This window comes from Ylistrum balloti, unplaced genomic scaffold (genome assembly GCF_031769215.1).
Source record: "Ylistrum balloti isolate Yb309-2 unplaced genomic scaffold, AGI_CSIRO_Ybal_v1 Utg370638, whole genome shotgun sequence".
Taxonomy (NCBI): domain Eukaryota; kingdom Metazoa; phylum Mollusca; class Bivalvia; order Pectinida; family Pectinidae; genus Ylistrum; species Ylistrum balloti.
In genome coordinates, this window is record NW_026782389.1 from 136,642 (window position 1) to 280,820 (window position 144,179).

At 35.8% G+C, this 144,179-nt stretch overlaps 3 protein-coding genes across 4 annotated transcripts; all 3 read right to left on the bottom strand.

Annotated features, from left to right (window-relative positions):
* Positions 1 to 21,767: 21,767 nt before the first annotated feature.
* On the bottom strand, positions 21,768 to 88,679 carry LOC132557186 (uncharacterized). The gene is made up of 20 exons (XM_060221683.1): positions 88,161 to 88,679; positions 60,565 to 60,755; positions 50,421 to 50,640; positions 49,931 to 50,186; positions 47,781 to 47,804; positions 44,354 to 44,590; positions 44,018 to 44,092; positions 43,493 to 43,688; positions 42,637 to 42,770; positions 41,915 to 42,081; positions 32,242 to 34,759; positions 32,013 to 32,033; positions 30,907 to 30,980; positions 30,374 to 30,460; positions 29,408 to 29,634; positions 28,904 to 29,043; positions 27,656 to 27,853; positions 26,111 to 26,164; positions 24,833 to 24,844; positions 21,768 to 22,265 (listed from the first exon to the last, which is right to left on the bottom strand). Exons 1-20 carry the CDS (start codon positions 88,677 to 88,679, stop codon positions 22,078 to 22,080), a joined length of 5,538 nt encoding a protein of 1,845 aa, XP_060077666.1. The 3' UTR covers positions 21,768 to 22,077.
* A 5,809-nt stretch (positions 88,680 to 94,488) lies between these two features.
* Positions 94,489 to 112,754, bottom strand: LOC132557177 (uncharacterized). 2 transcript variants are annotated; one of them, XM_060221673.1, is made up of 3 exons: positions 112,176 to 112,754; positions 96,363 to 96,509; positions 94,489 to 95,814 (listed from the first exon to the last, which is right to left on the bottom strand). In XM_060221673.1, exons 1-3 carry the CDS (start codon positions 112,387 to 112,389, stop codon positions 95,669 to 95,671), a joined length of 507 nt encoding a protein of 168 aa, XP_060077656.1. In that variant the 5' UTR covers positions 112,390 to 112,754; the 3' UTR covers positions 94,489 to 95,668. The 2 variants fall into 2 exon arrangements, with proteins under 2 accessions (XP_060077656.1, XP_060077655.1); XM_060221672.1 differs by lacking the exon at positions 112,176 to 112,754 and adding an exon at positions 100,842 to 101,455.
* A 22,413-nt stretch (positions 112,755 to 135,167) lies between these two features.
* LOC132557185 (uncharacterized) lies at positions 135,168 to 142,762 on the bottom strand. The gene is made up of 6 exons (XM_060221682.1): positions 142,582 to 142,762; positions 140,296 to 140,454; positions 139,677 to 139,849; positions 137,956 to 138,118; positions 136,477 to 136,494; positions 135,168 to 136,168 (listed from the first exon to the last, which is right to left on the bottom strand). The coding sequence occupies exons 1-6, from the start codon at positions 142,760 to 142,762 to the stop codon at positions 135,168 to 135,170; spliced, it is 1,695 nt and encodes a 564-aa protein (XP_060077665.1).
* Positions 142,763 to 144,179: the final 1,417 nt, after the last annotated feature.

Sequence of the window (144,179 nt, forward strand, 5' to 3'; positions counted from 1 at the left end):
CGAAAATATTAGGCCGACAACATGTTGAAACGGACATGGATAAATAAGTTATCTTTATTTATTTTTTTTTTTTCGAATTCGGCTTAACAGAAAAAAATAAAATCCAAGACTTTCTTATGGAAATCGGGCAAATTATGTTCTGAAACAAAATATATAATATCTATTTTTCCTACGATACTACAAAATTCTGAAGCGTATACTAAGTCAAAAACTGAGAATATATAGTAGGTAGTAGATATGACTAAGTAATGGTGTTTATATATGTAATAATGAAAATTGTACAGGGTTAATTGAATGGTTAACAATGTATTGGATTAAAACATTATGTATATCATATTTTCTCCATCACCAGTGATGAGAATCGCTTAAGACTTTTTAGGGGGATGTCTCCATAATGATATAGCTGATGGTGAATTATTTAACTACGTATACAAAACTACCTCTCAATTATAGCTCTATTTAAAATAGAAATATCTCATTCAACTCTGGATTTGTTTATTCAAGATTCAGTTGTAATTAACTTTCATTGTGGATAAGTGTAAAATTAATTAGGCATGCTATTATTACGGCAATATATCACGTGTTGAGTGTTGTAATGTGGCGTGTTTAGTCCATGTAAAATGTTTTAGGTTGTGTACTGATAAAAAAACAGTGACCTTTATCGGTAAACAATTGTTCACGGTTATTTCAGTATCATCATGCATATACAGGCATCTAAACTGTAACATTCCAGGTATAGTACCTACAATCTCTACACCCTGAAACATTGACGAGGACAGTAAAATACAGAGCATAATTTCAAGGTTATTGATTGATCGAAGTTTTCAAAATCTTGGTTTTTATTTTGTGTTTAACTATACAATATCAATGATATTTTAAAAAATAACAGGCTAGAAAATATACGAGAAATTATTTCAGCTACACATCATATGTTTATAGCAAATATATAGATCCTGCAATGTAATTATGTTTGAACTGCACAACTTTTAGCAAGCTTTGTAAACCATATCACAATACGAAGACTGAAAGCTAGAATCGATTGAGTCACTAATTGTTAAAATCAATTCTAGCATAGGTAGTCTCCAGATAAGAACATGCAAACGTCAGTCATTAATCATTTGTAATTGAAGTATTATTGAAGTCTATGTTTCATTGAAAAAGCATCAGATGTTTTACATGTCCGGATAGGTCGGTATACACCATCTCGTTCTGTACTTTTGGTTTAGTGAGGACCACATTTCCACTTCCCAAGGTGTTATGGCCAACTTACTCTTATTCACGTGAAGTGGCCTTTCTGCACTAGGGAACCTGAAGTTGGTTTCCTGTTACTAGTTCCGTTTAACCTTAGTGGGAACCAGATTCTAGTTCCGTTTAACCTTAGTGGGAACCAGATTCTAGTTCCGTTTTACCTTAGTGGTAACCAGATTCTAGTTCCGTTTAACCTTAGTGGGAACCAGATTCTAGTTCCGTTTAACCTAAGTGGGAACCAGATTCTAGTTCCGTTTGAGAACCAGATTCTTGCTCCGTTTAACCTTACTGAGAACCAGATCCTAGTTCCGTTTGAGAACCAGATTCTTGCTCCGTTTAACCTTAGTGGGAACCAGATTCTAGTTCCGTTTAACCTTAGTGGGAACCAGATCCTAGTTCCGTTTGAGAACCAGATCCTAGTTCCGTTTGAGAACCAGATTCTTGCTCCGTTTAACCTTAGTGGGAACCAGATTCTTGCTCCGTTTAACCTTAGTGAGAACCAGATCCTAGTTCCGTTTGAGAACCAGATTCTTGCTCCGTTTAACCTTACTGAGAACCAGATCCTAGTTCCGTTTGAGAACCAGATTCTTGCTCCGTTTAACCTTACCGAGAACCAAAGTCAAGTTCCGTTTAACCTCGCTGAGAACCAGATCCTAGTTCCGTTTAACCTTACTGAGAACCAGATCCTAGTTCCGTTTGAGAACCAGATTCTAGCTCCGTTTAACCTTAGTGGGAACCAGATTCTAGTTCCGTTTAACCTTAGTGGGAACCAGATTCTAGTTCCGTTTAACCTTAGGGGGAACCATATTCTAGTTCCGTTTGAGAAACAGATTCTTGCTCCGTTTAACCTTGCTGAGAACCAGATCCTAGTTCCGTTTAACCTTAGTGGGAACCAAATTCTAGTTCCGTTTAACCTTAGTGGGAACCAGATTCTAGTTCTGTTTAACCTTAGTGGGAACCAGATCCTAGTTCCGTTTAACCTTAGTGGGAACCAAATTCTAGTTCCGTTTAACCTTAGTGGGAACCAGATTCTAGTTCTGTTTAACCTTAGTGGGAACCATATCCTAGTTCCGTTTAACCTTAGTGGGAACCAGATTCTAGTTCCGTTTAACCTTAGTGGGAACCAGATTCTAGTTTTGTTTATGGTTAAACGGAACTGGAGTTTGAGTGGGAGTTTCCTAGAAGACACATCTCCTTTCAAAAGCAATGGTAGTCTTCTATCTGAAAGGTTGATTCCTGAACCGAATTGAATTGATATCATTGGACCTTTCGTTGTGCCATCATATATGTTTTACTTAAACGGAATTTAGGATCTGATTCCCATTTCCGTTTTTCCTAAACGTTCCATGTACTATCCATCGTTACCATCGACTAGTGAATATATAGGATATATAGGAGACAATACTCCAACAGCTCCATTTATAACTACAGCGGTGAACGATGAACAACAAATCACACATTAAATGTGATCAGTAAAGTAGCTGAGACTGGGCTATTTTGTGAGTTCCGCGTAATTAATTAACTTAAAATATGTAAAGATTAAATCCTTTACCACGACATGTACTGTACTAAACATATGTGATACCATTTAAGCGTTCCAATGATACAATTTATTTTTCTGTTTATAGTTTTGACCAATCAGAAAGGCGCATTCAATTAGTTGCCTTTGTATTCTGTTCGGGAGGAAATGAATTGAACATCGAAAATGCTCCAATTTTGCTGCACCTTTGTAATATACACTACAAGTGGTTATCTTGTTACACATCTGATATGAATTTTCTCAACAATTTGTGTGAAATCATGGAGCAAAACGTTAGATTATCGTTCAGAAATCAATAAAGCTACATCGATTGTAGCTAATCACAGATACAACACCATGTTAAAGACGGCGATAGTGATTTCCACTCAATTTTCAAAACTTAGAAAATAACGAATAGAACATTTAATAGATCCCAGATGAAATGGGAATCATTAAACCTCTTTACAGACAAGATATCAGCCGTATTGCCTTTCCAAATCATAACAAATAAGTAATTGAATATACATACCCAGGTATAGTTGCGTACTTGTCGTTAAGTCTATAATGTATACTGATTGTACCTATGTTCAAGGCTTCCCTTACCTTTGGGTTTCTACTAAGAAGGCTTGTGTGGGGTATTAAGACTGACAAATCGCATTAGAAGTTATTATCACAAAAGGTAATACCTGTGTTTCACAGGTTGTTGTTCTTTATATCTGGTCAATCTACTGTGTATCTACATCCATATCAGAAGTGATTCATTGTAACTGACGTCATTTTAACTTCTAGTACTCAAGTAAAAATTTAGCAGAGTTGTGAATCTTTCTTAATTTGCTGTAAATTATCACGGTGTTTAGACTTCGGCTCTATCTAACATTACGTAAAGGTACACCACTATAGCTGATCCCTCTGTTTATTTCGGTAGTACCTATTGTCTGAACAAGTGTTTCTATTTAAACCTACACATATAGCCTTTTATCTCGAGATATATCATTGTACTTAATTCATTTCTGTCTACATACTATACTAAAACCTACCCTACCCCATCTGTTTGTTATATTTGACACAACTTTAGTCTGTTCTCTATCCAGCAGTTTCGAATTTCATTTAAGCTACGCAATCTTGTGTAGCTCTTCACTGTATGTATCTGTAATACTTGAGAAAACTTTGTGTACACGAAACAAGAAAGTATTGGTCTGGAAATTTGTCTCATTTTGCATTTTATTTTTTTAATTTTAGTTTTCTTATCCCTATATGCAGTGTAAAGTAAATTGATGTAGCATTTTTTTGGATAAAATACCCTTGTGACTATACTTTTGCTGTATCGGATATTAATAACATGTGTTTACTTTAAACACGATTCCTGTTAGCACATACACTTTACAAATACAATAAGTTTACAATTTTGTTAAATCTACATACTTGAAACTCTTAACGGTTGTTTGCATTCCTGTGCAGTTTCAATAAAACGGGTTTTTGTTGTGCATGCATTAAGTCAACAGAGGTAATGCTCCCGAAGTGGAACTGTCTATTTATTACATTAATCAGACATTAACTTCGTTTACCTTGTAATCCTTTACACTAAGGACCTGTCACGTTTACATAAGAGTCGTCACATATAGTTAAATATAGATTTCTCTTCGATATAAAATACTTAAAGCAAAAATAATATGATATCAGTTTTACCGAGACAGATCCATAATGAGAGTTTTTATATACAAATGTATAGTGATTATCGTTGAATGGTATATTAATATATTAATGACCATTACGGAAGTCATTTTTAGTGTTGTTTAGGTAAGATAACTCTACTATATGGCAAAATGTTTCGAATATCAAAAATAGCCGATGATTAGAGACAATCAAGTTTAAAGTATGTAAAGTACTTAAGTTACCACAGAAAATAATAGGTGATACCTCGCCATATCAGTCGTGTTTAAACGGTCTTTGTTACGGTGGGTTCACAATAAGGATATAATCCAACACTGTTATACTGGCAGTTTGAAGTTTGGTATCAAGTTATATGTAAAAGAAGTATTCAATCTCCGATATCATTATACCATTAACTATATATACAGTCCACTATCATCGTACATGTGTTCTAATTACATATGCCTTTAACTCGTATAGATACACAAGTATGGGTACAGGTGACTTGTGGTCAATACTGAATTATTGATTTAAAATGTATGAATTACAGATATATCGATTTATTGGTGAACATTTATCCTTTAGTGATCCTTGTAGATTTGTTAATCCCTGGAAAATCAGGCCTATGTGAGGGAAGGTAGGACACAGACAGAGGGGGCATAGAGTCTACAATACAGGACAGTAGTGGAGATAGGGTAAGGCATGAGTGAAGATAAACTCGAAGGTAAACGTGTGGAGGTCAGCTGGTGCAGACAGTGGCCAGTCAGATGGAGAGAGTATACGTATGAAGGTCAGCTGGTACAGACAGTGGTCAGTCAGATGGAGAGAGATAGGAAGAGTATACGTGTGGAGGTCAGCTGGTGCAGACAGTGGTCAGTCAGATGGAGAGAGAGATGGGGTGGGTATACGTGTGGAGGTCAGCTGGTGCAGAGAGTGGTCAGTCAGATGGAGAGAGAGATGGGGAGGGTACACGCGTGGAGGTCAGCTGGTGCATACAATGGTCAGTCAGATGGCGAGAGAGGTGGGAAGGGTATATATGTGGAGATCAGCTGGTGCAGACAGTGGTCAGTCAGAGAGAGAGAGAGAGATGGGGAGGGTATACGTGTGGAGGTCAGCTGGTACATACAGTGGTCAGTCAGATGGAGAGAGAGATGGGGAGGGTATAGTGTGGAGGTCAGCTGGTGCAGACAGTGGTCAGTCAGATGGAGAGAGATGGGGAGGGTATACGTGTGGAGGTCAGCTGGTGCAGACAGTGGTCAGTCAGATGGAGAGAGAGATGGGGAGGGTATAGTGTGGAGGTCAGCTGGTGCAGACAGTGGTCCGTCAGGTGGAGAGAGAGAGAGATGGGGATGGTGTACGTGTGGAGGTCTTCTGATGCAGACAGTGGTCAGTCAGATTGAGAGAGAGAGATGGGGATGGTGTACGTGTGGAGGTCATCTGATGCAGACAGTGGTCAGTCAGATGGAGAGAGAGAGATGGGGAGGGTATACGTGTGGAGAGATATTTGTGAAGTAGTGAGACATGAGTGAATTGTAGGTAGAACATGATTGGAAGAAAATGGATAGTCAACATGGTGAGAGATCATGGGAATTTAAAAGTCACTTTCGCTCAAGCACTTTGTCAAAATACGATAAATTATTGAGGATATGCTGACAGGAAATCAATGTTCAAATAGTTGCTTTCACGATGCATGAGGTTAATTCTTACTTAATGTTTTACAATGCGTTTTAACACACAAATTATCACCACAGCTTAATGTTGTACATTGACGTCATCTTGTCTTGTACCAGACAGAGTTCAAACACTCCAGGTCAAAGATTGATTGAGTTACATAACAAACCGTCCTTAAATCCCATCACAAATACATCGCTGATAGTCGGGGATTAAACTCCAATAAAGGAGTGGTATTTAAGCGATCAGCCATTTGTTCGGAGTTTTCTTATACCCATTTATGATCTAAAAGTTTTACCATTGCACAGATCCGTAGACAATGAAAATAGCTTGTTTGTATCAACACAGCGGAAGTAAATATGAGACCAGCAATAACAATACATACAGGATATGAAAATATATGTTGTACATTGTACCAACATTTTATATCTCGTCACAAACATCTCGTGCTTATCAATTTGTAGTTTTGATTGATTTAATAAGCTATCTTTATATGCTTCGGTATACTCTACACTGTCACTGTTATTTATAACAGAATAATTAATTTTAAAATCTTTTAACTGGGGCGTGAACATCATGCGTGTTTGGTATGTAACAAATGTACTGATGTAGTTATTCAGTATTTACAGGCTCACTTGTGTCATGAATACCCTTAATAAGTAGAAAATCAATCTGCTACCTTTTGTAACGTTGATCAAGATTTTGTAGAAGATTACTTGTGTTAACATGAATACAACTATTTTTTGCTTTGTAGTTCGGCCAGACGCTAATGCATGCTCTATGTTGTCAACACCTGTATGTCTGTTAGACCGCCAGACAGATATCAACACATCTGGTCGTCAATGATACGTCACCCCTGCCCCTACGTTTATCACAAACGTCTCAATGTTCACTGCTCATTCATTCACAAAGTTGGCAAACACGAACACATTGTCATACAAAGATCATGATGCGTTTCTCATGTGGAAACATTTCACATGGTACTTGGTCTGTTTTCCAGCCATGTATTATATATATCGTTCTCTATAATTATATCGAGTAAGTGATGTGAATATCTTCTATGTTCCACTTAACCATGCTGTTAAAAACATCACGAAAATACCAACATGGCAACATAATCATAATTCAAACACAAATTCCATAAAACTAGGGCAAAATATGAACAGGTCAGGTGTTCCGGAAGAGTAAGCGTCTTCTGCTTCATCGACGACACCCGCCATGTGGACCTTGATCAAAATAAGTAAGTAATGTCACGTTCTCAAATGAGAACAAGGTATACAACAACGGAACCATAGACAAACTAACGAGTATCTAATACGTTCAGCTTCATGTCACACAAAGAAATAGAATATTTCTCAATGCAATCACTATGGCGACCACAAAACTTTCCCGTAACTTTTATCAACCTAGATCGTAAAACGTGAGGGTATTGAGGAGACAATCTCGTGATCAAGATAAACCAGGAGTATAACAACGTGAAGGTGAGGGTATTGAGGAGACAACCTTAATGTTGCTTAAAAGCCAGGCACATGTAAAATGGCGAGTCCTAATTGAATTCTAACCGATAAACACATTTGAAAGCTTATTAATGCTCCGTTTATCTACCATTAATCATAGTCGGTAAAAAGGTGACTAACACATGAGTATATAATAAGGAATGACGGTGGTGGTGATACAGTGCAATCATTTCTTTTTAATAAAACAGATCGTCCTTGATAAATCTGAACTATTCACGTTAATTCAATCACGTTAGTCTGTACATTTTCATTGGTGATTTATATAACTTATGATTACAGTTATTGTAGGTCACAGTATTCTCTGGTTGATTGGTAATAGCACAATGATATGTCTGATTACACGGGTAACGAGATCGTTTTAGGAACTTTTAAACATTTGTGTCTGTGGTATATTTTTGTGTATTTGTCATTGTGTGATGATGAAGTGATTTATGTTGTGTGTAATACTATGCTATATTTATTTTTTATGTATTTGTCATTGTGTGATGATGAAGTGATTTATGTTGTGTGTAATACTATGCTATATTTTGACATTTAATCTTGTCAGAGGGACGGTTATAATAATTGATTTCTGTGTGTTTGGCATTATGTAACAGTTGTGTGTGTTGATGACGCCATGGTTTACTATTAACTTTAATTTATCCTTGTGTACTGTCAATGGTATATTTCTATCCTTGTGTACTGTCAATGGTATATTTCAATCTTTGTGTACTGTCAATGGTATATTTCAATCTTTGTGTACTGTCAATGATATATTTCAATCTTTGTGTACTGTCAATGGTATATTTCAATCTTTGTGTACTGTCAATGATATATTTCAATCTTTGTGTACTGTCAATGGTATAATTCTATCCTTGTGTACTGTCAGTGGTATAATTCTATCTTTGTGTACTGTCAATGGTATATTTCTATCCTTGTGTACTGTCAATGGTATATTTCAATCTTTGTGTACTGTCAATGGTATATTTCTATCCTTGTGTACTGTCAATGGTATATTTCTATCCTTGTGTACTGTCAATGGTATATTTCTATCCTTGTGTACTGTCAATGGTATATTTCAATCTTTGTGTACTGTCAATGATATAATTCTATCTTTGTGTACTGTCAATGGTATATTTCAATCTTTGTGTACTGTCAATGATATATTTCAATCTTTGTGTACTGTCAATGATATAATTCTATCTTTGTGTACTGTCAATGATATATTTCAATCTTTGTGTACTGTCAATGGTATAATTCTATCTTTGTGTACTGTCAATGGTATAATTCTATCCTTGTGTACTGTCAATGATATAATTATATCCTTGTGTACTGTCAATGGTATAATTATATCTATGTGTACTGTCAATGGTATAATTCTATCCTTGTGTACTGTCAATGATATATTTCTATCCTTGTGTACTGTCAATGGTATATTTCAATCTTTGTGTACTGTCAATGGTATATTTCAATCTTTGTGTACTGTCAATGGTATATTTCAATCTTTGTGTACTGTCAATGATATAATTCTATCTTTGTGTACTGTCAATGATATATTTCAATCTTTGTGTACTGTCAATGATATAATTCTATCTTTGTGTACTGTCAATGATATATTTCAATCTTTGTGTACTGTCAATGGTATAATTCTATCCTTGTGTACTGTCAATGGTATAATTATGTCCTTGTGTACTGTCAATGGTATAATTCTATCTTTGTGTACTGTCAATGGTATAATTCTATCCTTGTGTACTGTCAATGGTATAATTATATCCTTGTGTACTGTCAATGGTATAATTCTATCTTTGTGTACTGTCAATGGTATAATTCTATATCTGTGTATTGTCAATGGTATAATTCTATCTTTGTGTACTGTCAATGATATAATTCTATCTTTGTGTACTGTCAATGATATAATTCTATCTTTGTGTACCGTCAATGGTATAATTCTATCCTTGTGTACTGTCAATGGTATAATTCTATCCTTGTGTACTGTCAATGGTATAATTCTATCCTTGTGTACTGTCAATGATATAATTCTATCCTTGTGTACTGTCAATGGTATAATTCTATCCTTGTGTACTGTCAATGGTATAATTCTATCCTTGTGTACTGTCAATGGTATAATTCTATCCTTGTGTACTGTCAATGATATAATTCTATCCTTGTGTACTGTCAATGATATAATTCTATCCTTGTGTACTGTCAATGGTATAATTCTATCCTTGTGTACTGTCAATGGTATAATTCTATCCTTGTGTACTGTCAATGATATAATTCTATCTTTCTGTACTGTCTATCCTTTTGGTTTATGCTTCGTTGTGTATTTTATTCCTTGGTGTATACGCTGTATTTTTGGATCAATTCGTCTTCTCGTATTAAAATTATCTCGTACTTTTTGACGCTGTGGTATGTTTTGCCGTTTTGTCGTTTCGTCCTTCTAGGACACGTCAGTGATGCTACATCATACCACTGTTTCGTCCTTCTAGGACATATCAGTGATACTACATCATACCACCGTTCGTCCTTCTAGGACACATCAGTGATGTTACATCAAACAGTCGTTTCATCCTTCTATGACTCCTCAGTGATGCTACATCATACCACCCTGTCGTCCTTCTAGGACACGTCAGTGATACTGCATCATGCCACCGTTTCGTCCTTCTAGGACATATCAGTGATGCTACATCATGCCACCGGTCGTCCTTCTAGGACACATCAGTGATGCTACATCATACCACCGTTTTGTCCTTCTATGACTCGCCAGTGATGCTACATCATACCACCGTTCATCCTTCTAGGACACATCAGTAATGCTACATCATACCACCGTTCGTCCTTCTAGAACGCATCAGTGATGCAACATCATACCACCCTTTCGTCCTTCTAGGACACGTCAGTGATGCTACACCATACCACCGTTTCGTCCTTCTAGGACATATCAGTGATGCTACATCATACCACCGTTTTGTCCTTCTATGACTCGTCAGTGATGCTACATCATATATTTGTTTCGTCCTTATAGTACTCGATTTACACAAACAGTTGTATGTCGCACAGTTATTAAAAGTATGTTGTAACTGGTTTAATGTAGATAGAGTAAAATGTATGTTTTAACTAAAATTGGTTACATCAAGCATATAATATATCATATAATGTATATACATTAATCCGACGAGTTCTGTCAACATGTCAAAAGTACCTTTATTACTATACAGGGAAAAGATAGCACAGTATGAGATAAAAAATACAGGGAAAAGATAGCACAGCATTAGATAGAGAATACAGGGAAAAATAGCATTGTATAGAAAATACATTGAAAAGTAACACAACAATTGACCACGTGCTATATTTCATCCTGTATTCTGAAATAAACTGATCAGTGATTAAGACAAAGAAATACGATATTTAAGATAATACATACCATTTTGAATAAGAAGCAGTTATCTTTGTTGAGGACGTAGGGACGAAATGCTTTAGAATACCGTAGTCGTGTAAACACTTAGTGTCGAAGTGTCGGCGGTTCTTTTGACTATGTCACTACGGTATATACAATATACATGTACTGACATCTAGGGGTTCAATACACACTAGGATATAAACGACGTATCGTCAGTTTCAATGCCAATTAATATTCAGAAGGTTTGTACATGGGGCCAGCCAAGGGAGTACTGTTGTAAATTATGTTAAGCTTATATCAGTATACCTAGTAGTAGGCGGATATCGTGTTACTTTAACATGTATATAGTAAACGGGTTTAATACCATGGTATTTTGTCTATTCAATATTATTGAGAAATACTGATTTCTTACATTACTTGGAGTATACGGTCATATGACTTAGGCGATACTCGGTTCCTCACTTGGCCAATATTCATACAAGAAAGATGATATCTGGTATAGTCATTTCAATAACTCTTAAGAATCAATCTCTAATTTTCAGAAAACAACAATTCATATTTTATAACCAATTTATATATACGAATGTAATTATAAATACTTGCGTATTCAAGTTTCTCCAAAACCCAAAACCCTTTATCGACGTCATATAGAAATTCTAGGCCAGATCAATTATCTTGAATAAATGGGTAATATTTATGAGGGATTTTATTTAATTTCTAAGTCATTAAAGTGTATTTAAAAGTGCTAGGAAATTGATATCGTTTAAAGAGCCTTTGCAAATTTGAAGAGTTATTCAAACTCATAGAATATAGTGTTTTATTATTATTTACACCATAACATGTGTCATAAAGGTGTCAGGTGATCTTCAGTTTGGAGAAATAATCATATGATTAATTTAGACAGGTTTTAATACCTGTATTTCAGATTAGATATACTGGAAGGACATCCCGATCTTGGCGATCTCCAGTGGCCACGGAGATATAAAATATCTGCTAGGTCTAGCTTATAATTTGATTTCTTATTACCCTGAAAAATACTTGGCGCAGAAAATATTATTGATATTCAATAATTACAGAAATTAAATCTTAATTGCATAAGATGGAGCGTTACTGTATATAGGAAACCCAAAAGATCACATTGTACTAGAATTAAAGAAAAACACAGATCACCCCGGGATACATATTGGTGTATGAAATCATTGTCAGCATACCGCGTGAGGTACTCTATGTAAATGAATGATCTGTATTAATGGTGTATCGGCATATGTACAATATGTGGGGTTAGAACAAGACTTCTGTTATCAGAGTTATCGTCACATAGACAGCAAGTGATAACGTCGTCACGGTTCACTGAATCTCCAAACTTTAAAAAGACAATATTTATTATGCTAATATTGCTGTGGTAAAAATCTTTTGCATAGATAGAGTATGTACAAAAAGCCACGAGTTTATTTATCTGATAAATATTTACTTTAATCTGTTTTGAATCTACTCCTAGGGATTCTTTGTTGGGGTGGTGTGTCCCGTACAGTCAACCGGACTACGAACACAATGCTTTTGTGTGTAACAAATAATATGTTCCTTATCACACGGACCAGGTTATATCTGAAAAGTCCCATATCAACCAGACTGTACCATTGTATGTTCTCTGATACTATTATGCGACTTTTCATGCAGTTTAATTAAATGTTTTTACTCAAACTTGTTCAGTTTGTTCATTTCACGACCTGAAATGACACTGATATCGAAAGGTGAGGATTTATAGACATTTTCACAAGTTGGACGGAGTATGTTATAAATTATAACTCAGTCGGTATTTTTCAACACGTTAAATGTTTAAATCTACCCAGATTTGTTATTCTCAGGAAGCATTAATTCAAGAAGAGATTAAAACTACAATACACTAATTATTTTTTGTAAATTACCGATCATATTGTCTTAATCTTTTCTCAATATCAGCATTTGAGGCTTTATAAACAAAAAGATATTTAATGATAAAAAGAACATTCACTCCTATGTGTGTAAGGTACCGGAGTCTCAACACTCGAGAGTAGATTGTTAGCGAACATTATAGCTTTTGTAGTTACCAAGTGACGGTTCGGGTTCTTCTACAGTTATCTTCAATATTCCGCAGACACAATGCATCTACAAATTTTAGCCCTTGCATCCTAACTAGATAGTTGAATGGTTTGCTCCGCTGATAAACTTTCAGTCCCCGAGATGTTCTTGACGCACTTTATAAATCATTAAATGTCTTATATCTACCAAATTCATTTAATTCATAGTTTGAGCGACTGCCCAATATTTGATCGTTTATTCAGGTTGACGTGATGGACCTGTCTCCCCTAGAAAGTGACGACACTCTATCTATTACTGAAATGCTATCGACAATATGCTATTAATTCGTTGTGTATCGTTCATTCCTTATAAGGGAATATGACGCAACTTTGAGTCAGTAAGTATAACGTTCTACCAGGTACCAAAGACGTAGCCTTACCTTGTTGATGAAAATGTGACAACGTCCCCGAATCTCTGACGGAAAACAGTCCCATTATTGTCCTATCATACACGTCCCTGTTATATATGTGGGTTTAAGTGTTAGAATTTCTCCTTTACATGACAAGTTGAAGCTTAAACTGTTGACCCTCTATCCATTGTTCCACTCGTTCAACAATGACGTTTTCAATCTCAATAGGTAGTTTATAATCGTATTTAATATTATTAGCTACGGTAGTATACGTTCATTGTGAAAGGAAAATACTATTCAGATCTGATAATGAGCTTTTCGCGAGTGTGTGTGTGGGCTTTGTCTAGTCTGCTGGCCTCATTCAATGTCTCCATATTTTGTCTGGAAGTTTAAATAAACCAGGTTTTATCGATATAAAGATATTCTTGTTTTGATGTCATTTCACGCTTGTTACATTAGGATAAACGTTAGTCACCTATTTCTCTGTATACTGCTGATAACACTGCTGTGTTTTGTATTAATATAAAACATGTATTTATACAACTAATCAAAAGCTATCAGATTTGTATTGTTAAATATATCACTGTTCAGTTATATACATCTCGCAGTTTTATCAGTTTATTATCTAGGACACAATTGTGATGTTAACACGACTTAAGAACAATTGATATACTTTTGTGATCATTCACGGGACGATAAGACATCACCCATTCGATGTACTCATCTTTGGACTTAAAAATGATACCATTGTCAGAATATACATACCACATGCAATTTTGCTGTATTCGGCAGTGACGAAAAACAGATGTATTTTAGCACGTGCGTTTATTCGACAGAATTACTTTCTAAAATTCTGCAAACGCAGTGTGGAAAGTAGCTGAGACTTGGATATGTTGTGGATCTTAGGGACATATATTGTGTTGATTCGAGAACTGGACTTGTATCTAAAAAGCGTTTTTGTCTAAGATATCGTTTCAATACAGTATGTTGTATTACAAGTCATGGATTTTAAGTAAAACTTACCTAGTACCTTTACACATGTTTAGGCTGATTTAGATTCTCCTCCAATGAACATGACCGCGATTTTATGAACTTTATTAACTAAATATGTAACATCGCTTATTTCAAGTTATTTTTTTAATTTTCAACGTAATTTATAATGAAATTCAGAAAGTAATTCTGTCAAATGTAACCAGAGGTCTATCCTATATTTTTAGCTAACCTGGCCCAAAGGCCAAGTGACGTTATGCCATACCGCGGCGTCCGTCGTCCGTCCGTCCGTCCTGCGTTTGCGAACAAAAAATAACCTTGACCCATATTCAAGGTCACAGAGGTCAAATGTGTTAAAACCTTTAAACGACTTCTTCAGAAATACCGGAAGGCCTATAATGATTATATTTGGCTATAAGGTTCCTTTGATAAAGCCCAACAAAGTTTGCGAATAGAAATGACCTTGTCCAATATTCACGGTCACAGAGGTCAAATATGTTAAAACCTTTAACAACTTCTTCCAAAATACCGGAAGGCCTAGAATCATTATATATGGCTATAAGGTTCCTTCGATTACGCCCAACAAAGTTTGCGAAAAAAATTATCATGACCCATATTCAAGGTCGCAGAAGTCAAATGTGTTAAAAACCTTTAAACGACTTCTCTCCAAATACCGGAAGGCCTAGAATCATTATATTAGACTACTATGTTCCTCTTATGGTGTGCTACAAAGTTTGCTTAAAGAAATTACCTTGAAAAATCTTCAAGGTCACAGGGGTTGATGTGTTAAAACCTTTCAACGACTTCTTCCAAAATACTGGAAGGCCTAGAATAATTATATATGGCTGGAAGGTTCCTTTGATGAAGCCCAACAAAATTGCGAAAAGAAATGACCTTGACCCATATTCAAGGTCGCAGAAGTCAAATGTGGTAAAACCTTTAAACGACTTCTCCCCAAATACCGGAAGACCTAGAATCATTATATTAGACTACTATGTTCCTCTTATGGTGTTCTACAAAGTTTGCTTTAAAAAATGACCTTGACCAATCTTCAAGGTCACAGGGGTCAAATGTGTTAAAACGTTTAAACAATTTCTTCTGAAATATCAAAAAAGCCTAGAATCATTATATTTGGCCAGTATGTTCCTTTTATAAAGTCCAAGAATGTTTGCAAAAAGAATGACCTTGACCCATACGCAAGGTCACAGGGGTCAAATGTGTTAAACTTGGAACATATGCACAGATATAGTACTGCTGGTCATAAAGATCCAGTTGAGCAATACAGGCCCTCTTGGCCTCTTGTTTACATTTGATATAATTTCTTTCTATTCTAACCCCCTCCCCCAAAATAAATGAACAAATAGAGATAACAATCATGCAATAGTTTAAATAATTAGTGTGGTATTTATTTATATAGTTTAAATATCTAGTAGAGTATCTGTTTATATATGTATGTTTTATTGATTTTGTTGTATTCAATGTTCGTGTTTGGTAGTACGGGCTCATACAATAACACATAACTGATAAAAAGAATGTATTTTGTTTACCTTAAGTACAGAAACAACTTTGATCAAGTCTAAATACTTTCTGTACTGAAAGTACTGTTTTCTAGTATTTAACTAAAAATAGCATAGCATGCATTGTCATTTTGTCTTACCTGTAGTATTGATATTTGTGTGTTTTTGTGTGACCTGTAGTATTGATATTTGTGGGTTTTGCGTGACCTGTAGTATTGATATTTGTGGGTTTTGTGTGACCTGACCTGTAGTATTGATATTTGTGGGTTTTGTGTGACCTGACCTGTAGTATTGATATTTGTGGGTTTTGTGTGACCTGACCTGTAGTATTGATATTTGTGGGTTTTGTGTGACCTATAGTACTGATATTTGTGGGTTTTGTGTGACCTGTAGTATTGATATTTGTGGGTTTTGTGTGACCTGTAGAATTGATATTTGTGGGTTTTGTGTATTTGTGGGATTTGTGTGACCTGATCTGTAGTATGGATATTTGTGAGTTTTGTTGTGACCTGAAGTATTGATATTTGTGGGTTTTGTGTGACCTGTAGTATTGATATTTGTGGGTTTTGTGTGACCTGTAGTATTAATATTTGTGTGACCTGTAGTATTGATATTTGTGGGTTTTGTGTGACCTGTAGTATTGATATTTGTGGTTTTGTGTGACCTGACCTGTAGTATTGATATTTGTGGTTTTGTGACCTGAAGTATTGATATTTGTGGGTTTTGTGTGACCTGTAGTATTGATATTTGTGGGTTTTGTGTGACCTGTAGTATTAATTTTTGTGTGACCTGTAGTATTGATATTTGTGGGTTTTGTGTGACCTGTAGTATTGATATTTGTGGTTTTGTGTGACCTGACCTGTAGTATTGATATTTGTGGTTTTGTGTGACCTGTAGTATTGATATTTGTGGTTTTGTGTGACCTGTAGTATTGATATTTGTGGGTTTTGTGTGACCTGTAGTATTGATATTTGTGGTTTTGTGTGACCTGTAGTATTGATATTTGTGGGTTTTGTGTGACCTGTAGTATTGATATTTGTGGGTTTTGTGTGACCTGACCTGTAGTATTGATATTTGTGGGTTTTGTGTGACCTGTAGTATTGATATTTGTGGGTTTTGTGTGACCTGTAGTATTGATATTTGTGGGTTTTGTGTGACCTGTAGTATTGATATTTGTGGGTTTTGTGTGACCTGTAGTATTGATATTTGTGGGTTTTGTGTGACCTGACCTGTAGTATTGATATTTGTGGGTTTTGTGTGACCTGTAGTATTGATATTTGTGGGTTTTGTGTGACCTGTAGTATTGATATTTGTGGTTTTGTGTGGTTTTGTGTGACCTGACCTGTAGTATTGATATTTGTGGTTTTGTGTGACCTGTAGTATTGATATTTGTGGGTTTTGTGTGACCTGACCTGTAGTATTGATATTTGTGGGTTTTGTGTGACCTGTAGTATTGATATTTGTGGGTTTTGTGTGACCTGACCTGTAGTATTGATATTTGTGGGTTTTGTGTGACCTGTAGTATTGATATTTGTGGGTTTTGTGTGACCTGTAGTATTGATATTTGTGGGTTTTGTGTGACCTGTAGAATAGATATTTGATGGTTTTGTGTGAGCTGAAGTATTGATATTTGTGGGTTTTGTTTGTGTAGTATTGATATTTGTGGGTTTTGTTGTGACCTGACCTGAAGTATTGATATTTGTGGGTTTTGTGTGACCTGTAGTATTGATATTTGTGGGTTTTGTGTGACCTGTAGTATTAATATTTGTGTGACCTGTAGTAGTATTTGTGGGTTTTGTGTGATATTTGATATTTGTGGTTTGTGTGTGACCTGTAGTATTGATATTTGTGGGTTTTGTGTGACCTGTAGTATTGATATTTGTGGGTTTTGTGTGACCTGTAGTATTAATTTTTGTGTGATAGTATTGATATTTGTGGGTTTTGTGTGACCTGTAGTATTGATATTTGTGGTTTTGTGTGACCTGACCTGTAGTATTGATATTTGTGGTTTTGTGACCTGAAGTATTGATATTTGTGGGTTTTGTGTGACCTGTAGTATTGATATTTGTGGGTTTTGTGTGACCTGTAGTATTAATTTTTGTGTGACCTGTAGTATTGATATTTGTGGGTTTTGTGTGACCTGTAGTATTGATATTTGTGGTTTTGTGTGACCTGACCTGTAGTATTGATATTTGTGGTTTTGTGTGACCTGTAGTATTGATATTTGTGGGTTTTGTGTGACCTGTAGTATTAATATTTGTGTGACCTGTAGTATTGATATTTGTGGGTTTTGTGTGACCTGTAGTATTGATATTTGTGGTTTTGTGTGACCTGACCTGTAGTATTGATATTTGTGGTTTTGTGTGACCTGTAGTATTGATATTTGTGGGTTTTGTGTGACCTGTAGTATTGATATTTGTGGGTTTTGTGTGACCTGTAGTATTGATATTTGTGGGTTTTGTGTGACCTGTAGTATTGATATTTGTGGGTTTTGTGTGACCTGTAGTATTGATATTTGTGGGTTTTGTGTGACCTGTAGTATTGATATTTGTGGGTTTTGTGTGACCTGACCTGTAGTATTGATATTTGTGGGTTTTGTGTGACCTGTAGTATTGATATTTGTGGTTTTGTGTGACCTGTAGTATTGATATTTGTGGGTTTTGTGTGACCTGTAGTATTGATACTTATGGTTTTAAGATGTTAAAGCTGGAAAGATGAAGTAGTTTCATTTGGCCAAGTAAAGGACATGTGTAACCAGCACAACTGTATTAAAATTCTATCATGAAGATGGTGAAATTATATTAAGAAGTTATAATGAAGGTCATACAAGTCTGAAATATTGACATAAATGTATAACAGTGAAAAATAGTAACGATTTTAGTCATTTTAGAGCTATTTATCCAAATGTATGGAGGTCTGCAGAAAATAAGAATATTCCAGCTAAATTTACAATAAGGTCCTAGTTACTGATAACTCTGCCTTAAAAATAACCCGGCATTCAAATTGTCAGACTTTTATCGGTCAAGTGGTGTTTAATAAGAATCAACATTAATGGACAGTACAGATGCAAGTCAAGCCTATAAACTTAAATCAGGTTTTTATCGCTGATTTCCTGTGGACTTATCGCATGTCGTTACAAACAATGAAATTCATGATACATATTTTTTTGCTACATTCATGGAACAGTAGTCTGTATTTTAAGCACAATTAAACACTTGCATTAGCGGGTGGTCTTGTTGTCAACAATGTTGACCTTGTGAGACTTTAATGAACAGACTAAAAGTTAATGCAGAATAATACGAGGACAAAAAGAGGACAACAAATTATAGCCATTTTGAATGACCCCCAACAAGGTTTTGAAATGAAATAATATCAAGCGCTTGGAAGGGGTATATAAGTAAATGTCAGTTAATTTCCTTCCTCCATCGGGACAGAAGTACAGTATATGATATGGAATTCTATCTAACATCAACCTAAAGGTAAAACACACAACAAAACACCTGCTTTAATGATATTTTTATTCATACTAACCCAGTAACACATGTACTGTCTACCGTTGTATTAATTCAGTATTATGCATACAGAAGTGAAAATATTTATCACAGATATTTGATAAAATATATTAAAAACGTCATTTTTATATCACAATTGTTCTTATCACATGAAAAATAATTTAACTTAAAAAATAATTACCATCAACAATTTTCAAAATCTAAAGTAAGTATGTGTCATCCACTGTATAATTATGTTTGAAATCTGCCAAGGTGAAGATATTTTATAATATAGAGTTTTCTCCCTTGATATTAGTTCCTGTTTGTTTTAAAGGTACGATCAGCTGACGAACCAGTGCTAACATATCAAACAGTATTACAATTGTCTTGAATAATATGTTGGTATAAGTAAATTGATAACTTTCACTACATACTTTTGCACAAGACTTCCATCAATAAATGATGGTGATTTACTCTCACCTAACATTCATGTGCCTTGAATATGAAGATACATTACCAGCTACCTCGAGTGGTTATTGATTATTTTTAGATCCTTAATCATTACATCTTTCAAAAAAGAAATGAGGTTTATAAAAGAGATTTAGGGGACTCCGTACAAATCGAACTCTCCACCAGTCTGGCAGTATGATTATATACAAAAGCGATCATGAGCAATTTTAAACGACGGGAGCTGTGGCAATTACAAACACAAAACTTTTACATACAAAGCATGAGGACTCCATTATAATGCATATGTTTAATCTTCTACCATTAATAAAATTTGTTCCCTCATTAAAGTGACTCGGGAAAGTAAATAGGCTGTCGCTTGTAAAAGGAGAAGATTTATTTCATAACAAATGTTAGTGACAATACAAGGTTTTAAAACTGTTAGGATCTCCAGGTATTAGAACATATGTTGTCAAAATAACTAACACAATTTTCTTAGCACTAACTCTCCAATTGATTATTGATTAAAACCAACGATTATGTGTATTTTGTCATCATCTATGTATAAATACATTTAGATTAAGTTTCTTTATTAAAAAATTTTGGTCCATATGAGGCAACAATGGATACATTAACACATAAACACTGAGTAGCCGAATAAACAGGTTTATGAGTGTAATTATTAAAATATTTTTCAAAAGCACTTGCACATTCTTTATTCTAAAATCGACAATATTACTTCTACTGGTTAATTTGTATATCACTTAAGATACATGCTAATGCACCTATTGGTAGTTTAATGTATAAATGATAGTACCAAGCTCCGACAATAAAATACAGTATTTTAAATTATACAGACTAACGCATCAAGATAATGACATAACTCAATTACTTCACAGGACCAAAGTAGAAATGTAAACCCAAGTAAGACAGTAGTTCAATTTGTGAGACAGAATTCTTATAATAAATTGTCCATGTCCTTAATTTTTTACAATTCCACATGTAATGAAAAAGATAACATTTCAAACATATTTTTCATGCAAGTTTTGCAGAGATGATCAGATCACTTTTGGTAAGAGATATATGTTGAACTAATATGGCACCAAAAACCAGGTATACAACAGCATGGGTATGTTCACAACCATCCTCACCATAAAACTTTCATAAAATGTTCAGAACCTGATCATCCAAAACCCCTTCAATTTCACAAAACATTCACACAAACAGGAACATTGGCGAACATTAACATTTATAGTTGAAAACTGATTTCTAGAATTCAGAAAGGTTATATTGATATAATGAATATATTACAGGACCACTTTCATAAATATTAGATTATATATAAGATTTCCTCAACTCACAAACATGTGCTTTCATCTTAATCTCCCTAATAGCTTTTAAAAAGAAAATAGGTAATAATTGTGTTTTAAATTTTTTTTAAATCAATTAACATGGATAACATAACCTTGGTCATTACAATCAGCACTGGTGATGTTGTTTTACTGCTTAAAAAGTATTTTAAATAAGCCGACACACAGCTTACTTATAACGGTTCAATGTAAAGGAATGGTGCCTTTTACAAAGAAATCTATAAGATATTTAAATATCAACAACTATATCAATACCCTTACAAATAAGTAACATGGATATTGGTGAAGTGGACGGACAAATTCATGTTGCAGTTTCAAATATTTCAAATCAATTTATATAAGCATCACACATAACAAAATAGTTCAAATGAAATACGAAAACTTTTACAATAAATAAAAATCAAACATGGTCAAATCAATAAAAACAATAGGATATCAGTCAGGTCTTTTCCAGAAGAAAACTTGTGGAAATACTGATTTTCAAAATATACAAAACATCCATTAAATTCACATAAACAATCATAAAGTGATCATATTGTGACAATATATATGAGTACATATTGTGTACATCTTATCACATTTCCTAGTACATAATGTAAAGGATGGTCAATGAGTCAGTGTCCAAGGTCAAATTATATTTCCTGTCCGTATTGGAATGTTTCCGAAAGGTACACACTCTTCCTTTCTTGTTTTGGCTTACATAAATAATCACTTTTCCTGTAGTCCCCAATTTATCAGTTTGTCCATACAAATGGATCTCCTTAATAGTTCCAGTTTGAATAAATTATAATATGTCTAACTATGGCGTTGGTCATGAAGACACTGGACCCAACAAACGTTCATCATCCATTGTTACATTTCCACTACTACGTGCCGCTATAGAATAAGCCTTCTTCATTCTATGTTCCTCTTTTAATGCCTCACAGTATACTTCTGGTTCCACGAACACAAGTCCCGCCCGAGGTCTTAGAGAACCATCAAACTTCGGTGTCCAGTTGGCTAAAACAAAAAACAGAATAATGAAGTACATCTGTCAACTTTTGAAGCTCCAACTTGGCAAGTATAACCACAATAACATGATATAACAACAACTTGTGTATTATTTTGTTCTTTGCTAATTTGTCTGTTTTAGTATTTACTTTAAAACAAATATATTGAAATGACTAGATTTCCACACCGTTATGAACATTTCACAATATAAAACTAACAGTTATAAAACCAGGGTGTCTCATATCAATGCATCAATTATTGCAACTATGACAAAAATATGGCCTCATTTCTTGCTTGTGATGTTGTTACCTCTAATTTGATAACATTGCTCAGTAAACTAAGTTCCTATGATCAACCTGTGAGAGATGTGTGTGTTCACAGTTAAACATCATCATAATAATGAAATTGTTAGCAAAGGGATAAGGTTAAGACAGGGGGAAGCAAGATATTAATAATCATAAAAAAACTAAAAACAAATGCAAAAATATTCTGCAAAACAATGCAATTAATGGAACAGGTTTATATATATGCAAATTGACAATACAAAACAGAGTTTACATAATTATATATCTGATTACTGCAGTTATGATTTGATGATATGATAATGAAATGAAGTTGCCTCCCCTTATTTCAAATATCAAGTCTTATTTATGAAGGGAGATAACCTCTGTTTTTGTGCAGAAGCTCGCCATGCAATGCATCTACAATACCAATACTCAACATGAAATTAAAAAATAGCATCAAGTATTTTCTATAAAACAATAAAAACAATTATAAAATTCATTATGATAATAAACGCCAATATCAAACATATCACAATAGGAAACTAAAAGCGATGCTGAACACATCGCATTAACCTGGTAAAAGAAATAGATAGCCATATAACAAATACACATATATATTGTGAGAACATTCAAATATCAGGACAATAAGTGGTCACACAAACGGTTTGATTTCCCCCTTTTGTTCGTGTGCATGTAATTAAAGGTATTTCCCAGTATACATTGTCAGAGAAGTCACAATATTCACTTTTATTTTCTATGTTACAGAATTTAATTTGATAAAATGAAATGACAGCATTTGAAATAATAAAATAACAATTTTAAAGCTAAAACACTTCACTGGAAAACATCATTTGTAATACTTACATTGAAATATACCCCCAAAAGGTTAACATTTTATGAAATATCCAAGTGAAAACCATGCAATTTTGTTCCGAATGTTTATGAAAATTTAAGACATGGCCAATGATATTATATATGTATCATGTATATCTTCATTTAAAGTTTCAAAAGGGTCAATACACACAGTACAAAATTGTCAGTCATTTCGGAACCTCATCAAAATTGTCAGTCATTTTGGAACCTCATCAAAAATTGTCAAAATTGTCATTTTGGAACATCAAAATTGTCAGTCAATTCAGAATGTCATCAAAATTTGTCAGAACCTCATCAAAAATTCGGAACGTCATCAGAAACGAACCTCATCAAAATTGTCAGTCATTTCGGAACCTCATCAAAATTGTCAGTCATTTCGGAACCTCATCAAAATTGTCAGTCATTTCGGAACCTCATCAAAATGTCATCAGTGAATATACATACCATCAATATGTTAATTAGTGGAAATACTGACTACATGCTAATAGGTACCATATTGTTACACCGTTTGCTTATCCACGTATTATCTGATAGAAATATCAAGTATGTTATTGCATGATATATGTATCAATTACGGTCAAAATGACAAGCTTTTAATTCATTCATTATACTTTGTGAATAATAACACATTAATGATATGTAATCATACATTTGCTGGAAATAAAGCATCATACAAATAGCAGATTTTACATATTCAATTATTGCATCAAAATCAAGCAAGCATGCACCAAATAATGTACTAATTACTGGGTTCATACAACATTTTGTTAACTTTTAATGAAGTATAGTCCTACAATTAGAATTATCTCTTTTTTTATCAATAGTAATTCTTTCACCACACTGTTTCAGGATGATAAATGTTAGTGCATTTCTAACTTGAGGATACCAGCAGTTATATTAAAACAACAAACAATAAATAGGTTTTTACTCAGTATTGGTCCTATTGGTGACCAGACAAATAATTTGAGCATACAAGAGATATTTTACAAATCTAAAGTAGTAAATTGTTCACAACATTGAAGATAAGTAAAGGCATTACTGCTGTTTTCCAAGACAAGGAAGTAAAACCAAAATCCGACCTCAAAACCATGGCATTGAAGTACAAAGGAGCGTTTCCAAATCGAGTTTAGATGCTATTTTACAATTACGATAAAGATTTAACAATGAACATGATATCAAAGATGTGATAAAATTAATCCATTACTCGTATGTAATGTCTCATATAACTGTAGATAATAATATCTGAGTAAAACCAGCATTAACATTTAACCTATCTTCATCAGTAATTAATAGGGTGTTAATCACTGGAGAATCACATGATTAATTTGTTAACAAGCTGGGTAACCTAACTGTTTTGTTATGGTTAGTTGTCTACACATGCAGGATATCAGCGCGTAACCAGTTCACCATTCTACATACCTTCACTATGATCTACAAAGACAAAGATGATACAGAGGATCATAATTGGGCAGGAATACAGATTGGTCAAAGTCGACCAAGAATATAGAGTTATTGGACAAGAAAAGATGCAACTGGACAGTACTGCAGCTGAAAGCACTGTAGGTAGTACAGAATATGAAATTTCTACAATGAAAAGGGAGAATGAATGTTATAAATATTCAATAAAATTGTCCATAACTTTCTCAGAACAAATATATTTTGAAATTAATATGCAATCATAAATTAATATTTCCTCATTACCGATATTCTGTGAATCTAACTAAGATTTGATATCCTCTGCATTTGCTAAACATTACATATGGATGTTTAGTATGCTTTTTCAATTAATATTCCTAAGGATATAAGTTTAAATAGGTCATGATTACTAAAATTGTTTAGTGATGTTTATACTTCCATTGCAGTGTACACTATCAGATACAATAGGCTTGTGGAATATTAATTTCTAGTAAGCAGACATAAATATATCTGGTTAGAGCATTGCAGTATATGATGTCTAACAAGCAAGATTTCAATAGTAGAATTTGCTTCAAGATAAATTAAACTCTAAAAATTTTGCACTGGTATCCAAGCTTGAAAATAAAGAATGAAGTTGAATTGCATGAAAAGTCACCCTCCACACGAATTTTATCTCGGTCAGAAGCAATTTTCGTAATTTAATCATATTGAAAACCTTAGTAAAACACTTTATTGAGGTAAGACAGGATAGTAATTTGATATCGGTTCGGGGACGGTTTGCTTTACACCTGTAAATCAAACAAGAGCATATGTGATATCTCGTTCTCATTAACGGTCTCAAAAACTATATTTTTAACTCAGTTAATCGAACTCAGGACAATACGTTTCGACAAAGGTAACATTGCAGAGTGATTTATCAAGAGTCTCCATCCAAGAGCTATAGAACAACATTAGAAAGTAGTTGTCTGCACACTCAACAATTAACAGTCTCTTTACTCATCACATTGGTTTTCATATCAAACCATCATTGTCTTCGTATGTTTCTAACACATTTAGAATTCTCAACAAATGACAGTGCATTACTTTCTTCTCAAATATCAAAATATCTATTTAAAAAATTTTTAGAAGTTACTTTTGAAATCGACAGTAATCAATTATTGAAGGTGCAGACTCTAAAAACATTGGAAGCCAGTTTATGGGTGTAGAGCAAGTATCATAAACAAGAGACAAGAGCAGCGCCCGAATGTCATGCTGATTGAAGGAGGTGTCCCTCCTGTCTACCTTGCTCCAACAAGCCGTTATGCATGAGCCCTTTTCTGGCCTTCACCTTGTTACCTGTTGACGTAAGTGCATAAACATGTGATCCATGCATTGATAGTGTGTGACTGTTATATATATATATCAAGTGTGTATATTAAATCTCATTTTAACAGTATCTCACTGATTAGTGGATTGTATTTCCAAAAATCTCTGACTTCCAATTAATATTAAAGTATATATATGTATTGTTTGAATATTGTAAAAACAAATGACAAAGTTACGTAAACATAAACATCTGTATTTTGATCATTCTTCTTCATGTCATTCATGCTCTACAAAAAAAAATTCAAATTTACAATCTCAAAAATGGTAATTAGGATTCTAGGATCTAGACTGTATGATGCACAGGATAGCAATATTCCGTATCCTGTTAAGAAGACTTAATATCTGTTAATTTGATACATATCTTTGCCGAAATAAAGCTTGATATAGCATATCGTAATGAAAATATATGTTGATTGATAAATATTCATAACCGATCACCGATTTTGTATTCTTCAGATTCTTGATTTATAGTCTTTTGTCAAAAATGAGCACTTTTTAAAATGATTTAATCAATAGAATGAACGTACACGGAAGTAAACCAGAAAACATTTTGTTTAACTTTATAATGGCACCCAAAATCAGAATATATGAAGAATACAAATCTATTTAGCAGTGGACAGTCTGTTTCAAAGACTACATAATCGCAATAGCATAAACTATCTGTTGTCCTGCCATACCTATGTATCCTGAAACAATGATCTTACATGCACACACATCAACTTTAACATGCCCTCAATATGGCTGGTGTCATTGACAAAACAGAAAACGTGTACCTTTTGGAACACCTGATCTTATTCTCCTTTCAATTTTTCCTGTCCTGTTCTAAATACTTATTTTGTTCAACTCTTGCCTTCATTTCACCAATTCTGCATTTGTATTATGGTTTTGACGATACTTTGGTTTTTTTTTTCATTTTTGTGTATTATTTTGTTTTTTTCCATATTTTTTCCAAGGAAAAAACTCTAATTCTTAAACACATTTCTAATTGGTGTTAAATTTTCATTTGGTTTAGTTTCCAAGACTTATTTTTCTTCAAAATGAAATTTGTGCCTGCATACATTAAGGCTGTTTCATGATCCCATGCACTGTCTTTTCATTTCAACAAATTTTATTGACAAAAAATGTAATACAAATTTAGTTAATAGGGAGAGCCTATATAAGCTCTGTCTGGAGGTGACGTAAGTGAAATAGATCATATATACACTGTATGTCTAACCTGATAGAAAAAAAAAACATTTTTATTTCCTTTCAGCTGAAACATATATTTGAACTATAGTAACTAATTTCCTTTAATCAAAATAGTAGTCAAGACATCAGTATATAATTATTGTCATTACCCCAAATCAACTTCAGAATACATCTAAGTGTTTCATCCTACTTCTCTACCATTTTAACTGTAATATTTGAAACAGACACATCCAATAATTCATGCTGTTAATAAGCAGCTAAATGCATGCATACCGAATGGATAATCTGGATCTTTCTTTACCCTCCGCATGCCGTACTCTGTCATCTGGACGGTGATCTCTCGATCCATACCGTACTGGGCTTGAGACATACCCCCACTGGTCATCGTTATCTGGGACTTGGGTCGTGGTGTTGATGTATATGCGATCCGCGGCGTAGATGACTTAAAAGAGTGGGCTTTGCTATTTTTAACTAAAAGAAAATATGATAATAATTAAAAGTGTGAAAAATTGTTCACAATGCCAAAATCCTGCCCAAATCATCATATCTTCATCTGAAAATCCCAATCACATCAACACATCTACATAAGGAACTCCTGATCTTATTAGCAACATACATGATGTAGATATATCAGTCACATCACCTATCAACATGAAACAGACCTTCTCACACTATACCTCTATCAGAGAGAGAATTATCGTCAAATTTCGACATCTATGTATGAAATTCCTGGCCACGTCACCAAATTTACACTTGAAAATCCTGCTCATATCACCACATCTATATCAGATAATCCTGGTCACACCATCATATCCATATCAGAATTCCACCATTACTATATAAGAAATTCCAAGCCATGTCATCATATCTATATCAGAAATCCGTGGTCACATCACCATTACTATATAAGAAATTCCTAGCCATGTTATCATATCTACATCAGACATTCCTGGTCACATCACCATATTTACATCATAGAACACCAAAATATCAACACAATCATAATCAAAACTCCAAGTCAATAACACTAGGGCAAAACATGAACAAAAGAAAGATTTACACGGTGACTCCGGAAAAAGCACAAGGCGCATAAGACCAGGTGTTCCAGAAGTGTAAGTGTCTGCTTCATCAACGACACCCGTCATATAAACCTTGATCCATCTAAGTAAGGGTACGTTCTCAAATGTTTCCACGAAATGATCATAATCATGAAAAATAACATTATCTACACAATCCTACTAAATTATTCCATCAACCATCTTCAGTCATTGATTGACAAATTATTCGGCATGTGCTAAATAGGTTATCAATTTGGTCCCTTCTTGATGATGAAACTAATTGCTATCTCTTGTCAAAGAACTCATCACCATCAAACTTAACCAAAAAGATAACATTTATTTACGTGAGACTTTTACTAACCATCGTTTTATCTTACAATAGTGTTCGAAATGATAATGTCCAAAATTATCCTAGAATTTACTGCAAACAATACAAAGCAGATCGTTAAAACATAGAACTTACTGTCCGAGTAGTTCTGATCAGGTCCGTAGACCTTTAGAAGTTTCCGCCTCAGCTCCTCGTTCTTCTTTTTATGCCATTCCTTATATTTCTCCCTTCTTTCCTTCTCAGCACTTTCAGCCTGGGACTGGGCTTCATCACTCCTACAGGTAAACAGAAAAGGTATATACAACATATATGTAGCTGACTACTGAAATCTGATTTGATGTAGTCGATCTGGAGTTGCAAAAACCCAATTATTTATTTGAAACATATCACAGTATGCTTTCAATACTTTCTACTTTAGAAAGGGTATTTTAAAGATTATGTATGAGTGGTAAGAAATTTCAACATTTAGAGATCCTTTTTTCTCTTGTGGTAAAAATCTGCCATATTTATCATTTACAGTGATGACTGCCAGGTCAGTTAAAAATGGATACATGAAAAATAAAGCCAGATGTGACCTGTGTTAAACTGATAAAACATATTGATGGTGTATCATTGTTAGAGTATTGCGAGAATACATACAGGGACTCCTGGAGGAGCCACTGGCGTTCCTTCTTAGTTGAATTGCCAGACTTGAGACGTTCCGTAACGTCTCGGCGGAAATCGTTCTGGAGCTGGTCATTCACTTTCTTAGCTTCAGTGAGACTGTCTGAAGTCTTGCTGTGTACAGACTTTAACGACTCGTCTGTTTTCTTTGCCGCCTCCTTCATTCTGTCTTCTATTGATTCTCGTTCAGCCATTTCAAAGTCCTAAATCAAACCCATTTTTCCTTATCAAAATATTACACTCTTTTGTGACGTAATCACGATGTTTACGTTTGAAATTTGCATTGTAATAATGTTAAGAATAATTTTCTTTTCAAGCAAAGAAAGCAAAAAATGGCAAAATAGCATTAGTAAAATCTTGATGGATACACATGATCTCTCACTCAGTCTCTTTGTTGGTATTTTCTCAGAACCATGGAACGTTTAGAAATTTAATCATCAACACCAAGATTTGTACATGGACATGTTGGCTAAAATGTTAGTAATGCTGGTAATGCATGTGAATTGTGCAGTATACAAAAAGCTTCTCATGCTACAATTTACATCTTGTCATTAGATTGATATCAATGACTTAAAACATCTAGTGTCTGTTTCTTTACTTTCAAGTATTGTTCAGTACAATTTCAGATCAAACATTTCAGTGGGATCAAGTTATACGCATGTGTAAAAATATTGAATCTGCATATGACAGCAACTTTGAAGGGAAATATTTCTTAATTATAAAATGAATTTTTCTTAAAATACTTCCAGAACTGACAGAAAAAACACTTCCAGAGTTATTGTTTTAAATATTACTTTGCCAATTCTTGCACAATTACCGTGTCCTTTTTCGTGTGTATATCAAAAGATATTAAGATCAGTAGAAGGTGATATCATGGTCATCTGATAGGTTATAAAGACATGTAGACGTACAGGAGTCGACGCCAATAAAAACGATTATTACCTGTTTAAATCTTAATTCAGCATATCTGTTGTCCACATGACTACGTTTGGCAGAGTTTGCCGATTTCTCCGATCTAGATGGTTGTGTCTTGATAGTAGAAAAAATACAATTTTGATCAAAACTATCACTTATCAAGGTAGTGATAAAACATGTCCCTGCATCAAATTATCAGTATGAAGATTAGCATAATCATGTCCAATGTATCAACTGTTTATAGATACAACACTTACAACACGTGATACATTATTGTGATATGCAGAAGTGGTGGATCCAAGATTTTTGAAGAGGTTAGGAGGCAATGTTACACATCCTCTCTATCATTCTTTAAGCCTGGTAGAAAACATTTCTTATGGCAATTTAATTCAATGGTCGAATATCTCCCTTAATCCACCACTGTCAAACGTGAACTGATATGGACAAGATATATCAACAACTGCTGTGAAATTTCTGTGATACTTATAACAAGTGACGATCTACTGTGAATGTTATAGCAATAGTGATGTGCAGAAATACGGATACAAAAAGTTACCTACCCTGACTGTGTTGGTTGCAGATCGTAGTCCGGTCCTATCATCTTCGTAGAAATGTGAAACAAACTGGAGTTGATCTGTTAATGATGTCAAAACAAGAATTCTTCATATTACGGGGAGGTTAATGGAAGGTTTACATGTTACTGACAGAATTCCAAGGGGAGACAGTAGGTAGATATGGAAGTAAGCAAAATGTTCAGGTAACAGGTTTTACCTGGGTGTTAAACGCCATAACATCAATGTACTTACTGTTTCCTATATGATGTGTCAGTATTACTGATTATACAATAGTCATAATATTATACAACATCATTACAATATAAAAAGCTAGAATTTTACATGCACATGCAGAGAGAACTAAGCCAGAAGCTAATCAAGCAGAAGTGTACATGAACAGATGAGCAGATGTAAATACAAGTTTATTTGTAAATTTAAGGATAGAATTGATAAGATTGGTATCATATATATCACTACATGTTGGTAATGTGAACACACACACACAAATACGGTACTCAAGTGACATTTTTTAAAAAATATTTCCATGTTACGATGTAAAGGTGATCGGTGTTCTTTGACAAGACAGTGCAATGTCACAAGATATTATCTTAACCATACATATCAACAGGTGTGCATTTTCATCTCCATCCCTTAAACAGTCATTTAATATTCTGTTTTGCAACAAGCAAAAGGGGGCCGAATATTGAATTTGTTGTAGTTTTGGTGCATAAAGAAAGTTCTTAATTTCCACACATAAAAATATGTTCATGAAGTATTTTAGCGTAGGTGGATGAATTCAGTATTCAGAATGAGTTGTATATTAGTGGTATACACGAAGTTCATTTAACGTAAGTCATTTAAAGTGTAACAATGTGGTATTTGTATCAAGTTTAAAAGGAGAAACTGCATTTTTCTTGTGCTTTATGTCACTAAACTTGTATTTTCAAGCATAGAAATAATGTAAATAGACTTCTAAACGAAAATAAAAGGAAGACTGAAAATTCTAATAGTAATGCATTGATACAGCGACACTTATATGGAGAGGTAAAAAACAACAAGAGGTCAAACTCTAGTGAGCACTTCCAAATCATACTACACTCAGGTATAAATACCCTCTCTATCCTCAAAGTTATCTGAAAAAATGAGAAGCATGTAAAATATTACAAGCCAGTGACAGCTGCAACAGACCTATCCATTAACACATCATCTAGCACCCTATATTCAATATAGCAATCTAGGTAACTTCAGGGATTTCACAAATGTGCTTTTGAAAACCCTTCTTTACAAGCTGAAACAGAAAGGAACAATGGCGATCATGATTAATAACTACACATGACTTACCTCGGAGGTAACCTTCCCAATCCTCGAGAACCTGTGAATCTAGCGTGCTGTCGGCATCATGTGGAGCGTTGTTTCTATATACATCCATCAGCTTGCTGAAAAGGACTACGTCGTGCATGGGACCTGTGTAGATCTGGGCACGCTTGAGTTGATGAAGCTGTCTAACCATGCGTCGCTCACTCTGATATCGACGCACACTCTCCTGTATTGAGTTAACGCACCGTCCTCCACCACGACGGGTACGTAAGATAGAGTGTTCAAGGTCATTAATTTCGTCTGAACGATCCATCTCTACAAGTCTTCCGTTCAACTGACTATCACGTTCACGGGCTAATCTCTTTTTGTCTCTGATTTGTTTGTGAACACTGACAGGTTTAGACAGCCTATCAGGATCATAAACACCGGTCACTTGGCGATTTCTTAGTCTGCGTGTTTTATTTTGTAATCTATTCTGTGCACGTTGTTTGCGAGATTTTGGTTGAGCATCAACATAATCTCTTTCATCAATATCTTCACCTGAGGAGAGGTCTGGTGAGTCACTTCTATCAAATGTTCTTTGGCGTGAGGTTTTCCGGGAACTCGTCAATAATCCCTGACTGATTCTACCATCCGTTGGAACCTTAGAAGGTGACTGTAACACACGCTGTCTGCTTTGTGGTTTCTCTTCACGACCTGTCTCCGACTCTGCTCGTGATAAACTTCTCCTTGCAGCTGCCGCTCTAAGAGCTTCTGCTTCTGATTCCGGTGAATCTTTTGGGACTTCAAATTCTCCTTCAGACTCTAAGTCTCTAGAAGCAGTCCTGACACGAGATTTAGGTTGTCGATCTGTAGATGATTCCCTACTAACCACCTGGTCACCTGATAACTCAGTCTGACTCCCACTTTGCCGTGTGTGCTGTTTCTTTGTCTGTATTCCTGTGTCAGTGGTCTTTGGTTTTTCCTTTTCTTCTCTCCGATCTGTTTGAATTCCAACTTCTTCTTTTTGAACCTCTGCAATCTCCTTCTTATTCTTGCCTGCAGATAGGGCTGCTGCTAATCCTACTCCAGCTGCACCTGCTGCTGGAGCGTGTGAATTATCCTGTGCCTCAATTCCAGTTTTAGCACCTTGCTGAGGAGTTGCAACTCTCAACCCTTTCTTATTTGCAACTTCCTTTTTCTTCCTTTCCTCTTCTTTCAGTTTTTCAGCGGCTTTTTTCTTTCTCTCCTCTTCTTTCAACCTTTCTGATTCTTTTTTCTTTCTCTCCTCTTCTTTCAACCTTTCTGATTCTTTTTTCTTTTTCTCCTCTTCTTTCAACCTTTCTGATTCTTTTTTCTTTCTCTCCTCTTCTTTCAATTTTTCTGATTCTTTTTTCTTTCTCTCCTCTTCTTTCAACCTTTCTGATTCTTTTTTCTTCTTTTCGTCTTCTTTGCTTTTTTCTTGTTTTGACCTTTTCTTCTTTTCTTCTTCTGCTAGCAATGCTGCTGCAGCTAATGCAGCAGTGTCTTTCTTTTCAACTCCTTCTTCTCCCTCTTCTTCTTCCTCTTCTTCCTCAACGGTGTCTGTTCTTCTCTTCTTACGATGAACTCTTCCTCCTGCTGTTTGAATAGGCTTCCCCTTGGATTGTTCAGTGTTGTCCTTTCCTTCCTCCTTTGTCCCGTCCTCTTCTGAAGACTCTTGTTCTGAATCTGCTTCTACACCACTGTCACCACGACTGTCTTTCTTGCTTGTTTCTTTGCTTCCTCTTCGTTTTACCTTCACAGCAGTTGCAGCTGCTGCTGCTGCTGCAATACGTGCAGCCTCGTCGTCCTGCTCAGATGATGTTTTGCTCTTTTCCCCTTCTTCTTCTTTGTGGTCTCCCTTTCCTTCTTTTTCTTCCTCTTCTCCCTCAGTTTCCTCCTCCTTTTCTTCTTTTCCTTTTCTTTTAGCACCAACACCAGACTTGCCCAGTGGTACAGTTTTATCTACAATATCCTTCTCCTCGTCCTCCTCCTCTGGTTGGCTTGTTTTTCTGTCTTTTTCTGAATCCTTCTCTTCCTCGGTTTTTCCTTTTGTTTTCTTCTTTTTGTCTGTTTCTTTATCTTTACCCTTTTTGTCTTTGGCTTTGAGACCTACACCAGCAGCTACTAATGGTTTCACTCCCGGATCTTTTGCATCTTCTTCATCCTCATCTTCCTCTCCATCTGATTTCTGTTCACCTTTTTCCTTCTTTTCTGTTTCTTTGTCTTTCTTTTCTGTTTCTTTGTCTTTTCCGCCCTTGTCTTTATCACCTTTTCCTCCTTTTTTTCCTTTGGAAGGGGAAGTAACTGGAGTCAAAATTACATCTCCCTTTTTGTCGTGCTCAGCTTGTTCCTCCTTTTCTCTCTCTTCTGGTGTACTCTCAAGTGTGAGCACACTACGGCGTGATTTAGCGGACTTCGACTCCCGTTTCCCAGATTTGTCGAAATCCGTGGAAGAGTTCCCACCTTTGCCCTTGATATAGTCAGCTGTCTCTTGATTTCCCTTCACTACAGCTGCATCGTAAGGTGTGTATGTCTTGTCCTGTAACATACAAAGGGAATTACGTATATGACAAAGGTGAGATAAAGTAAATGATATCCGTAAGTTGTAAAATTATCTAATGAGTCATGAAATATCCAAGATAAAAAGAGTATCCATTCATTTATAAACTAAACATTTTTTTATAAAATAATGATCTAGATTAGATAGATACTTGAGTAAAAGCTTTGTATAACATAAATGTTAGTGAGTATTGATTTTGGTTGAAGCCTAAGACATAATTTCAAATGTAAAAAATTCTGTGGTTATCACAACAGAAGTGAACACAATTTTTATATGAAGTCTGATTCATTGCATTTGATTTCGTAGTTTTACCTTTTGCAACAAAATGGCAATAGTTTTTACGTAACAAACATGTTACATAGTGGTTTTCATAAAAATGGACGACAAACATTTTCATTTACATCTTTACAGTGCTATAAAAAGATTCTTGTTTTTAAAGAAGACAATGCTTTAATAAACTATTCCAGCTGACAATTACAGTCACCTCCTCTGGTGGCTATTAAAGTTTGTAGTCTGATCACACCATTTAGTGTTAAACGCATGGTAACACCAACATGATTCAGTACCTAGGAGGCAACCTGTAAGACATTATCAGGAAGGCAGAAATATTCAAATACCAAGAAAATGAAGACACCTGAGAAAGAATTATTGTGGTACTCAAGACACATGCATCTGAAACACATATACAAAAGTATTCTAAAGTCAAGGATCATTAAAACACATTTCTCCTTCGGGAAAGGAACTTGATACCATAACAATCTGATTATGTGAGAAAGACTGGTTGCCAAACAAATCAAACTGGAGTAACCATGTCAAACCTTGGCCTAGTATTACCTGTTACACTGACACCTTAATTCATTGATTTCCCTGAGTAGAGATTCTGTCAGATAAGAAACAGAGATATTTTATCAGGTATGCTTATTGATCAACCTGTAGGGGGTTAGTTTTAATCAATAACACCAACAGACAAAACTATTACACATATAGATATTGAATGTTCACTTCAGTAAGTCCATATATGCAAGCAACATGATTTACTGTGATTGATTGCAACATATACTCTAAGTTCTGTGTCTGATTCCTACATATACATTTTTAGTTTTCTTTTTTTTTCCTTAATCAAATAAGTTTGGTCTTGACAAACACACCAGGAGCAGGTATATGAACACACCTACATACTGTAGCAAAAATCTCATAAATCACACATGTTATATATATGTTAACACTGTAATTATTGATCACTATTTAATTAAGCATGAACAAATAGCATGACTATTGTTTATAAATACATTCCTGGTGTGGGCTTTCTCTCACTGGGGTGCTAGGTTCCTATATAACAGCTTAGCGTAAATACATCAAAACATTTATCACCAACAATTAAAGTACATTTCTCTCATTATAGTAATATATAGAATGGTACCAGTATAAGGAAAAAGTCATTTTAAAACAAGACTGTTTCAATGGCTACCTATAGTTCATAGTCTCTGATGATATAAAGATATTGGTATATTTAGTTAACTCTACAATAATCACATATTCATCGTTGTTAATCTGAACAATTAAGCAATATTAGTTATGTCTAAATACAATTACTGTGTAATAGTAAATCCTATTTCACAAATATTACCTGTTATCACTATTTACATATCTCTATGAATCCTGAAGCAGGTGCACTAGAGCAAATTCTCATTGCCTTATCCAGGCAAAATGCTAAAGACCTAACATTTTAAAAGCTTGTACAAAGAGGCTTTTCTTCCTTGGTCAACATTGAAGGTGGATATGTGACCAACCATTCTGACTACTAGTAAATGAATACAGGATTTACAATTAAATTGAAGATAAATTGAACTCTACTTTGAGTAATACATGTTCTTATTACCTTTCAATTATAGCAATACATTGAATGCTTTGTAATCACCTATACACAACCAAATGTGCTTAGCGTATACCCACAAGTAATCTCAAATTTTTAATACCAAATTTAATCTTTTTACTAAATCAAATATACAGTATCAAAGATTAATGACAGAATGCATTAGTAGTTCACTGAAGGAATATTTATTTGACTTTTTAATCGAACCTGATTGAGAAGGGAGACATTTTACTCAGGGTACAGTGACAGTTATATTGATGGCTTTCCCAAATGAAATAAAAGAGTAAAATAAAACACACAAGAAGACAATAAAAATCTACTTAAAGGCTGTCAATACTACATGCAATTTCCTTTAACTTAAATCCTAATAGAAAAAAATATTATGTTTCTCCTTCCTCCACCCCGCCCCATCCCTAACAACAACACTGACTCCTAACCCCGTCCCCCTTTATTTCACTTTTGTTAAACATCTAACCTGTCTATCTTTTTCCTTACCTGAAATAGCTTGTTTTATATAACATTATATCACATAAATCCTGAAACTTTGGAGTAAAACGTCGCAATCTAAATATATATATCTAAATATGGAAAATACAGCAGAACCTGAACGATGGTGAAACATGAATGTTTTAGATATGTGAAGTTAGGTAAAACTGTACCACCGCACCAATACTACAAAATATATGTATCAATATTATATACACTAATCGGGACTCTGGACTCTCATGTACATTCCACATTTGGTATCAAATATTGGTATACGGGGCATTATCTTTCAGTAAGAATAGTTAGTACAGAACTGTATGGCACAAAACCATTCAACTGTATTTTTACTTTCTTTTACAGTTTATAATAAGGTGACAAAGTTATAGTCTTTGCTTTACTGTATAATTTAATAATGTGACATCATAGACCCAAAATCAAGTATATCTAGTGACTTTATGCCACAATATCAATGGACTACTAAGGAAGAAACACTATAAACATGTCCCAAAATACTGATGATATTTTTTTCACCTGGACCCATTCAGAAGAGAAACTTATCTTTGAAATGACAGAGTGTATTACCCAACTCACATGACCAACGTCACCACAGAAATCAGTAAAACAGATAATTTTTACACACTATTACGTTTCTGAACATCATTATAGGCACTGATTATTTTCTGTACTTAATCCATCCTCTTTGTTCCACATCTTCCCCTGCCCAATTTATTGTTACAGTAAGACTATAAACGTGCCTTTGAAATACACAATAACAACCAAACTTAAGAGCTTACTGATTCATTATCTTTTAGTTAGAAACACAAGAGTTACTATAAAAACAAAAAGATTATCAGGTAACTTCATCACATGTGCTGTATCACTGACTACAACAATGATGTAGAGTTATTGCAATACCAATACATACCTGTTGTATGGTCTACTGTATGTAACACCTATATCATTGTCACCTGGACACATATACTCACACTGACACCACACAAGTCTGTTAGATACTCTTCAAATCTTAAAGGTAAATATGGCCGTATTCAAAATCCACTATCCAAACATATTATTTACTTGAGGACACCCAAACTCCTCGATCCACGAAGTATCCACATTAGTCTGTGTATTGGGAGAATTTTATACGAGTGCCATCGGAAGCCTGTTATTGTCAAACCTACTTCCTATTGAGCTCTATAATACACAATATCTGCCTCACACAAATGGTGTATATGATATAGAATTGGTCGACTGACTGTGAGGAACAACTATACTTAAACATATAAAAGACAGTGTTTACTAATCCTGGTCCTCAGAAATGAATTTACAAATATAAATTAGATTTCTTTTCTTGAACCTTCAGGTGAGCTGTTGTGAGAAATCCTTTGGTATGTATTGTAGTAACACCATGAAAGGACTAGCTCATGGCAGCATTCCTATTTCATGGCTGTCATCTGTGCATGAATTCTGTCTCAACAACATATCAGTTTGGAGCTGTTGACAGATTTTAATTTTTGAATATGATGAGAGAAGATTGGAGATACATGTTGGCCTATCAGAGTGAATGGTTCTGTCATGGATCAAGACATTAGATCAACCAGAACACAGACATTGGGACCTAAATAACATACATAATACATATCTCTAGTCGATCAATTACATCTAAAGTAGAGAATTAGACACAACATATTTTTAAATGTACAGTTAAACAACATGAATACCACCCTCAATGAATATGCTTACAAACGAGATAATTAACCAATCAATTTGAGCTGGCGTCGTTATGTGTACTTTAATCAGTTTGGTTCACTTTAAACAGTATCTATATCCTCATTTATTCTCGTTTCATGTTTTGATAATATCACCTTCCTTACCAAGTTTGTTCTTTCCTAACATGTTTACCTATGGCAGTCCTGGATTTATAACCTTTGGATGAGTTTAGAATCACAAAACAGTGTACTATGTTGTCTGTAAGTCCAATGTCAGGTTGACAGAACTAGAGACACATTGGAACTACATAGGTTTAGGCTAAACACAAACCACTGTTTAAAACAATCAGGCGTGACAGAAACAATACCCAGATAGAAACACAACAGACATTTGATAACAACCCTAAATGACCATAATATAAATCCATAATATATCTTCTATACTTGATCTTGCTTTTTGGAGAACATTGTTTTAAAATGAATGTTTTGAAAACCCTTGTTGACCCGTAAATGCTATACAAAAGGCTACACTAACAGATTCTATGTAAATGTGAGTGGTGTTATTGACAGCCATTAGTATGTAGTAGTCTGTCTGGAGGTATGTTCAATACTCACTATAGTAAAACCATATACTGGTCTGAATCCCCTAAACTCAATCAACCACTACAACATTCATGGCTTTTTAGACTGCCTCAATAACTTACCAAATTCTGCTCCAATTTGGCAGGTATAGTACTCCAATCTTCACTATCTTGTGTTACCTCATAACCTTTGGAATGGATTAGATTTAACACCTGGGAATTTTCCAAGTGATAATCCATTGTAATAATTTCTATATTTTAACACTGCGCTGGTATAAGTACATGTAACAATGCACTGTGCATGCATGAGACAAAAAAAACCATCATTTTAGCCAGTCCAGTGTAACCAAAGGAAATTTATAGCAGGTATACCACAACCAGAAAACAACCTTTCTGATTTACAAATAGACAGTTGTCCACCTGGACAAACAATACATTCATATCATATAATAGTTCATTTATAAATATTGTATAAAATACAATTAAATGTAAAATTTCAATATCTATATCGAATATCAATTTGAAGATCAAAAGAAAACATCAAAATAAACCGTGATTTACAGTAGACATTATAAAACCAATACATGGACATCAAAAAAGAAATATCATCCACTTGAAATTGAAGTCACACAAAGAACATCTTTTTTGTGATCTATATTAAGAAATTTATCAATGATATTTCTATTATGGTCACAACAACACAGGTCTATTGTTCAGGGTATTTTTACACATAAAACTACAAAGTATACCTGTTATAACTTTACACAAAGGGATGAAATGTAGTAGATTTACACTCAAAGGTGCTTTGTATATCTCTATTTACAATGTGTTTAAACATGATGTCTTAAGTCCTAACATTGAAATCAGATATCATTCAAATATCTTAAGAATTCTAGCAATTAAAACAAGAGGTACATAGGGCCTGTATTGCTCACCTGGTTTAGTTTGCTAAAATTTATTTGTTTTAATTAAAAGTGTTTAAAGCACTTGTTTCTATTTCCCTGTAAAAGGCTTGACCCTCCACCAAAAGGGGGTTAGATGCAGCTGTTTGTAAATAACAAAGTTCTCTTCAACAAATATGTCTTCAGTTCCAAAATAATAAAGATTTTAAAGAATATACACTGTGTCAACTATTTGGCCTTGGCCCTCTGGTCCCAATGGACTGAAATCCACTGTTCATACAAAATGTATTCCTTTTTCCCAAAGCAATTAATAGATTTTCCATATCGGGCCCCGTCCATCTAGCCCCAGTCGAGGGAAGACCCACCATTTACACAAATTGGTTAATCTTTCCCCAAGGGTGCTTCAGATCAAATTTTATTAATCTGCTGAGTTGTTCAAGAACAGTTGCAATATATAGTAAAAGGTGACAGACGACAAGCACCGGATGCTCGACGGACACTGGACAGATATCAGATGCAGTATCCCTACAGCTCACTTGGCCCTTTGGGCCAGCTGAGCTAAAATATGGTTAAAATGATATACCAATTAACATTCAATATTTGTTTAAATACTTTTATAATTTGGTGGCTGTAGATTAACAAAGAAAATAAATGCAATGAAGAAGATTTCAAAGAATGAAAATCAATATATAACAATCATTTGGTACCCACGAAAGATTTTATCTTTTTCCTTTTTTTTTAAAAAGGAGAAACAAGAGCATTTTCAGATTTACACATAAGTTATTTTGATATTAGAAAACTCTAACAACAACTGGTAGGTGTTTTTATGTTGAAGTGTAAAAGATTGAATTGGTTTAATATGGCCAATTAAGTTATGGTGCATTCTCAAAGAATGATATAGAGAACAAAATATGATATCTAGTATCACAAGTTCAACCAAATAAACTCAAACCAATACTTCGGGTCATTACAGTGTGAACAGTACAATATTCTGAAGGACTTCAATACATTACAAAGAACAAAAACACCACTAGAAATACCATTGTAACTGATCAATACCATACTCTTGATATGTCACTTCATTAGAAATTGCTGAAATGATCTCTAACCTTCACCTCGAAGACAAAGTGGTCACCTTTACCTGCTAGTTAATTCACAATGAGATTTTCGGGAGAGCCTTGTGCTTTACATTGCAGTAAACAATGTACTTTTAGCTAGAAGAAAGTTTCTATTTGGTTCAGTGACTGAAATGTATTAAGTCATCTCTGAAATCAATATGATAGGAATTAATTTATCTACAGCAAATCACTTTCGATCTGACTGATTGAAATGTGAGTCTTACAATTTTTTATGTGCTGATGGCAATTTTGGAAACAAAATAATTTTGAGAAGGAATTTACTTCCTTGCACAAAGTCTGAACAACTAAACTCCACTGATTTGTTCCTGTAAAATACCTAGTAAAGATATAACAAACACAATTATGTACTACATTAGTCAAGGAGGGACAGTTTGTCTCTTAAAGCCCTAACTGTTTACCCATGAACCAGCCTTTATGTATGTAAGAGCAAAAAGACCTAATTACCTTGTGGATCATTGTGGCATTTTTGTCAGCACCATTATCAATTAGGAGTTTACAGAGAGGCAGGTTGTTGACTATGGCAGCTATATGTAGACAGGTGCGACCTCCCTTGTTTGGTAAATTCACAGCATTAGGGTCATTCTTCCACTTCAAAAGATACTTCACTACATCTGTCAAGCAAATTATAGTTAGAGATAAAAAATTGATTTTTCTTACATTTTGCTCCCCTCCAAAACTCAAGTTTATTTACTTTCTTAATACATGTATCCTTACATACAGAGCTATCTCAAAATGTCAGTAGAGGGGTTTCTAAACTTCATGTTCATTAGCTCACTACAAACTGAGCTATCTGGATAAAACCTTATAACATATAACATTTAATGCAGACTCTCTATAAAAACTCTGCTAAAGAAAAATTTGAATCATATCTCAATATCCTGAATGTTCCTTTTCATATTAAGTTTAATGAAAAAGAATGTCTAACTCTTGTACAAAATGTATAACATTTGTGGAATTTCACATCAGATTCATCAAATTTATGTTTTAAATCAATAACATGATACTTTTTTTAATGATTTCTCTTGTCTTGTAGATGATAAAATCAGTTTAAATTTAGACCAACCACAAATTAACATTATCAGTAATATCTAGAAATTCTAAAAGAATTCAGGAATTAATTAACCCTGTCATATATTCTCATTTTCTCCAGAGTGATTGCTACTCACCACAGAATCCCCCCTGAGCAGCCTCGTGGATGGGGCAGTCCTCACGGATGCTTGGTGACCACAGATGGGCATTATGTTTATCCAGCATCTTGACCGTATCCACACAGCCCTTAATGGCAGCACAGTGGGTAGGCCTGAATGTAAACCAGATCACATATAAGGCATTATAAATATTAAGAAAATTATTATTTACCAAGAGTCCAGAAAAAATTAAAATACCATTTATTACAGACTATACTGCCAATACTCATTGACATGTAAACTGAAATGTGAGTAAATTATGAAGAGATACAGGAGTTAACTCCCTTGAACAAAAAAATCATAGTCTGTATTAAAAGTTGTCTCCCTTATATAGATTTGGGAGAATCCATGTCCATATTACATTGTATTTGGACCAAGAAACAGATGGATTGACAATATCCATTTAGATTTTCTGTCCTCTCATGATCACAGATAGCAAAGGAATATTTATTCTAAGTATTGATGACCAATTAACAGATCTAATATATACAACTTCTAACACAAAGGGTCCATTGATGCATGAGTATAAACATCAATAATATCACTCAAAAATGTCATGAAAAAACAGACTGTAATACTTTTCATCAGAACTAAATAATTCTTTACTATGATTCAGTAAGTTCTATGATAAACAGAACCTTATCTTGTTCCAATTAGATATCTAAATTTGTCTGATATTCATGAAAATTATTTTGACATTACAAAAGAATCCTAAGCAATGTGATTCAATAGATATATTGTGTCCAAACTTCTTATCTCTATATTATGAATAAAGCTCCCAAAAATAGGTCACACCAATACTCAAGAAGGCTGAAGCCTTGTAGTGGTCACTTACGTCCTTCCACGGTTGTCCTGGTGGTTGGGATTGGAACCAAATTTGAGGAGGGCCTTGGTGCAGTCCTTGTTGCCAAGGGTGATAGCGTAGAACAGTGCTGTACAATTGTTTTTGTCTGCCAGATCAACATCGGCTCCAAGATTTTTTAGAGTCTCTATACACTTGACATGACCTCGTGATGCTGCACAATGCAGAGCTGAGGACACAATGAGACAAACTTTAAAACAATAGTTTCAGAAAACAAATCATTATGTCGCTGCCACCATTTGATATCAACTTTATAAAGGCTGTTACTGCTATCAAAAACTCTCTATCTCATTCTATCACAAATGTATGAGATTCTGCATTAGATATAATCAATTTCTCCTTTTTTCCAAAATGCGTGTTGACCAACAAGTTTTAGCACGATCAATATTTTTCTGATCACTAAACTGAGAATTTTTGGTAACATTATTTTTTTGTATCTAAAATAATTTCCATTCTGATGTTTAATTCCTTTTTGATATTCATGTCAAAACATTTTACCTGAGAGTCCATCTTTGTCTATAGCATTGACATCTGCTCCAGCCTTCACCAATAACTTACAAGACTCCGAATTTCCTACAATAAACAAACGGTCAAATTTACAGACATGGAGAAGATAGAAATGATACTAACACTGTTATTTACACTAATTGTTTACATTTATAATCCATTGAAAGTCACCTAAAATATCCATTGTACACATGTCAATATAAAAAAATCAAATACATGTTATTATACAAAATACATTTCCTTAATATTGTAGCATCATTTTGGTAAACTTACAACAATTTTAAACAAAGTGGCATTTAATAAAAACTAATTATGATGATTGTATACCAGCACTTGCTGCCCAAAGTAAAGGTTGGCGACCATCTTTGTCTAGGACGTCCATTGGCACTCCATTTTCGATGAGTTTCCTAAGGACTTTTTCACCTATCTTAGGATCAGTGTGACCATTCTCTTTCCCATTCATCTGGGCAGCATAGTGTATAGGGAATGCCTCATGACTGTCTGCCCTTGACACGTCTGCTCCATTCTCCAGTAAAATCTCCAGGACCTCCAGGTGACCACACACTGTAAAACACAAATTATCTCCCCTTATTTCTAACCTCTGTATATCATATTAGCAAGGATTATACTGCCATAACTTCAGGTTTTTTGGAAGTTTTCAATCATCAAACTTATGTTATGAACTAATGGGATGCGTTCTATATATATAATATTGTATCTACATATATAAGCTCTCTTTCTATACACAATTTTTCATATTTTGGAACATTATCTTCAGGTTTGTAATGTCAACAGAACAGATGTTCTTATACTACAATCAGTAGAAGATCAGAGTGTGACATTTCCATGACTACACCGTCACCTTCATCAGACAAATGATTTTCTTTTCTACCAATTTATTCATAAAGAACTATATCTTATAAAATTAAGACACTAATACACAGATTTCTTCCCACAATGAAATGGTGTTAATCTCTACGGTTCCTCTGGCAATGGATAATTACCTTCAATTGATAATCTTTTAACTTTGTGCCACTTTGTTAAATTGATACTACATATGTACTTGTGTTTACACTTCAGAAATATATAAATTGTAGAATATTTACTGATTAATTTCACATTTCCTTCTCTGTGATTTTACATAGGTTAAGGTTCTCAAAACAAAATTTATGATAAATATGATTTTATATACAAAACAAATTATTTGTAGATATATCTAAGGAAAGAAAATGCAAAAATGTCTTATTGAAAGTTGCATATGAATTGTAAGTCAGTTTGTATACCAGAAAATGCAGTTTGTTTTGAATCATGTAAGGTAAACAGTTTATTATATATTGTTCATAATTTTTTTAAACATTTAATGATTTAAAAACCATTCCTATTTGATTGTCTGGTTTACAAACTACCTTCCAATTCCAGAACAAAAAGGTCTATGTTAATACAGGTCACTTAATAGTCACAGCTCTACTACATCATCGACTATTCGTTGACTGGTCCACCTATACTTCTATGGTTTGTCATCACTTTGGAGTCCCTAACTACAGCTAAAGTTAAATCCATGAAAAACACTTACACCCGAACTGTTGATTGAAACCAGTTTTGTTTTCACTGTCATTTCCCCCTAAACGTATCCTTAATTCACTTTCTATATATTTGGGTTTTTCTTTTTTTTTTTTGTCATGATCAAAATCAATCTGAAATTTGTTTATTCATTTGAAATTTATGAAACAAACCAAAAATCACATATTTAAATACTAGATCTATAAAGGAAACGTTAAAGCAATGTCCAATATACATTTGATATATTTATACAAAACTTCAGCATATTATTGTCTCAACAATTACACTTAGCTGTCTGTATTCTGAAGACACTCTCACTACATATACTATATCTCCCCAGCCTAATTCAAATTATACATATTTCTAACATGATCTTAACAATATAAGTTGATGGAATTTTATTTTAATGAAGTATATTAAAAAAAGTAATTCTCATTAATATCTAACAATGCATACATTTGATTTTAATGATAAAGCATTTGAAAATCCTCTGGATGCAGTACAGTTTTTGATAGAAAGAAACCATGTTATCCTTGCGATAGTTATAAAAGATCTGATATTGCAGCTTTCAGGTCTAAAGAATAACATTTTTATACATCTCATCATGTTAAATCTGCACATCTAAAGGACCTAAGTGACAACTTATCAACTGATTACAAGCAAGCTAATTGTAAAGAAATCACAATAGATGTGTGGGTAAAAATAGACACACAATAAAATCCAAACTAACTTTCAAAAAAGAAGAAAATGTGTAAAAAAAAACCAATAAATTAAACGAACACAGACATTACAGAAAATGTGGAATTACAATACATCATTCCGAAGATCTTTTTAATGCTTTCTAGAGAACAAAATAATCCAGATCTAATAAGTGAAATAAATTGAGGTGAATACTGAACCATGGACAACAATTACAAACAAGCTAATGACAACAGGCAAGTTGGATCTAACAACAGGTACAATGGAGTGAATTCTTCAGCACTGAAAGTTATAAATATTACCTGTGATCTTCAAATATAATCAAAATGTTTGGTCAAAACTTTCAGGTATATGTTTAAGAATTACAATTCATTTAAGAGGTGATAATAATACAATATCATTAAAAGTTGATAAAACAAGCTACTGACTATTTATCAATATTATTCTTCAACGTAAGATTCTTTAAAAGAAGAAGTGGGAAGATTGTAAGCTGACACTTGTAACCCTGAAAGTATGTCAAGGTCATTTAATTTGATTTTAACAAACATGACCATCTCTTCACACAAATAAGAATCTGTGTGTTTATTTCTTCATTAAGCAAGTAACAAGATGGTTTGCATAGCCTCAGATCTTAATACTTAATAAATTTTATTGAAGACAGTTTGTACATGATAGAGTTGTAGCATCCATTGTCTGTACATGTCTGTACTGAGACGTTTGATCATTGTAAATTATTCAGTGTCCTACTTGTTAAATATATCATAAAATATGATTCTACAAGATAACCCGACAGCTTTATTTTTCTCTTGCGAAAATAGCCTGTATTAATAAAAACTCTTTATATATACAGGTTCTATGCAGTGAGAGATCAATATATTGATTATTTACTATGTAGCTAGAGATTTCATACGAAATATTATCAGCTGATCTGTACAGCCTAAAATCACAACTGTAGAAGAAATAGAAATTTTCTGTTTGTAGGGTAATACAAGTAACTGAAGTTAGAAAGGTAAATATTTACAGAGTTCAAAGTGTCAATGATACTAAAGTTAATTGTGTGTACACAATATATACAATATGTACGTCAGATATACATCAATTAAAACATGTTAGTCTGGAAATGTGTGAAAAACTTCAATGTCTTAATGACACTAGTTTCTGTTTTATTGCAGGAAAACTCCTGTTTATATGTATTTCAGAAAGCAGAATTCAGACAATGAGATCTCACAGAATATGAAATGGATATATGACAAGTGTTGGTCAAGCATCAGCTAAGATATCAGTATAAATATTTTTAAGATTAATATAACTTTATTTTCAATCCCTAAATAATTTTGATATTTGAATAGATAAAAGGTGCATCTAAGCAATGTCACTACGGAATGGTACACATATGGTAACAAAGTCCTGGAGCACACACCACAGACTAAAAAAAATGCTATATATATATATAGAGATGAGATGCTGTTGTTGCAGGAGAGTGGTCTGCCCTTACCTTTGCGTCCTGTCATGTGATGCCCTTTGAGTGATGATTGAGGATATAAATAGATCAGTACAACACCAATAGGATGGGAGAATAAAATCACACAAATCTTCATATGATGTCATAAAATACTTAAAATTAACATACATTTTTCACATAATGTTTAATTATAGATCAAAAAATATTCAGCAATGAAAACTTACAGGAAGATTTCACACCTCAGCTGTTAGTCAAAGAAATTAGGCTATGAATTTGATGTGATAGATATAAAAATTGACAACTGACTCTTAACTGACGCCATTGTTTTTTTGTCTTTATATTTCCTGCAGTCAGATATTTTAAAGTTTTTATAAATTGCATTCATTTATTTTCATCTTTGGATTTCAATATTTCAAAACAAATAATTACCAGATGAAAGTTCAAAGTTAAAAGTGTGTCAAACTAGTAGACAATATGCATGTAGACAGGCTTTAAAAGCAGACATTAAAAAAAGATGATGTTAATTACAATTACTTGTAAACTTTCTAACACTCAGGTGAATACGATAACCATTTAAAAATATTGGAAAGTGCAAAACTTCCATCAGTTTTTAATCAGAAGTGTCAATTTGAGACACTGTTTCACATTTGTTTATTGGTGTCTTCAACAATGTTTCTCATTTACAAATGAAAAACCAAATAATAATGATGACATGACACAGGTTTTTCTAGACAAGTATCATATGACGTCATACAGTGAAATCAAATTAATCAAAAAATTACCAATAGCAATGTTTTTTCTTTGGGAAAAATAGTACTGGGTTGTTAAATTCTGGGAATTGATAACTTTACTACAAAATAATGTTACATTTTCATATACAGCTTTAAGCAAATAATGATAATAAAAATTTGAAATTTAAAATAAGAAAATTTGAAAACAAATGAAAATATTAAGATTTCAAATATATGAGAGTTATTCAAGAAAGTTTTAAAAAGTTCATAATTTTCCTATATTACTGTCAATCTTCAAAACAATGAAATTACTGGCAGAATAGAAACCAGAACATAAAGAATACACTGGTCACAAACAAAGATTGAAACAAGCTAGGATAAAAAAAATCTTTGTACACTAGCAAACTAGCAAAATCACTTTATCAAAATTAATTAAGCAAAACAAAATACAAAGATCACTGGGTATTGATTTCATCTCTAGTAAAAGTTTGAACAATTGCATTTTCTATCATACATAAAATTACTGAAATTTCTTACTGAATTCTAAAGGATATTTAAGGGAGGTAACCCACTGTTGAGGGAGTCAGATTTTATCTACAGCTAGAATTACTATTTTACATATGTTTTTGTAAATAAAACCATTGATGAAACCGCACGGTCAAAACAAAAGTTGTTTGCATAGGTAGAAGACATAGCAACAGTACGAATGAGAACACAATATGAGACTGTTATACTTGTCTGACTCAGTTCTTAGATCACAAAGCATTACTTATATTACCTACATCTGTACAGCTATCAACAAATATCAGCTTTCCATAGCATACATTATACCACCCCTGGAATTTTAAAGATTTGGATGTGGGCCTAGGGTTGGGTACTACTGATCATGGATACACAGTAAACAACCTTATGTTTGTAACGGGTGTCAAATGTATAGGTACTGAAGCCAAAATATCTCAGTGATGAGTTTTCAGGATTTTCTAGATGTTTTTCTTTTTAATTTAAAATTCAATGTACTACATAAAGTACCCTAGAAATTTCTGTTTCAAATCTGTCTTTGATTTATATCTCTTATTAGCATGCAGTGAACTTAACATCAGAATTATTACTACCTGTTAAAACCTGTTGGATGATAATGCAGAATGGTAATTAAATCAGCTGATTTTCTTCAGCCTCTGACACACCACTTACAACATAAAAAACCTAATAACATAATTTTATTTCAACAATGCTTTAAATGTGTATAAAACCAATATATATGTGGTTTGAAAAGTATAAACTGTGTAAAGGCTTTTTAAAATTTTAAATATAGATAAGATCATGCAATACCTGATGTGCTGACCAGGATAGCTTACAAGTCAAGATCCTAGCATGACAAAATGTTACAGGTTAATAAGCACCTAACATCCAATACAGTAAACCACTGTTTTAGTAAGAGAGAAAGATAGTCACCTGTTGCCCAGTGTGCCACAGTATGGTGTTCATTGTCTAGACAGTTAATGTCAGCATCCTTCTTCAGTAGGAGTCGCAGGAGGGGGGCATTGCCTCCTATCACAGCCATATGGAGGGGTGTGAACCCCTGCTCATCCTTAGAGTTCAGGAGATCACTGTCTTTGTGTAAAATCATCTCTGCGCATTGCGTTTCTAAGTTGTCAGCGCAGTAATGCAGTGCTGACTTCCCAGTCTTGTCTGCATCACTTGCTGAGGCCTATGGAAAATTTCATTTAACAATTATGAACTATAATTTCATAGATGTCTACAGGAATAAAGTCATATTTTCATGATAATCAGATTAAAATTAATGACACCACTTTTTGTCTTTTATGTGAATTGTATAATTATCATAAATCAAAGCTAGTCTATAGAAAGTCAGAGGTTATTCCTAGAGTTTTTCCCATATTTCTAGAATCTGAGAATATATTCTGTCCTCTTATCAACTTACCCCTTTATCCAGGAGCTCTTTAAGTTGTTCTGGGTTGCCATTCTGACAGGCGATGATGACTGGTGTCATGCCATCGTCTGCCGCCTGATCCATCACGTCCTCTGGGATACCGTTGTAAGTCTCTACCAGTTTATGAAAGTACCTGGGATCTTTGTTACCACACACACGATGAAAAACGGTCTTTCCTTGATAGTCTGCTACATCTATCTCTGGTTTATATCTGGAACAGAGAAGTCATCATTGTCATAGAATGCAGTCACACAACTTATAACAAATCACAATATCATACAGTAAAATATCAGTAGAGTAGTCATATTGATGAAAACAAACATGAAATCATAATTACTGAGATGAATTGTTTTCCTAAATCTTATTCTGTATAAATTGTTTCCACTAAATGTTGCTACTGGATTTTAATTTTGATGGCTTTTCCTAAAATTTGTATCGTGAACATCCAGTTTTGTGATTAAATACAGCCCAATAGATCTACTTACCAAGTATACTAATTTAAACCTATCATTATTAACATGTGATTTGTGGTTTCAGATCACCTCTGAAATCAATGACAATAAATCTCCCACCAAAAGTAAATGATTTCACAGTATCTTTGTCATAAGATTTCATGATGAATATTGAACTAAAAAATTTTAATGGGAAAAGAATTACTTTATACCATATTTCAATTTCTGTTCTTTCATGGGGAAGCAATGCAATTGCAAGATAATAATAATAATCAGGTTCTGACACGAAATGACAAAACTTACATTGGTAAAATGAACAGGTGTCATATATATGGAAATTCATTCAGTGTGTGACCTTATTGCTGAATACTGCTAATATTAATCATGTCCATCCCTATATCTTTAGGATATTTGATCTCTACATATTGCTGAGAATATTTTCATCATATTTGACCCCAGAAATGACCATAAAGTAGGTCAAGGTTAATATGTGAGATAAGATAACACCCAAACCCTGGTGCTCACTGGTCAAATGTTATGTCCACATGAATCTTCTGCAACTTGAGAATATTATTTCTTTAAATTTCAAACTAATATTTAACCTTATACAGCACTTAATTAAGATCAGCTCTGACCTGAACACAATAATCTAGAAAAGGTTTCCATGATCAGGTTGTACCTGATATCTATACACCAGCACCCCACACCAGATGTCTCTATGCTAACTTTCCTTCCCTGATAATTAGTTTTCTGAATGTTGTTCAAGACAAACCCCTTTATTAATGGCTAAATGACAATCATTCTTGTCCATACCCCATACCACTTCTTGTCAGCTAAAATAGAACACATTTTTGTTGGTATCATTATATTTATATAAAAATCTTTTAATTATATACATTATTTTGAGGTGAAGATTTTTACAGTTATTCTTTTGTTTCATGTGACTGTAACAGATATATACTACTGGCATTTTTTAAGAGAACTGATATACTAAACATATAAGTACACAATAGTTATCCATTCAATTCTTCACATTCACTCCTAGTCTTGTATACCATGTTTTATAACAGTTAGAACTGAACACCAGATATATCATTAGTATGATTGATAACTCAAGCCTCACTACCAGAAGTAAATCTTTTTAAATCCTCTCAAACAATACAACATAAATAACTGATTAATTCTCTCTATCCAATCAAAACACACTGTTTTACGATTCAAAATTACACGTGAATATTTTCAGTTCACTGCATCAAATGTTTCCAATACACCCCATGAAGTACCTTCACGCAAATAAAAGTTTATGCAGAATGGAAATCCATACAAAAATTAAAGTACAACTTTCATGTAAACTTGAAACCTCAATAAAAACAACCATTACACTTTATTTGTTACGATCTCCATTGGAGTACAGGAAAACAATTAAATGAGCGTTAAGGTGGAGAACCTGACCTGACCAATCACATCCATCAATGAAAACAGGAGAACAATGATTGAAATACGGTACGTTCTGCTGCTCAAGTCAGTGAAGCCAATAATACAAGGAAGGATTTTTATGGTTAATTTCACATCATATCAATGATGTGAAGGAAGCAAAGTTTATTATTCATTTAATTGGATGTCAGAATACTGCAAGTGACGTCAATATCACTACACGATTATTGATCAAAAGTAATTGTTGACCAAAGACAGCTCGTATGGGGCCAAATTTCCACCTGTATCCTAATACAGTATACATGTATATACTAAGTACACACCTGTATCCTAATACAGTATACATGTATATACTAAGTACACACCTGTATCCTAATACAGTAAACATGTATATACTAAGTACACACCTGTATCCTAATACAGTATACATGTATATACTAAGTACACACCTGTATCCTAATACAGTAAACATGTATATACTAAGTACATACCTGTATCCTAATACAGTATACATGTATATACTAAGTACACACCTGTATCCTCACATAGTATACATGTAAATACCTAGTGCACACCTGTATATCAATACAGACAGTATGTATACCTAGTGTACATCTGTATATCAATACAGACAAACTGTGTACCTAGTACACACCTGTGTATCAATACAGACAGTCGCTGTACCTAGTACACACCTGTATATCTATACAGACAGTCACTGTATCCAGTACACACCTGTGTATCAATACAGTCTCTGTACCTAGTACACACCTGTATCCTTAAACAGTTCAAAGGATCTGTTTTGTCATAAACTGAAGTATAAATCTTATTCAGATGCTGTAAGAGTTAATATTAAATGTTAACACAGTGTTGATTTCCAAAGCTGAGTATCTAGAGTCAACATAATTTCAAACATGACACAAGGATATCCTTTCCATTTCAGAATGTAAAAAAACTGATTCAAACATACAATGCTAAAGTTATATAAGTTTAAATGATTATTCACAATGACTGCTACTACCGCCCCAGTATAACCTTATAACCCTATAAATTCTTACACATTCAATTCATTGTTACAATGTGAATGTTTGTGTGTTTAAAAAATCATTTCAATATGTTAATTACAAAATCATTGAGATATTCTTTCGAAGAAACTGTTGGTCAATTATCACATCTATATTGTTTTGATATGTTTGTTTACTAAGTAATCATGCATTTGGTGTGTTATCTGGAACAAGGTATTGTGGTCAGATTAAAATTACAAAGCAGATATATATTTTAATCCCAGAAATAAATTTTGCAATCAGGTTGATTATAATACCCCATGTACCAGTATATAGATATATTAAACCCATTGACATTTTACCATGCTTGATCTAATAAACATGGCATCATAGACAATGAGTCTCCATTCTAAGCTTGGGAAAGAAACCAAGAGACACCTTCTACACAAGAAAGCATCATTTTCCACACAATGGTAATACATTGTACATGTGATGAAATTAATTTGTCAAAATAGATATGTGAAGATTTTGGTGTTTATTTTTGAAGTTTGTAAGGGATCATTCAAATTTAAGAATGATCTCCTCCTAACATCTAAAGAAATAGCATTACCAAATTTTTAGTCAAAATCAACCATGGCCAATTCTTCAGCCATATTTTTTTTCAGATCATTTTTAAAAAATGTATCCGCACACCAATAGACAAAGAGGAACCTACATATGAAATATGATTAAGATACATTCTGTATTTTCCAAAAATAGTAGCTACATACCATCAAAATCTAAGATGGCTTGCTGTGCACCAGTTTGCTTTTTTGGTCACTCCTTAAATTAAACACACAGCTAAGGCCAATTAAGGTGGATACACAGATGAAGCTTTAGAATTATCTCTTCTGCTTTCTTTTTTAGTCTAGCCCAAAATAGTACACTAACAATAAACAAGGGCACCACTCTACTTTAAACATGCAGTTTGAGAAAGAGCAATTTATGTAACAAAATATCAAACATTCAAAATTCAAGATGGCTGTCTGTCAACATGAACATGCACAACTAGAAACCAAGAAAATCATAGACCACAAATGATAATTTGAACTTACAAGATCTTTACTAATACATAATGTATCTTGTTTAAATGATTCTATTGGTATTTTATCAAAATGGACTTCCCACAATCATGCCCAAATAAATACTTGTTGTCTCCCCTACCTGATTCATGAACTTTGAGCTCAGACATTATTCAACAATTTGTCTTATAACAGAAACAGATATTGACATTGCAAAGCAGGAATGTGTTTAACTTTTTTGCAGGAAAAGGGGAGAAGACTTTGACCTGCATCAAGTCATCAATAAGAGATATTACAGTCTATAGTGATTAAGACAGCTATCCAGTAGGAGGTGCTAATTATAAATTAAATGAATACTTTGATCAGCATGCTTTTACTGATCTTGGTTATTTTAATTTCCTCCAGTTTTCCAAACAACACCGATTAAAAAGTTCTTGTGTAGGAAACTGAAATAAAATCACAAATTACAGATTTTTGTGAGCATTCTTATGCATCTTTTCCACTCTAAATCCCCTATGTCCTACAATTTAACAGAACTAATGTTTCAAAACCAATCCTAGATTAATGCTCATAGACATGTACACATGCCAAACCAACTCCTTATTTAACAACCAAAATGGTACAGACAATTTCAAACTGTGTTATACATGTATCTAACATTACAAATGGTCTAGATACATGTCTGAGTGGGATTAAAATCAATTTGAAAACAGATTAACAAGATTATATAATTGCTAGGCTATAGGAAAACAAAAAACAACTGCAGATGTATTACCTGCCAGCACTAATCAGCAATTCTACACGATTGTGTGAGAAGGTGATTAGCAGAGATTTCAAAGTCCATGTTTATATGTATATCCATTAGTTCTTGCTGGTGTAAAAGCTTGCCTGTAGCCGACTAGTAAAGCACAGATATTGTCTTGTCTTATTGTTAAAGCCATGTTTCCAGTGTCAGTTACAGGTAGATTACAATACGATGAATGAATTACACTCTGTATCACTGTTAAACCAGTCCAGCCACAACGCTGAGGAGACATCCTCCATAGGAATCCAATGCATGATTATAAGCCTTCAAAATTGATCGCCTGTAGATTTCACTGGATTAAAACCTTTAATTCAACTGGTTCAAATTCAATGATCATTGCTCCTTCTCAATTCCAGTACACAATTTATACACTGTTATTAATAAAGGTTTTATCAACATCAAACCAAGCAGTTCATTGGAGCTAAAGAAAGGGTACACTCTCCTTCACTTTCACCATTAGGATCGACATTTACCTTGGATTCTGGACTATTGAGAATGGTGTGATAGCCATACCAGTGAAATGTACATAGCAGAATCAATATTACCTAACAAAGCTCTCGTCCTTTTCCAAATACTTTATTTACATATACCAGTATAGAAAATCTATCAGCAGATCTCTATGTTCCAGTCTATCTAATTGCTGATCCCAAATTGTACCCTACCTCTCACAGATACTGACACATCCCCAGAGATACACAATTTTCAGAACAAAGTTAAACAATATTTCTTCTATCAAGTGAATTTGCAGGTATTTGTAAACCACATCTGCCATTATTGCTATCCTCCCTCCCCCACAAAAGACAAACATGCCTGTTACAGGATAAATAAACTGAATTTTTGACTGTTGTAGATGTATAAAATATCAGTGGATCACCATTAAGGATCTAGAGTCAGGAGATACACAGATGAGTTACCTCAGTGACAACTTTAATTGATAAGTCACTGACTTCATTGAGGGACTGGGGATACAGTAGTATGGAGTCATACAATGATGACCTTGACCTTGTCCTTTGAACTCCTAATCACATCTAATTTAAGGTATCCTCATACCATCCAGATTTTGTATCAACTTTGATTTAAATAAAAAAGAATGGAATCACTAGAGAGCTGACATCAATTTGAGATGTGATGTGACAGACATGGAGAACCAACTTTATATGAGATACACCAAGCTTAAAGCAATAAATGGGACTAGCATTATTTCAATAACTGTAGCTATGTGGTCTGCTCCATATGCTATATAAATCAATACAAAGTAGCATTAGGTTTTCTTTCCTGGAATAAGTGCCATGACAGCTAAATAATACACACAGAAATCTGACACACTGACACATGGAGGTATTGATGAGAAATTAGTGAATAGTTTAGCTACATACAGTATTCATGTTTTTTTTTACTTTACCGGTGTTTCTTATATCAATTTTCCTATGTAGACAGCCTTATTTATCCTGCCTTGCAATAAACCACCTATTAAAAACACCTATGCTCACTCACAACACCTGTCATACTTCATAACATATCTGTCTTTGCTGATATAAAATCCTTGTCTTACCATACATCAAATAATTGTTCATAACACTTCTGTGCTAATCACATTTCATACTTCATAAAACATCTGTCCTGTTTCACAACACACCTATTCTACTTAAAAACAACTTCAACATTCTGAAAAAATAAATGAGATCAAAATATATCTGGGTTGCCTACGATGAATATAGATGATCTCATAAGATAAAATGTCAATCATTATCACATGTTTTTATTCAATCTGACCTTGACCTGCATTACTAAGCAAACACTTTTTTATGTCACATTTACCTTTACAAATAAAATCCATGCACAACTTTTTTTTCTTATTTGATCTCTCTACAAATTAAATATCATGTCATTATTGTCTGTTGGTTGAATTTGCTTCCTGATTTTATCATCCTATGAACAGCCAGGGTTATTTATTGACAAAGACTCCTTGGAGTAGCTGGTGGCTACCTCATCGAACATTATGAGGGAGGTTGGATACATGCTATCCAGAACTATAGTAAAGTGCCTTACCCATTAGGACATGAAGGATGTTCTATGACCTCAGCTTCTTGAGAATCACAAACACTCCAAGCAGTGATCAAATCACACACCTTATATCTTTACCTGAGGTTGAAAGGTCTGGTGTTCTACAGTTATTATTGTACGAGAACTGTAAAAAGCATATCCTGTTATGGCATTACAATGAGTACAGAGCTATTTGCAAGGAGAGACCAGTTCTGACCATTTAATGTTTAGTGTATATCAACTTTCACTCAGTCTAAAAGTTCAGTGTATATAAACTTTCACTCAATCATCCTGGCTATTTATCATATACAAGTACCTGTGAATGATCCCCCGCCTTTACAAATTAAGATCAAAGGATTTAAGAAGAAACGTTTAAGTACGCCAATGTGTACATTTAAAGACTAGAGTCAGTACTCTGTTTGGTGTCATTGTGCTCTACAACTTTGAATCAAGTTCAACAATTGGTTTTGTTTAAAGTTCATATTTCTATAAACATACAAATATAAGCCATTGATTCACTTAGAATATTCATAATTTACACCAATAATTTATATGATAATTCAAATATTACTGCAAATCTTTTCATCTTTATCTGCAGTGTAATTAGATAAGAACCTGATCCTACTTACTCCTTAGGTTCTTTATGTGATATTTAACCCAGTAGGTAAGATCTTAACCTGACTTTTATAGTATGAAATTATATACGTCATACTCAACAGCTTACATCTATTGCTCAGTCTGTTAACACAATCACACCAAACTCAAAGTAAGTCATAAATTAGATATATTTCTAGAAGTCGTTCATGATTTCGTAAGCTCTAGTTATTTTATCATAATCTAGATAGGAATGTATTCATATGTTGAAAATGAAGCATTAAACACATAAAGACAGCTTATTGGGCTAGTTAACTACACTCTATCAACACTTGATCAACTGATTATCTGTAGGTAGTCTTATCGACTTCAAATTAACCTGCAGACGCACAAAAAGTTGGAATCATGAGAATGATCAGAATGGACTCAAAGTCAAAAAAATATAAAAATGGTAATTTGATACCAAAAAAATATGATAATTTCAACTTTTTTTTTTTCAAACCATTACGTACCATAATTTTCATATTTTTTCCTAGTTCCATTATTACGAGATACAGAGAGTTCTCAAAATTTGGTTGAGTCCCACAGGAAAAGCATGAGTCCAAGACTCAAATATCAGAGTCCCAAAAATCACAGCCCTAATTCAAGAAGATTTAACAAAAACTTAGAAATGAATCAACTGAGACAAGGCAAAGAATACACTGACTGCTTGTTGGGGGATCAACATCCTTGTTCCATTCGTAACCAAGTCTCTGATAATCTGGTATAACACGACTGAGGCAAGTAGTACTAGTTCTACATCTCAATGATTTAATGATCAGAAATAAAAGGACCTATGAATAACAAAAAGATATGGTATGACCACAAAATACTACATGTATATAAAGATTCTCAGGAAAATTAAGTTGAATAACCTAACAGGGACTAATGCACCATTTAGGTGTGGTACAGTATACCACCAGTGTGTACTGCACCAAGTACGCACAGCTGGAGTTTCATCATGGGGTCTATATACTGGTACCTATCATATCAGAACAAAAACAAAAGAGGTGTGTTCAGAGCAAGAAAAAAATTATAAAATTACATAAAGTGAAGGGAGGTCTGTCATGGTATTGATGTGTTGATTTTTTTTGTCCAGGTACAAACTGTCCTTAACGAGAAATGTACCACCTTTCTACCTGGTCATTTTCTATTCAAAGTTTGGTATAAATCACACTTGTGTTTCAGCTTTAATATATCTGACTGTTCTCTACACAAAGATTTGCTTATTGTCGTGTAAAGCAGGTATCAGCATGCTTGTGTTACATAAGGACCCACAGGAACAAAACATGTACTGTATCATTTCTATTTATGATCATGTTGATCTTTTAAATACAGATGTCACTACATAAATAACAGTAAGTATATGGACTGTATGTCTACACTTCCCTGAAGTATAAATTAATACAAAAATCTATGTAAAAGGATAGCCAAACTTTGAGCATGACGAAAAGTCATCCAAGTTATTTTTTCAATGAAGAAAGGATAAAAATTTATGAAATATCTATGATTCAGAAGTCTAACTTAAGAAAGTCATATATGTACAAATATAGGAGCGGACAATGTGTCCATTCATTTAAAACACAGCAGGAATGAAATAAAAATACTACTCATGCTCAAATCCCATCCTGCTCTCAATTGACATTCTTCCAAATTGATGATAAATGGTCTTATTGTAAGATTAATAGTGTGCTGTATTTTTCAAAACCGTCTCAATAATTCAAATTAATCTAAAAAAACGTTGAATCAATTTTGACGTATCTTTAGCATAATTATCCCACAATATTCCTTCATCGTACTCTACAACATAAAACTATTTCTAACAAGTAAAGGTACATTTGTTGCTACAGCGCCTGCTACATCAGCAGTCGAGCCGCAGACCATTTGTCCACTTTTATTCCATGGTAAACAAGGCTGATGTTGTGCGACTGCCTTGGATACAGTAAACAAAAACTGACGATCTCACTATTCAATCAATGCTTTATATACACAGCAGGTCCTGTGTCACCATCAACACCACTCTATTAGCACTGCTACAGGTAATATCAGCTTTTCAGGTATTGGGAAATCAAAAGACTGTTTCTCATCAAATTTGGTATGATATTCATTGGCAAAGGATAAGTTATGTATGAGTATTCAACACTGAAGATATATTTCATTGTATTTACATTACACCAAAGGTGTTGGGCATGCTAATCAATTAATAATCAAATGACACAAAATGTACACATTCTGTTACTATTAATTAAGATATTGAGCATGGCAAAACGCACTGGATTGCATACATATCTGCCTCTCATCCTGCATCCTTGCTAACCAAGGGTTTATCTTGTATAATCTCATTTATTCATTTTGTATCCACTCTTCTACATTGTAAATGAGTGTATATGAGATGAACCTTTGGCTAGCAAAGAAGCTAACCCTGGTGGTAACATCTACATATACGTTTTACATCTCCAAATGATGAATTTTCTTTATCACACGATAAGTATATATCCATAACCTCAACACATATTTTATAATGATAAGATGTTCCAATTTCCTTATTAATATATATTACTGCATGCATGTCATTTGCATTTCATTAATTCTTCTCAGCGTCAAGTCATCTTACCATTCTGTAAATGTGCTGTACACTTTATTGAAGAATTTCACAGAAATGTTTTAAAGTATTAATGAGCTTACAGCTTGCAGTATACTTACTTGAGTAAAAGTTCATATAAATCCAAACGTTTAGACGAGATGGCGTAGTGTAAAGCAGTGCGTTTGAGCCTTCGATCAGTGGCGTTGATATCAACACCCAAGTCCAACAGACGACGAGCAAAATCTATCTGCCGATGTTGCACAGCTGCAACCACAGGGGGCACACCTTTCCCATCTTTGTGGTCCAGGAACTGTACCAAGACAAAACCAATCAGAAGTATTAATATTTGAAAAGCAGGAATATTATCATACTTTGAATGTGTATTCAGGTTCAATTGTTTGGTTTTTTTTTTAATTTCTACAAAAGTAAGTGGTTTCTGTTTGAGGCTATCTTCCCTTTTTGCCTGCATATTTTTGGAGACATATACCATATTGACAGTTGACAAAACATTATTAGAGTCATGCCCATATTTGCGGAACTTCTCCTTTTGATGGGAATATAATGGAGCTAATTCTTTTAATTCAAACCAACAAATTGAAGGACAGACATATGTCTATGAATTTGACCTTTGTACTAAATATAAGCACATCAAAGTTCTAAGTGGAAAAGCTTTGAAATGATCATTACCAATACATAGATATCCTGTACATAACAATCATTTCTTACTAATTTGTTTTGCAAGCTATCAAGGTTGAGGACAAATAAATATCACTATGTTGTATTTCAAAGCACCATTTCCAAAATTTTGATGAGCCCAGTTACAAAGAGATATTTAGTGGTTCTCAAAATTTATGCAGGTCCCACAGGAAAAGCATGAATCAAGGACTCAAAATTTTGAGTCATAAAAATCACTGCATAGAACTGATATATCGCCTGACAGGGACCTTTGATCTGCAGGACATTGATTCTCTCACATACCATCTAGTCCAATTCATTCGGAAATTCTATCACATTTTCATATATTGGCTTGGAGTTCATTGACTTCAGACCAATATAAAAAATTTGACAGAATGTCAGAAAAATTTGAACTAACCTCTCATCCTGCATCAAATCCTCTTTCGAATTTCCTTTCACTGTTTCATGTAAACACATTAAAATGCATACTTATCCATTTATATGATGTAATAAATTATCAACATCTATTTGAAATGTTTACTGTTCATATCAATGGATGTATTTAACTTGTAAAAGTTTCTGTAACTCAAGATACTTTTACAGGTCAAAAGCACCAAAACATGTCAAGCAGATTCCTGTATTGAACCCCAGTAACATATAATCGCACATATTCTGCCAATTGCTAGATTAAACTAGATGAAACGGAGCTCATTGTACATCTTTTTGTAGCAGTTCTAATGATGCAGAGGTATAATAAGCCTACAAATGACAGCAAGAATATTGAAAATCATGAAAATATCAGCCCCTTGCATCTGCTACCTGTACTGTGAATGGTTATAGAAAATTGACATTAAAATAATGTTTATTTCTATTTTTGAATTTCAGCAAAACAGCAAGGAGATTTTCAATTTGTCCCATCAGCAACTCTTACATAAAGTATAGCTAGTTCGTTTCATCCATTTATCTTCCTTTTTGATTGAATAAGTATTTTTGGAGTCAGAAACATTAAATACATGGAATTGTATCGTTTTCATTTTTAATATTTATGTGCATTTTTCTTCAGGTACCGAACCGACTTTTGTTTCCTTGAAATATAAAATGAACATGAGTAATGCTCGGTTTAAACAGGGACGTAGATCTGTTATATACGTCCCTGGTTTTAAATGTCAGTAAATTATCTTCAGTTCTTCAGTATGTAAAATAATAGTTACATTACCTCCTTTCTCCATTAACTATTGTATATCCTAATGTTTAAAACCTATTGCACTTGTTTATTCATTTTTATAGTGTACTCATGCAGTCAGTTCCACCATATCACATAGTCCATGCATTTCCCCAAAGAAAAGAATGAGCTCAAATTTCCCAGATTTTAAACTTTGTCGGACACGTCACATACATTCTTACCCGCTCTCCAAAGAAACTTCAAGATGATATCCATTTAAAATACTAAGTGGTGTATCGTATCGTACTGCGATAATAAATAAGTATGTACACCTGAATTAGAAAAAGCGAGTTCCCGCATTGTGGGAATTGGTTCATGGTTTGGGTTGCGGAAGCTGCCATATTGCCGAAGGGAAATAACTCTAAAATGTGTTATCGGTAAACCGCGGGACGGAGAACGGAACAACATTTTATATAAATAAATCTTTAAACAAATTGAATACATTCAGATGTAACCATTGAAAATTGAAGGATCATCATTACCCAAATTTCTCACCAAGCATTCTGGGATAAAACAACGTGCAAAATGCGTTGTGCTGATTTTTTATAAATACAATTTATAAATGTGGATAACACTGTGGCTTGACAAAGTTTCATGCATGTTATGTAGGCCTTTGCCTTGATGATAGTTAATATCAGTTTTCTTTCATTTTTGTTAATTTTTTTCTTCTTTTTTCATAAACATGTTTTTCCTTCAAATTTTAGTTGACAGTTATGCGATAACTAACTTTTGGTCATTTTCGTAATTAATTTGGCGCGTGTGATATTACTCTTGAAATGTCACCATGTATATACGTGATATAAAGTCGTGATGATTACATGTATCTGAAGTCTATTTAGGCTGTACTTGATCTTCCGGTGCCCTCTATAATCGCTACATATTACCCCGCTCTGTGCTACCTGATTATTTATTTTATAAGCATTTTTAGACTCTCGAACATGCTGAATGTGCAGGACAACCCCATATGAGTTCTAATTGTATCTTCAGTATAACGCTGATACGTTGACGTACATGCACATCCGTCATGAAGTTCGAGAGCGCAATACGTTAGATGAATTGTGTTCGAGCTCTCCTGCCTACAAATACTACTTAACAAAACGCTTGTAAAGATTAAACAGTTTTCTATTTTGACCAGAAAAACAAAAGCATGTATCACGAAACAGCGTTAAGATTTAAAACAATTAGGATACTTGTCATTACAATAGATGACTTTTTTGTCGATATATTCAACTTTAGCGGAACATTTTCAATTTTTCTTCTTGATTTTATTTACGCGAATGACAGTATTTTGCCGACGTTTTGGCATCATGGGTAAATTATAAGTAAATGCTGTTTTCTCTGACACTGTTCGTTAACAAGTGGTGATTTAAAGATTTTATTTAACTCTCAAATACTTGCTGTAAGCTTCAGATTGAATATCTAAAGAGGATTAAACATGAATTTATAAATAGTACATATTTGAGTTCATGTGTTTCACTAATATGCTTAGTGAATATGTCACCTCTGGAACCAGATACAATGGACATAACAATAATTATAGATATTTATACATATCTATAATTGCAAAGTAAAGCATATGAAAAATGGTCCCAGTGGATATTAGACACGCAGTAACTTTTTATGAACTGATGTATAATATATTGAAGTATATTGATAAATATGAGAAAGTTAAATTTTGTCCTTCCATGTTTGCATGTATTTTAATATATTTTTCAAGTAACAATAATGATAATAAATGGTCCATATTAAAACTTACCGTTGGCAGATTTTTAAATCCTTCAAATATATATAAAAAGTTGAATAAATCCCTATTTTGTGAATACAGAGGATCCTAAAGGTATCACATCCCAGTCAAGAGCCGGATTGACACACCCGTATTGATGGAGATCAAACTTCACACTGAGTCTAAACCAATCAGGTGTGTATTGATATCCGATCAGTTATCGATACGCACCTGTATGTCGTACACAGCGTCTGAACGAGCATAGAGAAATCCGTGGATAAGGACAATCGCTTCCGAAATCAATTTCCAATTATTAATGGAACAAACCCAGAGTATATCTACCCAGAAACGTAATACGTCCTTTTAACTTTGTATACTGGGCATTGTTTGACGTCCACAATATTACAGTGTAGGTCTAGGGTAGGTGTAAGTGTACTGCGCCACCCATGACCGCACTTCAACAATGAACGACTTATACAGACACCTACAGTGTAGGTAGATTTCTGTATAAACTTTATACTAAATCAACTTGTCAAACTAATTAACATTAATTTGTCTGTTTTGTTGATTTTCTTTCACGAAATGTTGTGTTTTACTCAAAATGACTTCCTTTTTGTGAGTCATATTCTGGACAATAGTTATAATGAATAAGTGAATAATATTGTTTAAGTTCGTCTCCTGCTATCAGTGTGATAAAACTGGGTTTGTCAGTCATTGGTCAGTAATTCAATACAAAACATAATTCCAAACACCCAGGCATAATTCTGATAATAGGTTTTCTACTAGTTATGATATATTGAAGATGGAGAGAGTGTAGAGGTGTATGGGGTGGGGATGGAGGTTACTGAATGAAGTCCAGTATCGACATGGCGCTAAAGAAAAAAAAATTCATTTTTTTGACAAAGAGCTAAATACAGTATCTCCAAGATAAGTTTATGGTATATATCTACATTCCGTATCTCACAGATATGTTCTTGGTATAGATCTACATATACTTCCCTGGGTTATATTTTGGCATATAACTGCATGCTGTCTTACAGATATTCTTCTCTGATCTATTTTGGAATAGATCTACATACTATTTCAAGGATAATTTCCAATAATTTCTAACTACTTTTGGATAACCATCACTTTAAAGTTGATATACTTTTCAAGAGAAAAAATCTCCTACGATATATGGTATATCATAATGGTTATTCTCAATTCGTGACTCATTTTGGAACAACCCAAATACGTTTGTCCTTATGTCCAATATCTAAGAGAGAACCTTTTCCACTTGGTTGTAACCTTGACATGCGGGGCTTTCGCCATATCTAAATCTTCATCGTCTATTCATACTTTATATTGGACTTTCTCAGATTTAGTCCAAAATATCTATATCTTCGATAAGTAAAATCGTTTCATAAGTATTTTGTTTTTTTAATCGTAAGTTCCACCTTTCCCTTTTCATACCGCCATCATGACCTCAAAGGTCATCATATTTCACTAGTATCGCATACGATTTCACTGTGTTGATTTTAAATGAAATACCTACATGTTATTACACACTACCAGTCCGGTCGGATCGGACACACCTGACCCGAGTATAAGGGCCTTGACTAGTTACCCATACACACCCTCCTCTGTCCATTGTGGCCGTGTCGTCCTTCATGAAACAAGTTATGATTTTAACTGATAAAACCTGTATATACCCTTTGTTTCTAGAACTGTACCTCTATAGTACGTTGATATTCCCAGCCAGCTTGACTAGAGGTGGAAGTGTGAAACTCGATTAGCGAGTCAAGCGGAATCATTCATGCATAATTTTATCTGTGTTGCATTTTGAATACATAACATGTAAACTGAAACTGTGCGCATGAACAGCACCGTAAACGCAATTAGAATCACGTGATTTAATCATTTTTGTCCCTACGACGCTTGGTTTTTGAAAGTTGGTATTGGTTTCAATCAATTATTTAATCGATTGACAATGATGGGATGTCATGAACAGCTAGCTGATAGATGTTTATATTTTAAATATCTTTTCTGTATTTTGCTGTATTCATATTGCTATGAACGCACTTCCGCTTAGAGAAACGGGTCGCCACTATTTCATTTTAGACAATGCAGAAACTTCATCTTACATGTTGCTAGCTTCGTGAAGAGTTTGGTCCTCTGTCCTCTCCCCGGGAAATTCCGATATGATCTCCTCATGGGTTTCCACGTTGATCACTAGCAGTTATAGTTCATTAATCAAAATACATACATTAGGGATATTTAAAATGAAATTCAATCATCTTTGACCTAATTAACAAACTATAAATCCGCCATATTTCTCGATGTATTATCCTGGTGGTCGTGATACGGTGGTGGGAGAGATTTGGCCGATAAAGGGAGACAATCATGTCCGTTGTTGTGATGCATTGTTCTGTATCCCATTAGATGGAATCTTAACTAAAACTTATAACGTTAACCACATATAGAGCCTATAAGATATCTCACGCTTACCACTACGGTTATACCTGGGTATGACATAGCGATTTTCACACTCCAAACAAAGACTACTTGTTAGGTTTTTTAAATGCTTGACATGAAATCGTCATTGAAAGTCCTAATTTGATGAAATTAGAGGTGAATTCGGTATTTTCGGACCAACACGTTCATGAACGTTTACACGTCGTTGACAAGCCCCTGCAATGTTTATATAAATGATTTTCGGAAGCAGATTTGCAGCGCAAACACATTCTAAATCCTAGATCATCAGTGCATCACACAGGGATGAGATCCCCCACTAAGTACATTGTACAATAAATGACGTCATCAAGGTTCCCAGGCAGATTTTATTATTAAAGACCATTGCTGCATAACATGTCAACGAGGAAAACAAATTGAACAAGAAAATGATAATGAAAAATGACTTACAAACTCATATATTTCACGTAAGTTGATTGTAGGAATTATGTTTAAGTATTTTCGTAAACAAATGCTTTGGATCTTTTTATGTTGCTAATTTCAAAGGCGTAATTATTGAATTAAATCTTTCAAATCTTAATGACAACGATGTTGAATTCTCTTGGTGAAAATTTCTTCTCGTTTACTTACTTCATTACATAAGACCAGTTATAAAACCAAGCTATGAAAAAGTATAGAAATAATCTTATATAAAAGTAATTTATAGGATTTTGCCTCAAAGCGACGGAAAGAAGGACGCTAGAACAGGAGACGTTGATGGTCACCTTAAAGCTAAATGTTGGCACATAGTACCTGTGATAGGTACGACTTATTTCTGTTTTTATTGTAAAAATGGAGACATCAACAGGTACTTTGTACACCATTCGAATTCCACGGTTAGCGAGTTAGATTCTGTGGTACGGCTTTGCGATAAGGAGAATTGCTGTAACTGCTATTTACTTATAGATCTTGGAATATCCTCCTTTAAACAATAATGAAACTCTACAGACTTTAAGACCAATAACTAACCGATAGGGCGTCACCATAATTCGGAGCCACCCGGAAATTCCTTTTAAGTAATGGGATATAGCTGTGGTTTTTATTGCTATGAGGTATCCCTGACAAAACGTTAGAAATTGTTCTAAATCGTTAGAAGATCCATAAATTGTTGGTGGATTACATCGGACGTTCGTGAGAGAACGCCATTCATGCTATGTAGTTATTGGTCACCTCCACGACAAACAGCTATATTTTCTGGACCAACTACTAAATTGTAAACACTTTCACGGGTGAAATGGTTTGATATTTTCCGCCAGTTGATTAAGATTGACTTGTTTATGACTTATCTGAGGTAAACACGTGTCATTTCAGTGTGTCGGTGTCTCAGACCATCCCACCATCACATCTCCTCAACCTAGCTCTCTGCTTATTGCACAACGTCATGTAATGTATGTGTCTAATCGTTTAGCTGATACCAATATCTCATAAGCAATGTTTGAAAAGTGAAAGCTGCTCATTATTGAGAAAATTGTGAGAAACCAAAATCGTTTTATGTAAGCACACGTATCCTGTCACTGTAAAACTTCTGATGAGTTTGATATGTAAACTTTGTTTATTTTACAACAATTAGGAAACAAGCTACATCGTATCAGCTAATGGTTACTTTCAATGGCTCAGATGGAAGCGGGTATGTGGTCTTACTGGGAAGGAAACAGAAATACCAAGGAAAACCCGGGTGGTCGGGCAGGTGAAACATAACCTTTTTACGTTCCTTCGTGGAATTGAACTCCGGACAAGGGGTCACATTGTTAATATTGAAGCATTGGAAGAGGGGTCCCATAGTTAACAATGGAACATATGAAGAAGGGTCCCGTAGTTAACATTGGAACATATGAAGAAGGGTCCCGTAGTTAACATTGGAACATATGAAGAAGGGTCCCGTAGTTAACATTAGAATATATGAAGAGGGGTCCCATAGTTAACATTGGAGCATATGAAGAAGGGTCCCATAGTTAACATTGGAGCATATGAAGAAGGGTCCCGTAGTTAACATTGGAACATATGAAGAAGGGTCCCGTATAGTTAACACTGGAGCCAATCCGAAGACAACTATGTTCGGGACATAGACGTTTTAACACAGGCAGTTTTACCTGGGTGTTTTTGTTCGATCAGTTACTATGAAGTTGAGTGGTTGTTAGCTAAGAGGTTACCCAACAACTGGTTGTTTTATATGGGATTAGCTTACTTAATTATTTTCTTCGTCATATTTCACAAGAGTTCATTATTTTCAAAAGTTATAAAAAAACACGAGCTTTCCAAATCTAATTTAGTTAACTTAATAGATAAAATATCTCATAACTTTTAAATATTTTATAAACAAATTAGAAATCTTGTTTTATAGATTGAATCTAATTTACCGATTACTAGATTAGACATTCCTCCATGGATTAATGACAACTTACCATACTGGTCTAAATGCCAATGTTTCCATGAGGATAGTTTCGATTTTTTAATTCTACGAAAGGGACAATTACTGACATTATCTACTTTCTACACAAATTTCGTTTTCTCATTATAAAAAGCGAAAATAATTTTAAAACAACGATCTTTTGTTCCTGTCAGACATTTATGTATCTACAATCTTGTATATCAACTTTCAGCAATTACATGTGCGACGAGCCCTAGGATAAGAGATTAAGTGATATTTTCTCTCAAACATGTATGCCTACAAACAGTAGTAATTAGTAGAAATCAAAACAAACAAGGTATGTTTTACGTTTATGTTCAATTAACAATACCACAACTACTAAATATAGATCAAAGATAAAAGTACAATTGTCATTCTGCTCTGAACCTTCTTGACACCGTCATAATTTACACAAGCTTCCTGACTCCTAGTGGTCACAATGAACCAATCAGAAATTCCTTTATACCCAGTTACAATGATTGACTGTTGAAACTCGAGTTTGACTGATAGGGAAGTTTCCTTGTTCAGGTATTCACTTGTGTTTCACTCGAGAGAGTGTTCCGGATGTCTGTGTTACGCGATAGTTTTGACATCAGTTCGTGTCACTTTGATCACTTCACTCGGATGTCTGCTTCAGAACAAAGCACCGTGTTTCACAAATCTACACTGGGTTTCCTTGTGAAAAAATAGATTAAATGGATTATTGATAGTCGGGCGTCATATTGAACACCGATTTGAAATTTGTTGATGACTTGTTTAAATAAAAGAAAATTTTGATATCTTTCCTCTTTGCTATAAATCGTTATGTTTGTTAATATCGCTTGTAAAACTGGCCGATCCAAGTCAGCGCATTAAATATACCTGTATCCAAAGCCTTTAACTTTAAATTTACACGCAATATGAAGCAACAAGGTTTGAATGGTTTGAATGTTTGGGACAATATTTTGATAAATGTCAGTATATAATTTACAGAAAATGGTTGATTGTAAGATCAGTCCCCTTTTCCCACTTTTTAAAACTTTTTGATGCCATGTTGTTTTTGTCGTTGTAAAGTCAACATGTTATTAGAAACACCATTACGACACTGAAAAAAAACTTTACTAATATTACAAAAAAGATTTTATATAAGAAGACGTTCATTGACCGCCAAAACGCTCCCCGCGTGTCAGCTCTCATTAATGGTCCCTTTACATTACATTCCGGACCTCGGAACGCAGACTGGACCATTGTTTCTCTGGCCATTCGCATGACCCAAAGAAATTTATAAAATTAACGGGTTTGGTGAGGTGGAGCGACCCTCCGTCCCACGATCTCGGTACCGACTGACACATGTCACGATAACATATATACCTGTTATATTAACGATCATACTACTTTCTCTGGGACTCCAACAGACTACCAAACTACATCCAGGTCAGCTATCCTATCCAGGATTAAAGTTATCGGATTTCAAATAAAAAATGTGTATAACCATCATTGCCAATTCCCAAAATACCATTTAATGGTTTAGAATTTCTTTTACGAGAGATGTAAACGGTGACGGGTCACACATCCTTATCGAAAATTTCTTCATGATATATCTACTCCAAATTCTATCCATACGACTCGTACGCCTGAGTTCTCTATTCAAAGGACTTTTGTTTGTTTGTTGTTTTGACTTTTGTTTGATTGTTTCTTATCTCTACGCGAGGAGGAGATTCTTGGCTGTCTAATTCGAGACTTCCTCTAGCTTGAAGGGTCAGATAGAGAAATCTCTAGCCGAGGAGGAGATTCTAAAATGTTTAACCTGAAGATCTTAGACTCGGCTGCTGGTTTATCAGTAAAGAATATCCTACCCTGTCTTAAACTAGGCCGGTAAATTATGTTATTCCTTTGTGATATATATCCCTATAAACTCTGTTTCTTAGAAATAACATATCTCCGGGGTTGTTTCGATTCCTAAGATATCATTACAGACTCTTTATCATCGGGATTATTATCCTAGTAGGTCTACCCTTAATCTTAATTTCTGATGTCGCTCCCTTAAGATGATAAATGGAGTTTGTGTGACAGCGAGTCGTTCTGCGTCACTTGCTTTGATTAAGTGATTTGATTGAAATCAATGTTCACTCATCACGTAACACGTTTGTATGCTACTGGGCAATAACTAGACGACAAATTCAATAAAAACATGAACAACTATGTTTGTACCTTCTATACTTACGTCCACGTGTATATGTTGTATCCACGTGTTCTCAACATCCTTACGGTATAATGTTACTTTAATGATCACTTCCAAGACCGTAAATTACAATGACGTATTAGACAAGGAAGGAATAAGTGCAAAAAACACACTTAAAGCAATGGAATAACTGGGCGATTCACTATCAAGTTGCAAGTAAGCCAGGGTTATCTCCCATGTCATACTCGGGTCTGAACAATATCTTACTAATTTGAGTGAAAAAAAGACACAATTGTGATATTCAGTTAACATTGAAATGTTAGCACTATTAAGGAATTGTGACCAAATTTGCATTTTGTTGGATTGAACAAGAAGTGGATAATTCCTGGGTAAATGACTGGAAAGAAACGAAATAAGCAAAATATCCAGAGTTTGTCAAATCCTGACGAACTGTATCTAAGGGAGGTAACCGTGGAAGACATGAACGATAAGATAATTTCTAGCTTTACAAAGATTTACTTTTTATGATTTATGGGCCAGGAGTGTCAGCAAGACTATATTTTCTTTTTGAATATACAACCAACACGAGGCAACGAAAAATATCAACCACAGAATTACATGAATCATTCAAACTGCTACCGTGGTGCGGACATAATATACAACCTCACATCTTTTACATATATAATGACTTTCACAGTGGGTACAATATACATGTAGTAATATTGAAAAAGAAATGTACGCAAATGTACATGTCTTTATTTATCGTAGTCATTGGACTATTCATTAGCACAATACATCCAACACACACCTCAATCGCCAGATACATGTTTTGCATTCTATTTACTACTGATAGGTGTCTGGTTTCCAGTCTACACATCTACATTATACGGTAGACTTAAGTGGGTTTGTTTATTTGTAAGGTACAGACTGCTGTCAAAACAGACAGAAAATCTCTGTGTAATTTGGTCGATAATTGCGATCATTACATTGGGCTTTAATTTCTTGGTCCATTTCATGAAAGACAGTTGTCATATAATTAATTGATATCACGCTTCTAGTACTTAGACTTGTACCAAGATATTGTGATATTGTATTTAGTTATAGCCATAATGATCTGGCTGATTCTCGCGAGATTTCTTACACAATCTATGGTGTACCAGGACTGAGGTCGTCAAGATGGAATAATGTTAATAAAAAAAAACCTTCATCACAGAAATAACAGATCTCTCATTCGCGAATTTCCATTCCAGTCCAACCTACACCTCAACAGTCAGATAAATGGTCTGCGTATCGTTCACCACAGGCATAAAAAGGTAGACTTCAGAGGGTTGTTTTGTAATGTATATTGTATTAACTGCTGCCAGACAAAAATCACCGAAAATCTCTGTTGATTTTATTGTCATTATTATTTATCTAAACATATATTATTGACATAATAATCAGCAGGGAACATTATCTAAGCCCAAATACAAAATAACAAATACAGCATTTGGAAAAACGAAGAGGTCATGGATTTATTATGATTGTTTTGTTTTCAATCATGGTATTTAATTTCTTAAAATCTGAATGCTCAAGGTCGCCTGTAGACATGGCAACTTAAACATTTTACTTACATATGTAACAATGCTATAGATTGTATCCATTGTGGTGTTATCCAACCTTTTCCCGATGCTTAGAAAAGTTAACAGTGTACAATATGCACACATTTACAGGTAGCAACCAATAACCCATTTCCGGCAGGTATGACGTCATTTATAACTCGGTTTCGATTTTAGTAAACAAGGAAGCATATTTCTCGTCAATATTTGATGATAAAGCTCCAGACAAGTACCGATCAATAAAGAACCGATATCAAAAATATTACTGCTTCATTTACTTGGCGATGACAAGGGTTACACCGGATATTGTTACTATGTTACAGGAACATGCGCAGCTACAAATTATTACCAAATTGCTGTTTTTAATATCTGCACAAAAAGAATGTTTATTGGAAAAACTAACTGGAATAATTATTTTCTGCTGAAACCATGCAGTTCGTAAGATTTGTGTCTTTTATGTTCTTTAGTGCCATTTTTACATGTATAAAGTATGGGAAAAGATTCCCCGAGTACAAACATGTATGATTCCGTTTGTCATTAGTCCTCCGTGTTTGTGTTGATCATTGGAAGTCGTGAGATTGATATCAAAGCGTATATATATAACAACAACAAAATTAAACCAATCTAAAATCCCATCAACCGTGACCATTAGTGGTATCAATATTTAACGAGAAGCTGATAGATTTTACGAGTGAAGCTAAGTGCGATATGAGTTGATTGTCCAAAGGGAATACTGTAATGCTTTTTTGAAACATAGTAGATGTGCTTAGTATACAGACTGTGATAAAATTGTGCCCTAATTTACAGTAACCATGTGTGAATCCACTGCATGTTTGTGGTTTGCAACATATCGTTTACCTGATAAACTTTGGTGTTCATAGCATTTGAGATCGATAGGACGAAACATTTGTGTATCTATCTAACAAGCCAAAAAATAGAATCTTCGTTTGAAGTTGTTTTAATGACTGCACATCTATCTAACGGATTCCGCGTCCACTATTATTGCCTTTCAGTTTTACAGCGGACCAGAAAAGATAGGAAAGTAAGTAGATGTGGGAGAAGTAAGAAGTGATAGGAGAGAATGGTACTCTGCTGAGACAAATTCATAGCATTTAAATACCGTAATTTGTAGGTCACGCAGAAATGACTTCCGGAGGACACAGGGATTTCTTTCAGAATTTACGGAAAAGGACGGAAATTGATTTATGTTATTGATATTGAGGGTCAACATTGATTCGTGGTAATGACAGGATGTTTTTAAGTGGATCATTTGAGAGAATAAACAAAAGAACACGCGATATCGTGTAATTTATGGCCTGGTCAGTGCGGTATTTACACGGGAAGGAACCACACGTTTTTAACACTAAGTGTCAACAATGATAAACCCGGTGTGCAAATATTGACCAGATATATACACTGCTACATCCACTATGAGTGTTTGAGGATTATTTTACCGTCGATTACAACAAGGACAAGGTCTGAGGTCGTATCTATTTACAACGGAGTGAGGCCAGACACAAACCAAGTTTTAATATATATTCCATACAGCAGAGAAATGGAGAGGTGACGAGTCGCGACAACACATCAAACATATGCTTAATTACGACTCTTATCACACCTGTAACATTCATGGTGACCTGCTCTCTGGAATTCCAGGGATTCCAAAAGAGAATCGCTTGAAAAAAACTCTCGGAGATAAAAATACGGAATATCAGTACCGTGTTTCTGAATAGTCTTATCAATTTTACTTCATAGAAATAAACAGGATCTGTCTCGGCAGAAAGAAAACATGTACAGTCCATTACAAGTACCACATTCTACATCGGTGTCAGTCATTCTACATCACAGTGTCAGTCATTCTACATCACAGTGTCAGACATTCTACATCACAGTGTCAGTCATTCTACATCACAGTTTCATTCATTCTATATTACAAGTATCACATTCTACATCACAGTGTCAGACATTCTACATCACAGTGTCAGTCATTCTACATCACAGTGTCAGACATTCTATATTACAAATACCACATTCTACATCACAGTGTCAGACATTCTACATCACAGTGTCAGACATTCTATATTACAAGTATCACATTCTACATCACAGTGTCAGACATTCTACATCACAGTGTCAGTCATTCTACATCACAGTGACAGACATTCTACATCACAGTGTCAGACATTCTATATTACAAGTATCACATTCTACATCACAGTATCAGACATTCTACATGACAGTGTCAGACATTCTACATCACAGTGTCAGTCATTCTATATTACAAGTATCACATTCTACATCACAGTGTCAGACATTCTATATATATGTATGACAGTCTATATGACAACACCGACTATATTACAGATCGAATTCTTCACATGTTGCTATAATTAATATGATACATCTCTGTACTTTCACATGTTTGTTTGATACAGCAATGACTCTACACATGGAGATCTAAACGATATCTCATGTAACAAATGATCGGAATTAGTGAAATCGCTTTTTTCTTTTTGATTTATATATATAATTTACAATTCCTTTCAAACCTCGTTAGACCCAACTAGCCCCATTATAGCCGTGTAACGGTTACTGTCATGACCTTGTAGGCTAGCCAATATTCCGCGATCAGAAACCATGTAACTAAGTACCTCTCAGGTCAAATCACACGTGAGTTATAGGTATATCATGTTAACAGGTAATATACAGGTATTATATATATCATATAGAGGTGATACACAGGTATGTGAATTCTTATGATCTATCACTGATACCGAATACCGAATCAGATCATAATGGCGTTCTGTGAGGGTATTTAGGCCAGGAAATGAGGAAAATGGTTCGAAATAATGTACATCATCATCATTCATTACAACAATATATGATGATCATGTTTTTATGTGACATCTACCATGGTCAAAGCCTTTATACATTGGTCCCCATCTACATAAGGGTATCTAGCGGGACATAAATAGAAGACTGACATCTAGTGGGGCATCAAGGGGACACCAATAGAGGACTGGTATCTAGTGGGACATCAAGAGAGACACCAATAGAGGACTGACATCTAGTGGGACATCAAGGGGGACACCAATAGATGACTGACATCTAGTGGGACATCAAGAGGGACACCAATAGAGGACTGACATCTAGTGGGACATCAAGAGGGACACCAATAGAGGACTGGCATCTAGTGGGACATCAAGAGGGACACCAATAGAGGACTGACATCTAGTGGGACATCAAGAGGGACACCAATAGAAGACTGACATCTAGTGGGACATCAAGGAGGATACCAATAGAGGAGTGGTATCTAGTGGGACATCAAGAGGGACACCGATAGAGGACTGACATCTAGTGGGACATCAAGGGGGACACCAATAGAGGATTTGTATCTAATGGGACATCAAGGAGGACACCAATAGAGGACTGGTATCTAGTGGGACATCAAGAGGGACACCAATAGAGGACTGACATCTAGTGGGACATCAAGAGGGACACCAATAGAGGATTTGTATCTAATGGGACATCAGGAGGGACACCAATAGAGGACTGACATCTAGTGGGACATCCAGCGGGACACCAATAGAGGATTGACATCTAGTGGGACATCAAGGCGGACACCAATAGAGGACTGGTATCTAGTGGAACATCAGTGGGACACCAATAGAAGACTGGTATCCAGTGGGATATCAAGGGGGACACTAATTGAGGACTGGTATCTAGTGGGACATCAAAGGGGACACCATTAGAGGATTGGTATCTTATGGGACATTAAGGAGGACACGTTTATTTTTTATGTAAATTATATGTTTTTGATCTAAGCACGTCCTTGCTAAATAACTACATATACTACGTAATGTATAGAAGTCAGATAGAAGTAGTTGTTTTAATTTCCACACTAATGATCTTTCTGTAAGTCTAACGACGTTAAAGCTGACGAAGACACGACCTTCAATGTTCTATATCAGATCGGTGTACCTTGACCCGGACGATCGATAATTGACCCATGTGGTATCGATACACTAATCATTTCCTGCACGCTTGGTATCACGGCTGTTATGTCTAGTCTTATTTATAAACACAAATTTGAGAACTTCTGGGAGTATTGCATTACCTAGAACAACACATGTCAAAGGTCGGGTTGGCTGTGTACCTATTGTGGGCATCGGACGTCCCGGTAGGTCACGGCACTTCGAAATTAATGGAAACAAACATATTTATATACTACTGTTACACATAACTTAATGAACTGAAAATTGATGCAAAATTTGATAGGAGTTCTTTTTATAACTGATATACTTGTATGTGATGATAGCACTGTTATAATGACATATAATTAATGGAAAACACGAATATTGAAAGCTTCCATACGGTGTCTAGTGTTTCATTTCTATATCAACATTTCTTCTCTTTGGATTATCGTAATTATGAAGCTGTCTTATCAGTTGTTCTATTGAACAATTAATATGTATCCGTAAATTTCAAACCGTTCTTTGGTTTAGCTATTGATGTACAAACAGCTCTGGCGTCATAGTCCGATAAATTGGCTACATTGAATGGCGAGTCAATTATAGAGGAAAACCTCTATAGATGTGAGCTCGTTGATATGGTCAGATAATGGACTATCTATAACAAAATCACTGACATATCCCGTTTGACGTAATGTTGGCCAAAAATAGAACCATGGATAATGTTTTTTTTTGCCCAACGAACACGTGTATAATCTAACACACTAAATGTTTTTAATACAGTTTTTAGTCTATCATACGCATTTATTATGTAATCTGAAATATATTGGTAATGATTGTAGACGTCTGTGTTACTGGTGGTGGTGTTGTGTAAATGTTTGTGTTACTGGTGGTGGTGTTGTGTCGATGTTTGTGTTACTGGTGGTGGTGTTGTGTCGATGTTTGTGCTACTGGTGGTGGTGTTGTGTCGATGTTTGTGTTACTGGTGGAGACGTTGTGTCGATGTTTGTGTTACTGGTGGTGATGTTGTGTAGATGTTTGTGTTACTGGTGGTGGTGTTGTGTAAATGTTTGTGTTACTGGTGGTGATGTTGTGTCGATGTTTGTGTTACTGGTGGTGGTGTTGTGTCGGTGTTTGTGTTACAGGTGGTGGTGTTGTGGCGATGTTTGTGTTACTGGTGGTGGTGTTGTGTCGATGTTTGTGTTACTGGTGGTGGTGTTGTGTCGATGTTTGTGTTACTGGTGGTGATGTTGTGTCGATGTTTGTGTTACTGGTGGTGGTGTTGTGTCGGTGTTTGTGTTACAGGTGGTGGTGTTGTGGCGATGTTTGTGTTACTGGTGGTGATGTTGTGTCGATGTTTGTGTTACTGGTGGTGGTGTTGTGTCGATGTTTGTGTTACTGGTGGTGATGTTGTGTTGATGTTTGTGTTATTGGTGGTGGTGTTGTGTCGATGTTTGTGTAACTGGTGATGTTGTGTCGATGTTTGTGTTACTGGTGGTGGTGTTGTGTCGATGTTTGTGTTACTGGTGGTGGTGTTGTGTCGATGTTTGTGTTACTGGTGGTGATGTTGTGTCGATGTTTGTGTTACTGGTGGTGGTGTTGTGGCGATGTTTGTGTTACTAGTGGAGACGTTGTGTCGATGTTTGTGTTACTGGTGGTGGTGTTGTGTCGATGTTTGTGTTACTGGTGGTGGTGTTGTGTCGATGTTTGTGTTACTACAGTTGGTGGTGTTGTGTCGATGTTTGTGTTACTGGTGGTGGTGTTGTGTCGATGTTTGTGTTACTGGTGGTGGTGTTGTGTCGATGTTTGTGTTACTACAGTTGGTGGTGTTGTGTCGACGTTTATGTTATTGGTGGTGGTGTTGTGTCGATGTTTGTGTAACTGGTGGTTTTGTGTCGATGTTTGTGTTACTGGTGGTGGTGTTGTGTAGATGTTTGTGTTACTGGTGGTGATGTTGTGTCGATGTTTGTGATAGTGGTGGTGGTGTTGTGTAGATGTTTGTGTTACTGGTGGTGGTGTTGTGTCGATGTTTGTGTTACTGTTGGTGGTGTCGTGTCGATGTTTGTGTTACTTATGGTGGTGTTGTGTCGATGTTTGTGTTACTGGTGGTGGTGTCGTGTCGATGCTTGTGTTACTGGTGGTGATGTTGTGTCGATGTTTGTGTTACTGGTGGTGATGGTGTGTAGATGTCTGTGTTACTGGTGGTGGTGTTGTGTAGATATTTGTATTACTGGTGGTGGTGTTGTGTTGATGTTTGTATTTCTGTTGGTGATGTTGTGTAGATGTTTGTGTTACTGGTGGTGGTGTGTCGATGTTTGTGTTACTACAGTTGGTAGTGTTGTGTCGATGTTTGTGTTACTGGTGGTGGTGTTGTGTCGATGTTTGTGTTACTGGTGGTGGTGTTGTGGCGATGTTTGTGTTACTGGTGGTGGTGTTGTGTCGATGTTTGTGTTACTGGTGGTGGTGTTGTGTCGATGTTTGTGTTACTGGTGGTGGTGTTGTGGCGATGTTTGTGTTACTGGTGGTGGTGTTGTGTCGATGTTTGTGTTACTACAGTTGGTGGTGTTGTGTCGATGTTTGTGTTACTGGTTGTGGTGTTGTGTAGATGTTTGTGTTACAGGTGGTGGTGTTGTGTAGATGTTTGTGTTACTGGTGGTGGTGTGTTGGTGTTTGTGTTACTGGTGGTGGTGTTGTGTCGATGTTTGTGTTACTGGTGGTGGTGTTGTGTCGATGTTTGTGTTACTGGTGGTGGTGTTGTGTCGATGTTTGTGTTACTGGTGGAGACGTTGTGTCGATGTTTGTGTTACTGGTGGTGATGTTGTGTAGATGTTTGTGTTACTGGTGGTGGTGTTGTGTAAATGTTTGTGTTACTGGTGGTGATGTTGTGTCGATGTTTGTGTTACTGGGGTGATGTTGTGTCGATGTTTGTGCTACTGGTGGTGGTGTTGTGTCGATGTTTGTGTTACTGGTGGTGATGTTGTGTCGATGCTTTTGTTACTGGTGGTGGTGTTGTGTCGATGTTTGTGATAGTGGTGGTGGTGTTGTGTCGATGTTTGTATTTCTGTTGGTGGTGTTGTGTCGATGTTTGTGTTACTGGTGGTGATATTGTGTCGCTGTTTGTGTAACTGCTGTTGGTGACGATGTTTGTGTTACTGTTGGTGATGTTGGTGACGATGTTTGTGTTACTGCTGTTGGTGACGATGTTTGTGTTACTGCTGTTGGTGACGATTTTTGTGTTGCTGCTGTTGGTGACGATGTATGTGTGGCTGCTGCTGGTGACGATGTTTGTATTTCTGTTGTTAGTGACGATGATTGCGTTGCTACTGCTGGTGACGATGTTTGTATTTCTGCTGTTGGTGACGATGTTTGCGTTGCTACTGTTGGTGACGATGTTTGTGTGGCAACTGTTGGTGACGATGTTTGTGTGACTACTGTTGGTGACGATGATTGCGTTGCTGCTGTTGGTGACGATGTTTGTATTTTTGTTGTTAGTGACGATGATTGCGTTGCTACTGCTGGTGACGATGTTCGTGTGGCTACTGCTGGTGACGATGTTTGTGTGGCAATTGTTGGTGATGATGTTTTTTTGCTACTGTTGGTGACGATGTTTGTGTGACTACTGTTGGTGACGATGTTTGTGTGGCTGTCGTTGGTGACGATGTTCGTGTGACTACTGTTGGTGACGATGTTAGTGTGGCTACTGTTGGTGACGATGTGCGTGTGGCTACTGTTGGTGACGATGTTTGTATTTCTGTTGTTAGTGACGATGTTCGTGTGGCTACTGTTGGTGACGATGTTTGTGTGGCTACTGTTGGTGACGATGTTTGTGTGGCTACTGTTGGTGACGATGATTTGCTGCTGCTGGTGACGATGTTTGTATTTCTGTTGTTAGTGACGATGATTGCGTTGCTACTGCTGGTGACGATGTTTGTATTTCGGCTGTTGGTGACGATGTTTGCATTGCTACTGGTGGTGACGATGTTTGTGTGGCAAATGTTGGTGACGATGTTTGTGTGACTACTGTTGGTGACGATGATTGCGTTGCTGCTGTTGGTGACGATGTTTGTATTTCTGTTGTTAATGACGATGATTGCGTTGCTGCTGCTGGTGACGATGTTCGTGTGGCTACTGCTGGTGACGATGTTTGTATTTCTGCTGTTGGTGACGATGTTTGCGTTGCTACTGTTGGTGACGATGTTTGTGTGGCTACTGTTGGTGACGATGTTTGTATTTTTGTTGTTAGTGACGATGATTGCGTTGCTACTGCTGGTGACGATGTTCGTGTGGCTACTGCTGGTGACGATGTTTGTGTGGCAATTGTTGGTGATGATGTTTTTTTGCTACTGTTGGTGACGATGTTTGTGTGACTACTGTTGGTGACGATGTTTGTGTGGCTTCGTTGGTGACGATGTTCGTGTGACTACTGTTGGTAACGATGTTAGTGTGGCTACTGTTGGTGACGATGTGCGTGTGGCTACTGTTGGTGACGATGTTTGTATTTCTGTTGTTAGTGACGATGTTCGTGTGGCTACTGTTGGTGACGATGTTTGTGTGGCTACTGTTGGTGACGATGTTTGTGTGGCTACTGTTGGTGACGATGATTTGCTGCTGCTGGTGACGATGTTTGTATTTCTGTTGTTAGTGACGATGATTGCGTTGCTACTGCTGGTGACGATGTTTGTATTTCGGCTGTTGGTGACGATGTTTGCATTGCTACTGGTGGTGACGATGTTTGTGTGGCAAATGTTGGTGACGATGTTTGTGTGACTACTGTTGGTGACGATGATTGCGTTGCTGCTGTTGGTGACGATGTTTGTATTTCTGTTGTTAGTGACGATGATTGCGTTGCTGCTGCTGGTGACGATGTTCGTGTGGCTACTGCTGGTGACGATGTTTGTATTTCTGCTGTTGGTGACGATGTTTGCGTTGCTACTGTTGGTGACGATGTTTGTGTGGCTACTGTTGGTGACGATGTTTGTGTGACTACTGTTGGTGACGATGATCGCGTTGCTGCTGTTGGTGACGATGTTTGTATTTCTGCTGTTGGTGACGATGTTTGTGTTGCTGCTGTTAGTGACGATGTTTGTGTGGCTACTGTTGGTGACGATGTTTGTGTGGCTACTGTTGGTGACGATGTTTGTGTTGCTGCTGTTGGTGACGATGTTTGTGTTGCTGCTGTTAGTGATGATATTTGTGTGACTACTGTTGGTGACGATGTTTGTGTTGCTGCTGTTGGTGACGATGTTTGTGTGACTACTGTTGGTGACGATGTTTGTGTGACTACTGTTGGTGACGATGTTTGTGTGGCTACTGTTGGTGACGATGTTTGCGTTTCTGCTGTTGGTGACGATGTTCGTGTGGCTTCTGTTGGTGACGATATTTGTGTGGCTACTGCTGGTGACGATGCATGTGTGGCTGTCGTTGGTGATGATGTTTGTGTGGCTACTGTTGGTGACGATGTCTGTGTGGCTGCTGTAGGTTACGATGTTTGCGTTGCTGATGTTGGTGATGATGTTTGTGTGGCTACTGTTGGTGACGATGTCTGTGTGGCTGTTGTAGGTTACGATGTTTGCGTTGCTGATGTTGGTGATGATGTTTGCGTGACTACTGTTGGTGACGATGTTTGCGTTGCTGATGTTGGTGATGATGTTTGCGTGACTACTGTTCGAGGTGGATTGTTTGACGATAGCATTACTGTTGGTTATGAAGGTGGTAGTGGTTATGGTTACATTGCTGAAAAGGTTCTTAAGAAATGTACTTGTTGCGGTATTGCATGATCGTAAGAGTTGATTTGTGACCTTATCGTTTGTCTGCTTTCTAAACAATGTGATAGTACGCATTCTAAAGACGATTTCATTTCCGCAACATCACAAAACGACTTATAGGAACATATCGCAGTGTCCTGCAAACACATGTACAGGCCTTGCATTATCAGGAATGCCGTCCTTAAGTGGCCAGAACTGTCGATACGTCGTTAAACGTCTCCCAGTAGTGTGATGGTTGGTTATTATTGTTTTATTTGGGGGTATTTTACGGTATATTTAAAATAATATCAAACAATACACGTAGGCTCTACGCCTTTCTAACTGACTGAAGTGTTTCATGGATTCACCAAGAAAGATATTCTGCAACGTTTCATTGCGCAAAGAATCTCAAATGTACTGAAGAGACTTTCAGGAATAGGCATGCAAAGGGTGGATATTAAATATCCATTTAATTCTGAACCGATTGGGTCAGGAAGACAGGAAAATCGACGCCCATAATTCAATAGATGTTATATAAACATATGGTGATAATAGGGTCGTTTAAATTTAAACAAATATGCCTGTTTTTATACTTCAAGCAAATATACCTTCCAACTGAATTCTCTCTTCAAGATCACGTTTTTATTGACCTAAGGTAATACCGGGTCTGTAAATTAACCAAACTTTTTTAAAAGTGTGATCAAGGCACTATAGTTATCACTTCAAAGTCAATGTATATAAAGATATATATAGACTATATAGTCAACACTGTTATGCAGTTTATGGATACGCTATGACAACGTTAGATGATCAGGCTCTTCACTAGTGTTGTCAGATGTGATGATAAAAACAATATTTTAGCTTGCAGAACACATTAAAACAATTGGTTTCTATTGACTGAATATGGTTAAACACATATAGAGAATTAACGCGACAAATACAGAGTAATTTTATTCCAACACTTCTTAAGTACCACAATGACCTTCGATCCGTCTCCAAAAGTCTCTCGTAAGTCTAACAATTACGTGTTAAGTGACGTTATACCACTGTTGACTCCTAATGTGTTCACTTGCGCAAATGGTATTTAGTCACCACAGATTGCCACCGCCTTTAACAGAAGTTATAAGTCAAATCTCCTGACTTGAACTCATTGGATGACGTCAATAGGTCGAGGAATTCTAATACTTTGAGGGTATTTCTAGACAATCTACCATAGATTCCAGGTGTATATTACTTTAAAATGCTATTAAAAAGAATAAATATGTTTTCATCTAAAATATATTTTTTTGTCCTTAAAGAAAACTTGCTTTTGTAACCTGGTTTGAATTGAAAACTCAATTTTACTTCAATATTTGTACAGAACAAAAACTGATATTGTTGATGGTTGACGGTGACTTAACGTCAACTTTACGAAAATATACCTGGCAGGTTTATCGAAGGATAATCGCTGTACATATTTCTATATACAGTTTGTCTAGATTGGACTTTTAAAACATCTGACATCATTGTCCAGTAACGAGTATATGTCTTCATTTAGATGTAATTTACCAGTTGAAAGGAATCTAACCCTTTTTGAATTATTTAAATATAGACATTTTATCCCAATCTTTACAGACGTAATCCCGTCTTCATAACATACTCAAAACATATAAATACATTTTACATGTAACAATAACATCGGTTTAAATGTTATGGTGATACAGATAATTGATGTTTAACCTTTTAAACTTTAACCCCGAATTTCTGTACTACAATGATATGTATATTTTACTTTAATTTCAATAACTCGTTGAACACAGTTTTGTAAACGTTATTTTGTAAATGACACTTTTACGTTAGTATAAGATTAGATCAAACTTCACGTTAACGTCACTGTGTAAACTACAGTTGACCGCGTGACGTATAGATACTGATATAAAACCACTTTATACAACGGTAGCAAAATTTTGTTAAAACTTATCTCACGAAATCTCCTTGATCAGGTTTATTCCTCGTGAAGTTACCAATAAACAATTTCTCATAGTTTTTTTTTTTAATCAGAATTCGATATTAACTCCAGAAATAGATCATGATTCGTGATGATGTTATGTGGTGATAATAGTTTACATCGTTATTTTACACCTATATCTCGCCAACGATACACTGTTTCCCTAGTGTTGTGATCTCCAGTTCAGTCTTGGGTAAGTCATGGTATCTTTAAAGAGTCAATATTCGACAGAAAAAAATCAATCTTTACAAATACATTTTTACATCATATTCACGGGGCCATTTAGGGCAATAGCCACTATTAGATACAGGAGTTGTCTCGAGAAAACCATATCTAAGTACCTGTATATACAAAAAAGGAAGTACAAATTATTCTTGAAACAAAAATAATGGAATAGATTAATCATCTCGTCACAATGGTTAAGATAAAATGTCTTTAGAGTTACTCATCCAATACATACTTTACCAGTTTGACCAATGCTGAAAAGTGTTTCATTGGCTGTGTCAGTCAAAAAATCAATTGTGATGTCATAGTAACGAAAATTATGTTACGTTATAAATTGAAAAAGGCACAACAAATGGCTGCCTGTGCATGATGTTGTTCTAAAGATTTTATCTAAAAAAAACTGCCAAATTTACTTATAAGGCAAAAATTATCTTAAATTTGATTTCATTTTATGTAAATCTTTTTGAAACTCGACTTGATTTTTAAAACGTTTGCCCATCAAGTCTCGCAAAATAAAACATCCAACACTCCATTCTTAAAATCTCTCATGAAAAGAAAACTCATATCAGATTTTTTTCATTTATGGGGTACACGGAAAATAATAAGTAATGTCATAGTTTAGCACGTGTGTCCTCTCACTTAAATGAGACCCTGTGATGGTTACACTACATTAGTATAAATGTGAACACAATACAGTCAATGCTTGTATTTTTCAATCACATTCCACTGATTTCACATCAAACGTATACATTCTACTTAGACGACAACACGAGGAGCGTATTATCGTTTACAACGTGAAAAATGTAATATAAAAAGTAACTGTTTATATCTGGGATTTTACAAGTTCTTGGTACAGCTTCTCAACATTCTATGGGTCAAAAATAGGTTAGGACTACACTGGAGAATTCACACACAATTAGAATAAATACCGATTACCTTTCCAGATAATTCACAACGAGAGAAGTAACTGTATACGCCTGAAGACACTTATAAATGGAAGTTTTAATACTCTATTGAAGGCAAGCTCTGAACAGATTCGGATTTTAAACAGAACGCTTTGTTGAATAAAATGCCTTTCGTCAACATCGCAATAACAACAAATATTTTCCAGTGAAAGCGATTACAAGACCGCGTCGCTTTAATCTACTATCCAATCAATAAAGAAAAAGGATTATTTACAGAAAAACCGAGGTATCGCGTCATTTCAAGTCGTGTATGTAGCTCATTTGATCAAAATCCTAGAAATATTGAAGAGGACAGCATACCAACACTGAAGGTATCTGAATGTCACCTGAACCACTTCACCATCAATTCTTCTTCTCCTGCACGAACAATACACAGAACTGTTTCACCTATACAGGACTGTTTCGCCTATACAGGACTGTCTAACCTATACATGACTATTTCACCTATACAGGGTTGTTTCACCTATACAGGACTGTCTCATCTATACAGGACTGTTTCACCTATACAGGACTGTCTCACATATACAGGACTGTCTCATCAATACAGGACTGTTTCACCTATACAGGACTGTTTCACCTATACAGGACTGTCTCACCTATACAGGACTGTCTCATCTATACAGGACTGTTTCACCTATACAGGACTGTCTAACCTATACAGGACTGTCTCATCTATACAGGACTGTCTCACCTATACAGGACTGTTTCACCTATACAGGACTGTCTAACCTATACAGGACTGTCTCATCTATACAGGACTGTCTCACCTATACAGGACTATACAGGACTGTCTAACCTATACAGGACTGTCTCACCTATACAGGGCTGTCTCACCTATACAGGACTGTCTAACCTATACAGGACTGTCTCACCTATACAGGACTGTCTCACCTTTACAGGACTGTCTCACCTATACAGGACTGTCTAGCATATATAAAACTGTTTGACCATCATCTCTACTACACTGACGATATACAGGACTGTTTGACCATCATCTCGATTACAACACTGACCATATACAGAACTGTTTGACCATCAACACTGACGATACACAGAACTGTTTGACCATCTCCTCTACTATAACACTGACGATATACAGAACTGTTTGACCATCAATACTACTACACTGACGATATACAGAACTGTTTGACCATCAACACTACTACACTGACGATATACAGAACTGTTTGACCATCAACACTATTACAACACTAACGATATACAGGACTGTTTGACCATCAACACTACTACAACACTGACGATATACAGAACTGTTTGACCATTAACACTACTACACTGACGATATACAGAACTGTTTGACCATCAACACTACTACAACACTGACGATACACAGAACTGTTTGACCATCAACACTACTACAACACTGACGATATACAGGACTGTTTGACCATCAACACTACTACAACACTGACGATATACAGAACTGTTTGACCATTAACACTTCTACAACACTGACGATATACAGAACTGTTTGACCATCATCTCGATTACAACACTGACGATATACAGAACTGTTTGACCATCATCTCGATTACAACATTGACGATATACAGAACTGTTTGACCTCAACACTTCTACAACATTGACGATATACAGAACTGTTTGAACATCAACACTTCTACAACACTGACGATATACAGAACTGTTTGACCATCATCTCGATTACAACACTGACGATATACAGAACTGTTTGACCATCATCTCGATTACAACATTGACGATATACAGAACTGTTTGACCATCATCTCGATTACAACACTGACGATATACAGAACTGTTTGACAATCACCTCTACTATAACACTGACGATATACAGAACTGTTTGACCATCAACACTACTACAACACTGACGATATACAGAACTGTTTGACCATCAACACTACTACACTGACGATATACAGAACTGTTTGATCATCAACACTACTACAACACTGACGATACACAGAACTGTTTGACCATCAACACTACTACAACACTGACGATATACAGAACTGTTTGACCATCAACACTACTACACTGACGATATACAGAACTGTTTGACCATCAACACTACTACAATGACGATATAAAGAACTGTTTGACCAACAACACTACTACACTGACGATATACAGAACTGTTTGACCATCAACACTACAACACTGACCATATACAGAACTGTTTGACCATCAACGCTACTACAACACAGACGATATACAGGACTGTTTGACCATCACCTCTACTACAACACTGACGATATAAAGGACTGTTTGACCATCAACACTACAACACTGACGATATACAGAACTTTTTGACCATCAACACTTCTACAACACTGACGATATACAGAACTGTTTGACAATCACCTCTACTATAACACTGACGATATATAGAACTATTTAGCAATCACCTCTACCACAACACTGACGATATACAGGATTGTCTCATACTAACCATCCTAACGACAATTTTTTTCTAAGGCCTTATTGAAATATGTGATAACACAGATACCTTTAGACCGAACACTTCTATAATCATTGAACACTTACCTCCACTTCTCTGTCTCTGACGATGGCGTTAAATATTTCCTTAGCGCCCATGATGATACTAAGGTGAAATGGATCCATTCCATCTTGGTCTCGGATGCTCGGGTCGGCCCCACTTTCCAGTAATTCATTAACAAAACTCACATTTTTACTGAACACAGCCCAGTGGAGGGGGGTTCGACCCGCTTTATCCTGGTCGTCCAGCGACGCCCCCTTCTCCACGAGCATACGACAGCACCGGATATAATCCCGCCCGAAGGAGGAAGGGCCACGATCACACCCCTCCTTCACACATTGCATCAACACATTCCCGCCATCATCGTCAAAGTCGTCATTATCTTCGTCCAAAGGAATATCTAACTTGCGGAAAATGTGGAAAAACTTCTTCAAATCATTAAATTTTCCCTCGGTAACGAGAGTCCACAATCGGTCTTTGAGAGCCTTGCGGGGTACAACCGGCGTCGGCTCCTGGTCATCTTCCTCTTGCTCATCATCTTCGTCTTTCTTGCCTGTCGTCTCCATTATGTAATTACCCAGTAATTAGTAATTACAGAATGGAAAGACCTGTTAAATCATCCCCGGGTACAGGCCATGTTTATACAGCCCTACACGTCAATGGTGCTCTGTACACATGTGGTACTAAGGACTCGGATATTTAAACAAGCCAATGAACCGTACGATCCTTAATTTCCGTTCAGAGTATTGTCAGTGATAAAATTTAACCCACATGTCTTTGGCTTATTCATTAAAAATACAACACACTTGGATAATGTCATACAATTTAGGTAATGGAGCATGAGACCACGTTGTAGTCTCGCTGCCCTCGACGAGATATCAATATTGATGAGTACAATACCTACTGTAACGATTCACAAACACTAAGGGTTTCCAGACTGTATATGTGTATGACAGTTCTGTATACATAGCATGTATACAACCTATCTGTTTCACAAGTCCTGGAGAACTGTGTGCCGTGTCGCCCCGCCTTCCAGTGCTATCCGTATTGATGAATAGAGTACCTTTGTTGACACGTTGCTAATGGTCTATTGATTTACAGGAAACAAACGAAAGCGATGACCATCTCAAAGAGAAAAGTCGATATCCTCTTTTTAAAAATTAAGACTTGTTCATCAGGAATCATTGCGACATTAGAGCGCAACTGAACGTAATAAGTCCTAACAATGGCAGTACACAAACATGTAAGTCCCCCGGGACTGTCAGGTATTGTAGGTAAACACACTATTGTAGAAATGATGACAATCAATTTTTATGTAGTGTAATTGATTCTAGTCATTGATAGGTTGACTATTGCGTAAGTAGCGACAGTTAAAAGGAGGCTTTCATCTGTAATCGATCATATTGAACCATGCATTTTAATAATTCTTCTATGTTGAAATTAAATGCCATCAATGTACACAAAAAACCACCAAGACGACTCACTAATTGATAAATATCTTGTTTGAAGAGAATGTTGAAAGTTTTTCCTGTATCACATCATTGTGATAGTAACGTCTTAGGACATGTTGGTTTTAAATAAAATTTAGAAATGGAAATGTAAACATTAAAAGATAACAAATAAATTCTCTATATCGTAAATATTGATAAAATAAAAGAAAAAAAAACCAAGAAAGATAGTAGGTTGAAGACACTAACAAACACAGAGACAGTAATGTTCTGATGAAGACACTAACAAACACAGAGGCAGTAATGGACTGATGAAGACACTAACAAACACAGAAACAGTAACGGACTGATGAAGACACTAACAAACACAGAAACAGTAATGAACTGATGAAGGCACTAACAAACACAGACAGTGATGGACTGATGAAGACACTAACAAACACAGAGGCAGTAATGGACTGATGAAGACACTAACAAACACAGAGACAGTAATGGACTGATGAAGACCCTAACAAACACAGAGGCAGAAATGAACTGATGAAGACACTAACAAACACAGAGGCAGCAATGAACTGATAAAGACCCTAACAAACACAGACAGTAACGGACTGATGAAGACCCTAACAAACACAAAGACAGTAATGGCCTGATGAAGACACCAACAAACACAGAGGCAGTAATGAACTGAGGAAGACACTAACAAACACAGACAGTGATGGACTGATGAAGACACTAACAACCACAGAGACAGTAATGGACTGATGAAGACACTGATGAAGACACTACCAAACACAGAGGCAGTAATGGACTTATGAAGACCCTAACAAACACAGACAGTAACGGACTGATGAAGACACTAACAAACACAGAGGCAGTAATGGACTAATGAAGACAGTAACAAACACAGAGGCAGTAATGGACTGATGAAGACCCTAACAAACACAGACAGTAACGGACTGATGAAGACACTAACAAACACAGAGGCAGTAATGGACTAATGAAGACAGTAACAAACACAGAGGCAGTAATGGACTGATGAAGACACTAACAAACACAGAAACAGTAACGGACTGATGAAGACACTAACAAACACAGACAGTGATGGACTGAAGAAGACACTAATAACCACAGAGGCAGTAATGGACTGATGAAGACACTAACAAACACAGAGACAGTAATGGACTGATGAAGACACTACCAAACACAGAGGCAGTAATAGGCTGATGAAGACACTAACAATCACAGAGGCAGTAATGGACTGATGAAGACACTAACAAACACAGACAGTGATGGACTGATGAAGACACTATCAACCACAGAGGCAGTAATGGACTGATGAAGACATTAACAACTACAGAGGCAGTAATGGACTGATGAAGACACTAACAACCACAGAGGCAGTAATGGACTGATGAAGACACTTCCAAACTTAGAGGCAGTAATGGACTGATGAAGACCCTAACAAACACAGACAGTAACGGACTGGTGAAGACACTAACAAACACAGAGGCAGTAATGGACTAATGAAGACAGTAACAAACACAGAGGCAGTAACGGACTGGTGAAGACCCTAACAAACACAGAGACAGTAACGGACTGATGAAGACACTAACAAACACAGACAGTGATGGACTGATGAAGACACTAACAAACACAAAGACAGTAATGGCCTGATGAAGACACTAACAAACACAGAGGCAGTAATGGACTGATGAAGACACTAACAAACACAGAGACAGTAATGGACTGATGAAGACACTAACAAACACAGAGACAGTAATGAACTGATGAAGTCTGTAGAGGCAGAATTGCGTGTATAAGTGAAACAATGTGTAAACAAGCAGATGACTGATTAAATTCATACCGGGGACATAGTAATTAATTAAGTTGTTTTTAATTGAAATCAATAAATTCTCTTTCGTATTGAAACAAATCACCATCATGAGATGTTGAGGTTGTAATCACGTATTCCCAAAACAATAGCAATATTTCAAACGCATTATTGCGTTGTTTCACCGCAGTTTACCGAAAGATTCAACGTGACAAGATAAAACCGAGGCTATAGATGAAATAACCAGGCATGCAGTACTACGAAATGTCTTACATAATAACAACCAGCTTTTCCCCACAGTGTTCCTAAACGCAATATAAAAGTTTGACTAAAGAATGATTACGTACAAGCAGTCCCGGGGAAGGGGATGCAGACCAAAATCACAAAACCCAACACCTGTAGACAGCCTTCTGTACGCCAGCCTTCAAGGTGATTGATTACCACAGACACGGTTACATAACCTCATTAATACTTCATAATTGATTACGAGATGATATTCCTTACCTAACAGTGACGAGTACAACATGGTACAGTATATATACCTCTGTATATAGCCTGATATCGAGCTTATTATCCCTCAGGACACGGTTCGTTCCCGCAGACTATGTATATGATAAGCTATTGTTCTTCGTGGAATGCGGTATGCAGGGTCATTTATTCAAGTCAAATGTATTAAAATTATCTGTTAATTAATTAATTACAAGTATTTTTTTCTTCTTTGATCTTCAACATCTACCTTCGAATCGATAAAACTATTGAGTGTTACAATGAGTAGGTATATACAACCACAATGATGTATAGTGCATAATACTGCAACTAACATGTGCATTGTTTGTACGTGTATAATGTCCAATACCACTATAATGTTATACATGTACAGAGATTTTATAACCTGAAATATGGTTCGTTATTACTTATGTAAAATCCAGTATATATAAGTTATGTCTTTAGTAACACATAGTAAGTGGAAGGCCCATTAACTACTGAGAAGAATGATTACATGTAATTTTACATGTGAATTAATTATTGGGTCTAAAACTCCGTATTATGCAAGTGTAACGCGAAAACGCTTATCGTGGGAGTAGTCAACTCCACAAAAGTAACGATAACAGGATAGTATTAATGTAAATGAAGATTGCGCTGATGATAGTGGAACAACCTCTAACTGTCAGCTTGTCAAACAGAGCCGGACAGATCGACTCTACATCACCTTCTTCCCAGGCTACATCAACCAACGTGGTTTGATCTCTCAGCACCTTCGTTTTATGGTACAATGGCCACAGTTGACGGACCGACCCCTACATCATTTTTCACAAAAGCACTAACTAAAGATGAGTCAGTTTTGCATTACCGTCTCTGCCTGCAGCGACGACGTGACCGGTTACTTTCCACTCCAATGAAATTCCAAGTTACAAATGACGTCATCTGTCTTTGTTTGGACAATATTTCCTGGATTTCAGAATCGCTTTCCGGCATCACGAACTGCAGCTTCGCCTTCCATCTGATTCCTTTTCACGACGCCGCGAACTGATCCGATTACTGAAGAGCATGATTATCTGGACAGACTCCTACACGACGACCTTAACTTGGACACGAAAGGTACCAGAGCCTGAACGTAAAGGCTGAGTTGGTGAACCTCTGTCAGAGCGTCTACTCAGTAACCGGTGCTTGAAAACAAGTCTCTTGTTCAACTTTTTTTCTACCTTTCCAGATCACGTAACCATTTTCCATGAAGAATAAACTTGTAAAGCAAATATTCATCTTCTGTCATCTGTCGGTAAGATCTTCCAACAGACAATTGACATACCTACAGTTACAAACTGTGCCCATCTGTTGGCTGACTTGTTTTTGGTTTTTAGTCCTTCAATTTCACTTTCAGATATATTGAAATTTACTAACCATGTCCATCATAGATATTGGAAACTTTCCACGTGGATGTATGATAAGCGTGGCTTTAATTTCCCTATTGTAAAATTTCTATCTGTGGCGATCAACAGCCCTGCATCACCAACCTACGGTGTTTACATGTCGAAGTTCATTCGATATCCTAGTGCCTGTTCCCAATGTAACAATTTCCGTGCAAGATGTTGTCATCTGACAGATGAACACACAAGACGGGGTTGCTAGAAATGTTTGACGCTCGTTAGATTGCCTGTTCGTTCTGCTGCTGTTTACTTTGTTCTCATTTGAGACCGTGATATGACTTACTTTGTCCAAGATTTACATTGCGGGTGTCGTCGATGAAGCAGAAAACGCTTACTCTTCCGGAACACCGGTTTTATTCTCCCTGTACTTTTTCAGGAGTACATATTTCTTTTGTTCATAATTTGCCTTAGATTCATGGAATTTGTGTTAGAATTAAAATTATGTTTTCTTCGTTTCTTCGTTTCTGAGTCATTGAGTCAATTGCAATATGCGGTATGGAAACTGTCACGGAACACTTAATAGGGTATATCATAAAATGATGAATCCAGTTGACATGACGAATTGTGTCTAGTATTTGATATTGGGTATGTCATTGAGTCTGCGGAGAAGTAAAGAAACTAAAAACCATCATGGATAATTAAGTATTCCAAACAGTATCGAGTGGGACTGACTTGTATTATGGAGTCTGAGAGGTATTATTTGGTATTTCATCGGATACTGGGTGAGGACATATATCAGGTTTTGAATCGCAAGCTATGGATTAAGGAGTCTCGCGTGGAGTATTGAGTCAGTCTGAAAAGGAGTAACGAGTCTGATATTGTGTATTAAATGAATATTGTATGGAGTATTTGGTCTGTCATGAATTTGATACTGGTACGAGCCCGTCTTCAGGACTTCCTTGGAGTTCGTTTTTCTTCCAGTACCTTTAGGTTGTGAAAATAAAAAAAGGTGTGGGGAGATGGAGTCTTGAGTATTAAAAACGGAATTAATATAAACTTTAAACTTGATTTCTCTTCCTAAAATGTATTACGTTTGTAATATTGATAAATTACTGGAAAATTCAAACTTTAAACAAATACGAGTTATATACAGGAAACCTGTCATAGATCGTTCATTACCTCACGTAGAGTTTGTCTTTCTGTCTGGAGATTAAAAGTAAAAACTAAAAGGTTTTCATTCTTATTAAAATGTTTATTGTAAGAAAGAACAACATTACACAAAGCAAACTAGCTAAATAAATGTCATATTTGCATAATACATTTTAAACAGTTGAGCCATGCATTCACTCATAACGAAATACCAACCAGACTTTAAATATGTATAATATATTTTTATATAAAGATAACATGAGGTTTGACGAGGGGAGTCATCAAGTTTATTAGAGTTGTCTTCCTTGGGCCGTATCAACACTTTACAGGAAAGTGGTCCCCACCAATCACGACCGGAAGACATTAGGGAATAACAGTTAATTACAAACCGAGAAACAAGAACACAACGACCATTTACACTTCTGCTGCCTACGTCACCAAACACATTAAGGGTCAAGGTCACAAATGAAACCCTTGTCAAGACATTGTCTACGAAATACATCAAAGATAATAGCACAAGTGTGATATCAAAAAGACAACATAATAGTTATTACGCAATGTTGCTCGCTAACAAACCTTGGCAATTTTGAAGTCCGTGTCTGGAGAAGAGTACATAATTGTGATAATGGAATATTGGTTAAAATATCAATTTCCGTTAGTCTTGATAAGCGTTCTACTTGTAACCTCAACACGGATGCGTACAGTTAAGAACTTTGAGTAGAGAAAAATATATATCTATATAAAAAGTATAACTATATGAACTCCAAACCTGTGTTAGAACTCCACAAACGTTATGTACATTCCCCGAGGTTACACCCATTACTTCCAAACATAGGTAAAGTTTGATATGGCAGCCATGGTATACTTTTTCATACTTTTTATACTGGAAAGTAAGTGGACGGAGTGGTTTCCTATCTCATTTTTCTATATTCGCGTTAACGTTAATTTGTTTTGCCATTCAGGTTCAAGGTAGGCCAACAGAAAAATATAAAACATCGAAAAGAACTTGGAGAACAATTAAAACGACTTAGAGGCGGTTAGAGTGGTATTGGTCACATGATAGTTTGAATGACAAGTACATCGACCTCGTCCAGCCAAATCTACACAAGTTTATCTCCCAACTTTGCAAAAGTAATTTTTGGTAGAGCACCTGGTCACGCCTTTTCCTGGCAGTAACAGCGATAAAAACCCCAAAATCTACTTGTCTTTGATGGAGGAAACTCCTGGTTTTGGCTACAGAGATATAGTAAAACACTGATAAATTACTTAATTTCTAAAACCTCCATGATGCCCGCCACAAAAGCCAATATGGCCGCGGCGATGGCCAAGCCCATGGACCAGCCTATTTCGTAGCCATAGTTGTCGAACTTGGATGCAAAAATGGCGATGCCGATGACGATGAATCCCACTGTAAAAATAATTACGACAAGTGTTAAGAAAATGACCAGTGTAAATAAAACTAAAACTGAAATTGTGTTTTTATCTGTTTAAAAATACATGTAGACCAGTGAACGAAAATTTGAGAAATTTCTTACGTCATCCTTCTTAAAACTAATTCAACGGACGTTTTACAACAAATTAGCTGACCATTTGAAAATACCGTCACCGACGTCCGCACTTCGATTAATAACTAATTAACGCTTGTAGTTGATACAATTAAATTACTTTCAAACGTATATGATCATCCGGAACTTTCAATACGCATGTTGTTTTTATACGATAGAGTGAGAAGGGATGATTTTATAGCTAAGAATGACATGTCATTGGAATAAAATTTCCTTCAGTGGTACCACACGGACATTATGTATTTAAGTAATTGAAATGAAAGGCTTGCATATTTATAGATAGAATTCAAAAATATTATGAATATCAAAGAATTTATTAACTAGATATATGCAATTGTAATATGTGTAATATTTTCCTGTAACAAGTATTTCCTCCCTACGATATACCTACCAGCAGCAAACGTAAAGATGATAGTAGCGACGAGAGCATTCCTCCTTTTACACGATGCGACAAAGAAGTAAAGCAGAAGAAGGAAGGTAGCGATGACAATACAGATCAGACCAAAGCACTCCATGGCCTGGGTAGCTCGGTACCAGTCTGTAACAGAAACAGATCAGCTCAGAAGATCTAGATATGATCATAAATGCTTTTCTTTTATAGACAAAGTTCGTCGGGTAATTAACTCATAATTATTCTATTACACTGGAAAAATAACGCGCCGACATAAAGTAAGGAATAAAGAGTGTTTACAGTGCTTGGTGTGTTGAGTAATTTATTGACGCTTTTCATGTGGTTAATCAAAATATTTTCAGCAAATAATATATTAGTACAACAAGTAGTTGATTCTAGGTGCTATAATATGTAACCTGCTATCGGGGCCATCACTCATTACAGCTGTATTACTTTCATTAGAGTTAAAGGTTTAATCACACTAATTACTGCTATAGGGACCATCACTCATTACAGCTGTAGGTTTCATCACACTAATTACTGCTATAGGGACCATCACTCATTACAGCTGTAGGTTTCATCACACTAATTACTGCTATAGGGGCCATCACTCATTACTGCTGTAGGTTTCATCACACTAATTACTGCTGTAGGTTTCATCACACTTATTACTGCTGTAGGTTTCATCACACTTATTACTGCTGTAGGTTTCATCACACTAATTAATGCTGTAGGTTTCATCACACTAATTAATGCTGTAGGTTTCATCACACTAATTAATGCTGTAGGTTTCATCACACTCTTTACAGCCATAGATTGGAGACTTATTGCCATAAAACTGGCATCATTTTTTCTCTCTCGATTGTTGCAGAAAACATGATTTGGGGTAACAAATATTGGTTGGTATTTAATCATGATTTCGTTCGTGAATGCTTGTCGATTAAGTCCATATAATATCATACGGAAGTTCATTTTATCACATATACAAACAACCCTATGTTTTCTCTTTAATAACAACAAAACGAGAAAGTATGCAATGTGACTTCACCAAGGAAAGAGATATAGAGTTAGGCATTCAAAAATGAGTGACAAAGAACTAAGATAAACAACAATACATTATTACAGACTGAAGACAATGTCTACAGCATCTGCCCAGGACTTGTAGTGTCTATTATCTTACTGACGATAACAAACGGTGTATTCAACAACTTTAGGGATAAAAATTGTCGAATTCCGCTTGTCGGTACACTGTACATGTAGTAGAGTGACATGGACCATGGGTTGGGAATTCATGTCGATATACGTCGGTGAGACCCGGCAGAGGGAGGAGTCATTCATTCATTTTATTTTTCCATGAGCCATCCGACTCATAGGTTAAATAACAAACAAATAATTACATAATGTGGTACAAATGTGAAAGAATGCGGAGATCGAAACTTATAACTAGCGAACTAATTCATTTCAAGTCCTTGCGCGCTTGAAATGTAGACAGCATTTCCAACTGTTTCATATCATGTTTGTTGATGCCACAACAATGTTTCATTTTTTTGTGGAAAATGATTCTGTAAGAAGTTACAATTGATGTCTTATTTGTTTGTTTCATGTAATTGAAAATTTCTGCCTAAATCAAATAAAGTCCGACAACAGTAAAAGAAATTTTGAATGACATGCCAAGGGGTATACACGGATTGATCATCCCCCATTGTGGGCCTCCTCGGGGGAATGTGCATCAGGAATTCGTAAACACCACTTCCTGTCATTATTTAGAAGATGTAAACACGGACACACAAGATAAGAGGATCACCACGGGGCACTTGTTTTTAATGCAATATTGAAAAAACACCTGCTTAATTACGTCATAAATGTAAGACGGGAAGCCAGCCGCGGTACGCGGAGACTTAGACAAATTAAGAACACGTGGTAAATAAACAACTGTGATAACGAAGAGGAATGAATAAACCACTGGCATCAAGGAAGAATGATTGAAGGAAAAGTTCGTGAAACGATTCATCATAATTCAACAGCTATATCGTTTCCTAGATCCATGTATTTGTCACGTACAACACAGTACACAAAATGTTACATGATGTACATCAATAGATACAGCGGGGTTATATTTGTGACGTACAACACAGTACACAATATGTTACATGATGTACATCTATAGATACAGCGGGGTTATATTTGTGACGTACAACACAGTACATACTGTAACATAATGTACATCTATAGGAACAGCGGGGTTATATTTGTGACGTATAACACAGTACACACTGTTACATGATGTACATATATAGGAACAGCGGGGTTATATTTGTGACGTACAACACAGTACACAAAATGTTACCTGATGTACATCAATAGATACAGCGGGGTTATATTTGTGACGTACAACACAGTACATACTGTTACATGATGTACACCTATAGGAACAGCGTGGTTATATTTGTGACGTACGACACAGTACACAAAATGTTACATGATGTACACCAATAGATACAGCGGGGTTATATTTGTGACGTACAACACAGTACACAATATGTTACATGATGTACATCTATAGATACAGCGGGGTTATATTTGTGACGTACAACACAGTACACAAAATGTTACATGATGTACATCAATAGATACAGCGGGGTTATATTTGTGACGTATAACACAGTACACACTGTTACATAATGTACATCTATAGGAACAGCGGGGTTATATTTGTGACGTATAACACAGTACACACTGTTACATAATGTACATCTATAGGAACAGCGGGGTTATATTTGTGACGTATAACACAGTACACACTGTTACATAATGTACATCTATAGGAACAGCGGGGTTATATTTGTGACGTACAACATAGTGTACACTGTTTCATAATGTACATCTATAGGAACAGCGGGGTTATATTTGTGTACAGTACACACTATTACATAATGTACATCTATATGAACAGCGGGGTTATATTTGTGTACAGTACACACTATTACATAATGTACATCTATATGAACAGCGGGGTTATATTTGTGTACAGTACAACACTGTTACATAATGTACATCTATATGAACAGCGGGGTTATATTTGTGTACAGTACAACACTGTTACATAATGTACATCTATAGGAACAGCGGGGTTATATTTGTGACGTATAACACAGTACACACTGTTACATAATGTACATCTATAGGAACAGCGGGGTTATATTTGTGACGTATAACACAGTACACACTGTTACATAATGTACATCTATATGAGAAGCGGGGTTATATTTGTGACGTACAACACTGTTACATAATGTACATCTATAGGAACAGCGGGGTTAAATTGGTGACGTACAACACAGTACATACTGTTACATAATGTACATCTATATGAACAGCGGGGTTATATTTGTGACGTACAACACAGTACATACTGTTACATAATGTACATCTATATGAGAAGCGGGGTTATATTTGTGACGTACAACACTGTTACATTATGTACATCTATAGGAACAGCGGGGTTATATTTTGTGACGTACAACACTGTTACATAATGTACATATATAGGAACAGCGGGGTTATATTTGTGACATACAGTACACACTGTTACATAATGTACATCTATAGGAACAGCGGGGTTATATTTGTGACGTACAACACAGTACACACTGTTACATAATGTACATCTATAGGAGCAGCAGGGTTATATTTGTGACGTATAACACAGTACACACTGTTACATGATGTACATCTATAGGAGCAGCAGGGTTATATTTGTGACGTACAACACAGTACACACTGTTACATAATGTACATATATAGGAACAGCGGGGTTATATTTGTGATGTACAACACAGTACACACTGTTACATAATGTACATCTATAGGAACAGCGGGGTTATATTTGTGTACAGTACACACTATTACATAATGTACATCTATAGGAACAGCGGGGTTATATTTTGTGACGTACAACACTGTTACATAATGTACATCTATAGGAACAGCGGGGTTATATTTGTGTACAGTAGTGCTGCAATAGATATAACGGTAAAATACGAGATAAGTACGTCTGTTATCTACACAGCCACTATCTATATTACCGCTCGTGTAGGCGTGTTTTTAAAGATAGTGAATCAGGATCCCCCACTTAATTGTTAACAGTATATTTTTGTAATATATAGCGCTAACATTCTCGATCTGTAGTATGAGACTGAAACCGCTCTATTGAAGTCTTTTTTAATATCAAAGACATGGATCTCTTCAAAGCTGGAACACAAATATCTTATGGAGAAGTCAAGGGTATTCAATACTCTTCAAAAAGAGGAGTATCGTGTTGAACAAATTTGGCTTGACCTTTCAATGTGAATTATTTGAGCCGCTGACGCCGTCAGTACGTGCACCTTATCAAAATACAGTGCTGTTTTGCATTCAGGAATGAAGTTAAAGTAACCAGAAAAACCAACACGGAGTATATAAATACTGCTGGATTCTCACCTGATCGTGTAATTACAATAGCATTATTGCCTATGTTGGCCCTAATAGCCCCAACGTCCTCGAAACGTGAGCTGTACGTGTAGAACAGATACCTCCACAGTCCGTACTCACGTCTCGCATCTTCCCGGAATGTCGCGAATATCCACACATCCGTAGAAAATCCGACAATAAACACAATCGTGGACACAATTTGTAAAATCAATCCTATTTTCAGCCAGACCGTAAAATGGTCATACCATTTATGTGCCATTGTACTGTATCAAAAAATAGTTAAAACACGAACTAATGAATAGTATAGGACTGCAATCCGGTATATGTTTAGGGTATCAAACACAAGTGAACATTTCCAACCAACCACAAAGTTAAAATCCTTTCTCCCATCAGTTTTTTTGTGAATGGTGCCCTCAGAAGTTATTGATTCCACGCGCAGATAATGAACTGTCAGATGTAAATATAGCACACGAGCGGAAATAAACACGAGCGGATTCTTACATCTTCTGCTTATTGCTGATATATATGTCCGTCGGCCTGAGATAATATCCAATACGCAATTGTCTGAGACTACATGCCCAGTTTTCCTTCCACAGACTCAATTCTAGTTCTGCTTTCCTCTGAGCACTCTCATCCTTTTACATCAGCTTTTTAAGTTTTAAACCAGATAATGAAACGTAAGAAAGTTTGGGTATTTTAAGAAGTTGCTTTTTCTATTTATATCTTCATAGAACTTCTCTATGGGGCCAACAATGGGGTAAAGGATTCATATATACAAGTACTCCCAAATTTAAATAAAACTTTGAAATGTTATGGTTGTTATGTCAAACTTTGTTGCACACGATAGTAATACAATTATTTCCAATCATTTCATCAAGAAAAAGAAATAAAAAAGTAATTGTACAAACTATGAAATCCCACTTGGAACCTCACCTAGATCGAAACACTTTCTTGGCACCGTTTCATCTTTCAGAAATGTAATAGGTTACCTGAACACGAGATTCGGCATCTGGGGCCGTAGCTGGGGTAATGGTCAAGCGGAAGAAGTGATGCTATCCAGATGGAAAATCTGGACATTAGATAAAATTAGATATCTTTCTTTAGGGTAACTCCGATCTTTTATTTCTCAGAAAAGCCATAAATATATGTCAGACTTTTAAAAAATGTAATCGACGATCAAAGATATTCATTTTATGTTTTTGAATACCTTACTTTAAACATAAGTTTGATTTTATATACTTAACTACAAAGAATTCCAGAAATTGATAGAAGGTATTTCATGAAAGTTAAGAGAGAAACCTAGGTAATTTAGAGTTGTAGCAGAGACAGCCGTTTAAGTCGTTAACATGTTCTACCTCTGTGGAAGTCACGATACATTCCTAACTAGGGTCATTACCACGCTCATGTAACGTCTTATTAAGAAGCGACCATTTACATGGGATAAGGCTGTTGTTTTCATTGGCAATAACCGCAATGGGTAGCGAATTTGAAGCTTTAAGCTTTTAACAAATGGCTTCCAGTATATTGTTCAGGTGTAGCAATATGGCATTCAGTTTTCTAACCCGTGTTTAGCGATTTAGTTTCGTGATCTGACACTGGGTCAGGCGTAATAACAGCCATGGTGTAGATTTTTCTCATCTTTTCTGTCAGGTTGATTAGAAAGTCAACGTTTTCTTACCTAAACACCACAGATCCTGTGCTCGCGTGAAAACAGAGGATGTCCGAATATACTACCTTTCCGATTCATGATTTCTATCCCAGTCGATAGTCAGAATTCCTCATGTATATATACAATAGTCCAGCAAAATGAGGAGTTGGATGGTGACCAAACAAAACAATGAATAAACTGTGAAACGATTTTACAAGATTTTATTTTCTGAACCAACAAAAGGGACATAACTCAATTTAGTGAGCAAAAACAACATGAAAAATGAAGGTACACATCCGCAAGTCATGCTGCTATTGTGCACCTGATTTGAAGTTTATCCAGCTAAAGTTGGAAGGACATAAATCACAAGATATACACTGTCGAAAGAACAAACATAAAATACAGGCCCTGATGGATGGAAATCGAACGTTATTATGAACGTGCACCCCGATCCAACACGTATTTCTCAATAACCTACACTTTTTATATAAAAAGATAACCGTGTGATATTTTTATATAACACATAGCCGTGTGATAGTTTTATATAACACATAGCCGTGTGATAGTTTTGTATAACACATAGCCGAGTGATATTTTTATATAACACATAACCATAAGATATTTTTATATAACACATAACCGCGTGATAGTTTTGTATAACACATAACCGTGTGATGTTTTATATAACACATAACCGCGTGATATTTTTATATAACACATAACCGCGTGATAGTTTTATATAACACATAGCCGTGTGATGTTTTATATAACACATAACCATAAGATATTTTTATATAACACATAACCGCGTGATATTTTTATATAACACATAACCATAAGATATTTTTATATAACACATAACCGCGTGATATTTTTATATAACACATAACCATAAGATATTTTTATATAACACATAACCGCGTGATAGTTTTATATAACACATAGCCGTGTGATGTTTTATATAACACATAACCGCGTGATAGTTTTATATAACACATAGCCGTGTGATGTTTTATATAACACATAACCGTGTGATAGTTTTATATAACGCATAGCCGTGTGATAGTTTTATATAACACATAGCCGTGTGATAGTTTTATATAACACATAACCATAAGATATTTTTATATAACACATAGCCGCGTGATAGTTTTATATAACACATAACCATAAGATAGTTTTATATAACACATAGCCGTGTGATAGTTTTATATAACACATAACCATAAGATATTTTTATATAACACATAACCGTGTGATGTTTTATATAACACATAGCCGTGTGATAGTTTTGTATAACACATAGCCGTGTGATAGTTTTGTATAACACATAGCCGTGTGATAGTTTTTATATAACACATAAACATAAGATATTTTTATATAACACATAACCGCGTGATAGTTTTATATAACACATAGCCGTGTGATAGTTTTTATATAACACATAGCCGTGTGATAGTTTTATATAACACATAGCCGTGTGATAGTTTTGTATAACACATAGCCGAGTGATATTTTTATATAACACATAACCATAAGATATTTTTATATAACACATAGCCGTGTGATGTTTTATATAACACATAGCCGTGTGATAGTTTTGTATAACACATAGCCGAGTGATATTTTTATATAACACATAACCATAAGATATTTTTATATAACACATAACCGCGTGATAGTTTTATATAACACATAGCCGTGTGATAGTTTTATATAACACATAACCGTGTGATAGTTTTTATATAACACATAACCGTGTGATAGTTTTATATAACACATAGCCGTGTGATAGTTTTGTATAACACATAACCGTGTGATGTTTTTATATAACACATAACCGTGTGATAGTTTTACATAACACATAACCGTGTGATGTTTTTAATTACATTTGAAATATCTAAAGAAGATATTGTTTACATACACGTTAAAGCGCTAATGATCGTCTCTCCATCCATTCCCTCCAACAACCAGGTTCAAATATATATTTGAAATTAACCGCTTTTAACAAGATCTCGAAAAAAATACATAAAGAACAAATCGAAGTAAAGGTAACTTGTCGACGGATTTCAAATCGTAGCCAAACTCAGTGGAGAAAAACAATCTTTAACGACATTTGCTTACATTGAAAATGACTGTTTACAATCTGCTTGTTATTTTTTATTAATTATTTAGCTAACGCCTCGGCGTTCCTGTCCTGGCACTAACTCAAAGAGGAAGCAAAGAGAAAAAGCCATACCAGAAATTTCAACCCATCATTCTTGAAATTTCATTAAACTCAGCTTAACAATTACTTGAACTATAGTGTTTTATAAACATGAGAGAGATCAAAAATCTTAACCTGTGTTAGCTTTATAGACGCTAACCAATAGTCTTGGTACGCATCCTTACCAGTAAGAAATGTCTTCTTTTTTGATAGGGCATTCAATGATTTTATTTCGGGAATTTCTGTAAACTGCTCACGCACTAAATAAAATAATTTCCACTTTCTGGAATAAATGTGACGTTGGAAGAAGAACCTGCACCAAGTCTCCTTCATGTTATACAATTACATTACATAACCAGCTCAATTCATGGCGATGTTATGTGTGTCGGCGGAGACGTGCCAAGACATGTGTCATTACCCCAAACCTAACCCCAGTTATGTAATTAACATTGCTGGTTAATGCATACTGAAAAGATAAAGAAGCGCAACTTCTTTCATTATAAAATATTTTGTATTGGAGATACAAATCCGTATAAAAAAGTAAGAGAAATATTGGGGCACATTACCTAATCCCCAATAAATGTTAAAAATGAAACCAGTGTCGATTTCACGACATTTGCAATAAATAGTTGTTTTTACGAATATGCCACGGTTATCCGAACTTGGTAGGAAACAGGCTCTCGCAATGATTGTGGGAGGTAGCGCGGAGTTCACAAATCGACTATAAGTCGGTTAGTTTTACACCTCAACACCACGGGATGAGTTGATGACAGACCGAGGTCCGTGTAACGTCGTGACGTCACGGCCGGTTCATTATGCTTGCCTACTTGTTTGACTGGAGACTAACCACCCAAAAACTGTGAGAAATAGACTGTATGAGGCCAAATTTTGTTACCAACACGGCGAACACGTCGTATTGGATGGTTGACGGTACATGTGCCCCTATGAGACGTTGGAGGGCCATGCTCTTTACGGGTTAATCTCGATTTACCTTATTTTGATCAGATGAAGTGTCAAAGAGAGCGTTTCGGAGCACGAGAGATTGGGGATTGCTCGGTTGTGGTTTAGGGAGGAAGTTATCATGGTTTAAAGACACCTTTACTGATCATTAAAGGGAATTCAACGGTTATACGCTATCGAGATGAGATCCTGAGGCCTCATGTGGTGCTTTTTATTATAAGGCACCATTTGATCTTTCAGCATGATAACGCTAGGCTACACGTTTTAAGAGTTTGTAGGAATTTCCTGCAACCCAGAACAGCGTCCCCATTGATTGGCTTTCATACAGCCTCAATTTGTCCTCAACAAAATACTTGTGTGATGAATTAGACTGACGAGTTTTGGATCGAACAAAAATTCCAAATAACCCCTGCCAACTGACCAATGCATTTACCTGGGAATGGCATCACATTCCTCTACGGGCAGTCAATGCCCTTATGCACTCCATGCTACTCAGAATTAGAAACACTATAGCTGTTCGGGGAGGATACACGAATGTCAGCCTTGGAACCACAAATGACGCTAATAAAATCGACATTTGGTCTTGAAAGAAAATATAAAAGATACGACTGTCTACCTCTCCAAGTAATAATGTTTTAATGTTTTTACACATGTGACCCATGTTACCTTAGGCCAAGGTCATTCATATGAGGAACTTACAAAAGATATGTTTCCTGACGATGGACGCATACAGTAACTTTACAAAGACTTCGCACCCATACTTGTGTACCAGTTTGCTGCATGACATTCTAACACAGAGTGGGCGTGGGTTCAACAAGGCATGGCTGATCATCTTAATGAGCGAACGGAAGCACAAGGGATGCCAAGCACTACATGTCATTATTAAAGTACACCAAATCTACAGGTCACCATATTAGTGTACATTTTACAAACTCTACAGGTCACCATATTAGTGTACATTGTACAAACTCTACAAGTAACAATTTAAGCGTACATTTTACAAACTCTACAGGTCACCATATTAGTGTATAATTTACAAACTCTACAGGTCACAATTTAAGCGTACATTTTACAAACACTACAGGTCACCATATTAGTGTACATTGTACAAACTCTACAGGTAACAATTTAAGCGTACATTTTACAAACTCTACAGGTCACCATATTAGCTATTAGTGTATATTTTACAAACTCTACAGGTCACCATATTAGTGTACATTTTACAAACTCTACAGATCACCATATTAGTGTACATTGTACAAACTCTACAGGTCACCATATTAGTGTGCATTTTACAAACTCTACAGGTCACCATATTAGTTATTAGTGTACATTGTACAAACTCTACAGGTCACCATATTAGTGTGCATTTTACAAACTCTACAGGTCACCATATCAGTGTACATTTTACAAACTCTACAGGTCACCATATCAGTGTACATTTTACAAACTCTACAGGTCACCATATCAGTGTACATTTTACAAACTCTACAGGTCACCATATCAGTGTGCATTTTACAAACTCTACAGGTCACCATATCAGTGTACATTTTACAAACTCTACAGGTCACCATATCAGTGTACATTTTACAAACTCTACAGGTCACCATATCAGTGTGCATTTTACAAACTCTACAGGTCACCATATCAGTGTACATTTTACAAACTCTACAGGTCACCATATAAGTGTACATTTTACAAACTCTACAGGTCACCATATCAGTGTACATTTTACAAACTCTACAGGTCACCATATTAGTGTATAATTTACAAACTCTACAGGTCACAATTTAAGCGTACATTTTACAAACTCTACAGGTCACCATATTAGTGTACATTGTACAAACTCTACAGGTCACCATATTAGTGTACATTGTACAAACTCTACAGGTCACCATATTAGTGTGCATTTTACAAACTCTACAGGTCACCATATTAGTTATTAGTGTACATTGTACAAACTCTACAGGTCACCATATTAGTGTACATTGTACAAACTCTACAGGTCACCATATTAGTGTACATTTTACAAACTCTTCAGGTCACCATATTAGTGTACATTTTACAAACTCTACAGGTAACAATTTAAGCGTACATTTTACAAACTCTACAGGTCACCATATTAGTTATTAGTGTACATTTTACAAACTCTACAGGTCACCATATTAGTGTACATTGTACAAACTCTACAGGTCACCATATTAGTGTATATTTTACAAACTCTACACGTCACCATATTAGTGTGCATTTTACAAACTCTACAGGTCACCATATTAGTGTACATTTTACAAACTCTACAGGTCACCATATTAGTGTACATTTTATCAATTCTACAAGTTACAACGTAAGTACAAACTTTACAGGTCACCATATGTAAGTGTACATTTTACAAACTCTACAGGTCACCATATTAGTGTACATTGTACAAACTCTACAGGTCACCATATTAGTGTACATTTTACAAACTCTACAGGTCACCATATTAGTGTACATTTTACAAACTCTACAGGTCACCATATTAGTGTACATTTTACAAACTCTTCAGGTCACCATATTAGTGTACATTTTACAAACTCTACAGGTAACAATTTAAGCGTACATTTTACAAACTCTACAGGTCACCATATTAGTTATTAGCGTACATTTTACAAACTCTTCAGGTCACCATATTAGTGTACATTTTACAAACTCTACAGGTAACAATTTAAGCGTACATTTTACAAACTCTACAGGTCACCATATTAGTTATTAGTGTACATTTTACAAACTCTACAGGTCACCATATTAGTGTACATTGTACAAACTCTACAGGTCACCATATTAGTGTATATTTTACAAACTCTACACGTCACCATATTAGTGTGCATTTTACAAACTCTACAGGTCACCATATTAGTGTACATTTTACAAACTCTACAGGTCACCATATTAGTGTACATTTTATTAATTCTACAAGTTACAACGTAAGTGTACAGACTTTACAGATCACTATGTAAGTGTACATTTTACAAACTCTACAGGTCACCATATTAGTGTACATTGTACAAACTCTACAGGTCACCATATTAGTTATTGGTGTACATTTTACAAACTCTACAGGTCACCATATTAGTGTACATTGTACAAACTCTACAGGTCACCATATTAGTGTACATTTTACAAACTCTTCAGGTCACCATATTAGTGTACATTTTACAAACTCTACAGGTAACAATTTAAGCGTACATTTTACAAACTCTACAGGTCACCATATTAGTTATTAGTGTACATTTTACAAACTCTACAGGTCACCATATTAGTGTACATTGTACAAACTCTACAGGTCACCATATTAGTGTATATTTTACAAACTCTACAGGTCACCATATTAGTGTACATTGTACAAACTCTACAGGTCACCATATTAGTGTACATTTTACAAACTCTACAGGTCACCATATTAGTGTACATTGTACAAACTCTACACGTCACCATATTAGTGTGCATTTTACAAACTCTACAGGTCACCATATTAGTGTACATTTTACAAACTCTACAGGTCACCATATTATTATTCTGCGAGTTACGATTTAAATGCCCGAAATCTACAGGTCGTTAATAAAGTTTTGCAACCCTACAACTTTTAATTCTACAGGTCACTATTTTAGTGCATGAAACCTTGCGGAGCGCCATTGGAGTGTATGAACTTCAAAGGTCACCACATAAGTGTACGAACTTTCAAGGTCACCATTTCAGTACACGATCATTAACTCAGACAAACTGTTTTCCAAAATGCCCTTATTTCCTTAATACCAGTACCTCGGAAATGTGTGGTGTACATTGGTATGTCACTTCTGTAGCATGACTATCGAAATCAGCGGGCGCTGACAACATCGTCATAACAGGCCTATATCATGTTGAATCCATCGTTATAACATGTGTCAAGATTAATAAATATAGACAAATTTGTTACAATATGTGTCGATAGGTCAAGGGCGTTATCCTGCCGTATCATACACTATATATCAAGGGCGATATCCTGCCGTATCATACACTATAGATCAAGGGCGATATCCTGCCGTATCATACACTTTAGATCAAGGACGATATCTTGCCGTATCATACACTATAGGTCAAGGACGATATCTTGACGTATCATACACTATAAGTCAAGGACGATATCTTGCCGTATCATACACTATAGGTCAAGGACGATATCTTGCCGTATCATACACTATAGGTAAAGGACTATGTACTGCCGTATCATACACTATAGGTAAAGGACTATGTACTGCCGTATCATACACTATAGATCAAGGACGATGTGCTGCCGTATCATACACTATAGGTAAAGGACTATGTGCTGCCGTATCATACACTATAGATCAAGGACGATGTGCTGCCGTATCATACACTATAGGTCAAGGACTATGTGCTGCCGTATCATACACTATAGGTCAAGGACTATGTGCTGCCGTATCATACACTATAGGTCAAGGACTATGTGCTGCCGTATCATACACTATAGGTCAAGGACTATGTGCTGCCGTATCATACACTATAGGTCAAGGACGATATCTTGCCGTATCATACACTATAGATCAAGGACGATATCTTGCCGTATCATACACTATAGGTCAAGGACGATATCTTGCCGTATCATACACTATAGGCCAAGGACGATATCTTGCCGTATCATACACTATAGATCAAGGACGATATCTTGCCGTATCATACACTATAGGTCAAGGACGATATCTTGCCGTATCATACACTATAGGTCAAGGACGATATCTTGCCGTATCATACACTATAGGTAAAGGACTACGTACTGCCGTATCATACACTATAGGTAAAGGACTATGTACTGCCGTATCATACACTATAGAATAAGGACGATGTGCTGCCGTATCATACACTATAGGTCAAGGACGATATCTTGCCGTATCATACACTATAGATCAAGGACGATATCTTGCCGTATCATACACTATAGGTCAAGGACGATATCTTGCCGTATCATACACTATAGGTCAAGGACGATATCTTGCCGTATCATACACTATAGATCAAGGACGATATCTTGCCGTATCATACACTATAGGTCAAGGACGATATCTTGCCGTATCATACACTATAGGTCAAGGACGATATCTTGCCGTATCATACACTATAGGTCAAGGACGATATCTTGCCGTATCATACACTATAGGTAAAGGACTACGTACTGCCGTATCATACACTATAGGTAAAGGACTATGTACTGCCGTATCATACACTATAGAATAAGGACGATGTGCTGCCGTATCATACACTATAGGTCAAGGACGATATCTTGCCGTATCATACACTATAGATCAAGGACGATATCTTGCCGTATCATACACTATAGGTCAAGGACGATATCTTGTCTTATCATACACTATAGGTCAAGGACGATATCTTGCCGTATCATACACTATAGATCAAGGACGATATCTTGCCGTATCATACACTATAGGTCAAGGACGATATCTTGCCGTATCATACACTATAGGTAAAGGACTATGTACTGCCGTATCATACACTATAGAATAAGGACGATGTGCTGCCGTATCATACACTATAGGTCAAGGACTATGTGCTGCCGTATCATACACTATAGATCAAGGACGATGTGCTGCCGTATCATACACTATAGGTCAAGGACTATGTGCTGCCGTATCATACACTATAGGTCAAGGGCTATGTGCTGCCGTATCATACACTATAGATCAAGGACGATGTGCTGCCGTATCATACACTATAGGTCAAGGACTATGTGCTGCCGTATCATACACTATAGGTCAAGGACTATGTGCTGCCGTATCATACACTATAGGTCAAGGACTATGTGCTGCCGTATCATACACTTTAGGTCAAGGACTATGTGCTGCCGTATCATACACTATAGGTCAAGGACGATATCTTGCCGTATCATACACTATAGATCAAGGACGATATCTTGCCGTATCATACACTATAGGTCAAGGACGATATCTTGCCGTATCATACACTATAGGTCAAGGACGATATCTTGCCGTATCATACACTATAGATCAAGGACGATATCTTGCCGTATCATACACTATAGGTCAAGGACGATATCTTGCCGTATCATACACTATAGGCCAAGCACGATATCTTGTCGTATCACGTAGCAATTGTTGACTGACAATGTCGATAGTTAAACATGTTCACATGCCGATTCATTGTGTGGTTTATGTACCTGTTATCAGCGGCCATGTAGCATTCATTGTGTGGTTCATGTACCTGTAACCAGCGGTCATGTGGCATTCATTGTGTGGTTCATGTACCTGTTATCAGCGGTCATGTAGCATTCATTGTGTGTTTCATGTACCTGTAACCAGCGGTCATGTAGCATTCATTGTGTGGTTCATGTACCTGTAACCAGCGGTCATTTAGCATTCATTGTGACAACACATAGACAGATATCGGTAAATTTCTATCATATCTTATCAATGAAGAATGGAAAAATGTTTACTTTATTTAATGATATTGAGACGCTTACCCGCCCTGGAGCTGCTTGGGTTGACTTCCCCGGAGATACAGCCTCGACTGCTACATTCCTTGAACTCCCATAGTCCATGGCTCCTATCAAAACGGTATGCTGTATAGACCATCCACCCCGTTGTAGCGAAGGCAATAACAAATAGAAGCAATCCGAGACACAGACAAATCAGGGCTATTTTCATCCAGGTCGAGGACGTGTTCCACCCGGCCATCTTTCCGCTGTTCTTGTAACTGTAAGGTATTTAAGTCCTTCCGACGGAATGAGATGTTCCCTTTTGTACAACGTTAATTACTCTCTCTATATGGCCAATGTGGAATGTTTCAAGCAGTACCACTCGACTTTTGAAAATTTGTAAACTTTCTCCTAACTCCACAAGGAAAAAGCAACGACAGGGGCAACGCCCTATAGAGTGATGAAGCCGTGTGTGTTATTTATAGCCAACACACGAGGAACAGAATCGTAACGGAATATGTTGTCCAAGTTTGAAGATAGTGCCAAGCGCACACACGTCTCTGAGCAAACTACGTAAAGTTACTACACGAATAAAAAAACGCGTGACCTCATGGAGATGAAACTAAATACATCTTCGCGCGCATGCGATTTGATGATCATCCCAGAACCGCGATCTCCGTAGAGCTGTACTATACGAGCGTATCCATGACAACCACTGTCCGACATATATCAATTTTGTTTGTGAAGATAGCTGTCTAGTGGTGTAGTACGAACCTCATCACCACGAGTAGCTTGCGGATAGATTTTCATCTGCTTTAACTTAAAACAACGTCGCTTTACACTGACCAAACTTTCACCTGTTTGTATTACTACGTTAATTTCTGGCTGAACTTGGTAGCGCTCGCCGAAAACATTATCCCTTCATAAAGCTGATCCATCACAAAGCGCTGGTCAACACGAAAAAAAATTGAAAAAAAAAATCTTTTAATTTTAACATAAATAATATTTGTCAGTAAAGTTAACGAATTCTCTTTGCAGCATTTTTTTCTTTATGTCAAATATGCTAAATAGATACGGCAGAGTCCTAGCCCCGAGATTCAATCTTCTGCAATCACCTGATAATTATTCATAAAAAGAATTATTCACGAACGTTTTATGTATTGATTTATGAACATGTTTATTAACGTGTTTACTGACTAATACCAACATTAGGTCTAGAGATGGTCCCTGTTGGGTCTCCCTCCTCCTTACCCTGAGGCCATGCTGTGTGACTAAGCACTTTGTCTATTGTGTGAGTAACATTATAGAGGCCCACAAAGGGTGGCTGATTCAGCAAGTATGAACTGGAAGGCCTTAAAACTCATACTACCCTCTAAATATTTATATTACGTGTTGTTTATTTGAAGGATGGTCCAATGGATATTTAATGACATAAAAAGTACCTTATCGTTAAATCCAAATACGGGTTATCTCATTATGTTTACTTAAAACAATGGTACATTCTCTGTTAGTTTGGTCTAAAAGACCGGTGTCATTTCGCTCAAAAATCGTCCAAATGTTGAGAGTGATACTACTACGACAAGGCGACCCCGCCTCAAAATGACCTTGGATGTTGAAGGATCGATAAGACCTGAGTATGGTCAATTGGTATGTAAATTAGACGAGAAAGATCAATCGGGTTCTGAAGCGTAAAAATCTTACATTGTAGCATAGCGTATTGAGAATAGATTGTAGAGTAGAAATGTACCTGCCTCGTGTGAAATGCATTGTAAGAGGAAAGACCATTAGACTGGTAGTTAACTAAATTTAAAATGAGGGTCAAAATTGTACGGATTATAACATAACCACCTCGTCAGGCAAACCAGATGCCGAGCGGAACAAAGTCAGCCCAATGAGACTCTAAAGGAACAAATGGATCTAGACGGCATATGCAAAAAGGGCCTTTACGGCGTATGGAACAAGGCCAAACCAATGTGTTAACCAGAATGAAAAGGCCTAAATGGTAAATGGAACAAGTCCAGGTCAGTGAGTTCACTAGGAGAAAGGGACCTTGGCGGTGTATAGAAAAAGAACTGACCAGTGAGTTCACTAGGAGAAAGGGACCTTGACGGTGTATAGAAAAAGAACTGACCAGTGAGTTCACTAGGAGAAAGGGACCTTGACGGTGTATAGAAAAAGAACTGACCAGTGAGTTCACTAGGAGAAAGGGACCTTGACGGTGTATAGAAAAAGAACTGACCAGTGAGTTCACTAGGAGAAAGGGACATTGGCGGTGTATAGAAAAAGAACTGACCAGTGAGTTCACTAGGAGAAAGGGACATTGGCGGTGTATAGAAAAAGAACTGACCAGTGAGTTCACTAGGAGAAAGGGACCTTGGCGGTGTATAGAAAAAGAACTGACCAGTGAGTTCACTAGGAGAAAGGGACATTGGCGGTGTATAGAAAAAGAACTGACCAGTGAGTTCACTAGGAGAAAGGGACATTGGCGGTGTATAGAAAAAGAACTGACCAGTGAGTTCACTAGGAGAAAGGGACCTTGGCGGTGTATAGAAAAAGAACTGACCAGTGAGTTCACTAGGAGAAAGGAACATTGGCGGTGTATAGAAAAAGAACTGACCAGTGAGTTCACTAGGAGAAAGGAACATTGGCGGTGTATAGAAAAAGAACTGACCAGTGAGTTCACTAGGAGAAAGGAACATTGGCGGTGTATAGAAAAAGAACTGATCAATGAGTTCACTAGGAGAAAGGGACCTTGACGGTGGATGGAACAAGAACTGATCAATGAGTTCAACAGAACAAACGCGCCATGACTGCCGTCGGATCAAGACCAGAACTATGGAACCCAACGAATCCAAGCAGATCAAGACGGTGTATGGAACCACACCAGACCAATGATAATCCGTCGGAACTAAAGAACGTACCAATTATTAACATGGCTACATGCATATGTGCTGAAGTACTCTGCGTAATTACACACCAGAGAAGATAACGGACAACGTTAAAAAAAGTCGTTGTGACATTGTTTATATCGTTCTGTTTTTTATGTATATCACATCCTAAATGATTTTGCCAAGCAGCACGGATTGCGGAAACTGATTATGGTCGATATATTAGCTTACCTAATGGAAATTAATTCCTTTCTAGTCGAACATAAAACATTAAGGAATAGTCGTCAGACCACCAGCTTTCATTACATCCAATTTTAATACTTTGTGTTTAATTTTCTGAATAAATGATGTATTTTTATTTCAGAACACCGTCAGATTTCAGAGGTTTTTTCACATTGACTACCTAACGATAAATTGTACTTAGAGGCGCTATTCATAGAATTAATGATATTTGGAAATTTGTATCAAATACGTTACAACATACAAAAAAGTCGCAATGTATGTCATGATATCGGTTTATTATTGTCCGCCACACCAGGCATGAAACGACAATGACTTAGTGACGTCACTAAATAAGTATATGTAATAATTACCACTAAGAGCAACAGTTTTATTTCAGGAGGATAACAGTTTAGGACATGTATTTTAATTCAGCGTTATTTATTTATCACCTAAATGTCCAATCACAAATCATTCATCGCTCAAACGTCGCATACATATACATTCATTACCAAAACGTCAAAATAAACATTTATCTTACCTACATCAAACCGCTCCTTTATCACCCAAGCGTCACAATAGATATTAATCTAACATACATCAAATCATCCATGTATTACCCATTCGTCAAAATATACATCCATCTTACATACATCAAACCATCCATTTATCACCCAAATTAATAAAAAAACCACATCATACAAACGTACATATATACATTCATCATACAAACGTACATATAAACATTCATCATATAAACGTACATACAAACATCCAGCATATAAATGTACATACAAGCATCCATCATACAAACGTACATACAAACATCCATCATACAAACGTACATACAAACAGCCATCATACAAACGTACATACAAACAGCCATCATACAAACGTACATACAAACATTCATCATATAAACGTACATACAAACATCCATCATATAAATGTACATACAAACATCCATCATACAAACGTACATATACACATCCATCATATAAACGTACATACAAACAGCCATCATACAAACGTACATACAAACATTCATCATATAAACGTACATATACACATCCATCATACAAACGTACATACAAACATTCATCATATAAACGTACATACAAACAGCCATCATACAAACGTACATACAAACATTCATCATATAAACGTACATACACACATCCATCATACAAACGTACATACAAACAGCCATCATACAAACGTACATACAAACAGCCATCATACAAACGTACATACAAACAGCCATCATACAAACGTACATACAAACAGCCATCATACAAACGTACATACAAACAGCCATCATACAAACGTACATACAAACAGCCATCATACAAACGTACATACAAACAGCCATCATACAAACGTACATACAAACATTCATCATATAAACGTACATACAAACAGCCATCATACAAACGTACATACAAACAGCCATCATACAAACGTACATACAAACAGCCATCATACAAACGTACATACAAACAGCCATCATAGAAACGTACATACAAACATCCATCATACAAACGTACATACAAACAGCCATCATACAAACGTACATACAAACAGCCATCATACAAACGTACATACAAACATTCATCATATAAACGTACATACAAACAGCCATCATACAAACGTACATACAAACATTCATCATATAAACGTACATACAAACATCCATCATATAAACGTACATACAAACAGCCATCATACAAACGTACATACAAACATTCATCATATAAACGTACATACAAACATCCATCATACAAACGTACATACAAACAGCCATCATACAAACGTACATACAAACAGCCATCATACAAAAGTACATACAAACATTCATCATATAAACGTACATACAAACAGCCATCATATAAACGTACATACAAACATCCATCATATAAACGTACATACAATAATACACATTCTTCATACACATGATCATATAATATTCTTCATACAAACGTCCATTTTATTGAACAAACGAGCATTCCTCTTTTTGGGGGCCTTGGCCATACACACTTACACATGTCAGTTGATATGTCGTGGGCGTTTGCTACTTTGATAAATGTTCCTGCTGGCAGTCTCCACTCGCCATCTCCTTCTACAGTGATAACACTGATTACTCATGCTCCTGTTTCATCGGTAACGCCCAGAATTTCCATTGGTATTATTATCGTATTATCTTTTAGTGTACAGTATTCTTGATGGCATTTGACTTTGTATTTTAAAGTATCTAAATAAGTCCTAACCGACTGGATATGTACATTAGTAAGCCGAGTTTGTATGATGTGTAAACTTGTATTACGAACTTACTTAGATCATGGTCCGTCATACTGGTCAAGAGTTTGTTTCAACGAAAGACGCAAAAGTGAATAACACGTTTCCTTAAGAAGTAAATAAAGTGGATGACAATAGATGAATACCATGATATATTTACATGTGGTTGGTTCGCTCTGCTGGTTAAAACGAACAGCACACTACACGTGTAAGTTATACCTTCAAAGCTGTGTACAGTAATTATATTCAACCTTCGCGGGTTGCCCGAACGGGCACCAGCCAAATGGCTTAGCACGCGGGCACTAATATTCATGTTCGATGCACATCCACAAACTGACCTCTGTCTCTACAACATCATAATTATAAATGAAACTTAGCCAAATATTCATACCAGGGGAGATAACCTAATGTAGAGTGTAAGAACTCAGGTTATTCCAGCCAGATCGCACAGACATCATAGTGTAGAAAGTCTTCACCTGCTTGGTGCAATGTCGAAGACACAAGTGTACGTTTTTACTTGGACAATTAAATTGCTCGGGAAATGGTGGAGATGGCAAGATGATGCGAATATTTAAAGTAAAATAGCGGATATAACAATACACGTCTGTCCAGCCAAATACATGTGGACAATCAGCCCCGATATTTCTGTTAAGAATGATTGAACTATATTTGAATTTGAATGAGGTGGAACATATGAACCATGGATGAAAAGCCCTGAAATCTCAACGGAATAAATAATATACATAGATAAGTTACAATGTGATTGTTCTCCACTTCTGCAAACGACCTACCACTTTCGTGTAGGGTTGATAATTAGAGGTGCACCACATACAATGGAATAGAATGAAGGAATCTGGTCTTATGCGACTCTTCGTGATCTTTTTTGAATTCTTTGCAAAATGTACATTGAACATGTGTATGTTTGAAAAATAAAACCAATCAAATCAATAATATACATTTATAAACAAAACATTATAAAAGCGAATGTATACATACTGATGTACGCAGTTCGACTATATACACCTTTTGTTATAAACAATAATATATCACGTTATTAGAATCCAATCCCTTTATTTCAATAAAATATTACTAATCAGAATCACGATCTCGTCATGTGTCCCAAAATTAATGATTAAAAACAAGAGATCCCAGTGGTGTGTTGGCGTCCACCAGGACTTTCGTGTTTCTTTCCTTCTTTCTCTTATGTTACTTAATTCGACTGGTATTTAATTATAGGACAACACCAATAAACAAGGAAAACCTCAAACACGGAAGAAATATGCATCTAGTGCATCTAGAGAAATAGTTTCAAAAATCTGCAAATCACATGTCGGACATTTTGTTCGCAGTCAGTCTCAATATTGAACACGCACAACATTCCGGCGTGAATCTAATTATACCAAGATATCCCAGAGGGATCTTGGTGTCCACCATTGTTTGATCTATATTTGCGCTTTGAAAGTGTGATCTTTTTCCTACTTTTCTCTTCTCTGCTTTTGATCTAACTGATAAGAAATTTGAACATCTCTTTACAAAAATAGCAATGATCATTTTTACCTGCAAAATCCAAGATGGCCGTCTTTCGGCAATTTTCTTTCTGATCAGACCCAAAATCGAATGAGCACAACTGGGGACAAATGGGAACCTGCAAATGAACTTTAAGAAAGATCCATCTCGCATTTCTCAAGAAATAGCAATAACCAACTTGCAAAGTCATAAAACCAAGATGGCGGAGTGTCAAGCCACATTTACATATCACTTTAAAAAAAAACATTCAAAATGACGAAGGAGAACCTACAGACTCATAAAGTTAGAAAATCAGCCATCCAGCACATCTTACACTATAAGAATAAAAAGATGGCCCATTGTTGGTCGTTTTTATCTCCTTCAAGAAAACTCAAACACAAAATAACAATGCAGTAGTACATCTTGTAACCTTCAACTTTTCTATTCTCTTCGAATTCTTACTTCCTAGTAGTACTAAAGTCAGTCCATATCGATCTGTTCTAACATCCACGTGACATATTTAGTCAGTCCATATCGATCTGTTCTAACGTCCCACGTGACATCTATAGTCAGTCCATATCGATCTGTTCTAACGTCCACGTAACATCTATAGTCAGTCCATATCGATCTGTTCTAACGTCCACGTGACATCTATAGTCAGTTCATATCGATCTGATCTAACGTCCACGTGACATCTATAGTCAGTCCATATCGATCTGTTCTAACGTCCACGTGACATCTATAGTCAGTTCATATCGATCTGTTCTAACGTCCACGTGACATCTATAGTCAGTCCATATCGATATGTTCTAACGTCCACGTAACATATTTAGTCAGTCCATATCGATCTGTTCTAACGTCCACGTAACATCTATAGTCAGTCCATATCGATCTGTTCTAACGTCCACGTAACATATTTAGTCAGTCCATATCGATCTGTTCTAACGTCCCACGTAACATATTTAGTCAGTCCATCTCGGTTGACCTAACGTCCCACGTAACATATTTAGTCAGTCCATATCGATCTGATCTAACGTCCACGTGACATCTATAGTCAGTCCATATCGATCTGTTCTAACGTCCACGTGACATCTATAGTCAGTCCATATCGATCTGTTCTAACGTCCACGTAACATATTTAGTCAGTCCATATCGATCTGTTCTAACGTCCCACGTAACATATTTAGTCAGTCCATCTCTGTTCTAACGTCCCACGTAACATATTTAGTCAGTCCATATCGATCTGTTCTAACGTCCACGTGACATCTATAGTCAGTCCATATCGATCTGTTCTAACGTCCCACGTAACATATTTAGTCAGTCCATATCGGTTGACCTAACGTCCACGTGACATCTATAGTCAGTCTATAGTCAGTCCATATCGATCTGTTCTAACGTCCACGTGACATCTATAGTCAGTCCATATCGATCGTTCTAACGTCCACGATCTGTTCTAACGTCCACGTGTCATCTATAGTCAGTCCATATCGATCTGTTAACGTAACATCTATAGTCAGTCCATACGATCTGTTCTAACGTCCAACATATCTATAGTCAGTCCATATCGATCTGTTCTAACGTCCACGTGACATCTATAGTCAGTTCATATCTCTGTTCTAACGTCTCAGTCCATATCGATCTGTTCTAACGTCCACGTGACATCTATAGTCAGTCCATATCGATCTGTTCTAACGTCCACGTAACATCTATAGTCAGTCCATATCGATCTGTTCTAACGTCCACGTGACATCTATAGTCAGTCCATATCGATCTGTTCTAACGTCCCACGTAACATATATAGTCAGTCCATATCGATCTGTTCTAACGTCCACGTGACATCTATAGTCAGTCCATATCGATCTGTTCTAACGTCCCACGTAACATATTTAGTCAGTCCATATCGATCTGTTCTAAGTCAGTCCATATCGATCTGTTCTAACGTCCCACGTAACATATTTAGTCAGTCCATATCGGTTGACCTAACGTCCACGTGACATCTATAGTCAGTCCATATCGATATGTTCTAACGTCCACGTGACATATTTAGTCAGTCCATATCGATATGTTCTAACGTCCACGTGACATCTATAGTCAGTCCATATCGATCTGTTCTAACGTCCCACGTAACATATTTAGTCAGTCCATATCGATCTGTTCTAACGTCCACGTGGCATCTATAGTCAGTCCATATCGATCTGTTCTAACGTCCCACGTAACATATTTAGTCAGTCCATATCGGTTGACCTAACGTCCACGTTACATCTATAGTCAGTCCATATTGATCTGTTCTAACGTCCCACGTAACATATTTAGTCAGTCCATATCGATCTGTTCTAACGTCCACGTAACATATTTAGTCAGTCCATATCGATCTGTTCTAACGTCCACGTGACATATTTAGTCAGTCCATATCGATCTGTTCTAACGTCCACGTAACATCTATAGTCAGTTCATATCTAACGTCCACGTGACATTATAGTCAGTCCATATCGTCTAACGTCCACGTAACACGTCCATATCTATAGTCAGTCCATATCGATCTGTTCTAACGTCCACGTGACATCTATAGTCAGTCCATATCGATAACTGTTCTAACGTCCACGTAACATATCTATAGTCAGTCTATATCGATCTGTTCTAACGTCCACGACATCTATAGTCAGTCCATATCGACACTGTTCTAACGTCCCACGTAACATATTTAGTCAGTCCATATCGGTTGACCTAACGTCATATTGATCTGTTCTAACGTCCCACGTAACATATTTAGTCAGTCCATATCGGTTGACCTAACGTCCACGTGTTCTAACGTCCACGTGACATATATAGTCAGTCCATATCGATCTGTTCTAACGTCCACGTGACATCTATAGTCAGTCCATATCGATCTGTTCTAACGTCCACGTAACATCTATAGTCAGTCCATATCGATCTAGTCAGTCCATAACTCTAACGTCCACGTAACATCTATAGTCAGTCCATATCGATCTGTTCTAACGTCCACGTAACATATTTAGTCAGTCCATATCGATCTGTTCTAACGTCCACGTGACATCTATAGTCAGTCCATATCGATCTGTTCTAACGTCCACGTGACATCTATAGTCAGTCCATATCGATCTGTTCTAACGTCCCACGTAACATCTATAGTCAGTCCATATCGATCTGTTCTAACGTCCACGTGACATCTATAGTCAGTCCATATCGATCTGTTCTAACGTCCACGTAACATATTTAGTCAGTCCATATCGATCTGTTCTAACGTCCACGTGACATCTATAGTCAGTCCATATCGATCTGTTCTAACGTCCCACGTAACATATTTAGTCAGTCCATATCGATCTGTTCTAACGTCCACGTAACATATTTAGTCAGTCCATATCGATCTGTTCTAACGTCCACGTGACATCTATAGTCAGTCCATATCGATCTGTTCTAACGTCCACGTGACATTTATAGTCAGTCCTTATCGAACTGTTCTAACGTCCCACGTAACATATTTAGTCAGTCCATATCGATCTGTTCTAACGTCCACGTGGCATCTATAGTCAGTCCATATCGATCTGTTCTAACGTCCCACGTAACATATTTAGTCAGTCCATATCGATCTGTTCTAACGTCCACGTACGTACATATCTGTTCTAACGTCCACGTAACCATATCAGTCCATATCGATCTGTTCTAACGTCCCACGTAACATATTTAGTCAGTCCATATCGATCTGTTCTAACGTCCACGTAACATATTTAGTCAGTCCATATCGATCTGTTCTAACGTCCACGTGACATATTTAGTCAGTCCATATCGATCTGTTCTAACGTCCACGTGACATCTATAGTCAGTCCATATCGATCTGTTCTAACGTCCACGTGACATCTATAGTCAGTCCATATCGATCTGTTCTAACGTCCACGTGACATCTATAGTCAGTCCATATCGATCTGTTCTAACGTCCACGTGACATTTATAGTCAGTCCATATCGATCTGTTCTAACGTCCCACGTAACATCTATAGTCAGTCCATATCGATCTGTTCTAACGTCCACGTGGCATCTATAGTCAGTCCATATCGATCTGTTCTAACGTCCACGTAACATCAGTCCATATCGATCTGTTCTAACGTAGACATCAGTCCATATCTGTTCTAACGACGTAACTCAGTTCTATAGTCGTCTGTTCTAACGTCCACGTAACATATTTAGTCAGTCCATATCGATCTGTTCTAACGTCCACGTAACATATTTAGTCAGTCCATATCGATCTGTTCTAACGTCCACGTGACATATTTAGTCAGTCCATATCGATCTGTTCTAACGTCCACGTAACATATTTAGTCAGTCCATATCGATCTGTTCTAACGTCCACGTGACATCTATAGTCAGTCCATATCGATCTGTTCTAACGTCCACGTGACATCTATAGTCAGTCCATATCGATCTGTTCTAACGTCCACGTGACATCTATAGTCAGTCCATATCGATCTGTTCTAACGTCCACGTGACATCTATAGTCAGTCCATATCGATCTGTTCTAACGTCCACGTGACATCTATAGTCAGTCCATATCGATCTGTTCTAACGTCCCACGTAACATATTTAGTCAGTCCATATCGATCTGTTCTAACGTCCACGTGACATCTATAGTCAGTCCATATCGATCTGATCTGACGTCCACGTGACATCTATAGTCAGTCCATATAGATCTGTTCTAACGTCCACGTAACATCTATAGTCAGTTCATATCGATCTGATCTAACGTCCACGTGACATCTATAGTCAGTCCATATCGATCTGTTCTAACGTCCCACGTAACATCTATAGTCAGTCCATATCGATCTGTTCTAACGTCACACGTAACATCTATAGTCAGTCCATATCGATCTGTTCTAACGTCCACGTGACATCTATAGTCAGTTCATATCGATCTGATCTGACGTCCACGTGACATCTATAGTCAGTCCATATAGATCTGTTCTAACGTCCACGTAACATCTATAGTCAGTTCATATCGATCTGATCTAACGTCCACGTGACATCTATAGTCAGTCCATATCGATCTGTTCTAACGTCCCACGTAACATCTATAGTCAGTCCATATCGATCTGTTCTAACGTCACACGTAACATCTATAGTCAGTCCATATCGATCTGTTCTAACGTCCACGTGACATCTATAGTCAGTTCATATCGATCTGATCTGACGTCCACGTGACATCTATAGTCAGTCCATATAGATCTGTTCTAACGTCCACGTAACATCTATAGTCAGTTCATATCGATCTGATCTAACGTCCACGTGACATCTATAGTCAGTCCATATCGATCTGATCTAACGTCCACGTGACATCTATAGTCAGTCCATATCGATCTGTTCTAACGTCCCACGTAACATCTATAGTCAGTCCATATCGATCTGTTCTAACGTCACACGTAACATCTATAGTCAGTCCATACCGATCTGTTCTAACGTCCACGTGACATCTATAGTCAGTCCATATCGATCTGATCTGAAGTCTGCCTAACTGTCTGTTAACCTTGACGATGATGATGGATGCCATTACAGAAAAGTACACCAGACAGAAAGTAAAAGAGTTAGGGCCTCAATGTTGTTAGAGCAAAATATGTACTGAGATCTGTTTAATATCCCTCAGCGGAAGAATATCATCTCCTGTTACAAGCACAAAGACGACATGTCTGATTCCATCTCATATCACAGACAAAAAGTCTAGGACAAAAAGTCAGCCCATGACAAAATCACGAGTCTATGATTTAAAAGTCAAATTTTACTTCAGGTCTCATATAATATGAATCAAGAGTTTCATAATTTGATGTCAAATTTTAATTAGGTCTTGATTGATCTGTACATGGATCTCAAGTTTTAGTATTATCTCATGACTTGGGTAATACCACATGACATTAACAGGTTGATTTCTAAACCAAATATTATCTTGTGAAACAGTCAACCAAATCTGTAATCTTTAAAACAATATCTTATCATCTAATTTTCATTATTATATAAGTTTTTTTTACATATTTCTTTGTTTCTCTAAAAATGACAAATAGTAAACATGCAAAATATCCAAAATCATAGTTATACAATAATGAAAATTAGACAATTAACAAAACAAGAACTGTACATAAACTACTGTATTCCTTTCAAATACAACTTATGGCACAAGCAGAGAAATCATTGTTTGATATTAGTAGTGACAAATTGTGAACTTGCAGTAAAATCAAGAATGACTGAATATATCAACAACAGTATCCATGTTTGTAATTATTCGTCAAGCAATAAGGTTTAGCAGTGCCTGATACAATAGCACAGTTGCCTCCCTTGAATTCCAATACCATTAGTATTTTAAGTTTCATAATTAAGAAGTGTTATATTTTTCTCTGTTTTACAAAGTAATATATTAGAACATTAACATTTTGTGCTAATTTAACAGTTTAATAATTTGTAACATAAACATAATCAATGATTTCATGATTTCCAGAACAATAACCTTGCATAGTGTTTTGATTAGATTAAAAATAGGCTCTCAGGGGAAGCAACGGACCTCTTCACTACAATGATTCTAGAAATACATTATATAAAAATAAACATAACAAAATACATGTAAACAAAAATAAAACTTGCACCTAATCAATGAAGCACCATTACAACACAAATCGACTTAAAATGTATACCAATAGATCTTTAAAAAGTTGTAAAAAGAAAAAATGTCTTAAAAACAAAAAACTCACTGGGGGCTACCTATGGTAATTGTTACTTCTGCTCTTATAAGGTTCAGACAGAGAAAAACTCAACTAATGGGGAGAAATTCTCATTTCTCATACCAAACACTTTCCTAAATCCTCTTCAGTGTGGAGGTTTTTATACGACACCCTCATCAAAGGATAGGATTCTTTTTCCTTTGTCATTTATGAAATACTTTTACAAACAATAGTTATCATCAATTCTATATGAAAATTTTTACATATTCCATTCATCCTAAACTTGTCCCCTGGACAGAACAGAATGTTTTAAGTTATATCATCGAATTAACTCACAATTGTCTCTCTAGTTGGTGTCAAGAGACAACTCTTTGATTGTTGCAGTTTATCCAAAATATTCACACAAAAAAACAGTTGTTTATTTTTAGTAAATTTAGTACATTTAGTAAATACACAAAATGAATACTCCTGAAATAGTATATTCATGCCTTAGATACCCTACACTCATACCATAGGTACCCAACACTCATTCCTTAGATGCCCCAAACCTATAACCCCTTGATACCCTACACTCATACCATAGGTACCCAACACTCATTCCTTAGATACCCCAAACCTATGACCCCTTGATACCCTACACTCATACCATAGGTACCCAACACTCATTCCTTAGATACCCCAAACCTATAACCCCTTGATACCCTACACACATACCATAGGTACCCAACACTCATTTCTTAGATACCCCAAACCTATAACCCCTTGATACCCTGCACTCATACCATAGGTATCCAATATTCATGCCTTAGATGCCCCAAACCTATAACCCCTTGATACCCTACACTCATACCATAGGTACCCAACACTCATTCCTTAGATACCCCAAACCTATAACCCCTTGATACCCTACACTCATACCATAGGTATCCAATATTCATGCCTTAGATGCCCCAAACCTATAACCCCTTGATACCCTACACTCATACCATAGGTACCCAACACTCATTCCTTAGATACCCCAAACCTATAACCCCTTGATACCCTACACTCATACCATAGGTACCCAACACTCATTCCTTAGATACCCCAGACCTACAACCCCTTAATACCCTACACTCATACCAAAGGTACCCAACATTCACGTCTTAGATACCCCAAACCTATAACCCCTTGATACCCTACACTCATACCATAGGTACCCAACACTCATTCCTTAGATACCCCAAACCTATAACCCCTTGATACCCTACACTCATACCATAGGTATCCAATATTCATGCCTTAGATACCCCAGACCTATAACCCCTTGATACCCTACACTCATACCAAAGGTACCCAACATTCATTCCTTAGATACCCCAAACCTATAACCCCTTGATACCCTACACTCATACTATAGGTACCCAACATTCATGTCTTAGATACCCCAAACCTATAACCCCTCGATACCCTACACTCATACTATAGGTACCCAACATTCATGTCTTAGATACCCCAAACCTATAACCCCTCGATACCCTACACTCATACTATAGGTATCCAATATTCATGCCTTAGATACCCCAAACCTATAACCCCTTGATACCCTACACTCATACCATAGGTACCCAACACTCATTCCTTAGATACCCCAAACCTATAACCCCTTGATACCCTACACTCATACTATAGGTACCCAACATTCATGTCTTAGATACCCCAAACCTATAACCCCTCGATACCCTACACTCATACTATAGGTACCCAACATTCATGTCTTAGATACCCCAAACCTATAACCCCTTGATACCTTACACTCATACCATAGGTACCCAACACTCATTCCTTAGATACCCCAAACCTATAACCCCTTGATACCCTACACTCATACCAAAGGTACCCAACATTCACGTCTTAGATACCCCAAACCTATAACCCCTTGATACCCTACACTCATACCATAGGTACCCAACACTCATTCCTTAGATACCCCAAACCTATAACCCCTTGATACCCTACACTCATACCATAGGTATCCAATATTCATGCCTTAGATGCCCCAAACCTATAACCCCTTGATACCCTACACTCATACCAAAGGTACCCAACATTCACGTCTTAGATACCCCAAACCTATAACCCCTTGATACCCTACACTCATATTATAGGTATCCAACATTCATGCCTTACATACCCCAAACCTATAACCCCTTGATACCCTACACTCATACCATAGGTACCCAACATTCATTCCTTAGATACCCCAAACCTATAACCCCTTGATACCTTACACTCATACCATAGGTACCCAACATTCATGAATTAGATACCCCAAACCTATAACCCCTTGATACCCTACACTCACACCATAGGTATCCAATATTCATGCCTTAGATGCCCCAAACCTATAACCCCTTGATACCCTACACTCATACCATAGGTACCCAACATTCATGCCTTAGATGCCCCAAACCTATAACCCCTTGATCATGCCTTAGATACCCCAAACCTATAACCCCTTGATACCCTACACTCACACCATAGGTATCCAATATTCCCTTGATGCCCCAAACCTATAACCCCTTGATACCCTACACTCATACCATAGGTACCCAACATTCATGCCTTAGATGCCCCAAACCTATAACCCCTTGATACCCTACACTCACACCATAGGTACCCAACATTCATGTCTTAGATGCCCCAAACCTATAACCCCTTGATACCCTACACTCATACCATAGGTATCCAATATTCATGCCTTAGATACCCCAAACCTATAACCCCTTGATACCCTACACTCATACCAAAGGTATCCAACATTCATGCCTTACATACCCCAAACCTATAACCCCTTGATACCCTACACTCATACCAAAGGTACCCAACATTCAAGTCTTAGATACCACAAACCTATAACCCCTTGATACCCTACACTCATACCATAGGTATCCAATATTCATGCCTTAGATGCCCCAAACCTATAACCCCTTGATACCCTACACTCATACCATAGGTACCCAACATTCATGCCTTAGATGCCCCAAACCTATAACCCCTTGATACCCTACACTCACACCATAGGTACCCAACATTCATGTCTTAGATGCCCCAAACCTATAACCCCTTGATACCCTACACTCATACCATAGGTACCCAACATTCATGCCTTAGATGCCCCAAACCTATAACCCCTTGATACCCTACACTCACACCATAGGTACCCAACATTCATGTCTTAGATGCCCCAAACCTATAACCCCTTGATACCCTACACTCATACCATAGGTACCCAACATTCATGCCTTAGATGCCCCAAACCTATAACCCCTTGATACCCTACACTCAAACCATAGGTACCCAACATTCATGTCTTAGATGCCCCAAACCTATAACCCCTTGATACCCTACACTCATACCAAAGGTATCCAACATTCATGCCTTACATACCCCAAACCTATAACCCCTTGATACCCTACACTCATACCAAAGGTACCCAACATTCATGCCTTAGATGCCCCAAACCTATAACCCCTTGATACCCTACACTCACACCATAGGTACCCAACATTCATGTCTTAGATGCCCCAAACCTATAACCCCTTGATACCCTACACTCATACCATAGGTACCCAACATTCATGCCTTAGATGCCCCAAACCTATAACCCCTTGATACCCTACACTCACACCATAGGTACCCAACATTCATGTCTTAGATGCCCCAAACCTATAACCCCTTGATACCCTACACTCATACCATAGGTATCCAATATTCATGCCTTAGATGCCCCAAACCTATAACCCCTTGATACCCTACACTCATACCATAGGTACCCAACATTCATGTCTTAGATACCCCAAACCTACAACCCCTTGATACCCTACACTCATACCATAGGTACCCAACATTCATGCCTTAGATGCCCCAAACCTATAACCCCTTGATACCCTACACTCATACCATAGGTACCCAACATCCATGCCTTACATACCCCAAACCTATAACCCCTTGATACCCTACACTCATACCAAAGGTACCCAACATTCACGTCTTAGATACCACAAACCTATAACCCCTTGATACCCTACACTCATACCTTGGGTACCCAACATTCATGTCTTAGATGCCCCAAACCTATAACCCCTTGATACCCTACACTCATACCAAAGGTACCCAACATTCATGCCTTAGGTACCCCAAACCTATAACCCCTTGATACCCTACACTCATACCTTAGGTACCCAACATTCATGCCTTAGATGCCCCACTATCAGACAACACCCCACACTCTTACTCGAATACACTCATGCTCTACATATCCCACCATCCTACCTACAGACATCACATATTCATTTCCCTGATATTCAATACTCATACCAAAGACTCCCAACATTCATACTCTATACCCTCTCATAACCTAGATACTCAAAATTCAATATCCCCTAAATACTCTCAACTTATATCCCCTAGATATTCCATACATATCCCCTTGATATCCCAAACACAAATCCAAAAGATACTTCACTCTCCTACACCTAAATACTCTACACACCTACCCTTGATACCCCACACTCATATCCCATAGATACGCCACACTCATATCCCATAGATACCCCAATCTCCTACATCCCAGACATACTACACACCTACCCTTGATACCCCACACTGATTACCCATAGATACCCCACACTCATATCCCAGAGATACCCCACACTGATTAGCCATAGATACCCAAAACTGATTACCCATAGATACCCCACACTCATATCCCATAGATACCGACACTGATTACCCATAGATACCCCACACTGATTAGCCATAGATACCCAAAACTGATTACCCATAGATACCCCACACTCATATCCCATAGATATCCGACACTGATTAACCATAGATACCCCACTCATATCCCATAGATACCCCACACTGATTACCCATAGATACCCCAATCTCCTACACCCTAAATACTCTACACACCTACCCTTGATACCCCACACTGATTACACATAGATACTCTACACTCATATCCCATAGATACACCACACTCATATCCCATAGATACCCCAATCTCCTACACCCTAAATACTCTACACACCTACCCTTGATACCCCACACTGATTACACATAGATACACTAACAACCTAGAGACATTACTTTAAATAAGACTGCTATGATCATAAATCCAACACACAATTTAGTTCCCTTTATGTACCTTGTATCAAAGAAATTTGCATAGAGAATCTAAACAAACAAGTTGCTTGTACATGAGAATAAAGGATAAAAATAATTTATGGTAAACACTTTAGATTACATCAAGAAGTATCATTATATAAAACACTGCAACACAATGTTCTTCCTACAATGTCAAGGTCACAACAACAACGGCTTGCCATTGTAAAACGACTGACATCAGACATTTCTATATTTCTGTCAATCAGAATGGGTGATGTCAGATTTATACAGAAGTACTGCAAGGAAAAAAATTAAGTCATATAATGGTACAAGTTATTTTATGTATACTTAAGATTCTTAATATATCTTATAAAAGTACATGTATATAAACATATACAGTTGTGGTAAAGGTCAACTCACGAAAAACTTTGTGTATACATTTAGCACACACCATCTGCATACAGACTATACTAATGTGCAGTTTGGTAAAAATGATTGGCTAATATGGTGGATTGAAAATAAAACAGAAATCTTGTGTATTTATCACTATACAGCAATCACAGGCATATCAAATTTTATTGGTGATTACAAAAGTCATTTTTAATTCAACAGTTTTCAAAATAACACTGGACCCTGAATTAATTAGTCGTTCTATTGTAATGGTTCACACCTCAGAAAGTGGCGAATGGTGTGCCTCGGGCAACAAAAATCCCCTGTATATGGGTATGTACCTGGTAGGGCTGGATGCTAAGCCTCCCATGTAACAAAAACAACACTTAAGATTCACCTGAGTATATTTTGTGTTTACAAAATGATAGAAAAATTAGAGTTATACAGAAGTAATGAAAATGACATTCCTTTCTGATGTTATGAAATTTTAGATGATTCATGGCCCAGACAAAAAGAGATGTCCATTTAATGTTTAAACATGTGATGTAAATGTGAGTGCCTGGACAATAAGGCTGTCACATGTGGCATTTTTTAAAGAAAACATTTTAAATTATATATAGCTATTTAGTCTGTATCTGATAGATCTACATGTGTTTAACCTATACATTTATGGTTTAATAAGGAAATATGCTAAGCTATACACCTGTATATTCAGAAAATAAATAAACACTATACCATTCTTATCTATAAGTAATTTCTAAATCTATATCAACCACGATAGCATCACACAACATGCACACAGATGTGTAATAGCATATTTTGCCCAGTTTTCCTATCATGCGCACATTGTGCAGACATCATGCCCACATAGTACATCGTGTCACATTGTGCAACCCCACAACTGTACATACTTTGAGATTTGATCTAAGACCCTTGTATAAATGTTCATTGGAAGTTAACCTAAGGAAATCAACAATAGTTCATATCTCCGCAGAGTAACACATTATCAAATTAACAAGAGGCCAAGTGGCTTTGATGGTCACCTGAGGTAAGTTATATTGAATATAAAGCTTTCAGTTTTTAAGTAATGATATGAAAAATAAGGAAAGGCATTGTTGTTTTGTGATCATTTCAAAGATTTGAGTAATAAATTATGCTCAAAAATGTGATTTTCCTATATGAACTTGTAAACATTACTCCCTTCCCGACTGCTAATATGAGACCCCGCAGTCATGAAATTCACAATTTTAATAAAGGCCCTTATATTAAGACCCTTCCATCAATGAAGAGTATTTGATTCTACCATATTTTGGTGTTGAGAAAAAGATTTTTGAAATTTTAGTCAACATAACCCCTTCTCTCATGCCCCTTGGTGATGGGGACCATATAATAAATAGTTCTGATTCACCTTGGCTATGGAAGGTTCCTATGGAATTTTGTTAAAATTTGTTAAAATTTGTTTAAGGGTTTTTAAGAAGTTGAAAATGTAAAAAGTTTATGGACAAATGGCGCTGGAAAATATGTGATTGCAATAAGGTCACCATGAGATTTTGTCTCAAGTTAACTAAACAAAACTAAGATGTTAAACATTGAATATTGTAACAATTAATATTTTGACAGATCTAATTCCTAGCATGAACACAAGCACATCATAAGTGATAAATTATAAATTTATCGGCTCAGTCATAAAAATCAAAAGGGCACAACATGAGACCATCAGAAACCTACCTGTTCTAAGAAAAATCTATCCAGTACTTTTCAAGAATTAGCAAAAACAATTAGTAATAATAAATTATCATTATCAAATTCTAAGATGGCCACTTGTCTGTCATTTTGTTTTTCTAAACAGACCCAAAATCAAATGTGCATAACATAGGACCACAGAGATAAGAAATTTGTCAAAACCCATCCACTACCTCCTAATACTGAAAACAAATTTTCATTGTCGAAAATCTATATTTCTAAATTCAAATGATGATGAAATTGAATCATTCTAAATTAGGAAGAAACATTTCTTCCACATTTCTAAATTGAAATCAGAAATAGAAAAAAAAAAAAAAAAGAAAAATGAAACATATTTTAATTAATTAGAAACCATACATGATGGTCACAATTTTCATGCCACTTTCATCAATTGTTTTTGATCTGGACAATGCATTTTCTGGCCTAGTTTGTAATGGTATTCTACTTCCACAACCTTTTGTTCATTGATACCAGTGTACATACAATGTATATAGAACTTGAATCACAAACTATCTATTGACATTTGTAAAAAAACAAAATCAGCAATTGTCTGCTGTGTTTATTGTGATCAGCCAGAGTAATTTGGGTAATGTGTCAAGCTGAAGGACTTATCCCATGACAGACAAGTCTGTCCATTTCTCAGCTTCATTGGCCAACGCTGCACCAACTGAGCTATCATGACCCTACAAAAATAATAAACCAAGAACAAATATTTGTAAGTGTTTTTCAAATGAAATTGTAATATTTGTAAATTCAAATGGTTATAATGAAAATATTGCACATGTTTTGTAATTTCCTACAGTTTACACTAATATAAAATTCCATGATGATATTTAAGTACTGAGTTCCTTACAGACTCTTCTGCTCTCACCTTTTATAATGCTAAATGACTATGATTTTGTATTTTATCTCATTGCTTGGAACCTCTCCGACAGGTTTTAAGTCGGAAATCCCATATGGATATACAATACCAACAGCAGTAAAACGGAGGGTGGAATCTTCAATGCTACATGGATTTTTCAGTAAGACCACTGCTCCTTCACCAGTAAACACAAGACAAAACATTGATGTCTTTGGTTTCTTTTCCTAATTTATGAAAATTTAAATCTTTGTATGTTGCCCTTTAAAACAATTAATCTTATGAATTTAATTCAATTTCTTCCTATTTTACATGTTGATTTCAAAAGTGAATCGTTTGCTATTAGCAAAGTAAAACATCACTCTGTTGGAGCAATCGTACATACCAAGAATGTAAATACTATAAGGAGACTTTATCACTTCATCCTAAATCAATTTCATTTCACCAAAGAGGTAAACAATGTACCATGATGAAAATTTGTTTACTGTTAAAGTAGAAGTAGTTTTGGACACATTGCTTAAATTGTACATACATTTCTGCTTAAAATTAACCTCCATGTTGCTATAATCTTACTTCTCTATTCTGTGAGATACATGTTGATGAAATCTTACCCTTCTAAACTCTTCACAATCACAACTCATCAATGACAATTAAAATAACTATCAAATTGATTTGCATAGAAAATCATTAGATTCAGACTAAGAAAATAATGCTAAAATTCATCAATATCTACCAGCTATCTTATGGTATGCATGATCTTATAATACATTGATTGATACCTCAGAGTCTATTTATACCTTACAGAGGCCAAAAGTCAGAGTAAGCAACACTTTATATACAACACACAATACCACCTTCTGAAGAATCTAGTTCATTTAGTATGTGGGATACGGTCTGGTTTTATAGTTGTCAAGGTCTGATTTTAAAATATCAGTAACAGCATTAAGTGACCTTAGTTTGATTCAAGAAAAACTATTGCCTTATAATGTCTCCACTGCAATCCTGAAAACTTTATGTAAAATAACACCATATGTCTCCCAAATCCACTACAGGGATGGACAGACAGAAATTTGGCAACAACTGGAGGAGGATGAACAAAACTTGATCAAGGTGAACAAGATGGCAAATAATATAAATGGCCAGGGTATCTAGTACATGAAGTTAACTATAGCCATGTATATACAGAAAAAATTATCTGTACATTTTGTAGAATGATCTTATATAAGATATATAATTGAATAATTGCATCTTTCTACTGCCATTTAAATCAATCATAAACGTACAAAGGGTCTAGGGTGGTAACGGATGTGTACTCTGCGTGACCTAATAAACCTGTACATAAAGAAAACTACAAGTAGCATACTAGCACACACCACCAAAAATAAGGTGTTAGGGGGACTAGTACTATTGTTGACATGTGCTAAAGTATCTACAGATAGCGTCTCTTTTTTTATTCTCTCTACTTTATCCTCCAGAACCTGGACTGGCTGAAGTACTTTCTTTTTAGTCTCTGCAACATCCCCCTCTTCTTCGTCAAAATTGTTAAAATTATTATAGCCATTATGTTGCTCTTTTTCATCATAATAAGTATAATCTGTTTCATCTGCTTTCGGAATCACTGGTTTCCTGCCAATTTGTATATGATTAACATCATTCTTAAAATTATTCAAAGCTTTCTCTTCATCATAGTCTCCGTCTTCATTTTCATTGTGATTATTGTCTTTATAGCCCTCTTCCTCATAACCATCACGTACATCTTTATGACCAATATCAGCATTCACTACAGGTCCACGATCAAATTGCACTTGCATGTGCTGTTTATCCTTGTTCTGATCCTGTACACCTTCCTTATTTTTTTCATCATAGCCCTCTTCTTCATTTCCATTATGAGCATAATAATTTCCATCACCCTCTTCATTATTGAGATTCAACTGAGCTTGGTTGTTTTGCTCCTCAATTTCCTCATAATCTTCTTCAATACCAAGTTTGGGAGCATTTCCATTTATCACATGACCTGCATCGGCTATCCCAGCCTTGAATGATTTCATTAAACGTTCATCTCTCACCAAATGTCCCTTGTCCTCATCTTCACCCAAGAGAGAAGCATTTGTTACAGACTGGTGCCTCACGACTTCTCTACTCATGAGAAAGCGGTGTTGACTGGGATCTATTATTTTTCGCTGTATGTCCATAGGCCCAGGATCAATCAGGTAACGTAAATACATGACTAGTGCCCCCGCTGCCACCGCAGTCTTGTGGGCAAGGCAACCCTCTGTAAATCAAAATTTAAATGAGGTTAACAAAGATAAAGCAATCTTAGTAAGACTGCAGTTTAAGAAAGTTCATTCATATGTTTTATGATCACAGGATCTGAATGAGCATTTTAAGGATCATACAATATATACAACTTCCCTTGTAAAATTTATCAAAGTTGTGTTGTTTTCAGAAAGTTTACATACCTATAAGATACCCAAGCTTGAATTGCAGTATGAATACTGCTGCTTCTCCTTCAAAGTATTAAGATTGAAAGATTAAGATAAAAAAATGTAATTAAGCATTAAATTACATAAACTTGAATACTTCTTGGACATACAAATTCTGAAACAAAACAATAAAAAATAAACCATATATTATGTTTTCAAGATACCAGTAAAACTCAAAGGAGAGGAGTACATGTACTTGGATAATATACAAGTTCTAATAAAACATACATCTAAGTTTTATACATACCAGTACATCTAAGAGATGTAGCTGAAAAAATCCCCCAATTCCTTGAGAAAGTGCTTTTACAAAAGACTCATTCCCAATTAATATAGCATATATGTTGATAGCTAGTATCCTCTAGTATCATTTATTTCCTGATTCTGTACCAACGTACCTTCGTTATGGTACTTATAATTCCACATCAATTTTTCTTCATACAATTCTATCCTAGATAAATCTTGGTGACTTGTCTTTCATTTGCTCTATTGTGTTTTATCATTTTAAGGGTGTGTCATAATTAGCAGAGATTTGAATGAATTCAGAAATGTTAGTTTTGCTTTTGAAAGTGTTAATTTTGTATATTAACATCTTTTTTTAAATTATCTTTTCAATCACTGTACAATGAGAGTTTTGTTCCCTGACTCAATCATCACTAATGATTCAAGTATATTTGCACCAATATATAGTCTTTGTTAAGCATCTGTTTATGACTAATTAACATCATTTCAAATTAAAACCCCACAAGTTACTTAACCATTAATTCATTTGCAAAGGCAAAAGGCAAAAACAATATTTTGATTCAACAGTGTAATTACCCATTTGAAATGAAAATGACCAGAAACAACCATTTACCGATCTCAATTTCTTTCACTCTGCAGTATGCAGATACCAATGTAAAAAAAAAGTTTGCTATCTTATGGGGTGGGAGCAGGGAGTTTTTCTCCTGGAACAGCCCTGAGATCAAAAAAAAGTGTGTTGCACTAAATTGCACAGTTATGTTCAGTTAACTCTGCCATTCAAGTGGATATTTGTGACTTTATCATCATAACAAATATAATAGTGCACCTTATTTGGTTCTTGATTAAATAGAAATAAGAAAACACTGAATCACCTGTTCAGGAAATCAGATTTCACTTGCACGATATTTCCTTGTGAAAATATTGAAATCGTTTCTTCTTTTCCTTCTATAGAACATTCACTGATGATAGATAACAAAAATGTTTCAGTTTGATGCTATATATCTACAGAACATAATTGTACTTGGAATGAAAAAGTATAACTTTCTCAAAAAATTTACCAGCAGTCCTAAATTTCTGTTCTCACGAGTGCAAGGAATGACAATAAGCAAACACACCTTACCATATGATAGAAATGATCATAGTTTTTCCGTTTTCTTTCCTTATAATTTTCCATAACCAGTTAGCATTGCTGATAAGCAAACTAAGAAGTCAAGTTTTCAGCCATAGTAAATACATGCTGAACTCAAATAGACTCTGCTTGATATTTATTCCCTTTTTCACATATGTATTTTTATGTTGATACACCGATTAATTGTTTGAATTCAACAATACATACGTTGTTCCAAAAATAAATCTTGGTATTTTGGTGTGATGATTCCATGGAGATGCAAGTCTGTCATCTCATAAAAATTGTTGGCACAAAACTCCTCCCTGTAGTCCTCAAGTGATCTTTGTCCTTTTTCGGTCAGCATTCCATTCAGTGTTGACCGACATCCATGCTGGAAAATTGCAATTTGATACTTCATTGTCTTTGTGTCACAGGTTTCTATGAACCATAGAGCTTCTCTAAATGTAAGAGTTATATTCATTGCAAGTATAAAACTTGATGCAGACAAACCTGTTCATCACCATATATGATAAGGTCATTTCATGCATAAATAGGAACAGACCTGCCCATTTTAATTTAGGCATCATAAAGTTTTAGCAAGGACCATCATAAAGCAAAATAAGATTAGTAGGACCGACCTGATTTCATGAACCAAAAACCCTGGTCTAACTTGTAAAACCTGTAAATGAAACAACCTTGAGCTTGGAACCTTCTTAGATTTAATTGTATATATATTCAACTTTTCCTTCTCATGAAACAAAAGAGTTTAAAATATACATTAACATGATGCTCCATGCATAAAACATTTTTTTTTGGCATGACCTTATTAGCAAGACATGTAAGCATTTAAGCTGCACCCATTGAAACAAGAGGTACTATGGGTCTGCATCGCTCACCTGGTATTCAATGTTCATCAAAGTACAATTGGTGTTTAACACAAATACAGTAATAGTTAGGAAGGGATAACTAATTTAATCGTCGATTAATTATCCCTTCCTAACTTCTAGTTTTTGTTTAATCGCCCTGCATACCATTAGATATCCATACTCACAGCAAAGTACCAACAGAATAAATCCACCTATATATACCTGACGTTGGCTCCTTCGTCTTGAAGTTTCAAATACAGTAATACATACAACATTGGCATTCAATTTGGGCACACCCAATCAATTTTAACCAATTTTCACAACCAAAAGTTTTTAATACTCAAAACACTGACACTTATGACCTGATTCCATTTCTTTCTTTTCTTCAAAACTTGGGTTTTTACCTAGATAAACCTTCACTTTCTATCAAATACCTTGCATCTGGGCATTTTGATTAGTCATCAGAAGTTGTTTTACTGTTAACAAATCTAACCCCTGTGACCTTGAATATGGGTCAAGGTCATTTCATTTTCCACCCTTTGTCAAGCTTCATCATAGGAACCTTTCAGTCACATACTATACCTCTGTGCCTGTTGGTTTGACAGAAGAAGCATTTTTCAGGTTTTAACAAATCTGACACTTGTGACCTTGAATATATTTTTGCAAACTTTGTCAGGCTTCATCCTAAGAACATATTAGAGCCAAATACCATGCTTCTGTACATTTTGATTAGTCAGAAGAAATTATCTAAAAATCTGACCCTGGTCATTTCTTTTCGCGAACTACGTCAGATTTCATCCCAGCAACCCACCAGCCAATTACACTGAAATTTGGTCCGTTGATTATCAAGAAGTTGGTTAAATGGGAAAGTTGATGCTGGACAGAAGCCCCACCATGACATAAGCTCACTTGGCCCTCCAGACCAGGTGAGCTTAAAGTCAAAAGCATCAGCAAAATCATCTGTAGTGGGTGAACAAGTGAATTTTTTTACTTAGAGGTTACAGTGCTGAACTAATTATTTTTTGCTGGACCCACTATTGAGGCCACTTCATCTATTTAACTGAAAACAACCCAGATTTTGACCTGTTCTGCCAATACTGTCCACAGGAGCTGGTGGGTGATACCATAGCCAGAAAGACCAGTTGTTGTCATCATCTGGATACAAAAGTCACTAATCTCACATGTTGTCTTGGAGTTGGAGTTGGTCCCCATCAGTTCTGCCATACACCTGTCTGACACATCCTCATTCAACTTGGCTACATTGAAATGATGCATATATTAAGCATATTTATTCTCGTGAAAATAGAAAGATGTTATGTAAAATCAGAGATCCCTGCAGAATCCTAGTACTCATTGTATCGTCTGATCGTTCTTGACTCTACATCTAAAACTTACAAACTCTCCATATTCTGAGAGAAAGCAGATGTTTATCCTTTATTTTAATAATCGCAAAAAGGGTCTGTGAAAATGGAATTATACGCTAGATAATTCTTCACCAAGATGTAAACAGGAAATTTATTGAAAATAAAACAAAAAAATTGAGTTTTAAAATTTCATAGAAACATCTGGTGAAATATTTAAAATACTCGTTTATATGTGATTAGTTAATAATCTAAAGCAAATCAACATAACAAATAATGTAACAGCCATGACCAGTTAACTGTTAATGCATGATTCAAATCTAGAACTATCAAACACATACTTTTTCTTCGTCGTAGGTATAAATCTGGGTGCCAGCGAAGCTGATTCTTAAGTTCTTTATGTTTTTTTAAGAACTCCCAAGGCTTTCCAACCACAAATCGCAGTTTCTGGAAATATTCCTCGTCATCTTTTTGAACATATTCCACAGCACTGTTATTAGCTAGTGTAGAGACAGACTTCATATCTTTCAGTTTGTAAATGATGCCAATGTAATATTTTTTGCGACTAGTGTAATATACACCAGCATTTTTCATTGGCTGTACCGGTCTTGAAATCCATTGTGATGTTTTAATATAGACAATGACATTAAGTCATGAATTGAAAATGGCTTCTTCTATTTGATTTTGTCCACCACATCTTGAGATAAAGATGTTATGAGGTCAAGTTTATTTGGTAATGAGGTCATACTTCAATAATAAAAAAAAAACTGACTCCAACATAATGTCCCAAATTTTTGTGTTTTTTTACATAGTCTTTTTTCTGTAGTTATACTTATATGTTGAAATAGGGTGCTTTGTATGATGTTTTGAAGACAATATGTTTATGGACTACATCTCTTGACAGAGTAGTCGATTATGTGATTAAGTTAATAACATCAACAATTTCAATGTGTTTTTTCATTGCTAAGGTAAACATACTTTTCTTTAGTAAAAAACAAAGTCTTTGGAAAAAGTCAACTGAATTTTAAATGAGTTATTACCACAGATCACAGATTTAAAATTTGTGGATTTCCACTTAGTGGACTACTTTCTCTGATGTCCTTTTTTTGCATTCAAAAACAAATATTTCGGCTTGTGTCTTGATCTTTAAAAAATGGCTATTTGGATGAATATTGCAAAACTGATAGCATAATGGCCTCTTCATCTATACTCGTGAAAAGTATCCTTGAATATTTTTGTGTGAAAGTATAAAATTAAGTATTTTCATATTATTTGTTGAAAGACAAATTTGTTTTTTTGCAAACGGTTGCCTTGAAAATTACAAAGAATGTCTTATTCAGAAAAATTAAGAATAATAAGTGAATTTCTTCCTGCTACACTTATTCTTCCACCTGTATTTGAAAAAGGAATACAAAATTATAGTAATTTTTTTCCTTTTAAAATACTTCATATGATTTAACTATTAAAAAATCATCCCTACACCAAAAGAATTTTTTACTTATCAGAAGTGCACATCCTTTCTGTCAGAAGGTAACTTCCCTGAGTTAAGTGATGAAGTATCTTTAATTATAAGGTTTGCAAAAGTAAAATCTTAGACTTGTTTTATAAAATTTCATAGGAAAGGAAAACCATTTACAATCCTATTAAATGGATTTCAAGTGGTGAACCAGTTAAATGATTTACTTTCTTTTTCTTTGAGTTAAAAAGTAGATTTCAATGAATAACTATGATTTGTCATCATTTAAAAGGAATTTAAACTTAGACTTTTCTCATAGGAAGTTACTGAAATTAATGATATTGGAAATATGTATATCATATCACAGTTACAGTACGTCGCTTGTTAGAACAAACATTTGTCTCTAAAATAATAATTTAATGTCTATAACAATCTGGCACTGCCTGGTACAGTCCAGTACCACCCGAAACAGCAAAATACTGTTTAGTCAGGCTATTCTGGATGGTGCCAGATTGTTATTAGTATCATCAGCAATGGTGGCGAATTTGAATTTCTAAGTCGAAGCAGAGAGGAAAATAACACCCTAGAATGGCTTAAAGATACAAATTATAAGTTCTGAAAAGGTTAGTAAGGCAAACAAACTTGTTTCGTTCTGAAATGAACCTTAGATTTCTGTGTACATTGCTAGAATAATTGTTTAACTCTCTGCATCAATGGTTGATGGTTTCTACCACTTTTATAAACACGTCCGTTCTATCTCTAAAATGAGCTGTCAATAAAAATGTAAATATCAACAACAGCATAATAAATATGAATATTGACTTTAAAGCATCATCTTAGAGACTGAAATGTTCGGTCTATTTTGGAGTAATTAATTAGTTACTCAAATGCAGTATCAAACTTTACCGTTGTCCCTGAAATGTATGACTCGGCCTATATGTATCCATTACCCATAGGGATTAAATGTTTACACTAAATAACAGTTGAATAACTGCAATTGACTCCTTTGTAGTATTTTAAAATCGTGATCTAAGACAGCTAACGCTAGATATTCTTGTCATCTTAGCAGACAATATAATGATCAATATGTATATCTCAATTTATTATCAGAATTTTAAACACCTGTGGCTAGTGATATGACCAGATGACAGTGTCAGAGTTGATACCTTACCCTCTACAACACGCAATCCAAATAAACCGTCCACGTTCAAGTCTTCGTAGTTCAATTTATAGTAATTTACAAGTCTTTCCAATGCATCAACCACCTTTCCGATGTAAATCAAACGATCTTCTGACAAAGAACATGGTAAAAGTAATATGAACAGCCCAACAGCCGAGACTTTCGTCGCCATCTTTAATTTCTTGTATATACTAAAACCAGATGCGGAAATGCGTGCAAAATGTCCGCCTTTGAACTTGTGAACCGAACGAGCAGCAAAGTTTTCTAATGAGTAAGCTTTTTGTATTTTTTTAAAATAAAATTTCGTTGAAAATGTGTTTTTACATTTCAATATTTTAATATCGATGTTTCATATTCAATGCTTAACATTTGGAAAATTGTTAAGTGTTTGGTAAAAAATATACAGCAGTCGGAGTTTACTCACTTTATGCAGTAATAGTTTAATCGTTAATTATTTCAGCTCAGAACAACTTGTTAGTGCGATATCATATTATTACATTGAACCTGTTTAATGCAGTTACGTCAATTGCAAATGAAGTGCACACTGTTACTGTATAATTCCCCCGTATAATTTATTTATACTACTGTTTGGAAATGGACACTATTTTTAGTGTATATGCATATAGTTGCCGTGAAGATTGCTGAGAATTTAAAAGTGTCAGAGTACATTTTCGCCAGCCAAGGTCTAAAGTCCAACTACTTCTTCGTCAACAAATGGTTAAACAACAATTTTACAATGTCTCCGTGACTCCTCCCGTGTCCGGGTATAGTCTCACCGACGAACGACAACGTCTTGGTGAAAAGCAAGTGCGTGACCACTACAACAACTGACCATCCCGATACGCCTACTCCTTTTTCAAGAATCAAGAGGAAGGAGAGGAGGAATAAACGGATCAAAACAAAACTACAATAAAAAATAAAAACATGTAATTGAACAAGAAAAGACGTATTATACGAAGACAAATGGTATACATGGCCATTTTCACCTAGTTCTAATGACTATCTAGTAAATAAGCATACTAAAGGGTAATACAAAGAAGTACGTGTATTTTGATGCTTTATAAGTGTGTGAAGTTTGAGAATCCTCACAGGAATGAAAAACGAAACACCCATCCGATGCAGTTCTATGAAGCGATAAAATTAAGAATATTCAGAACTTTTATTAGCATTTGTCCACCTTCATACGTATAGACCTCCCAACGAAACGCCAGGGCTGTCCTGACGTAACCATTAACGAAATCTCAGTAGGTCTTAACGTCGTAATGTCTGAAATTTAAATTGAAAAATTGAAAATGTATATTTATTAAAACTGAAAAAGTACACATCATTTACCCTGCAAACCTTACTTGCATTAACTAAGACCCGTAGAAGATAGTCTGTGAACAATAGGTCATTTTCGTATCAATTTTAAGATCTTTAATAAGTCACAGATACAATGTATCTTCGTTACGCACGATTAAATGTCCGAAATTTCGCATAAGAAACAAAATAATAAAACTATTGACATTTTGCGTTGTTTGCCATGAAAAGCTGCCAATTCAGAAGTTTAAAAATGGAAATCCATAAATTGACATTGCACGTTATAAATG

Excerpts from the sequence above, each read along its gene's own strand:
- LOC132557185 (XM_060221682.1), bottom strand. The coding sequence starts at position 142,762 with ATGGCGACGAAAGTCTCGGCTGTTGGGCTGTTCATATTACTTTTACCA. Across the intron at positions 140,455-142,581 it reads TGGATTGCGTGTTGTAGAGG|CTAATAACAGTGCTGTGGAA; the intron begins GTAAGGTATCAA and ends TCTCTACACTAG. Across the intron at positions 139,850-140,295 it reads ATACCTACGACGAAGAAAAA|CCAAGTTGAATGAGGATGTG; the intron begins GTATGTGTTTGA and ends ATTTCAATGTAG.
- LOC132557177 (XM_060221672.1), bottom strand. The coding sequence starts at position 101,091 with ATGGCACATAAATGGTATGACCATTTTACGGTCTGGCTGAAAATAGGA. Across the intron at positions 96,510-100,841 it reads TATTGTAATTACACGATCAG|ACTGGTACCGAGCTACCCAG; the intron begins GTGAGAATCCAG and ends TTTCTGTTACAG. Across the intron at positions 95,815-96,362 it reads CATCTTTACGTTTGCTGCTG|TGGGATTCATCGTCATCGGC; the intron begins GTAGGTATATCG and ends TTATTTTTACAG.
- LOC132557186 (XM_060221683.1), bottom strand. The coding sequence starts at position 88,679 with ATGGAGACGACAGGCAAGAAAGACGAAGATGATGAGCAAGAGGAAGAT. Across the intron at positions 43,689-44,017 it reads AGACAAAGATGGACTCTCAG|CTCTGCATTGTGCAGCATCA; the intron begins GTAAAATGTTTT and ends TTGTGTCCTCAG. Across the intron at positions 42,771-43,492 it reads CAGGACAACCGTGGAAGGAC|GCCTACCCACTGTGCTGCCA; the intron begins GTAAGTGACCAC and ends GTTTACATTCAG.